The 110532-nt window shown below is 39.9% G+C and overlaps 3 protein-coding genes and 1 long non-coding RNA gene across 5 annotated transcripts; 2 read left to right on the top strand and 2 right to left on the bottom strand.

The window, feature by feature from the left end:
• Positions 1-6424: 6424 nt before the first annotated feature.
• Positions 6425-8437, bottom strand: LOC5576552. The gene is made up of 3 exons (XM_001656102.2): positions 8215-8437; positions 7839-8154; positions 6425-7211 (listed from the first exon to the last, which is right to left on the bottom strand). Exons 1-3 carry the CDS (start codon positions 8273-8275, stop codon positions 6791-6793), a joined length of 798 nt encoding a protein of 265 aa, XP_001656152.1. The 5' UTR covers positions 8276-8437; the 3' UTR covers positions 6425-6790.
• Positions 8438-43061: 34624 nt separating this feature from the next.
• LOC5576548 (armadillo repeat-containing protein 8) lies at positions 43062-94557 on the top strand. Of its 2 annotated transcripts, none has more exons than XM_021842159.1 (8): positions 43062-43249; positions 72254-73360; positions 88411-88482; positions 88546-88773; positions 88844-89026; positions 89091-89234; positions 91284-91441; positions 92929-94557. In XM_021842159.1, exons 1-8 carry the CDS (start codon positions 43220-43222, stop codon positions 92963-92965), a joined length of 1959 nt encoding a protein of 652 aa, XP_021697851.1. In that variant the 5' UTR covers positions 43062-43219; the 3' UTR covers positions 92966-94557. The 2 variants fall into 2 exon arrangements, with proteins under 2 accessions (XP_021697851.1, XP_021697850.1); XM_021842158.1 differs by having other exon boundaries at positions 43063-43249; positions 92946-94557.
• A 2118-nt stretch (positions 94558-96675) lies between these two features.
• On the top strand, positions 96676-97087 carry LOC110675976. The gene is made up of 2 exons (XR_002499963.1): positions 96676-96925; positions 96988-97087. It is a non-coding gene; the product is annotated as an uncharacterized LOC110675976 (long non-coding RNA).
• LOC5565967 (islet cell autoantigen 1) lies at positions 96757-105807 on the bottom strand. The gene is made up of 4 exons (XM_001650285.2): positions 105357-105807; positions 104753-105270; positions 97669-97926; positions 96757-97611 (listed from the first exon to the last, which is right to left on the bottom strand). Exons 1-4 carry the CDS (start codon positions 105418-105420, stop codon positions 97015-97017), a joined length of 1437 nt encoding a protein of 478 aa, XP_001650335.1. The 5' UTR covers positions 105421-105807; the 3' UTR covers positions 96757-97014.
• Between the last annotated feature and the right edge of the window lie 4725 nt (positions 105808-110532).

The raw sequence follows: 110532 nt of genomic DNA, 5'->3' as shown, positions 1-110532 counted from the left end.
CCGTAAAATCGAAGCTTTGCAGTCGCAGAATCCAGCGCTCAATTCTAGCTGATGGTTTAGATTGCGCTTTATTGAAGAGGTACTCCAGCGGCTTACAGTCAGTGATGAGCGTAAAGTGCAGTCCGTAAAGGTACATGAACAATTTCTCCATAGCCCAAATGATCGCGTAACATTCTTTTTCAGTTTGACAGTACTTTTTTTCATAAACTGTCAAACTCTTCGATACACACGATACTGGTCTCGGAGAACCATTTTTCATCTGGATCAGTATGGCGCCTAGTCCAACAGGACTAGCATCGGTAACCAGAAACGTTTCATCTAGCGGGTCAAAGAAAGCCAACGATTCCACCTTCCCCAGCAGTTCCTTAAGCTTATTGAGCTCCTGATCATGCGATACTTTCCATTCAAACGTATTACTTTTAACAAGCAGCTGACGCATGTGGAAAGTTAGATCTGCCAAATTTGGAACGAATCTACCAAGAAAATTAATCAATCCTAGCAGCGATCTCAAATCAGAAACTGATGTTGGTGGCTGCAAATTGCGTATGGCTTCCATTTTCTCTTCTGTAGGGCGAATACCATCCTGAGAAAGATGGTATCCTAAAAAAGACAATTCGGTCACTCCAAACATTGACTTTTGCGAGTTGATTTTTAAGTTCATCTCCTTGATTCGCTTCATAACCTCTTCTAATGTACGATCATGAGCCTCTTCTGTCTCGCCGTGAATGAGTATATCATCCATATACACAACTAGTCCCTTGATGCCACGGAATAAACTTTCCATCTCACGTTGGAACAACTCCGGGGCAGATTTGATCCCAAACATGAGACGACAGAAACGGTACACACCACTCCTAGCTACAAACGTTGTAATGTCCCTGCTATCTGGATGTAATTCAAAGTGGTAGTACGCGGCTTCCAGGTCTATTTTCGACATCTTCACGACCTAACCAATTTAAACAGAAATAGGCTCATCTTTTTTTTTTACAGCAACAATTGAAAACTTACCTTAGTGATCATTGCCATCGCGCTATCGATGTTTGGCATAGGGTAGTTCTCGCGCATAACCGCTCGATTGGCCGCCCGCATATCCACGCAGAGCCTAATTCTTCCATCGGTCTTCCTGATGGGGACCAATGGTGACACCCAACTTAAAGGCCCTTCAGCTCTTTCTACGATCTTCTTTTGGACTAAATCGTTTATCGCGTCCTCCACATCTGCTTCCATGGCGACTGGGAACCTACGCACTGGTTGCACAACGGGATGAACTGTTTTGTCCACCTGAATTTTCAACATCGTATTCGGAATCTTTGGGAATTCGTCTTCACAGATCTTCGATACCTGATTCACCTTATATCCGATTTTAAGGACTCCTAACGCAAACGCCGTTCCTTTGCTCAAGAGATTAACTTGGCCTTCCGGGGCAACTAGAACATGGGACCAAATTCCGCTTTCTTCCTCCGGAATCTTTATCTCGATCTCGAATACTCTGCTGAATCGTATCTCTTTATCCGACGCAAAAGATTTCAGCCTTAGCTCTTCTTGTCGAGGTGTTCTATCGTTCATCATCATCGCTCGTTCTGCTTTCAGTAGCACGTATGTCTCATTGTTGATGATGTTCGCTGGAGATCCCGAGTCCACCAGCATTTTTGCTCTGACCCCTCCCAGATCAAGTAACAGTACCTCGTCTAATTCGTCTCCTGTCCGCACAAAAAATACACCATCTCGTTTGTCCTGCGGTGATACGATTGCATGGACTCTTGTCTTTTTATTCGACATCGTGGAAGACGTTGCTGATGAATCGTATTTTCGTTTCCTGCAACAAACGGCGAAGTGTCCGACGGTTCCACATGAATGACAAGTTACATTCCTTGCTGGACATTTTCCCGAATCTTTTGCCAGATGCCCGACCTTATTGCAATTGTAGCATTTTCGAGTATTTCCTACTTGCTTGCCAGAACCGGAAGACTGCCCGTGGATTTTCTGTACAACTGCTCCATCTAAGCTCGACAATCCAGATGTCGACGGTTTCGAGAACTCTTTTGCTTGTTTCTGCACTTCCTCCAAAGTTTTTCCCACGACGGTTGTTTCATGCAAACTGAGATCCTCGGTCAGCAACTTTTTCCTTAGCTCCGGAGAAATACAGCCTTCTATAATCTGGTCCACTATGGCATCATCCACGTCAACAAACTGGCAGCGATTTGCCTGATCCTTTAATCGGAATACGAATTCCTCAAAAGGTTCGTGACTTTCCTGCTTCATAGCACGGAAAAGGTGACGCTCAAATCGCTTGTTTAGTTGTGGTGCAAAATTAGCATCCAGTGATGTAATTGCCGATTCATACTTCAACACAATGTATTCTTCGCCGTTATCAGATACTGGACGACGGAGCTCCCATTTTGTAATCTTGTCATAGAAAGATTGCAACTCAATCGCCCCCAAAACGAGTAATAAATCATATTTATCTTCGTCAGCCTCAACTTTATTGACTCGTAGGAAACGTTCCAGAGCCTTTCTCCATTTTATCCAATTATTCCTTGGATCATCTCCTGCTTTAAACGGTGGCATTGCTGCCGCATCTATAATAACATAGAGAGAAAAAAAAACTTCATTTTAGTAATTCTACGAGCAAACATCTCAATTTTGTTATGACAGCAAATTTTTGGTATAAGACACGAAGTCGTTATTGCTCATTAAGTCATTTCTAGCACGAAGCCGTTTTTAAACACAAAGCCATTCTAGGCACGAAGCCATTCTTAGCACGAAGCCATTCTTAGCACGAAGCCATTCTCAGCACGAAGCCATTCTCAGCACGAAGCCATTCTCAGCAAGAAGCCATTCTTAGCACGAAGCTTTCTCTCCTACACTCAAGAAAACAGCTCCCTGGAATACATGTGCAGTTGCACATACCTGGTTCGATTTAGCTATTTCATTATTTCCATTTGTATAATATAAGCAGTATATCATTAGCGAATATCTTACATTTGTGTGGCTCTTATATATCATTTGAGTCACATTTAACGTATGTGCAAGCTTTATACCGTTCCAAAGCACATTGCGTAAACAAAAATGGCAGCTGGAAGGAAAGTTTTTCGCAGTTTCGCTCTGGAGTTGTGATTACCAGGAGGGTCCTTAACTGCAATAGAATGTATATGACGTTAAAATGGAGAACATAGAGGATATGAATCGAAGAAAGTGTTGTGGTACCGGAAAAGGTAGCCAGCAACAATGCTACATGAAACGACACAACCAAGTAGACAATCATCACCTGATGACGATTGTCTGCCTGACTATATCGGTTGTACAGCTATCTTTTCCGGTACCACAATATTTAATATATTATTTCATCGGAATCACTAACAAATTCCAACTTTTTAAAAGTTTGGAAGTTAGTAGTGATTTTATGTGTATCTTAAATGCATTCGACAAAAGTGAAACATGAAATGTATGTGTTAGGTCCATTGATTACATTTGAGTTAATCATGCTTTCAATGAAAAGAAACTTTGGCGATAGTGTATTTACTACGCACATACTCTCCATGTGCAAACCCCCATTGCAAAAATCCATGTAGGTTAGCACATGAATCAAATGGGAACTTTATCTTGAGTGTACAATCATGAAGCTTTTTTTTTCAGCAAGAAACTTTCTGTTCTTTTCCAACACCTCCGCCATCTTTTTCAGTGTCCAAGCCGATTCTTTCGATGTACATTTCCAACCAATTTAATTCTTTGATGTCATTTTTCATTCAATCCATATTTCACAATGTATAGTTTAGTCGCTGTACAAAACGTTCAATGTTTTTTTTTTCTCAATTTTGCACGCAATTCTTACCAATTATCATCCTCGAAGCCATTGTAATTTGTTCGATACTCCGACCACACAGGAGCTTACGCGCGTTACGTCTGATCTCCTCTAACTGTCGTACTCAATTGCCTCAACCTTCGTTCGTGCATTTCATCGTACCACAATCCAGTGTTCCCAATTGTAGAACATTTCCTACACTGAAACTAAAGTATTATTTCAACTCTTGTATATCGTTACAATATGGAAAAGAAAATGAATACTTACCTGTATGACTAATTGTAGACACTATCTGTGAGGCACGATTAATATCGGTACACATATAATCTATCGGTGATTTTCAATAGCCATGTAAGTAATGTTTGGAATCACACTAAATTGCTTAAATTTATATTGTATAAATTATTCAGTAGGCTCGAAGTAGTAGGCAGACCGGAATTTGGGTTCGGATTGGTCAAACGAATATCAAGAATTTGTAGGTATAAGATGTTGAAATTGAAGATGAGGAACTAATTAAATCTATTACAGTTTGAGCTGTCTGCAACGAGATTGCTGCAAAAACCGATTTCGTCTAATCCGAACACGACCCATGGAATCTCCGACCAGTGCAACTTGTCCATTGAAGCCAATTCCTTCGTCGATCTTCAAGAATTCCGCGTAGACCATGTTGGTGGTTGACGGCATCTGAACAAGCCGTCAGCAATGGAATGGCTCCGATCAGGATGTCGGTTATGGTGGGAAAGTCGACCATCGAAGGCAAAGCGTCGAACAAATACGGATTGATGCTGGACAGAATACCCAACGCATTGGTACACATGGACGGACACGGAATCAGTTGAATCGTCACGTGGCCCCGTGTTCTTGAAGAGAAAAGGAAATGTGGTGATTTGGCATACTGTCGAGTAGGCCATGCTAATCTGGAGGATAGTTATCACCTGGGAGGGAGAAACCAATACAAAATTTCTGTACGTCATAGTGAGCCGGGATTCCGCTGTCACGAACTGTCACTGTGAGCCCAGATCTCAAACATTGGACTAATATGGAAAAAGCGCGTAACTGATTAAAACACATTTTCGCATTTCATCAAAAGTGACAAAAATCGAATGAAAATCAATTCATGCACACAATGTCACGTGAGCACCTTTCAATCTGATTGAATATAAAGCATTGAAAACGCATCGTTTAACTTTTTGCAATGAAAATAAATATTTAGTGCATAGAAAACTGTGGCCCTTTTTCCATGTTTGTCAGGAAAGATCGAAAGTACACAACAAAAGAAAACTAGCGATTTTCCCCAAGCCTGACTTGATTGTTGTTGGCAAGCTGGAGTTATCTTGCAGTTCAAACAAACGTTGATCTATATTTCGTGTGTAGTATAGGCCTTTTCATGTGACAGCTCCGTGTATGCAATTGTTTGCATCTGCCGAAGAGCGGTGCATACACGGGGCTGTCATTTCCGAAGAAGAACTGTCAAACAGCTTCCGAATCAGCTGATTTTAAACGTCTTGTGAAAAGGCCTATCTGTGCCTCCCTCCCAGGTTATCACCTCGATCTTTCCGGACAAACATGGAAAAAGGGCCACAGTTTTCTATGCATCAAATACTAATTTTCATTGGAAAAAATAAAACCATGCGTTTTTCAATACTTTATATTTAATCAGTTGAAAGGTGTTCACGTGACATTACACCGGGGATTCGCTGGTTGGAACACGACTGCCTTCCATCTAGCGAATCCGACCCGTTAGTAGGAAAGACTGACAGCTGGTGAAAATGCTCCACACGAACGCATCTGGACAGCAAATCGCCACAAAACGCACATATACATACGCATTTGTTCTATATATGAAGACTTCAAAGCGACGATACTCAGACGTCAAAGTTAGTTTGACATTTTCTGTTGACATTTGAGTGCTTTTAGTTGGAATATTTTCCAACCAGCGAACATCCAACCATCGAGTCATTCCATGTAGCGGAACACCAACGAGCGAATCCCCACTGTACTTGCATTATGTGCATGAATTGATTTTCATTCGATTTTTGTCACTTTTGATGAAATGCGAAAATGTGTTTAAATCAGTTACGCGCTTTTCCCATGTTAGTCCAATGTTTGAGATCTGGGCTCACAGTGACAGTTCGTGACAGCGGAATCCCGGCTCACTATGACGTACAGAAATTTTGTATTGGTTTCTCCCTCCCAGGTTATCACAAACGTTAAGCTGGAAAGACATGAAAACTCCACAATACTAATAAAGAAATTAAAAAAAAAACAAAAAACGTGCCAATTTAGTCAAATTGATGGACCAGAAAAGTTTGTTCTGCTATTCGGTCGTGATTGGATGGAGACTCGACTAGTACACGACACTGAAGTCGGCCTTACAGTTGAGGTCGAAATACGCGTATCTGTCAAAGGATACACACTCTAGTGGAATTAAATGGTATAGTACTAAATTCGGGTTTTTATCTACTTATAGGTATTCCAATAAACAGCTCGAAGATTTATTATCATCACACTGCTATTACGCTATAAAAGTTCTTATTTTCGAGAAAATAAGATAAGATTTCTATCCTAAAGGAAATAACAACCAAATCAATAGTGCTTTCTTTCTATTCAAAATTCAGAACGTAATGCATACCATATTACAATACCATAATTATACATGTTGATTTATATTCGCAATAACTTTAGTCTTTTGTTTCCATGCAAAATAGAAAAATGGGCTTATACAAATCAGCTTTATCACGACATTTGAATATATGTTTACACTTATATAAGCTGCTCTATCTAGAATTCAAAACACCAATAAATGGTAAAATCCAGCACATCACTGTTACACACATTGTACATTATTTTAGCTATTTCTTTCCTTGTGATTGGTCTTCATTGAAGTAGTATAGTACGTTTAAAACTGCTCTTCAAAAGATTCTGGAATATCACTGCTGCGAAATGATGGCAAATTGGTTGTTTGAGGAAGTTCATACATCATCGTGTTCAGTCCCTTCGTCGATGTTGCTTGGGGCAGAGTTCTGCATCGTCGATGGTGGACACGACCTCAGCCGGCGCCAACAGCAAATGATCGTACTGTCCATCACGGGCTGTTTGTTCCGGACCCCTCAGGGCATGTTCCCGAATGAAATCCTCTACCACCTCCCGTTGCAGCACGGAAAACTCCAACAACGCCCCCCAGGACACCAGCGCAAACGGACGATCCTTGGACGGAAGTAGGGAAGGAGTAATCACATGTCTGTAGAGGCAACTCCTAACGATTGTCTTCAGTTGCTCCACTTGGTCCTTGTTCGCACAGGGATGATAGAGGGCAATGACTGCACCGTGCTCCGCATTGTGCAGCCAACGTTGAGTCGGGACGTATTTGTATTCTCCATACCGTGGCCAGAGAGGGCGATGCGTTCCACTACAATAGAAGGGTATTAGGTTCGGAATAAGTCAACAAGTTGGTGATGGTGGTGGTGAATTTTAAGGAGATAATCGAGATAATAAATAACAATGGGGCTCTTCACAAAAATCTGCCTCTCTCTTTCCCTCCTTCATGAAATTAGTAAACAACAAGGCCAGTAAACGTCAAAATCCCATGCAAATTCAAAATAGTGCAGAGCCCCATAATCGGAATCTCCGCCCTAGTAAGAAGTTCGTATCAAAATTTAACGATGGAATATTTTCAATGCATGAATGGTGCTTCTCTTTCTTAAACATTCATGTATTCATAAGCTAAGGAAAATTGAAGTTTTTGTAAAATTTTATTGTTATTCAAGCGTAAATTTAAAAAGAATGACACCAACACGTTAATACTTCCAGTGGACGATATCCCTTTGAAGGAAGCACTACACTAGGCAATAGACTAGCATACATATCAGCTAGTCCGTGTCTATCATTTTTCAACTTTTCAAATCAATGATTCCATGATCATGAATAATATTACCAAAGATGCATGTCTCACATGAGTTATGCAAATTATAGTGTCAGACGAGGCAAGATGAGACTCAAAAGCCATAAGCCCTACTGTCGTCAATAAGTTACTTACAAAGTTGGAATCCGCTCGTCGTACTCGATGCTAGTATTCATACACTTGTGGATAGCCACGTACGTGTCCGGAATGTCGTACAGCGTTATCAGCGGTTCCATATTGTAATCGCCCCGATAGTCATGCCTGTTATCCAAACACAAATAAACCGTCGAGTGGCGGACGTCGTACGGATCGAAATCCATCGACAGGTTCTTGTGGGCATCGTCACAATCCGGATTCTGCACCCCCATCAGTATCCGGCCGTGTTCGTCCTGTTGAATGATGCCATTGGTGGAGTCTGGAACATTCGGGAACCATTTACCTTTCCAGTCGTCTGGATCAAAAACAAGAAAATTATTAGAGGCATTCCAGCTATTTAATTACTTTAACTCACCTTGTTCGGCGACTGTGATAATCGCTGTGAAGCAAATGTAGTACAACAAGTGTTTTAGCATAATTTTCAAAACCAAATTTTACACCACAAAATCTAATCTACGTCACGGGAATTTTCCTATCTGGATCCATTCAAAACAAGTTTCCGAAGCACCTTTAGCTAACAACACAACAGAGAGTGCGCTCTTCTATTTTATCGCGATGGACGTGCGATGCAGAAAAAAATTTGGGGTGGGTAATGTCTATTACATTACCGCGGGGTTGACGTAGAAGTGTCAAGTGTATGAATTTGTAAGTGTACTAGTTTTGTGTTGTTATTGATCGGACGAAGTTTTCAGAAGTTAACTCTTTTTGGACTTATTTTGGTAGTCCTGAAAAGAACCATTTGTCGTTCTGTGGTTCCGAGAACCAGTGTTTGGTGTTCCAGGAATAATGCCAGATGATTGAATTTGTTTGTTTGGTCGTTGCTTCCTTGTGTTGCTTGGTTGGGTGATCGGTTTCTGGCCGGTTTCGCCAAACTCCTCCAGTAGATTAGATGTTTGATAGCTCGGGTGCTTCGATCGTGATAATCGATAGAATCGGTCCAGTGCTTTGGTCTGTAGCAATATCCATTGCATGAGCATTTAGGCTCTGTACATTGATACTCATCAATATGCAGGCTTGGCCGCTATGATCCAGTATTTCACGCAGTTCGTCTCAAAGCGTCACTAATCGATGATTGCCTAAGCGCTGCAGCTCATTCCTCAAGTCAACCCTCTTGGTAGAATTGCTGCCTTTGGCGTGATTGAACTTAAAAAGTAAGAGGTTGTTTCCGAGATACGACCGCCAAAGTGACGTTGGATAACATTAGCATCTTCTATTTCCTGGCTTGAGACCGTCACGAACTTATGAAAGATTTCTGAGAGAACAGCACCAATTTTCGACCCAACACTAACTTTCGACCGATTTTCGATACGGTTTTGGCCTACTTTGTATGAAAATCCGAAAATTGGCATAGAATTCTTGTAGGTCGAAAATAAGTGCTCTTCTAATCAATTTTCACACTATTTGTTGCATTTGTTGCCATTGTTGACCTATTATGAACATTTTGTGTTATTATTTGGTTGGTTCGATTAACTCTTCAACCGATCGATGAAAGAAGAAGCATGAGCGATAACTTTTGCTCAACAAACAAATATTCCGCTTGAAGGTCCACGCATGATCCACTAAGATTGATTGCTTAAGTGGGTTCCGAAGCCTTTCGATACTCGTCGTATCCGTGGCGAACGTGCTGAAATTGCATTGAAGCACAATTTCAAACAACTGCCCTTTTCAGGGCCTCAATTGATTCAATAATTTATTTAGTTATCAATTATAGTTTCGGATGATTAGTTTTCAACGGAGATAAATGGCAAACAAAGTTTAACATAGGTTCCCGTCGTTCGGGTCGGGCGGCGGTAGCAGTCTTTTCTGTGTGCGTATTTCCATTCGTTCGACAATGTCTTACCAAATCGAAAGACAACAAAGCTGTTTCTTATTAGTTTTAGCTCTGTGTTCGACGAGTTGATACTGATCGCTCTAGTATCATTTAGGTAGCGATGGCGACAACGGCATTATGCGATCATCTCTAAATGCGAAACAAACCGGGAGGAATTCTTCATTCAAGTGCCGTTCGCAATTTATCCGACTCATGCACACACTGTCGAGGATCGCCCCGCGCGCGCACAATGGGAAATTTATTTCCCATTTATGGTTGCGTGCAAATGACTGACCAAAATCTGAATCAATCACATTCAATCATCAGTAATGTCGCTCTTCACGGTGGAAAATTCTCACAACTCTTTTAAAATGAAATTGTCGTCCTGAAAAGGACGGTTGGTGGTAGTCACCGTCGATCAAACTGGGTTTTCATTCCATTGTTAGACAGAAACACACCAAAAGATCACCGAAAACGATTAAATTAAAATGCGGTCGGTAATTTTGTGCTCTCTTGTCCATCCTTGTATTCGATGGTTTGCTCACTCCTCCGACGGTAATTATCAAGGTTTCTGGACGCATTCTCCACGAATTCGATGGGCTAGCTGGATGCCAAGGGCCATGATGAGCGATTACACGGAACCCGCAGCTTTTAGCTTGGGAATAAACAGCAGCAGCAGCGACGAACGTGTAAATTTTATTCCGATATGAGTCCTTCTCCGGTTGCTGGTCAACGATTGACTGATGCGCGCGTGAAGTCGAGTTTGGTTGGCTTCGACTGAACACGAGATAATAAAGAGAAGTAAGAAGAAGACCGAAAGGGGCGTTTCCCTTTGAATGACGAAAGTGGCTAAGATATCGCGCAATGATGTCTGTGTCAGGAATACACAAGAAAAATGTGCTTTTCTATAAAAAATAAAACATGCTTAGATATTTCCCAATTTTTCAATAGTTTAGTCATGATAATCAATAGTTTTCATTGTTGGAGTAGATTCGAAAGATTTCCAATCAATTGGTGCAAGAATCTTGAAAATCTATCCGGGCGTTAGTAAGTTATTAAAAGTCAAAATCTAACAACTTTTCGTGACGCGAGCGATTTTTCGTTTTTCGAAATTGTACCCCAGTATGTTGCCGTAAGACGTTATCCAACGTCAAAAAATTGGAAGAGTTTGTCAAAAATAGCCCTTGCAGTGAAGTAACCCGCGACAAACCAACATATACCAATTGCTGATCCTGGCTTTTGTCATAGTCGTACACGACCTCGGGGAAAGTTCCACCTTGCGACTTATGAACAGTAAAAGCACAGGCGCTAACCATCGGGAACTGAATGCGTTTGCATATGATTATGCCGCACAGTTTGAAAGTAAAATAAAAATTCTCTATACAGGAGTGAAATTGGAGTTTCAAAACCAAGAGCCTTACGTTGGCATGAAATATTTTGAACTCTTATAACTGTTTTCTGGTTTAACGAAATTCCTTGAATGGCACCTCAATCGAAAGACAAGACATCAAAGGGTCATGTCGTTTACTTACTGAATCCCACATAACTGTCTAAATAGTTTAATAACTGTTTTAGAAGAGAACGTTGATTTCAAGCAAATCTATAAATAGGGGTGGCTAGAGAAAATTTGACGTCATTTGCTTTCCATTCTCCGCTTGGATCGCATCTCAGCAGGCGACAGATCGTCTTGCTCTGACCGGGCGTGCTTCTCAGGCACAGACATCGATAGCGAAGGACTTCCCCGTTTGTCTTGCTTCGCTCAAATCAAACTGTCGAGCGAGCGAGAGAAGATGCCGTCCGAAGCCAAAGTCATCACCGCTGCCGCCGCCAAGAAGAAGAAGAAGAAGAGGAAGCAGTCCACAGGAAAATTTGCGGTCGAACTGTGAACACGGTCGGGCAAGTCATTCTGGCTTTGTGCTTCACCGCTTGTTTGCATTCACCCAGCCATTGTCATCGCCGCCATCATCAGATTTCAACTTAAGCCCGGTGATCCACTACCTGTTATTGTTGTGCGTCATCCACGCCACGAATCTTTCGGTTCGTCGTATAAGCAAATAACTTGCTCAAATTTATACATTTGAGTTGAGGATTCCCCGTTTGACCATGGCAATCAACTGATAACATCCCGCAGTGTTATTTATCTGTAAGAGCATCAAAGCTAACAAAGCCATCGGCCCTTTTCAGGGCCATCAAGTTGGTGGAAAAGAGTTAAAAGAGAAATATTTCCGACTTTATATATGACTTCTTATATTTCTAAATCAATTTCACAGCTTCATACTAAATTTCATTTGTCATGAATAATTTATGACTCAACCATTTGAGATTGTACTCGCGGACGCTGCTTCAGTGCCGTCGGGGTGAGTGCTCAACATTCCACAACAATTGTAAAATAGAGTGGCATTTCCAACAGCGTCTTTGATGTTCCATATTTTGTGGGAACACTTTGATTAGCAAAATTATCACATGTAACAAAATTGCGACATTTTAAGAATGCATTCGAATAGACATTCTCATTGAACAATTGTAATAATTTTGGCACCCATGGATCAGAAATTTACCGTCATAATAAAGAAAACTATTGAATATCATGCGTGATTTTAATTTACTGTAAGTTATTAAAATAATGTTGATATTTTTACTGTCCATACGAACGCGCATGTGAATTTTCCAAGATATGTAAATCCCTAACCAAGACATCAACTTCATGTACCTTATCCTAGATTGGTCAATCAGAAGGCGAAGAATACGAAAGGGAGGAGCATCATCTGCAATTCAAATTATGTAAAACATACTATCTTTGACAGATTCGGTTCATTTAAGGGATTAAAATCCCTCTGTAACAACAACAGGATTCGGTTCATTTCATTTACACTTTCGAGCTAGTAAGAACTTTTCGTGATAATATAGCTAGTAATATTTCTTAATGTACTTACCAAAAACTTGCTATAATCTCTTAATTCATCTCGTAGCATCATACAATATCTGATTTATCACGAATAATCGACAATACGACAATTTGAGGATGTTCCAAGAACGCTGCTGCAGTGCCGTCGGGATGCAATAACAGCATAATGCTCATCTTGTACATCCCTTGCCAAGAAATCAATTTCATATAGCCTATTTTTCAGATTAACGCAATAGACAACATGTAGAAAAATCAATTCAGATCAATAGTTGCTCAAGTTGGTCAAGAAACAATTTATTGATCTTAATGTCGCAATTTTAATACATTTTCCAATTTCCGTACTCGAGAATTTTGGAAGCGGGGGCCGTGATGCTCTGGATGGATTGTCCTCCATGACTGGTCCTGGCTGGGTATATTCGTGGGGAGAAACTCGACCCTTTACTGCAGAAATTTCATTAACAACTCTTTGGTAAAGCAGAAATTTTCCGAGGAAAATTCTGATATAAGTGAACTTTTTCAAAACAACTCTTATTGATTGGAATTTTTTTTTTTTTTTTTTTTTTTTATTTCTTTATTAGTATCATTCCAAACATTACATTCATTTCTTATATCTAGGTGTTCTGTGTTATTTGACAACACTATCATCCTAATTTGGTAAAACAGATTTAAGATTTAATTAACATTTTGTTAACAACATATTACATTTCATTTGCCGTAGCAGTTCAGTTTTTTTACAGGTGAGTTGATTTCACCTGCTTATAAGAGAAAAAAAACGTTTTTAATATACTTAACCTAACTTAACCTAAACATATAACGCATTAATCGTGGCAATAGAAGACTGTAACGATTTTTGCCTGAAAATATTAATGATTGTATTTGACATTTGTTCCAATGTTTCAACATTGGATATTCTATGTAACTCATTGGTACTATACCAGGGAGGAAGCCTCAGAATCATTTTCAAAATTTTATTTTGAATTCTCTGCAGAGCTTTCTTCCTGGTATTACAACAGCTAGTCCATATTGGTACAGCATACAACATGGCTGGCCTGAAAATTTGTTTGAATATCAAAAGCTTGTTCTTAAGACAAAGTTTTGATTTTCTATTAATAAGGGGATAGAGACATTTTACATATTTATTACATTTGGCTTGAATGCCCTCAATGTGATTTTTGAAAGTTAAATTCTTATCTAGCATGAGCCCTAGATACTTAACTTCATCTGACCAATTTATTGGAACCCCTCGCATCGTGACAACATGTCTACTTGAAGGTTTCAAATAAAGAGCTTTTGGTTTATGTGGGAATATTATTAGTTGAGTTTTGGAAGCATTAGGAGAAATCTTCCATTTTTGCAAGTATGAAGAAAAAATATCCAAACTTTTTTGCAATCGACTACAGATAACACACAGGCTTCGTCCTTTGGCGGAGAGGCCTGTGTCATCCGCAAACAAAGATTTTTGACATCCCTGAGGTAGCTCAGGTAAGTCAGATGTGAAAATATTGTATAATATTGGTCCCAAAATGCTGCCTTGAGGAACACCAGCTCTTACAGGAAGTCTTTCAGATCTGGAGTTCTGATAATTAACCTGAAGTGTACGATTTGACAGATAACTTTGAATTATTCTAACAATGTATGTTGGAAAATTAAAGTTTTTTAATTTTACAATCAAACCTTCATGCCAAACACTGTCGAATGCTTTTTCTATGTCTAGAAGAGCAAGACCAGTAGAATAGCCTTCAGATTTGTTGGAACGGATCAAATTTGTTACACGTAAAAGTTGATGAGTGGTCGAATGTCCATGGCGGAATCCGAACTGTTCATTGGCAAAAATTGAATTTTCGTTGATGTGGGCCATCATTCTGTTTTATTGATTGGAATATTTATCAACAACTCTTTGTTAAGTAAAATCATCCTTAATAACTCTTTGCTTCATCGCCAAACCAAACCATTTCATTGAATTCATCATGTACAAGAATATGAATGGTAAGGAGAGGCAGATGGTGTAAATTTCGCTGGCGTTACTTTTCAACAGGTCGCCGGTTGGCGCTGACTACTAATCCGTCCACTGAATGATTTTCAGTTGTTGCTTTCGCTTCGTTGCTCTCTGGTTCCGTTCGCTACTCGCACACTGCTGTGGCTTTCACGCGCTCTTCTTTGCTGCTCCGCTGCTTGATCCGTTCATTATGCCGTTCGATTTGTAAATGAGCTGGGAGCAGAACAACCAGTGGTTTTATTTGCTCGAGCTCCGTTCACCGATGGCGAGTGGTGGAGTTCTCGCTTGGTTGTTTCGTCACTCCGTTCGCTACTCGCACGCGATTGGTCATTGCTTTCGCGCTATTTTCGTTGATGGTGTAATTCTTCGCTGAGAAAAAAAAAGACAACTCTATTGATTTTTCATGCAAAATGACCGACTTTGATAAATTATACCTCAGTTATTTATGGACCGATTTGAATGAAATTTTCACAGAATATCAGACATAACTTAAATTTTAACATATGTTTTTGAGTGATTTTTCCAATCACACGTTGAAAAGCAGTAACGGTTTGACTAAAGTGAATTTTTTGACGATTTTTTATGATTGACATAACTAAACATATTGAAGGAATAGCTTCATGGTATCTTCAGCAAAGTTGTAGACTTTGACGAGATGAATAAGTTTGCTGAAGACAGTTTTTGTGTAAGGCTATGAAATTTTAAGATAAAAAGTTTTGAATTTTTCGTCGAAAATTACAGTTTAGTCAAACCGTTATTACTTATAAACTTGTGATTGGAAAAATTATTCAAAAATATATGTTAAAATTCAAGTTACATCTGATGTTCTGTGAAAGTTTCATTCGAAAATATTTCCATGATAACTGAGATCTAACATACCAAAGTTGGTCATTTTGTATGGAAAATCGAAAAAGTTGCAAATGCATGCGAATAAGTTGGGGCCTTCCTTAGCCGAGTGGTTAGTGTCCGCGGCTACAAAGCAAAGCCATGCTGAAGGTGTCTTGGTTCGATTCCCGGTCGATCCAGGATCTTTTCGGAATGGAAATTTTCTTGACTTCCCTTGGCATAGAGTATAATCGTACCTGTCACACGATATACGAATGCAAAAATGGAAACTTTGGCAAAGAAAGCTCTCAGTTAATAACTGTGGAAGTGTCATAAGAACACTAAGCTGAGAAGCAGGCTCTGTTCCAGTGAGGGCGTTATGCCAAGAAGAAGAAGATGTGAATAAGTTCTCTGTTTATTCAACAAACCAGCTGAATAATTCATGGGTGCACAACAGAAACAGGGTAGCGGATCACAGGGATTTAGTTGAAATCTGGAAACGTAGCTCAATCTTGAAATCTTGAGTGATTTCACAAACCAGATTCTGGATTAACAGCTCAGCAAGCTTCTAGCAGCGAGGTACTTCTCGCTAAGCAAGTTCGGAGGAGCTCTTACCAGCTCGAAAGCGGAAATGGAATGAAACTGAGTCCAACGAAGGCAGCATGTTTTATAACCTTGGAATAGCAGATGATGCTCCTCCCTTTTGTGCTCTTCGCTTTCTGAACGACCAATCTGGGAAATGGGTATGTGCCAATAATGTGTTGGGCTTGGAATTACTTGAAATAATGCAACACAATAATGTGTTGGGCTTGGAATTACTTGAAAATTGCGGAGAATGCTACTGCGTGAGAAATTGGTCGAACATGAATTGTTGGAATGATTGGCATTCCCTAAATATTCAATACGAGCTATTGATAATCAATAGTTTTCTTTATTATGACGGTAAATTTCTGATCCATGAGTGCCAAAATTATTACAATTGTTCAATGAGAATGTCTTTTCAAAAGCATTCTAAACATGTCGCAATTTTGTCACATGGGATAATTTTCCTAATCAAAGTGTTCCCATAAAATATGGAACATAAAAGGCGCTGTTGGAAAAGCCACTCTATTTTGCAATCGTTGTGAAATGTTGAGCACTCACCCCGACGGCACTGCAGCAGCGTCCGCGAGTACAATCTCAAATGGTTGAGTCATAAATTATTCGTGACAAATAAAATTTTGTATGAAGCTGTGAAATTGATTTAGGAATATTAGAAGTTATAAATAAAATCGGAAATATTTCTCTTTTAACTCTTTTCCACAAATTTGATGGCTCTGAAAAGAACCGATGGCTTTGTTAGCTTCGATATTGTTACGGATAACTAACACTGCTCGGACCAGCAAAACTCAGGGGGCTTCTGGTATTTGCTCCTAACGGGATTGCTTCTTGACCACCAATGATGATTTCATCACGAGTCGAAATTTTGAAGCGCGGGTCAACAGCTTCTCGGCCGATTAAATTTGCGGCGGCGATGACGATGGCTGGGTGAACGCAAACAAGCGGTGAACCACAAAGCGAGAATGACTCGCCCGACCGTGTTCACAGTTCGACCGCAATTTCTCCTGTGGACTGCTTCCTCTTCTTCTTCTAGGCGGCGGCAGCGGTGATGGCTTTAGCTTCGGACGACATCTTCTCTCGCTCGCTCGACAGTTTGATTTGAGCGAAGCAAGACAAACGGGGGCGTCCTTCGCTATCGATGTCTGTGCTTGAAAAGCACGTCCGGTCAGAGCAAGCCGATCTGTCGCCTGCTGAGATGCGAGCCAATCGGAGAGTGAAAAGCAAATGACGTCAAATTTTCTCTAGCCACCCCTATTTATAGATTTGCTTGAAATCAACGTTCTCTTTTAAAACAGTTATTAAACTATTTAGACAGGTATGCGGGATTCAGTAAGTAAACGACATGAAGCTTTGATGTCTTGGCTTTCGATTGAGGTGCTAATCAAGAAATTCCGTTAAGCCAGTGCAAAGTTATAAACGTTTAAAATATTTCATGCCAACGTAACGCTCCTGGTTTTGAAATTCCAATTTCACTCCTGTATAGAGAAGAAAGACGTACTTCTACGTCAAAAACGTCAAAACAAGCATCTCGTTCTGTTCGTTCTGTTTTTATGTGCATCATCGACTGACATCAGCCGACTGCGGACGGAGCTTTTGCAATCGGGAAGCTTGAAACTTTCAGGCCGGTATACAGCTGTATACAGCAAAACGAAATGTTTTGAGGTACTAGAATAAATCAAGACTACACGGAGACGGAATTTAACTCAATTTTGAATTGTTTCAACGCAATTCCGTAGTTGAGCCCAATAACTCAATATTGGCTAAATTTCCAAGGTCCCCACTAGGTAGTTTGGCTCTAATTCCATTAGAAAAATATACTCAATTTTGGGTTGATTTAACGCAAAATTGAGTTCTTTCGACCCAAACATAAGAAAAGTTGCATTTACCCAAATTTGGTTTATTGGGCCAAAGTACCCCCATTGGGTAGATGCAGCTCTCTCTATTTTTGACAACATTCGTGTGGGAGAAAGAGAAAACCGAGAGATTTTGGGTTGAAAACTGGGAGGGAGAAACCGATACAAAATTAATGTACGTCATAGTTAGCCGAGATTTTGCTGTCACGAACCGTCACTGTGAGCCCAGATCTTGAAGAATGGACAAACTTGATAAAAGCGCGTAATTGATCAAAACAAATGTTTGCATTCCAACAAAGTTGACAACAGTCGGTTGAAAATCAATTCCTGCAACACCCAAAAGCAATGCCAGGATAGTACCTTTTAATTTGATCGAATATAAAGTAATGAAACACGCATCTTTATACTGTTTTCCAATCATCATTAAAATTGAGTGCACATAAAACTATGGCCCTTTTTCCAAGTTTGTCCAGAAAGATCGAAGGTACACAATAAAAGAAAACTAGCGATTTTCCCCAAGCCTGCCTTGATTGTCGTTGGTGAGCGGGAGTTATCTTGCAATTTGGAAAAGTGTTGTGTCATATTTCGTGTGTAGTATCGGTGCCTCCCTCCCAGGTTGAAACTATAATCGATATACTTAATATTGGGTAAAGTAAACTCAAAAATTAGGTAAAAATATTTCTCCTTGTAGTGAGAGATTCGCGGAAGCTGACATTTCTGTCAAAGTGTGAGCCAATCGAGCAGCGAGAGCTGTCGAAGCGTGAGCCAAATGAACATGACTTGTATGTTTGTTTTGAAATTTTCTTGAGGAGTAATGTAAACCGCTTGAAATTATTTCGGTATAAGTTGTTTCGCATAGAGCAAAATATTTGAAATCTCGCGGAACATTACTAAAGGACCTATGTACAAATGAGAGATTCTCTTCTCTCTCGTTCTCTTTCGATTATAACAGTGGAATACTAAAGATTTTGGGAAGCTTTTCACTATAGATCGAAAGTCAATTTCCTTGACTAGCGTTGTTCGTTCGGACCAGTTCTCGAAATAAAATTCTCAAAGCACTGTTGTTATTGCAGTAGTAGCTTGAAACTAAATATATTCAATTAATTTTCTTAATAATACTTCATAATAATTTTCAACTTACATTTTATAGTTTGCGTTTAATTATCCTTTTCTTTACAGGTTTCGTTGCACCGGGCTTTCTCACCAATCTGTGGATCATCATAAATAAATATAATCCGGTTTACAATACTGTTCTACTACTTACAGCTTTATCCGAAATCTCAAAAACAAATTCCGAACCGCTATTTCTCCTTTTTCCACCGTTCCAATTTCAATTCGCACAATTCAATTCAAATCTACTAATTTATCTGCGCGCTCAAATTTACTTCCACCAATTCGCAATGGCTACAGCACAGTAACTTTTCTTCTATTTACAAAATAATCTTCCTCCCCAATATTTACATTTTGCGCCGGGACGAATTCAACACCCGACAGTTTGCTTACTTTAATTCGCCTACCTACTACACGCTACCAAACCGACACCTTCAGTTGGGTGATGGTTGTTCGATGTTGGGTGGTGCGAACATACCCCCTCCCCGTAATTCTGGGGGGGCTACTCCAACACCAGAGTTACGCTCCTGAATTTCCAGCACCGCCAGCTTTGCCACCGGACGCCGGAACACTCCTTTCGCCGTCTTCACCAACGCTTGCCTCACTCGGCCATCAGCGCCAGGATACACCTCCCTAACAACTCCACGTGTCCAACACTTCCTCACTCCTTCTTCGGCTATGTACACCAGATCCCCCAGCCTGATTGGCTGGGTCTCTGCATGCCATCTCGTGCGGTTGTTGATCGCCGGCACGTATTCCGCTATCCAACGGTCCCACATCCGATCAGCCAACACCTGTGACCGCTTGTAGAGGTCTCGCAAAGCCTCCGCATTCGCTGTCTTCGAAACCTGATCTACAGCCAGGTCTACACCTTTCACGAAGTGATTTGGTGTTAACGCTTCACCTGCCTCGGGTCCCAATCCTGCGTACGTCAACGGCCGTGAATTCACAAGGTCCTCTGCTTCGGCCAGTGTAGTCAGCAGGACCTCATCCGTCAACCTTCTGCCATCGTTCAACACCGCCAGTGCCGCTTTCACGGATCGGACTAACCGCTCCCAGACGCCTCCCATGTGGGGCGCGCTTGGTGGATTGAAGTTCCACCGAGTCCGAGCATCCGTCATCGCTTCTTCGCATTCTCCATCTATTTTCTGAATTAGCTCCTTGCTCGCTCCTTGGAAATTTGTCCCGTTGTCGGAATAGAATTCGACCGGTTTGCCTCTGCGACACACAAAACGTCGAATTGCCATCAGACACGCCTGCGTCGTCAAGCTGTGTGCCACTTCCAGGTGAATCGCTCTCGTTGTGAGGCACGTGAATAGGCAGATCCAACGCTTTTCGGATCTACGCCCAACCGTGACCATGATCGGACCGCAATAGTCCACGCCGGTGAAGCTAAATGGCCTCCACCCAGGAGTAATTCGCGCTAGTGGGAGAGGTGCCATCCGAGGAACCTTCGGAGCGCATTTCCTTGTCCTACACCACAAGCAAGCCTTCACCACCGCCTTTAATTCCGCTCGGAGATTCGGAATCCGAAAACGCTGTCGGACCTCGTTGACCACAGTCTCCGAATTCGCGTGCGCCGCTTGCTGATGGTAATATTCCAGCAACTTCCGGGTAATGGGATGCTTTTTCGGTAGAATAACCGGAAACCGGAGTTCGAAAGGGAGGAACGAACCCTGTGCCGCTCTGCCTTCCATCCTCAGTACACCATCATCGTCTAAAAACGGGCTGTCGCTGTACAGACTGCTGCACTTCTCGATCGGTTGCCACTCGCTGCGTGGTACTTCACGGTTCTTCACCATTGTCTTCACTTCTTCCTCGTAAGAATCGACCTGTGCCGACCGCCAAAGATAGGCTTCCGCTCGCTGATGCTCTTCTCGCTTTAGTGGAACTGCCACCGCTGGTATGGTTCTTTTCACCAAACTGCGCACTCTAGGTGTTGCCGGAACCGCTTCGATCGCCAGACCCTTGCTCTTCCGGTCGCAGTTGGATATGAACCGGTAGACGCATGCAACCGCCCTGACCAACACCTTCCAACGGGAAATGCGCGACACATCGACCATTGGCTCTACTATCGAAATGTCGTGAAGCAGATGACACGCCCGTACCTCTTCAGGAGTATTCGCTTCTACCGCTTCTTGATTTGTCCACCGTTCTTCCGGCTGGTAAAGAAAACTTGGACCTCGAAACCACGGTCCATTCGAGTCCAGGCTACTTCCACTCTTCCATTTCGTCAGATCGTCCGCGATGTTGCTTCTCGTCGATATCCAACGCCACTCGCTGTGCTTCGTGAGGCTCAAAATCTCGCCGATCCGGAACGCCACAAAAGGCTTGTACCGCCGCTGCTCTGAATGGATCCAGGAGACTACGGTTCTTGAATCCGACCAAATGAACCGTTCTTTGATGTCTAGCGAGTGCGCCTCGACGACCGTCTGTAATAATCTCGCTCCGATCACCGCCGCTTGCAGCTCTAGCCTCGGAATGGACATCATTTTCAACGGAGCAACCTTCGACCTCGCCATCACCAAAAAACAAGCCGGCCCATCACTTGTGAGCACCCGGAAATATGCCGCTGCACCATATGCGTCTTGGCTGGCGTCGACAAGCACGTGAAGTTGAAGCGTATCATAATCCACGGACCTCGACCCATGAAAATAGTAGCGGGGAATCTTCACATGTTCAATCTCCGGGAGACGAGCTATCCACCGATCCCACTTCTCGCAGCTTTCGTCGTCGATCGGTTGATCCCAGTCGCTGCCGCTTCGCCACAGATCCTGAATCAGCATTTTCCCGTGAATCACGAATGTTGCCAGCATTCCTAGCGGATCGAACAAACTCATGACGCTGCTCATCACCACCCTCTTAGTCGGCCGACGATCGCCAGAGAAAAACGGCACCAGATCTTCTCGAAGCTTCGCCAGAAAGGTGAACTCGTCGCTAACTGGATTCCACACTATTCCTAGCACACGCTCCAGATTGGACTCTTTATCCTGCAGGATCTGCAAGCTCTGGTCGGGTGTGCGCTCCCCGATGCCATGGAGAAACTCTTCCGAATTCGACACCCAGTTTCGAATCTCGAACCCGCCCTTGGAATGGACGAATTTCACTTCTTGGGCTCTCTTCACTGCTTCTTCGACGGTGTCCGTGCTGTCGAAATAATCGTCCACGTAATGATTCTCGACTATCGCTCTAGCCGCTTCCGGAAACTGTCCGGCGTATTCCTCTGCGTTACGGTTCTTGACGAACTGCGCCGTGCAAGGAGAACTCGTCGCGCCAAACATCGTCACATCGATTATGTAGATCTTCATCTCTTCCGACGCGCTGTTGCGGAAAACGAACCGCGCTCGCTTGTCTGCTGCGCGCACTCGCACTTGCAGATACATCTCCCTGATGTCGCCTCCGAAACCTACTACTCGCTCACGGAATTTCGCTAGAACATTGGGAAGCGGTGTCAACATGTCCGGCCCCTTCAACAACTTCGAGTTCAGCGACACACCGTTGACCGCCGCCGCCGCGTCCCACACCAGACGCACTTTCCCCGGTTTCTTTGGATGCACCACCACGCTGATCGGCAAATACCACACCTCTTCTGGCTCGAATTGTCTTAACTCCCCTTCTGTTGCTACGTGAATGTAGCCCTTCATCGCATAGTCGTTAATCAACTCGCTTACCTTCTTGCACAGCTGATCGTCTTTCGCTAGCCGCCTTTCCAGACAACGGAAACGCTTCATCACCATCGGGTAGCTGTCGGGGAACCGTACTTCGTCCTCCTTCCACAATAGCCCCGTCTCGAAGCGGTCACCAATTCGCACAGTCGCATTGCTGAGAATCGCCTTCGCTCGCTTATCTTCTTCGGATTCCGGCAGCATCGCCACGGAAATCACCGACTCCTCCAGGGTGTAGTGGCTTCGTAGCATGTCGTGCAACTCCTGGTTCGAAACCGTTTCGCAGTTGTGATGGCCGACAATTCCAGACTCGGCTCGGCTTGCACACGTAGGACCGTAGATCGTCCAACCAAGCTTGGATCGGACGGCGATTGGTTCATCCGGTTTACCAATCCTGGATTCAAGAGGCGCATACAGATGGATGTCCTTCAGTCCTATCAAGATTTGCGGGACTCCTCGATGGAATTCGGCCACCGGCAGACCTCGCAGGTGGGGATGGCCGTTGACGACTTCCGACATAGCGACCGTTTGCTGCGGTAGCTTCAAACTTTCCACCGTATGGGCGGCTTTGATGCGGAAACGCTGCGTCGATCCTCGGGCTGAAACGAAGATCTCTACCTTTTGCGAATCCTTCTCCACTCGGGACACGCCAGCTGTCCAAGTAACTCGGAGTGGCTGCGTCACACCTCTGGCTTGCAACGCGATGGCCAACGACTTCTCCAGCAACGTGTATGACGACCCTTCGTCAAGGAAAGCAATGGTGTCTACGGCCAGCTTCCCGTTGTAGACAGTGATCGGTATCATCCGGAAAATCACCGACTGGCGATGCAGATGCACGTTGCAATTCGTGCTAACCGTTTGGTCGAAGTGCAGCAGCGGATTGTGGCGTTCGTTGCACTGGTTCACGTTGCACCGGAAGTTCAGTTTGCATCGTGCGCTCCCGTGTTCGTTGAGGCACAGATAGCAAAGCTTCCACTTCCGTACCGCTTCCCATCTTTCCGACAGACGCAACCTCTTGAAAGTGTCGCAGTTCCGAATCCGATGATCGCAGCGGCCGCAAATCCTGCATGGCTTCTTCTCCCTTTGCGGAACTTGGTGGACTGCTCCGCTGTCTTCAACGTTGTGCGTGTGCAGAAATCCGGCTTGCTCATTCCTTCCCTTCTTCTTCCGGAACGCTTGATCCGATGCAACTGGTGCCGACTCGCTGTACGGAGTGATCTCGCTGGCATCCTTAACGATTCGCGAGAGAAAGTTGGACAATGTCCGGAGCGTAACGACTTGGGCTTTCCTCCGGTACCGCACCCATTCCAGCTGCGTGCTGGCAGGCAGTTTTTCCGTCAACTCCTGGATGAGCATCGGGTTGATGAGATGCGCTGTCAGTCCCGTTGCCTCCAAATGATCGGTAAGCTGCTGAACGACGACACCGAACTGAATGAACGTCGCCAATTTATCCCCTTTTGGCGACGGAGCCTTTCGCACGTTCGAAAGCAGCATATTCAGCAGCTGCTCAGGCCTTCCGTACAGCATCCGCAGGGTTTTGATGATTTGCGGCACTGCACTGGGAAGTAGCAACCTGCTTCTCACCGCATCCAGCGCTTGACCCTTCAAGCACTCTTGAAGTCGTGCGAGATTCTCGACATTGGAAAATCCACACGCTTTAGTAGACGTCTCGTAGGCACTGATGAACATCGGCCATTCTTCGAGCCGCCCCGTGAATGTAGGAAGCTTCTTCGACAGGAACTGCCGAGCGGATAGTTGGGCCTTCGTTGGTCCACGCATAACGATTTCGGGACGCATTCCGAAGTCTTCCTCCTGCGACGAGCTCTCTTCCTCTGAATCCGAATCTTCGGACTCCTCTTCCTCGGATGTTTCGTTGGCTGGATACAATCCTTGAGCCTCTTCTTCGACTTCGACGAACTGCTTTTTCTTCTTCTTCTGCAACGCTGGATGCCCTAGCGGAGTTCGCTTGTCGCTTACAGCAGGTAGCGAGGTCAAATCCTGTAGTACAGGCGGTGCAACTCCGGACGCTTTCGGTGTGGAAAACTTACTGAAGGCTCCACGGTAATCTTCACGGTCTGCTTTCATCGGTTCAGCTGTTTTCCGGTTTGATTTGCTCGACTTTCGTTTCTCGGGCTCATCTTCATCCGGCTTTTCCATCCCCGACTTCGCTTGCTTGGACTTCCATTCTTCCCGGCTTTCTCCATTTACGGCTCCGAATGCTCCTCTTTCCCGTTCTGCTACCTCTTTCCTTGCCAAATCAACCTTCACATTCTCCAGCTTCGCTTGCATCTGCCTCAGCATCTCATCGCGCTTCTTCCGGTGGGCTTCTTCTTCTGCCACCTGCAGTTCCATTTGCTCCTGCTCGTACGCCAACTCCATATCTCGCTTCTCCTTTTCCGCCTGCTGACGCAGCAGAAATAGCTTTTTCTGATGCTCCAGCCTCTTCTTGTGAAGGATTTTCTCCAATTCAATGGCCTGCCTTTCCTTCTCCATCTCTTGTTCGAGTTTTTTCAACTCCTCTTCTAGGCCGGGTGGCCCCTCTTTGTCCGCCAACAGGCGCAGACACTCTTCGCACGACCACGAAACGTCCCTCACATCGGCCGACACACCAGCACATCCGAAATGGTACCACCGTTGACAGTGGTCACAAAACACCATCTCACTCTCGTCATCATCCGGACGATGGCAACCCGCGCAGTTGAAACCTGTCCTTTCAGGATCCTGACTTGGTCTCGACATTATAAAATTTTCAAGAATGTTCGTTCGGACCAGTTCTCGAAATAAAATTCTCAAAGCACTGTTGTTATTGCAGTAGTAGCTTGAAACTAAATATATTCAATTAATTTTCTTAATAATACTTCATAATAATTTTCAACTTACATTTTATAGTTTGCGTTTAATTATCCTTTTCTTTACAGGTTTCGTTGCACCGGGCTTTCTCACCAATCTGTGGATCATCATAAATAAATATAATCCGGTTTACAATACTGTTCTACTACTTACAGCTTTATCCGAAATCTCAAAAACAAATTCCGAACCGCTATTTCTCCTTTTTCCACCGTTCCAATTTCAATTCGCACAATTCAATTCAAATCTACTAATTTATCTGCGCGCTCAAATTTACTTCCACCAATTCGCAATGGCTACAGCACAGTAACTTTTCTTCTATTTACAAAATAATCTTCCTCCCCAATATTTACATTTTGCGCCGGGACGAATTCAACACCCGACAGTTTGCTTACTTTAATTCGCCTACCTACTACACGCTACCAAACCGACACCTTCAGTTGGGTGATGGTTGTTCGATGTTGGGTGGTGCGAACAAGCGTCAAGAGAGCCTCTCAATGTTAGATAAGTCCTTTAGTAATGTTCCGCGAGAAATATTTTCCTTTTTTCTTATTTTTGTCAATGCGCCCGGATAAAAACGTACCATTCAGTGAATGGAATAAACCATTAATGTACAATATAACGTATTGGATACAATACAGCGTATTGTAATTGAGTGTCGAAGCAACATTATTCTTGTACAATTCAAAAACAATAACAGAACATTGTACAGTGGGGATTCGCTCGTTGGGGGTCCGCTAGGGTTCATTCAAATATTACGTAACGCAAAATTTGGCAATTTTAGACCCCCTCCCTCCCCCACGTAACAGCTTTTGTATGGAAAATTTCAAATTTTTGTATGAACCGTAACACTATCTGAGACCCCCCCCTCCCCCTGTTGCGTTACGTAATATTTGAACGATCCCCTACATGGAATGACTCGATGGTTGGATGTTCGCTAGTTGGAAAAAAATCCAACTAAAAAGCACTCGAATGTCAGGAGAAGATCACGGAGAAAAAAGTTTGTTAAAACCAAACAAAATCTACCCGCATAAACAAGAACTATATCAGTACAGTTTCCCAAAAGGTCCTCTACCATTTATAACAATATCCGAATGATTTTGGTTACAATGAAAAATAACAATATATCCACCATACCCGAAACGTTTTTAACAGTTCGAAAAACGGTAAATAGGAAAATCACTATGTGGGGAATGGGCGGTTAAGTTATGTAACCGTATGAAAACGTCGATTTTCTCGAACAAAATTTCGCATCAACAGTTTTCCAAAAGGTAGATATACTGTCCATTAGCCTGGGACACGGTTATATGAAAAATTTAGATTCTCGCTCCAGCCCACTTTTTGGATTGCATTCAGGTCTCATAACAACTGTGCAAAATTTCAGCTCGATCGGTGAAACTATATTTTAGCGCCAGCCGTTCAAAGTTTGTATGGAATTTACTATGGGAAAACATACTTTTGCAAAGAAAAATCGCCACAGGTCGTCCATTGTGCTCTATAAAAATTCTGAACATAAATCTCGATAGGTATTTCTACGACGAACAACATTGCCGAAGACTGCAAAGCAATCCGATGCTTGTGATAAAAGTTATTAAGCACAGACTATTCGAAAATGTTGCCCGATTTTGTTATTATTGTTATTCCTTTAAGGCCGGTTTGCTACTGACAAGAAAAGGAATCGCCTATCTCGATGCGTGGAAAATTTCTCCCAAGAAATGGTCAAGAAAATCACTTTTTTCTGATCGCAGTACGCAGTTGAGAAGAAATGTCACTTCAAAGGGGGCTCTCTGTAGGAAATTTCTTGGCCCTTTCAGTCAAGGAATTTCTTTACTTTTCTTGAGCGAAACAGCATACTTAGCTTTACGTGTTAATCAACGTCGTCTTGTCAATAGGTTTTCATTGAATAACTTTTTTCACAAGCATCGGATTGTTTCGCGGTCTTCGGTAATATTCTTCATCGTAAAAATACCTATCCAGGTCTGTGTCCACAATTTTTATAGAGGTCAATGGGCGACTTCTGGCGATTTTTCTCTGCAAAAGTAAGTTTTCCCATAGTAAATCCCATACAAACTTTGAACGGCTGGCGCTAAAATATAGTTTCACCGATCGAGCTGAAATTTTGCACAGTTGTTATGGGACCTAAATGCAATCCAAAAAATGGACTGGAGTGAGAATCTAAATTTTGTCCCACACTACTGTCCATTTTTTCGGCAAAATTAATGTAAGCCAAATAGTTTCGAAACATTTGAACCATATGATTCTGAAGGAAATAAAGAACGTATGCATAATTATTGGTTTACGGTGCTTTATTGTATTTTTACCCTATCCTATACTGTTATGTAAGTGTTATACCATAAGAATCAAATATTTGAATTGAATTCAATAAAAAAAAAATAACCCGGTAAACCAGTCAGCGAGTTTCGATAGCAATCGATACCGATTCGTTTGGAATCGTTGGCGATCGCTATCGTTGGACAAAGATCTGTAAAGAAATCGGAGGACTGGTTGGTCGGGAATGAAACACATGCTTCAACTTAATCAATTATTTATTCATATCATCATAGTCCCATACATAACTGACTTCAGTTGTACGTTTTTGAAGTACAAGTATTCATCGTTTTCATAGTTTTTTTTTTCATAGATACAATTATAAAATCAATGCAAAAACTGATTGTTCCAGTCCCTATACTCCTTTAATAGTTGTTTTTTTTTTAACATTTTTACAGTTACGTGTTCACATTTCCGTTATATTTTCAGATTCACATCAGTATCCATCTAATATTAGAACGCTTCTGTAGCTTGAACTCCGGAGGCATCAGCTTTACTGTTTAAGTTTAGTTTCCTGTAGCCAATTACAGGAGGTAGTAGCGTTTTCAGGAGAAAATTCTAGAGTAATTTATCTAACCATCATTAAAATAGAAAACAAGACCCGCTACCAGCCCTGCGATGATAAGCCATTTTATGAGACGTCTCGAATCATATAGGTTTCCGTTTGTTTACCAGCTTTGAAAGTTTCTGGCGGGCCGATTTATTTACGTTTCTTCTAGCGCTACATTTGGAAGGAGCATATTCAATAATGGCGCTGGTGGCAATGCAACAAAGTGTTTAATGTTCGCATGTAAAATTTAAATCAGTAGGCTGGGAAGATATTTTTCATCTACGTTACCTGTAATACATGTAAACCGGGTAGAAACATGCGCTGAAAGAGACGAGGAAGTCATCGGCAACAAAAATGTGACCAGCGCCATTCAGATATCATGCTAGTTTTTTGAACAACAACAATGAGCGGCCCGCCAGAAAACGTCATTCGAACGTCTCGTAAAATGGCTTATTACACCTCAAGGATATTCTTTCACTCATTCTGAAACCCACGGAATACCGCCTTCCCAGCCCAGTGCGAGTAGTGCTTTGTGAAGCCCAAGCAGGACAGTTCGGTTTGGTAGTGCTTTGTGAAGCCCAAGCTGGACAGTTCGGTTTTGCGTCGTCCGATTGATTTGGCTGACGGATTCGCGCGTATTTTCGTTGCCGGAGAATTTTTTCCCCTGTTTTGGAGCGCCTTGCTGGGTAGTGCTTCGTGAAGCCCAAGCAGGACAGTTCGGTTTTGCGTCGTCCGATTGATTTTGCTGACGGTTTCGCGCGTATTTTTGTTGCCGAAAAAGTGTATAGTATTTTACGGAAACCCCAGTGCGGCGACGGAGAAAAACTGCTACACATCCTGGTAAAATCGTTCTTTATTATTGTTTACTTTACTCACTTATTACCAAGCTTATTACCAATTCAAACTAAATACGTGCCAGGGTCGAAAATATAATTTTCGATTCGGGAAGTGTAAAAACATTGCATATATCCATTTGATATCTGGATGTTTTTATGCGGGGCTTACTGTAAATGAAAATGACCTCAGAATGTGTGTGTATTTACTGCCATTCTTGAAATGGGTCGTTGGAATTTCAGTAGAGCTATCACCTTTCATCTCCTGGGCTAAAATTGTCTGCAGATATAAAGATATCGAAGGGTATCATTAAATACATGCATACAATTTTCTTCCATAAAAGCACTGCCGGCCAGTGGGAGGTGGATTGTATCACACACACACACACACACACACACACAACAATATATTAGTTTGCTTTAACATTGTCACTTGGTTGAAACAAACTAAATTATTAAGTTGATGTTTTTGCGAGAAACAAATTAAATTCAACAATTTCTTGTTTGCAAAAACCAAAATTTTGGTTGATCCGTTTGACAGTTCTCGAAACAACCAACTCTTTAGGTTATTTCAAACTAGAACCTCTAGTTTGAATATAACATTTCTTAGATCGAAACAAACAAAGTTGTTGTTTAAATCAAACAATTGTTTTGTTGCACAATGAGGGTTGGTTTTTCTGTTTTTTTTTTGTTTCATAAATAAATAAATAAATAAGTCGAGAAGTACATGATGTGTATTTTTAGACAAAAAAGGTGCAATTACAAATGATAATTATTGTCCAATCGGACCTTGTTGCGAAGCATTGTTTGTCAGGAGCCTTCCTTAGCCGAATGGTTAGAGTCCACGGCTACAAAGCAAAGCCATGCTGAAGGTGTCTGGGTTCGATTTCCGATCGGTCCAGGATCTTTTCGTAGTGGGAATTTCCTTGACTGCCCTGGGCATGGAGTATATCGTACTTGCCACGAATACGAATGCGAAAATGGCAACTTTGGCAAAGAAAGCTCTCGGTTAATTAACTGTGGAAGTGCTCATTGAACACTAAGCCTAAGCTGAGAAGCAAGCTTTGTCCCAGTGAAAACGTAAAGGGCTCATTCATTTATTTCATAACGCTTAAATTAGCCATTTTGGACACCCACCCACCCCCTAGTAACGCTTTTTGTATGAATATTATTTAATTTTTGTATGGACCGTAACATCGTCAGGACACCCACCCACCCCTTCTAGCGTTATGAAATTTGTGAATGAGCCCAAAGCCTACAAGAAGAGGAAGAAGAAGAAGATGGTTGTCCATTATCTGTAAATAGATTAATTAATGAACTAGAGCTAGGCCACCCAGTAAATTCAAATAAAATCAAATGAAAAAGAGATTAATATGCATCACTTACCGTACAAAACCTCTTGGAAGAGTTGTCAGACCAAATAATCTCCACTAGCAGTCTTTATATTTCCCACAATCAACATAATTCCAAAACTAGAAAAAGCAAGATGGAGTGGCCTTTCGTGGTTTCGGTTTTTCAAACCACATATCAGTTTACTTTAATATTGAAAATTACTTGAAACTACATAAAGCTAAGTATGCTGTTCCGCTCAAGAAAAGTAAAAATTTCTGCCCAAGAAATGGTCAAGAAATTTCGTACAGTGAGCTCCATTTGAATTGACATTTCTTTTCAACTGCGTACTGCGATCAAAGAAAAATGTTTTTCTTGAGCATTTCTTGCAAGAAACTTCCCACGCATCGAGATAGGCGATTACTTTTCTGTTGAAGTGCATACTTCGCTTAAAGCTTTAGTTTAAATTTCAGATATCTAAACAAGAGTAAACAACCTAATAAAGGTTTATTCACAAATTTCATAACGCCAAAAATGACCATTTTCGGCACCCACCCACCCCCTCGTAACACTTTTTGTATGAATATTTTATGAATTTTGTATGAGCCGTAACATCACGAGGACATCCACCCACCCCCTTGAGCGTTATGAAATTTATAAATGGGCCCTAAATGGTACGAACAAACTAAAGCTTAATTGACTTAAACCAATAAATTGGTTTGTAACTACCAGAATTATTGTTACATTTTACAAAATCACAAGTTAGAAACAACTATTTTATTAGTTCATTTTCAATGCAATCATTAGTTTGAAACAATCACACGTAGACCTAAGAACAAACAATATTCTAGTTTGAAATTCAACCAAAAAAATGGTTGTTTCAAACTGTGCTGATTTTTCTTCGTGACTTACTTTGACATCTGAGTACCGTTGCATTGAAATCTTCATATATGTGTATGTATGTGTGCGTTTCGTGACGATTTGCGCTCCAGATGCGTTAGTCTGGAGCATTTTCACCAGCTGTCAGTCGTTCCAACTAACGGGTCGGATTCGTTAGATAGAAGGCAGTCGTGTTCCAACCAGCGAATCCCCGCTGTATTGTTTTTTACTAGGTTTTTTATTGGTTTTATACCATACAGTTTTGGTCATTTTTTTTTCGCGTAAAACAGTTGTTAATTTTTTCTGTGTAGCTTGGCTGAAAGAATTAAACAAAACAAGTTCTGAAAGCAAGAAATGTTGGGTGAAAAATATTTAAAAAGTAAAAATAAATAGTTTTGTAGAAGTCACTTGACATTGGGCCGTATGAATAAAATGTAGTAAAGTTGAGTTTACTACATTCTCGGTAGTAAACGCTATATGTGGAACACGAGTGGAACATGTTTGTGTCATTTTCCTTTCTACACCTTTCGAACATACTACAAACAACGCATTGCTATGAATAAAGGTAGCATTTACTACAAAGCTACTGGTAGTTAGCTTCAGAGGTTGCTACACATGTTTTGAGTTTGCGGAATTAAATGGAATAATTTACTTTTGAGTAAAAATCATGGGAAAACGATATGAGTTTTGATATATCGGAAGGTATTTTGAGTTTTGCAAAGGAATTCTGAGGTTACGAAAACTTTCGCTCCGCCTATTCTGAGATTCCGGTAAGATTACCGGCAGTAGCAAATTGTAATATCCGTGTGAATTCTGGCATTACGATAATTATGTTATTTTCTAGGAATTTTAGGATGTCGGTAGGAATTCAGATATTGATAAAGTAATTCTGAATTTTACGTGTAAATCTGACATCTGACATCTCAGATTTCCTTTTGAATTCCGGAATTCCTGTAGGAACTTTGAGATTCCGATAGGGATGTCGGATTTTTTATGATAATTCTGAAAATTTAAATACCATTCTAGGAATATTGCGGAAATATTAGGAATCTGTTAAAAACTCTAGAATTGGGGTGGGAATGGGATTCCGAATATTAATCTCTTGGAATTCTGTGGGTATCTTTGAGACGGTATTTTTGTAAGAATCTATGAGATTGCGGTGGGATTCCTGCGAATTATTGTGTGAATATTTGTAATTCTGAAAACCAATCTTCGTAATTATTGTAAAAACCTTTAAGATTCCGTTGATCTCCAGTTCCGTTGGAATTTCAAAGCAACGGTTTAATATAAACGATTTGAATGTCGGTAAATATTTTATAGATTTCAATGGGATTTTTTGGGAAATCGACAAGAATTTTGATAATTTCAAAGGGAACCCTGGTGTTTTAGGGGAGATCCTCATTGAATTCTAACGACTACCAATGGAATCACTACAATTCCCATAAAAATCTCGACATTCTAAGTTCTAGACATTCCAAGGATACTATCAGAAACCCCACCAAAATAACGAGAATATCGCAGAAACACTTAGAACTTTCGGAATCCAACATGCTGTTAAGAAAACACACGGGGAGCATCAAAATTCTACCGCAATTTCACCACAATCTCAGTACTGGTGCTAGAAAATATGTGGTTCCTAATTTGATAGCTGTAATCTCAAGATCTCTTCATAGATATTAAGCTAGTATTTAAAAAATCATCAATCACTGGCGTTGGCGAAGGCCGAAAACCACCCAGAAAATTCTTTGATGTACCATCATCATAAAATCATAGACATAAAGAGAATACCAGACTAATCGCAAAATTACACTACAAATTTTGTCAAATAACAGCACCTTCATGATTTGTGCAAATTGTCGCGTAATCGATTAGATTCCATGCATTTTCTTCATATGCATGATTGTATTAATTTTAGGCGTCACTCTGAATAGATTGTTCTTTACGTGCAGAATCACTCTGCACTCTGAATGGAAATTTTTTTAACGTGCAGCTTCAGTCACTGCTCATGTTCGAAAGTAGTAAGTACTACATGTTCGAAAAGTTTTTTATTCATACCAAAAGTGTAGTAAACTTTGTGGATTTTGTTTTTGAGTAGATGCTACATGTAGTAAAGTTCAAAGTTTTTTATTCATACCACCCATTAGCTGTGACGATGAATGCAACCATGATGGTTGGTTGGTTTGACTTTATTAACGAGATTTTTAGCCCTGGGCTAGTTCATCTCGGGACCAACGGCTTTACTTCCCTTCCGAAGGAAGTCGTCACTATCCAGCTTTTTACGCTAGCTATAAAACTGCGGGGGGGGGGGGGGGGGGTGATTTGACTTTGACATTACTTACCTACCAGATTTATAGTTTAGTCTTGGTAAGCCATGCTTTTCGATTGTTGATTGAAATGTCAATAATTTTCACTGGATCTGTTTTGCACCTGAGTATTTTTTTGTAAAGCCACCTCATTTTCTACTAATCTTTCGTTTTTATTTTAGGCATTGATACGAGAATAGCGTTTAGTCTAAACACGATTAATATGGATAAAGATGAAAGGGTGCATATTTTAGAAAGAATTGCATTTTCTACAACCCGGCTCGGCCGTTGTACGTTACTACGATTTAAAAAAAAACAAACTTTATGTCTATGAACAGCTTTCTTCTTGGAATCGACTGGGAATCAATTCTGGCAGATAGTGAGATCAGTTCAGTAGTGAAAACTTTTTCCAATGTTTTGTTGTATGCTATCGATCGTTTTACTCCAAAAAGACAAAAACGGTCGAAGCCCTATCCTTCACGGTCCAATCCTCATCTAAAACGGTTGAAATCTCTCAAAAGATGCCATTTAAAAAAATAGCTCGGTTGAAAAGATCGTGGGGATGTGGTGGAACCTCCTTTAAGACCATTTCACTTTCAAGATCTCCAAGCGCTTGGACGAGATTCTTCTATCCGGAAGTCGCTGACTTACAAAGCGGGAAGTTCTACGTACTCTCATGATGGTTTTTGACCCGTTAGGCCTCATCGGCCATTTTCTAATGGTCTTGAAGACACTTCTCCAAGAAATCTGGTGTTCTTCGATCAGATGGGATGGAACGATAAACGATCAACACTTCGAAAAGTGGTCAACTTCGTGTGCAGTTCTTCCTGAAATCACCGGGTTGCAGATTCCTCGATGCTGTCGCTCACTAACTTCGGTATCTGAGAGCAATGAAACCCAATTGCACGTTTTTGTTGACAGCAGTAGCGTACCTTAAATTCCATGAAGGGCCAAACATCGAGTGTGCACTATTGGGATCTAAGACCAAAGTTTCGCCGCTAAAATTCCTGTCCATCCCACGATCTGAATTTAGGGCCGCCGCACAGTGCGTTGCTCCATAGACAAAAGCCAAATTTTGAGTTATTTTATCCGGCGATAATAAGTATCCACAAGTGTTCATAGATACCATCTACTATTGAAACAAGCATTTATAAACTATACAAAGCACTAAATCAACTACAACAAGCATCGGAAGTAGAAGTTGTCGGAATAGCAGAAAAATTAAATTTGTCGCATGTTTCAGCATTCTTTTCAACTAGCACGGAGCCGTCATTCAACGCATTGTGCGCCGTCATCGGAGTTCGCCTAGCAGACACAATCTGCAGATCACTGTCAATCAAGGTTGAGCAACGGTTTTTCTGGACGGACTCCATAGATGTTCTGTCTTGGCTCAACTCCGATCATCGGCGCTATAACCAATTCGTCGTTTTTCGAGTGAGCGAAGTGTTAGAAACAAAAAAGAGTGGCACTGGATTCTAAGCAAATAAAACGTGGCAGATGAAGGAATAAAGTGGAGTCAAAACATCGATCTTTCGGCAACATCACGATGGTTTAGCGGCCCAAAATTTCTGTGGAAGTCAGCTGAACATTGGCATATCTCTAAATATCGAATTGGTAGCACTAGCGAAGAAATTCGTCCGCACCTTCTGCTGCACACGCAATGCGTAATTGACTATCGTCGATTCTCCGATTGGCAGAAACTTCTCCATTGTACTACCAATGTACTCCGCTTCATACGTAATCTGAAGCTATCCACTGAAAAAAATGATCGCATAACGGGTCTACTTCGTCGTCAGGAACTGAGTGATGCCGAAAATTACTTGCACATCGAAGCACAGAAAGACTCCTTCACTGATGAAATTGCCATTCTCTCCAGAGATCGGGCCTCAGAAAACCCAGACAAGCATTTAACACGAAATAGTCTGCTTTTCCGGAAAGGCGTATTTCTGGTCGAAACAAATATCATTAGGGTTCGAGGTAGAACACGAGCTTGTGTGTTCATCACTCGCGACGCAGCTCAACCAATTTTTCTCCCATGTGCACACCAAATCACGAAGCTAATTCTTTTAGATTTCCACAAGTGATTCAACCACCAAAATCATCAGACAACGATCAACGAAGTGAGTCAACGCTTACTTACTTTTGCTGGCGCTACGTCCTTCAAGACATGACCTGCGCCACAATGTTACGCCAACTAACTCGGTCCATGGCTGCTAACCTCCAATTCCTCGATCGCCCCACACTTCCAAGATCCTGCTCCACTTGGTCAAACCACCTAGCTCGTTGCGCTCCCCTTCGTCTTGTACCGGCCGGATTTGAGTTGAACACCATTTTTGCGGGATTGTTGTCCGGCATTCTCACAACGTGTCCCGCCCATCGTACCCTTCCAGCTTTGGCGACTTTCGTGATACTGGGTTCACCGTAGAGTTGCGCAAGCTCGTGGTTCATTCTTCTCCTCCATACGCCGTTCTCACATACTCCGCCGAAGATCGTCCTAAGCACACGTCGTTCAAAAACTCCTAGCGCTTGCAGGTCCTCTTCAAGCATTGTCCACGTCTCATGCCCGTAGAGGACTACCGGTCTTATTAGCGTCTTGTACATGGTACACTTAGTACGGAAGTGAAGTTTACCAGACCGCAAGGTCTTGTGGAGTCCATAGTAAGCACGACTTCCGGCGATGATACGTCTTCGAATTTCTCTGCTGCAGTTGTTATCCGACGTTATCAATGATCCGAGATAGACGAATTCGTCCACCACCTCGAACTCATCCCCGTCGATCGTCACGCGTCTGCCTATGCGAGCTCTATCGCGCTCGGTTCCTTCAGCCAGCAGATATTTCGTCTTCGACGTATTTACCTTCAATCCAACCCGATCTGCTTCACGTTTTAGCCTGGTATACTGTTCAGCAACCACCTGGAACGTTCTTCCGACAATGTCCACGTCGTCAGCGAAACAAATGAACTGGCTGTATTTATTGAAGATCGTGCCCCGCATGTTGAAGCCCGCCCGTTTCATAACACCTTCTAGCGCAATATTGAACAGGAGGCAGGAAAGACCATCGCCTTGTCGAAGTCCTTTGCGTGTTTCAAACGGGTCCGATAAAGCACCCGATATCTTCACACAGCACTGTACACTATCCATCGTAGCTTTGATCAGTCTAGTCAGTTTCCCGGGAAAACCGTTCTCGTCCATAATCTTCCATAGCTCTTCGCGGTCGATGGTATCATAGGCCGCTTTGAAATCGATGAATAGGTGATACGTAGGGACTTGATATTCGCGACACTTTTGAAGGATCTGCCGCAACATGAAGATTTGGTCTGTCGTCGATCGCCCGTCCACAAATCCGGCTTGATAACTTCCAACAAATCTGCTTGCCAGTGGCGATAGACGGCGGAAGATGATCTGGGAAAGCACTTTATAGGCTGCATTAAGAATGGTGATCGCTCGATAGTTCTCACATTCTAACTTGTCACCCTTTTTGTATATTGGGTATATTATTCCCTCCTTCCACTCCTCCGGTAGCTGTTCTGTATCCCAGATCCTGGCTATCAATCGGTGCAGACAAGTGGCCAACCTGTCCGGGCCCATTTTAATAAGTTCCGCTCCAATACCATCCTTTCCAGCTGCTTTGTTGTTCTTGAGCTGTTTGATAGCATCCTTAACTTCACCTATTGTGGGAGTTGGCACGTCTCCCTCATCCGCCGTACTGATGAAGCCATTCCTCCTGCTGTCTTGATCTTCCTCCTCTGCGCCGTTTAGGTGTTCATCGTAGTGCTGCTTCCACCTTTCAATCACCTCACGTTCGTCCGTCAAGATACCACCATCCTTATCCCGGCACATTTCGGCTCGCGGCACAAAGCCTTTGCGGGATGCATTTAGTTTCTTGTAGAACTTACGTGTTTCTTGAGAACGATACAACTGCTCCATCTCTTCGCACTCCAACTCTTCCAGGCGGCGCTTTTTATCCCGGAATAGATGGGTTTGCTGTCTTCGCTTCTGTTTGTATCGTTCCACGTTTTGACGGGTGCCTTGCTGCAGCATCATCGCCCACGCTGCATTCTTCTCGTCCAAAACCGTCTGACACTCCTCGTCGAACCAACCGTTCCGTCGATTTGCTTCCACGAACCCAATGGCACCTTCCGCTGCGTTGTTTATGGCTGCTTTGAGACTACTCCAGCAGTCCTCAAGAGGGGCTTCGGTGAGCTCTCCCTCTTCCGGCAACGCTGCCTCAAGGCTTTGCGCGTATTCAGTTGCGACTTCGGGTTGCTTGAGTCGCTCCAGATTGTACCGGGGCGGGCGTCGGTACCGAATGTTGTTCACAACGGAAAGTCGTTGGCGCACTTTAACCGTCACAAGGTAGTGGTCCGAATCGATGTTTGCGCCGCGATAGGTTCTGACGTCGATAATGTCCGAGAAGTGCCTTCCATCAATCAAAACGTGGTCGATTTGCGATTCAGTCAGTTGGGGTGATCTCCAGGTGTACCGATACGGGAGGCTGTGCTGGAAGTAGGTACTACGTATGGCCATGTTTTTGGAGGCGGCGAAATCAATCAGTCTAAGGCCGTTTTCGTTCGTAAGCTGGTGAGCGCTGAACTTCCCTATAATCGGTCTAAATTCCTCCTCCTGGCCAACCTGAGCGTTGAGATCTCCGATAACGATTTTGACATCATGGCTTGGGCAGCCGTCGTATTCACGTTCCAGCTGCGCGTAGAAAGCGTCCTTATCGTCATCGTCACTTGCTAGGTGAGGGCTGTGCACGTTGATTATGCAGATATTGAAGAAACGGCCTTTGATCCTCAACTTGCACATTCTGTTGTCGATTGGCCACCACCCAATCACGCGCCTCTGCATTTCGCCCATCACGATAAAAGCTGTGCCCAGCTCATGTCTGTTGCCGCAGCTCTGGTAGATGGTATAACCATCCCTATACGTATGTACCGTCGACCCTTTCCAGCAAACCTCCTGCAGCGCTACGATGTCGAACTTGCGGACCCTCAATAATTCGGAAAGAATGCGGGTACTTCCCAAGAAATTGAGAGACTTACAGTTCCATGATCCGAGTTTCCAATCGTTAGTCCGTTTTCGATGCCTGGGTCTATGCCGATTGTTCCGGTCCGAATTTACATTGTATGCTTCCTGTACTGATGATTTTTACGGCTGGCTTGTAAGGCCTGCACCAACCCCCTGTCTCGCCGGAGGATCATCGTGCACAGCACTGTTTAGAGTCCCACGCTGGCACTAGGACGATGATCAGCCGCTCCTAACATGGAGAACAGACGCTGTTTTGAGCCGCCCCTAACATGGAGAACAGACGCTCTGATAAGCTACACCCCCAGAAGAGAGGAGCCCCCCTTCCCTGTCAGCATACGACCAAGGTTCCACCAGGGTTGGTTACCCGATCTTCCCTACGGTTACTCGTATCCCAGGCGGCACCACGGGGAGGTAGGGATAGGAGTTACTGGACAAGAGGCTAAGGACCACAAATGGGGTCTATTTTATACCTGCAGGTACGCGAAGTACCAATGGTACGCATTGTCTAGTCATTTACCACCCTGAGTCAACGCTACCGAGTCCCAAAACTGAAGGTAGCATATAGAGAAGTCCGTAAAGAATTCCAGAAAATTTCTACATTTAATGTAAAAACGATCAAGCCTCTCCACATCCTCCAATTATGAGTGACCTGCCTCCACAACGCCTTGCTGCATACACACGTCCTTTCACCTACGTGGGAATAGACTATTTTGGTCCTATGATCGTCACTGTAGGACGACGCTCCGAAAAGCGTTGGGGTGTCTTGGCGCCTAACTATACGCGCCATCCACAGAACTAGCCCACATACTGACAACCGATTCCTGTATTCTGGCGATACGCAATATCATGGTCCGAAGAGGAACTCCCACGGTCATCTTCAGCGATCATGGTAAAAATTTTCAAGGCGCCAGTAGAGAATTAGCAGGAGCTATGCAAAATCTCGATCAAAATCAAATCATGAAGAAGTTCACAACAGCTAATACCGAATGGACCTTCATACCGGCAGCCTCCCCGCAAATGGGCGGAGCATGAAAACGTCTGATTCGAAGCGTGAAAACCAACTTGTCCAAGTTGCAGTGGGGAAGTCCCCACCGACGAAATTTTGAACAGCACATTGTTAGAAATCGAGAACGTGGTCAATTCAAGGCCACTGACTGATATTTTCATTGACAATGACGAATCTCCAGTGTTGACACTCAACGATAGCCCGATTACACTCCGAGACAGCTACAAACAATCACAGGTTATGGCCAATGAAATCGATATCAAATACAGAAAATCGGCAAAAACTTAACAATTCATTATGTGAAATTGAATACTTAATTTTTGACGTGCCTTCGTATCAACATAAAAAAAAATCAAAGCTGCATAGTTTGCTTTGATTAAACTATAAAAATATTATAGTGTACTCAAGATACGTCAGAAAGGGCCCAAGTCACCATGGAGCATTATATAATTGCATATATAATGCAGCTGCATTGCCGTAAGCCTACCATTAAAGTAGATTAAAAGTGGAAAAAGGCACTTTTACAGTTAAATTAATGCAAAAAGGACGATAAAGCAAGGAAGCAACTTATGAAGTAATATTAATGCAGCAGTACAATTTATAAAGTGATGTTAGTGCATTGATACATTTGTAATGTAGGGTTAATGCTTTATTGCTTGACAGCTCTTGAAATTTGTTGAATAAAAGCAATGTTGCATCAATAGTGTTGATATGCAGTAGAATACGTGCAATGTTATAATGCTTGTGGTTACTTGGGGGGTGAATCAAAGATTATAGCAAGCTAGCGTAAAAAGCTGGATAACTTTTTACGTCATAAGTGACTATTTCGGGGATGGGATTCGATCCCAGGTCCTCGGCGTGAGAGGCGAGTGTTCTAACCACTACACCAGGTCCGTCCCCACAACCATGATAAATATCTTTACTTCCATAGGAATTAAAATTATTTTGCTACTGTGGTCACGAATATCCGGTAAGTTGGGGGACAATCCATACAAAATACAAATTCTATAATTTTCACCACTAATTGAAATCCAATACACGAATAGCTAATCAAGACAATACATGAATAATATATCGTATTGTATTTTCAAAATGTATGTATGAGAAAATATCTATTTTTGTATTGTCGATACTTAACTATACCATTCATTATATTGCAAAAATCTCATATACCATAAAGTAAACTGTTCAAAATAATATATTCTCGCATACTCTGAGATAACGCCCTAAAAGCCATTGGTAACCATGTGTGTAGCTCGTTGTTTCTGAGCAAGTGAAGGAATAAACATCCAAACCAACATCACTGGAAAGTAGATAATAATCCTTTCTTCACCATAGAGTTGTTAAACAACGTGTAAATCCATTCAAATGCTCAGAAACAATAAGCTACACACATGGTTACCAATGGTTTTTAGGGCGAGATCATAAGTTATGCGAGTATTGTACTGTAATTGTATTGCAATTTTACAATATACTGTATTGTAGTTCCAATATATTGAATGGTACTGTTACAATACGTTATATTGTTTTTGTATTGTATTTTTTATCCGGGCGATATTTAGTTGTTCATTTTTTCTGCTGTTTATTAGTTTGGAAATGTAGCTAAAGATCTATAACGAAAAAAAAAACATTTTTAGCAATGAGGAGGTCATGTCCGTGTTATAATATTATTTTCAAAGCCGAGCAAACTCGGCACTGCTGATCTGTTGCCAAATCATCCCATTTTACTTCCGCTTATCTCTCATATAAAAGATCACTAAACCAGATCAGCATATGAACACTCAGAAATAAAAATTAGTCACAGAGATACTATAGTTTATGCATCAATGACTATGGGGCTCTGCACTGTTTAGATTTTGTATTAGATTTTGACGTTTACTGGCCTTGTTGTTTACTATTTTCATGAAAGAGTAAAAGAGAAGGGCTGATTTTTGTACAGAGTCCCATTTTCTAAAGAGTCTAAATTATAAAGAGACGAAATCTGATCATATTCAAAATAAATCAGCTAGCAACTATGCCAAATCTATTACGCAGCACTGCCAATGTTGATTCCCACGCTAAAAGTGAGTCACTGGTTTGAAGTGTTGAATTTTCACAGGTTTGGGTAACGAATGAAAAAATTGACTGAATGTATGGAAAACCAATGTAATGAGTAGAGCATTATTTATGCAAAGCATGAAAATTGCAACCGACACTCATGTATTCAGAAAATATGCTACTTCAGAAGAAGCAAAATTTTCGTGGCCGGTAACATTTTTGTGTGAGCCGTTTTCAGCTTGTGTGAAAAAGTGTTTGACAAGTCTCCTGCTCGATTGGAATGACATTGCAGTAAACTTGGAATTCCAATTGGAACATTTCGCTTCTTTGCTTATAGTTTCTTTGCCATTTTCTATCTTCCTCTCTTTCAGTCTGCTGTGAATTTCTACACTAAATGTCATTTCGTCTGGGTTGAAGCCTAGCGATGCTTCAACCCAGGCGAACTGATAAATAGAAATAAAATTCCCTGCAGGATGAAAGAGAGGCTGATAGAAAATAATCATAAATTACTAAAACTTATTCATTCTGTGACTACCCGTGTTTCTTAGTGAAAAGGCCTCATCTCCAAAGGAAAAAAGAAAACAAAGAAACAAAGAAAGAAAACGCAATCTTATTTTGTCAAACAATAAATTTACAGCGGGGATTCGCTTGTTGGAACCTTAGACGAGACTCGTGAAGACGGTCTTCTTTTTCTATGATTGCTGAGTTTTTGTTCTTATTCTACTATTTGTTTTCATCAATAATGCGAGGGGGACGACACATCAAGATATTTTAGATCACTACACGCAAACAAATTTTGTTGTACAAACTACCGAATCCATGGTAGAATTAAGAACTGTACCAACGATTTTCAACCGACTACAAAAATCTGTTAAGTTTACTATAATCTGGTAAAAATCACTGAGCAGTGTAGTAAATGTGACTATGTTCATAGTAGCCTCGACTACAAAGCATAGTATTTCAATCCGTGACACCCACCGTACAACACAGTACGGTGAAAAGCACAATGCCAAACTTGTCAAATCTAGAATGTTTCTAGTCATAAATACTACAACTCTAGTTAAATAAACAGAATTAAAAATAAAGTAAAAAGGTAGCAAATCCGCGGTTATTCCTCCGGCGAACGTCGCGTGTCCTCTTTGGGCAAATTAGCTAATATCTTCACAATGTTCATTTTTCCACATCTTCCCCTATAGAATCTCCAATTCTAGTACTTCGCCATCCAGTATCAACTCTGTCGGCTCAGGTCTCTAACCATCAGAAAAAGCTCCTTTCGGACCAAAATGACAGCGCTTCTGTCAACTTGCTCCGCGACCGTCCGTCATCGCGCTGCGAAATGTGAAAAAATAAATTGCGTGTGTTTTGGATTCGCGTACAGTCGGTTAGTTTTTCGGATTTTACCCGTTGAAAAGTGCTCCCGTATCCGCCGAAAATCGCTGCAAACTGCGCCACGATGGCCCTGGAACCGTTTGCATGTTTTATGGTGAGTAGCCGAGGCCGGGCCGGACCGGAAATTTAACTTTTCCCCCGCGACGACAAGCAAGACAAGGTCTCGGCGGCTGCTGCGGTTCTGTGTGGCGGTGTCTGATGGATATGGATGTGGGTCCTCGTCCTCGTCCTCCTCCTTCTCCTGCGGCCGTATAATACCTATACGTTTTTCGGGTGTACGTGATGGAGGCACGCAACACACAGACACGGCCACGACCACAAACGAGCCGGGAACTTTAATCGTGTCCATATACTGGGTGCACACACAAGTGAAATCAACAGTGTTTTGTTACAACATGCAGAGGCGGTGAAGCGGGACGATGCACAGCCGCAGGGCTGGTAGCGAGTGGCTTTTAAGTGACGATCACTATTTTCGAGCTGGTTATCAAAACCATTCTATCAACGGCCATTCTAATATCACAGACAAACAGACGTAACATCTAGAACAATTCTGGACAAACATTTGAAAAGGGCTCAAGAGGTCTTGAGCCTTTTTCAGAAACGTTGCTGTTGAGCCCTTTTTAGCCCGCCCATGCAAACTAACACCACTATCAGGAAGATTACCCGCATAATTATGAACCATACTTATACTGTTTGCCATATTATCCTCAACCATTTGCAACAATATCGGAAAAATACCGAATAACACCCAAATTAACAATAAACCAACCTTACCATAAATAGGTTTAACAGTTTGGTGAATTGTATTTGGACAAATCACAATGTGGGGAATAGGCGGTTAAGTTATGTAACCATTAAAATACGCCGATTTTTTAGAACAAAATTTTTCGATTACAGTTTGCTGAATGGTCGAAATACCATCCATTTTTACTGAATTCATTGTAAACCAAACGGTTCAAGAACATTGTAACTATAAAACTGAAACAAAATTTTATAATTTGAGTGTCTGTTGATATATAGTGCGTTACGGTATTTCAACCGTATACGGTACTGTCAAGGAACGTTTTTACGGTATGAAAACAATTCATGAACCAATTAAGTAACAGTAAAACAAATTAATACATTCTTTCCGCATGTATCAACTTGTTTAAATGTTACTTATTCAATTAATTAATTAATTATTTGTTTTAGATAAAAAAAGTATTCTCTAACAATACGTTTGTAACTTTTTTCATTGAAAATAACTTGAACCACAGCTTCATATTCTTGCTTTTTTATATTACTTCACAAACGCATTGTCCATACTCAAATTGTATATTTATATTCTGTATGCTCGTTGGTTTTAAGCAAATAAATAGACAAGGCAAAAACTAACACCGCTGCTTGATAGAGGAGGATCTTCTCTACATCGTAGGTTCTCCAGATCGCCCACGCAAACCTCGACGTTGTCTCCCATGGAGAAAGTGTGCGTTCCAACGGGGTTCAATTGAAACAGCCAGTTCAATGTTGATTTCCTCGGACTGTTCTTCAAATCTTTCCAGCTCGGCGAAAGTGGGCTTGACGCCTTCAACCAGAATAGAAGTTCTTGTAAAGGAATCCCTTGCGGAAGTATCGGTTTCCTTCGAAGATCAGGAAGGCATCATCGGACGCCAATGGCGCGGATTGCTTCCGGATTGAATGGTTTTGCCGGGCTCGACGAAACAAGTGACAAACACAGCACATAACACACATTCGGCAGAATCTCGCACCAATCTCTGCACCTGCTGTACTGGTCCCGCTGATCCGGAAGACAATCGCTCATTTGTTTTTGATATCCTACGAGATTCCTAAAATACATAAAGCACTTAATAATTTATGGTTCACCGGGTTCACCAAACAAAAAACCCATCAAAAATTCACTCACATTCGGTCAAGTATCCGATTCTTGTTCAGAAGGAAGAAACACACCGTCGAATACTGCGTACATAACAGATAAAACACGCCGATTTAATAAAAAATTTTCTCGATAAACTTGTAAATGTAGATTGTAGCGAAGGATTTCCGAAGGAATTTTCACTCAGCCGGGCCGACGATGGGCAAGTTGAAAACAAAGTGAAAATTTAAAAATGGATTGTCAAACACAAAATGTTCCATCACAAATACTAATGTATCCAACTGTTCGCCAAACTGTGAAGCTTAAGTTGTTTATAGTAAAATTCACGAGTATTGGTGTGTTGCGCAAATATAAAGGCAAACCATTTGACAAACGTTAGGGTTACATTTTAAACATATCGCACGAGATTTTCTACCCATATAATTTAACAATTTCGTGACATTGTAATTAATGGTCATTATTTGGCATGGATTACTTATTCTGTTATTAATAGTATGAGGCTTCGGGGTCCATACTGTTCAACAAAATAACAACAGTTTGTGAAAAGTTTACCTTCTCAGATATGAGATATTTACTGTTTCCATTATAAGGTAAATTGTATTTCTCTATGCGGGTAGTGTTAGCTCTTCCTGATAGTGGTATTGGTGAACGTGATCGAGTTGAATTGGGCTCAACAGCGTTCTGCAAAGCCATTGTTTACCAATGTCGATGTGCCCTTTTGAAATGTTTGTCCAGAATTATCAATTTAAAACATAGTCACGCGAACATCTACGCCCAATGCTAAAAACACTTCTTTTGGCCAACCGCGAACTACGTGGCGGTAGTGAGCAAACGTCAAAATCGAACAAAAGCGATGCGAGCGCCACGAGTGGTCTGTCGGCCAACTATCAAATATTAGAATCTAGGACAGGACGCGACAGCTCAACTAAGACTGCCCCGTTGTTTTTCAGTCGCTAACCTTGACGATACTAAATCCAGTGCTACCACTATCCTTTTTCAACAAATCTTGTGATCAAATTCAAATATCAAGGCTCATAATTTGATTGTTTCTTGCACGGTTTACTCATATAGTACAATGAACTAATTTACAATGACGTCACGCTGCTTCTTCCACCGGGAAGAAAACCTTTTACTGCGGGCCGTGTTTACAAAAAATGAACGTTTTCGTCGTGCATTCATCCACTTCATGTTCATCCGGTGAACATTCGTTGTCCGGATGTCATTTAATGTAAACATTGCCCGCATTTAGAGCAGAAAAGAAAAAGAAAGTCGATGATAAAAGAAGACCGTGGATAAGTCCATAGAGGATGCTATATTTAAAAAAAAGATCAGGATGCAGTTCAAAACTGGCGATATTCTAAAGATAATTGACATAATTTCTATTATATTGGTTACAATTACGTTTAATTTTATTAATTTTTCATTGTAGGAGCACATGCTTTGTATACAACATCGAATATAAATAGATTTGAAACAAAAAGATTTCATAAAAATTTTCCCTCCCATTGGTTATGCGACCTTGCCGCGATGGGAGGGCATAATCCATTAGCCCATATGATGGAAACCAAAGGCGTAACCTGTAGTGGTGGTATCACATTTTGGCATTTTTTGCTTAAAGCCGCGTCATAATTCATATGGCATAGACGCAATAATATCTCGGACGTGATCCAACGGACATTCTGCGTCATTGATAGAATTGATGCCCATTTCAAATAATTAATCTATTCGAAGTGGACATTAATACTATTGGTGACGTTCAGTTTGCCTTTTGCTAACCAGAATGATCCGTAGCCACTCTTACTATTAGCTAGCTAGATACATCGTTATCATATACGACGTAGGGAATACTTAGGAACTCTTAGGAAAATGACTAGTAGATTCACTGAGTAGAAATAAGTGGCGACAATCTTATTTTAATATGGTTTTTACATTGCCATAATAAGAAATACCTCTTTTGTAACAGCGGTATAAATAATCTAATTCCAGCTTCATTTTCGCAAAATTCACAAGTAGAAAGTAGGCGTTGTGAAGCATTGCATTTACCACCGAAAAGTGAATCTTGTAGGAGACTGTAATAGAAGCCTAAGGTAACTTTACTCTTCAATATTCACTATAAAAATGACTATGGAAAGTAAGACGCTGAGATCGATCATTAGGGTACACTTGCTAGTTTCGAAAAATTGTTGAACAGACAAGGAAAGCGACTTTTTTCTTTAAGGATATATGAACGTAATGACTAATAAATACTTTTAACAACAAAAAATGAAATTAACTAGAACTACTACTAAACAGCCTAATTTTGTTAAGACTTGGCGACACTTGACATTTAAGACTCTAATCTTACGTAAAAGACAATAGTAATCAGAATAGCACTTGAATGACAAATTATTCAAAACCATTTCGACTAGACAGTATTAGTAATGCACTACTATTTCAAACAAATTCTACACTACTATATCAAACAAATTCTAATGGAGCTGCTGATTTTCATAATGCTTCCTTTTCTCAGAAGCAAGGGAATATGGGTACTTTTCAAAAACTACCACGTCACAATACTAATAAAAAAACAGTGTTCATGTGGGCGCCATTGCCTAGTCCGTCTGAGTATTGGTTCTGGTAGAGGGGAAACTTGGCAAAAGCCAGACCGAGGGTTCAGCCTTGACAAGTTAAGCTGTCAGGCAGCTCCAACTGAATACCATACAAAAAAAAAAAAAAAAAGATTTCATAAAAATTTTCCAAACTTTTGATAAAAACTTTAATCTATGAACTAGCAACACGGCAGGGCTAGCAACAAAGTGCCCTGTTGCAATCTAACTCAACGATGTGAAAGTAGGCCTTTGCCAAAACGACCAATGAGAAGTGGTCTTTTTTGACAGGCAATTGGTTTCGTTTTTGCACTGTGACCTGTCACGTCTTGTCTTAGATTAGAATTGGGCGCTATTCTGCCGTGCGATGAAAATAATTAGAGTGTTACGTCTGTTTGTCTGTGCTAATATGATCAATTTCTTGAAAAATCTTCAAAATAATAGGTCATGGTGTTTCGCAAAATTGTTTAATAGATAAATATCAAACGAGATGTTATTTTTTAGAAACGGAATTACGCCACCAGACGGCGCTAGTTATGAGCGGTCATAAGCCATGAGATTCGTATTTTTTCCACTATCTTTCATGCTCAATAGTGTAAAATTTAGAATCTCATGGCTCGAACGAAGATAGCCCCTTTTTCTGCTGCACAACTTTGACGAAGACGCTATTATGTATCCGGTAGAAATCAAGACCAACATTTATTTATAATTATTGTTTTCTCGGGCCCCGTGCGTCGCAGCTAATATGTGAACAGTGCGCTGTGTTCATAAAAATCGTAAGAATGCAGCGCCACACTAAAAAACTTATTTCAAAATGCGGCGAGTTGAGGCGCGTCGCGATTCTCACTGGCGCGATCCGGTTTGGTGGCGGTGCGACAATATTTTACTCAGTGGTAAGGATCCTGAATTAGGATTTCTGATATACACTGGAAAACAAAAAATATCATGCGTAAAATTACTCGGAACGCGGGTAGATCACCTTTTCGTGATGCGTTACTTGGTAAGATCTATCAATTTGAACCATAATCTCATCTTGTTGGTCGTGCTAAGGTAATATGTTCTAGTAATTCAAAGATTGGTGGGCGGTACAAAGTCCTTGCTACTGGCAACAGGTTCTGAAATTGATTCCATTTTACCTAGCAGATGATTTAAGACTCGGAGTTTGTCAGTCCCGAGGCTACTACAATTGAAGCCAGGATAACAATCATTAGTATTAACTTAACAAGGATTGTTTAGTACTGGTAATTCAAGAACTTGCGTGAATGTTGATTACTAATCCGATTTACTAGCTTGATTCGGTTTTGCTGTTGGTACAAAGCCCCTTTTTTCTAATATTTTTCTGGGACTAAAGTAATTCAATTCCTTGCTGGTGAGATGTACTGTTTCCGGATACGGCCACTGGTCCTCCTTCTTTCGGCAGTTACTCTGTAACCGCCACACATATCCGACGGCTCGCACAAACCGTTCCCATCTTGAAAAACGCTCAAACCACAGAGAAACAGACGTAACACTTAGAACAAATCGCGATCAAAATCATAGTCGCGAAAACATGTACGCCCAATGCTAAAAACACTGTAGTTGGCCGATGGACCAACAGGTGGCGGTAATGTGTAAACGTCAAACACGAACAAAAACGACGCGAGCGCTGCGGATGGTCGATTGACCACCTACAAGATATTCGAATCGATCGTTAAAAAGTTGGTCGATGAACAGCGATGAGAGTGTGACGTCTGTTTGTCTGTGCTCAAACTGTACAGTCCCACTGACGTTGACACGATGAATGGCAATTGTTACACGCATTTCTTTATTAGTGCTGCATTCTACTTCCTGTGTATGCCATTCGGATTCAATTCGGAGAAATTCCGGCTAACGAAGCCATCTTGAACTCTCAGAAGCATTCAGACCACTGCCATATTTAGTGGCCTCGTGTGATACGTTCCATTTTGATTGAAGCCTTCCTCCAGTCAGTAATGTCGGTTGACTAAAGGATTTCTCCAATCCTAAAAACCACAAATTGGCAAAAACTTCACTGATCAGCTCTGAGCCAGGCCAACACGGTGTTTGAATCGCTCCATGGAATGGCCCTAACTATGGGAAGGGTGTGACCGCTTTCATCAACCTTGTACCAAGAACAGCGTCTTGTAACTCCAACCTGGGTACAGAGAGCTGCTTCAGAGGCGCTACCTTGGTTTTTGATGAAACGCGACTGCAGCGAACCGTGTCATGCTGGACAGCTCTGACGTAGGCCGCCGCAGCGTAAGGCCAGTACTCGAAAACAATGCACCGTGTGTAACTTTTTTGTCCGTGGGTAAAAATTAATGAAAATCTGGGTATAACTAGATTGGAGTGTATTGTATACATGTGCAAAATTTCATAACAATCGGTTCAGTGATTGTTGAGAGGGCATCGAAACAAGAAGAAAATCGATGGAGAATTTTGCGCGCCGTCATGGAAAATCCGACTGCGAGCATGAGATGGATCGGAAGACAACCGGGAATCACCCATACAACTGTCTCCCGGGTGGTAAAATCTTTTAAGGAGTCCCAGACGACCAAGCGGCGGGCTGGAAGTGAATGAAAATGTGGAAAGTGTTGGATTATTTCAAGCGTAATCTGATCGATTCGCGACGTGGCACTGAAGGCCATGTGTTCCGCCTGGTTCGTTCAGCAAACCATAAAACGAGCTGGGCTTCGTGTATTCAAGGTCCGGAAGGCACCGAACCGGCGTGATCAACAAAACACGGCGGCCAAATCGCGCGCAAGGAAGCTGTATTGAGAGTGGTTAACGAAACCGAAATGTGTGTAATGGATGACGAAACCTACATCAAGGCAAACGCAAAGCAGATACTGGGGCTGGAGTTCTACGCTGCCAAATCACAATTTGATGTTCCGGAAGACATAAGAAAGGAAAAAATGAACAAGTTCACCCAAAAAAAAACCAGCTCTGGCAGGCCATATTCCAATGCGGTAAACTGAGTAAACCGTACATTACAACGGGTACCATCAACAGCGAAATTTACCGCACCGAGTGCCTCCAGAAGCATCTGTTGTCCTTCCTGTGGTCTCACTGAGGCAAGACTTTTTTTGCCGGATCTGGCATCATGCCATTACGTACGATCGATGTAGGATTGGTACGGAGACAATAAGGACGTTTTATACTAAAAACCGCTAACCTTCCAAATTCATCAGAAATTCGTCCGGTCATTGGTTTGGGCTATAATGAAGGCCAAAGTTCGAAAATCGTCCAAGGTGTTTAAAAACGAGCTGGAATTGAAGAGAGCATGGGTGAAAGTAATCAAAAAGGTTGACTCCATCATTGCACAAAATGAAATGAGGAGTCGTAAGGCAAAGGTGTGGGCTTGCGAAGGAAAGGACATTGAATAAAGTAATTATGACGAAACATAATCCATGTGTATAAGTTCATTCCCTGAAAGTTTCAAGAAAATTCGACTTAACATATCAGTCGTTGTGCTGTTGTATTTTGTACAACAGTGCTGAAAAAACCTCGCTTATCGTACACAGCATCAGCGTGGTGGTTTTGACGGCGGCAAACCACACGACGACTGAAAGGTTAAAATAAATTTTTGGCATAAACTTCTGTCTGGTGCTTTTTTTCGAGTACAGGCCTTAGGCATTCGAGCTGGCATCCACGAAAACGTGCAATTCCAGGCTGTTCGACGACTCTGTGTCGTAACCTGGGAAATAACACCGATCGATTTGTACTTGAGCTAAGCTGTGCAATGCTAGGACCCATCGGTGCCATGATGCGGACAATTCCTCAGGTATTCGGTCATACCAGCCGATACCAAACCTCCACGCCTGCTGCACGAGGATGTTGCCGTAAACTATAAAGTTTGCCACCAACCCGAGCGGATCAAAAATACTCATGACCAGGCTTCGGAGCTATCTCTCTTCGTAGGGAACGCATTTCAGTCGAGTAATCTCTTCATAACTCCGCGGTAATCCGTTGCAAAACATCAGCATTGTTGGACAACCAGTGTCGCAGTTCCAACCCAGCGCGTTCGTGTAGTGTTTTCACTTCCGTTGCAAGTTCCACCGCTTCGTCGACTGTGTCAACGCTATCTAGGTAGACGTCGACGTAGTGGTTTTCCCGAACTGCGGTTGAGGCCTTCGGACTCTTCCGGGAAAGTTCCTGCGCGTAGCCTGCGATCTTCCGGTCTAATGAGAACTTGGTGGAACATCGCCTTGATGTCAGCGTTGATGGTCACCTCTCTCTGGCGAAAGCGAATAAGTACCATCGGTAGTGACTGCAGCAGATCGGGTCCTTTTAGTAGAACGGAATTAAGCGAAACTTCTTTAACAGTGGCGGCTGCATTCCACACCACTCGGACTTTCTCCAGTTTTTTTCGGGTTGGTTACGACCCCCAGTGGCAGATACCACGTTTGGCTTGGGTCGGTCTCCATTAACTCTTGCATCGTCACTTCGTGGGCGTAGCCTTTGGAGGGATAATCTGCAATTTGGTTTTGCACTTTTTCATACAAGACTGGATCTTTTTGATAGCCGCTTTTCGAGGCATTGAATCCTTCTCTCCGCTATAGGATTGCTGTCCGGAAATACTAACAGGTCATACCTCCATAACAGACCAGTTTGGAATTTTCCTAACTCCGTGCGAACTGTGGTAGCTCCCATTATTTTCGCATGTGGATTGAACAGTGGAAAATGATTCAACCAAGTCGTGCAGATCCTCATTGCAACACACGTCGGAACAGAGTGGGGTTCGACTATCCAGATCTTCCGTATAACATCCAGCCTAGACGAGTTTTCGCCGCAACTGGTTGATCTCCGCTAACCTCGCGTAGTTTTAGAGTTCTTTTCAACATAGTATTGTCCAATCTAATCAATATTCATAACTTGCCACAGGAAGTCCCTTCAGAACTTCGGGAACTTTTCTTGCAGCTTACCGAAATTGATGGTCTGGTGGACACGGTGTGCACTCCAGAAATCGTGAAACGCTTGCTGCTGTTCCCGGAAATCTCTAGCTGTACACGCCTCAAATTTCATTCTGTCCGCCTAACACCATTTATCCACTGCAAGCCGAGAGGAAAGACTGTTCCGGTAACCCCAAGTTTCCTTACGATAGAGCTTTCTAACAGTGTTGAATCAGAGCCTCCATCCAAAAAGGCGAACGTGTTCACTGATTAGCCGTTAGCGTGAAGGGAAGCTGGCAAGATCCGAAACAGAATTCTATGATGCAGATGCTGATGAAAATAACTATACCAGAAGTCGAAGCTGGTGCAGAATTTTGTAGATTTTTTTAGAATTGAAGGATTTAGCATTTACACGAGGTCTCTACCTACTGAAATCAATCGAAGCCTATGTTCGCCCGTAAAAATGAGTAATTCTCATTACACGGAGAAATCAGACTACTTAAAGAATAAGTTCTTTTAACTAGATATGACTTTCGCAGAGCTGATTTCCGTAGTATAGCTGAATTGCTGTCCGAGACAGATTGGGATTGCATTCTAGTTATTTTTCATTTATTTAGTTAACATCTACACAGATAACACTGAATCAACAATTTCACGCCACAATACTCGGTTCGTGGCCGCATCTCTCCATCCTCGGTTCTGCCCCACGCTCGCCAAATCGATACGCACTTGATCCGCCCACCTAGCTCGCTGCGCTCCACGCCTTCTTGTACTGATCGGATCCGAAGCGAAGACCATCTTTGCAGGGTTGCTGTCCTGCATTCTTGCAACATGCCCTGCCCATCGTACCCTTCCAGCTTTTGCCACCTTCTGGATACTGGGTTCGCCGTAGAGTTGGGCGAGCTCGTGGTTCATCCTTCGCCGCAACACACCGTTCTCCTGAACACCACCGAAGATCGTCCTAAGCACCCGACGTTCGAAGACTCCAAGTGCTTGCAGGTCCTCCTCGAGCATCGTCCACGTTTCATGCCCATAGCCCAAGTAACAATTTCAGTGCTTTTTGATCTTAGATGTTATTTATGATGGTTTTATTAGAGATGCATTCATTCCTAACAGATTTAATAAAGCATTGCAAAGTGCTAAACGTTCTTTTCAGTAAAAACCACTTAAATTTTTTTTGTAGATATCTATAAGAGCTCCCGTTAAAACTTGTTTGCTGGCCACATTTGTTGATAATTAATTGTATTTTGAAGGAGCTGCGTAGTGTCTATTAAAACCTATGCTTAAAACCCCATCTTGTTTGTCTTATTAAGGCATAGATAAAACTTCTAAGACTGCACTAAGTCATGTTAAAGCCTTCTTAAATCTCAACTGTCTGATGCATGTTATTGGAATGCAGTCAGCGTGTGGTTATCAATATCATTATGTTGATAATAATAATCATGTAGTGAATTATGAGTTAATCAGAACGCAAACAAAGAAATGGCAAATATTCCTCTCGTAGAATTATCTGACTACCGTATATAGCATATTTTCTCATGCTTGCCTTAACTTCCCGTTCCACTGGGACAACTATGCTGCACACAACAGCTGAGCTACACGAAAAAGCTTTCATTTTTAGGCACTTATTACTTACCGTTTTCTACATTTTCTACAACTGATCACCCACGACTAGCTTTATCATAACAATGCATTCCAATAAACACGTAGTTAGATACATAACGGCACGAGTTTTGTAAATTGAATTGCATCACAAAATCGAATCTTCTGATTTGTTTACCTTTTTGACAGCACTAGCTCTCCTGAGTGCATTAGGTTCAAGCCAAGGCTCCCAAAAAACCTATTTGTCTTTGTGCAGAACAAATAGTATTATTTAAGAATATTTTAACCAGTGAAGGATTTTGCGCATGGATTCTTAAGATCAAAAGCGCTTATGAATGATTACATTGCGCAGAATAACCACCAATTGATCTTAATCCATCCCAGTCAAGACCAGCAAGATTTAACTGTATGGGATCCATTTTTATTGTCGCTGTTTCGGGTTGATAATTACAATATGCGGAGGAAATTTCGATATATGATTGAGATGAGCATGAAATCATTATGAAAATGGAATGGAGTTAGCAAATTTTGATTTCGTAATTGTGGCGCGTTGCTGTAAATCTAAAAATTTTATGTCATTTCACCAGTAAATTTTCATTGACAGGAATTTCACGCGATCGTAAGGAAGTTTTCTGCCATGCAAAAAAATATTTTTTTAATTGATTATAATGAGTCGGCAGACATCATGATGGTTTCAATATTAAAAAAGATTTTGGTTTATAAACAACTTTTTGGTTGATGTTTGTTCAAGCTCTTAACATTGGTTTTATTTCGTGTATAAGGATATCGTAAAAGATTCAATACCGCTAGATGAGCTCAATAAGGCTATACAATAGCTCTCATGAATGTTTTAAAGTATACTACAAGGGTAGATGTATTCATACGATACAAAACTAAGAAGTTTTGAAACGGTTTTAAAGTATAGTCTTAACAACCTCCTGTAGTGTGGGCCTTTTCGGGTTGAACGAAGTTTTATCAGAGTTTTATTAAGGTCATTAAGACTAATAAGTTCTAAAAAGAGTTTTATCGATATTGTGGTAACAACAGCTTGTAGTAAATGAAAAAACTAAAAATGTTACTTGGGAGAGGACTACCGGCCTTATGAGCGTTTTGTACATGGTACATTTGTTGTGGGCGTGAATCTTCTTTGACCGCAGCTTCTTGTGGAGGCCATAGTAGGCTCGACTTCCACTGATGATGCACCTCCGTATTTCACGGCTAACGTTATTGTCAGCCGTCAGCAAGGATCCAATGTATACGAACTCGTCGACCACCTCGAAAGTATCCCCGTCTATCGTAACACTGCTACCTAGGCGAGCCCTGTCGCGCTCGGTCCCGCCAGCTAGCATGTACTTTGTCTTGGCCGCATTCACCACCAGTCCAACTTTTGCTGCCTCGCGTTTCAGGCGGGTGTACAGGTCTGCCACCTTTTCAAATGTTCGGTCGACGATGTCCATATCATCCGCGAAGCAAACAAATTGACTGGATCTCGTAAAAATCGTACCCCGGCTGTTAAGTCCGGCTCTCCGCATAACACCTTCTAGCGCAATATTGAACAACAGGCACGAAAGTCCATCACCTTGTCGTAATCCCCGGTGGGATCCAAACGACCTGGAGTGTTCGCCTGAAACCTTCACACAATTTTGCACACCTTCCATCGTCGCTCTTATCAGTCTCGTGAGCTTCCCGGGAAAGCTGTTCTCGTCCATGATTTTCCATAGCTCTACGCGGTCGATACTGTCGTATGCCGCCTTGAAATCGATGAAAAGGTGATGCGTTGGGACCTGGTATTCACGACATTTTTGGAGGATTCGCCGTACAGTAAAAATCTGGTCCGTTGTCGATCGGCCGTCAACGAAGCCGGCTTGATAACTTCCCACGAACTCGTTTACTACAGGTGACAGACGACGGAAGATGATCTGGGATAATACTTTGTAGGCCGCATTTAGAAAGGTGATCGCTCGAAAGTTCTCACAATCTAACTTGTCGCCTTTCTTGTAGATGGGGCATATTACCCCTCCCTTCCACTCCCCCGGTAGCTGTTCTGTTTCCCAGATTGTGCCTATCAGCCGGTGCAGACAAATGGCCAGCCTCTCCGGACCCATCTTTATGAGTTCAGCTCCGATACCATCCTTACCAGCAGCTTTATTGTTCTTGAGCTGGTGAATGGCATCCTTAACCTCCCTCAAAGTGGGGGCTGGTTGGTTTCCATCTTCCGCAGTACTGACGAAGGCATTTCCTCCGTTGTCCTGTCCTTCATTGCCTGTGCTCTCAGCGCTATTCAGGTGCTCGTCGAAGTGCTGCTTCCACCTTTCGATCACCTCACGCTCGTCCGTCAGAATGCTCCCATCTGTCGTATTCTTTCAAAATAAAACATTATTTTTTTTTATTCATGGCGTCACCAGCGGTTATATTTTCTCATTTTATTTTTTTTTTTTTCACCTTGCGCAAACTGGACGCAAACCGTCCGCGTCGAAAATCGTTATTAGACTGAGGAGCATGCGCAACAACATCGACCAGTCTTACTGCGACGCATACCCCTGTCTCTTTTACTCATTCACTTCGCTTCATTCCATTCCATTCAGTACCAGCGTCGTAGCGTCAGTCGACGTATTTCTCTTCTGCATCCATTCAGCTTAACCCCTCTGTCTCCGCATCCATTCTCGCTGTTCGCATACATTCTCGTGTTCATTTCGATCACTTGCGCTAGAAGCGAATGCAAAACTTACGATTACACTGAACGAAATGCTCTAGAATTAAAATATTCAAAGTTTTCTTTTAGCGGCGAAGTTAAATATTTTGATTCCTTATGATAGAATTGTTATTCTTTTTTTTCTTAATTTACTCTATAATACTACATTCGCTCTCTTCTCTACTCTTCATATAATTAATACATAAAGTGCCGTCATATAGCATTTCCAAAAAAGTGATAATACATTTTTTTTTAATAATATCTTTACAAGTTTTTTTTAGTTTTACAAAAAAAAAAACAAAAAATCTATACGAGTATCCCAACATCTATGGAGTATCCCAACATTTTGTTACATAATTATTTCATCAAACCATACATAATCATATATGAATCTAACTATTTCCAATAATTTGCATCTATTATAAGTCTTGCACTCTTCGTTTTATCTTGTCAATCGTTTCTTCTTGGAATTTTATTATTTTGAATACTTTTTGATATTATTGATGTTTGAAACTGTCCTTGCGTGGACTTATTTAGTTTGATGATAATATCTTATTATTTTGTTTCGTAATTTATTTAACTGCAAAATTTATAACATTAATAATTAATTGTTCGAATATTTTATAAAATACTATAAGAAATATGATCATGATAATATGCAAATGTCGTATTTATATCACACTTTTATTTAGGTCATATAAGTTCAAATACCCAAAACATACTAATTGACAAATATTATCACCAGTTCAACCTATCGCCAAAAAATTTCCGGTTTCCGCATTAAATTGTAATTTCCGTGTTCTTTTCTTTTTTTTACAATTTCCTAGAATCAAATTTAATCAATAACTCGATCCTAGTTCTAAAAAAAATCCATTTTATTATTACCTTTCATATTTGTTTTACATCGAAGAAGATTTGTGTATTGAAAATAATTCCTGATTTTACGATATCAATAAATCCTTGACACAACTTTCTATTCAATTTTACAATATTGTTTCACAAGATTTTTTTTAATGTAAAATTTAAAGCGTAAATTGTTTATTTCAACGCTACCGGAATGAAAACGTACCATTTATTGAATGAAACAAACTATTATAGTACAATAAAAACGTATTGGATACAATACAGCGTATTGTAATTTAATGTCGAAGCAACTTCATTCTTGTTTGTAGATACAATTTAATATTATGTAACAGATCACTGTTTGCTTTTTTTAAATGGTTTTATACCTTACAATGTCGGTCATTCCTGTTTCCATGTTAAGCATTTTTTTTTCTGTGTGGCTTAACTGAAATTGACTGAATAATTATAACTATTCTATTTTAAATGTATAATACAATATTATTCAGTATAATGTTCTAACAGCAGTAAACATTGACCTTAAAATTACTTAGACAAGCTTTCCAGTTAGCAATTAATCTCATGTTCACAATAGCCAAAGGAAAGATTAAAATTTCATAATCTATTTTCTATCTATGTTTTTAAATAGAGAATTGTTTTTAATGTTTCATATATTTTTATTTAAATTAACCTTTGATAATACACTCACAAGAAAAAAAGTAAAAAAACTAGAATTTCAATGTTCCTAACCATTCATATTTTCAATGAAATATTTGAATAAGTACTTCTTTAGTGTCTTTTACGGAGACAGCTTTTTTTTAACATTTCTATACGTTGCAATAATATGTTTTTAATTCAGATTAAACCTCAGGCAATCATTTGTTTTTTTTTTTGTTGAAACGAAAACTAGTACGTTATTATCGGAGTTGATTCACTTTCTGAATTTTGAGCACTTGAAATTCTCGTTTTTTTTAACAATTCTCGAATTTTAAGATATTAATTATTATTATTATTTTTTTTAACTTACTATTCAATATAACTTTGATTTCTGAAAAAGGTCAACAACCATTACCTTTTTTTTTGACATATTCAAAATTAAAGGGTTAGCTACCCTTAATTTCCCTAATTCATTTAGTACTGGTAACACAACATCTCTTCTTACCACGGTTGAGTTTTCCTATGGTTAATAATTTGACATATTCTAGACTTGAAACTTGTAAAACACAAATCAAAAACAACAACATTATGTGTATATCAATTCAAGATCTTTAATAACAAATTTACAAATAAAACAAAGTCAGAAAATTTCCATTTAACTGCTAATTGAATGAATTTTCATGTTCCAAATAACATTACCAATGTTTTCATCCGAGATGAGCCAGCCTCGGGCTGCAAATCTCGTTAATAAAGATAATAATAATAATAATAATAATAATAATAATAATAATAATAATAATAATAATAATAATAATGTTTTCATCATGGACGGAGCACGAACAAGTTTTATATTTTCTTTATCGCAATACTAGCTGGTTTTCATCACTTCGCTTAGATGGAGCTGACCAAGCTCCTCAAGAATCCGTCTAATAACAAAACCAGAGAACTTGCAATCAGCATTCTCAGCAACAAAGTTTACATGTTCAATATCCTAATAAGTATTACTAACAGATTTTCATCACTTTTGTTGGATGTTCAGCGCTTCTGAATAATCTACAAGACCAGAAACAATTTAAATCAACTTTCACAATAAACGAATTTGACATGTTCTATCCCAATGAATCCCAATAAAATTCATCACATCTCTTGGCTTACGATCAATTTTCGCGAAAACAAATTTTACATGTTCTAAGCCTCAATGAGTAATACTAGCTGATTTTCATTATTTCTTTTCGATGGCGCTGACCAGGCTTCTGAAAAACTCATCAATTAGCAAAACCAGAAAACTTCCAACCAAATGTTACTACACACGATTTTTTTTCACGTTCTATTTCTCAATAAATGATACTGTCTGATTTTAACCACTTTTCTTGGGTGTAGCTGAAAATTCCGTCAAGTACCAAACCAGAAAATTTCAAATCAAGTTTCTCAACTAACGAATTTTACATGTTATATGTTTAAATAGGAAATACTAGCTGGTTTTCATCACTTCTCTTGGATGGAGCTGACCAGGCTCCTGAAAAATTCCTTCAAGTGACAAAACCAGAAAATTTCTAATCAAGTTTCTCAACAAACGATATTTACATGTTCTCTATTTAAATAGGTAATACTAACTGGTTTTCATCACTTCTCTTGGATGGAGCTGACCAGGCTCCTGAAAAGTTCCTTCAAGTGACAAAACCAGAAAATTTCTAATCGAGTTTCTCAACAAACGATTTTTTTACATGTTCTCTATTTAAATAGCTAGCTGGTTTTCATCACTTTTCTTGGATGGAGCTGACCAGGCTCCTGAAAAATTCCTTCAAGTGACAAAACCAGAAAATTTCTAATCAAGTTTCTCAACAAACGATATTTACATGTTCTCTATTTAAATAGGTAATACTAGCTGGCTTTCATCACTTCTCTTGGATGGAGCTGACCAGGCTCCTGAAAAGTTCCTTCAAGTGACAAAACCAGAAAATTTCTAATCGAGTTTCTCAACAAACGATTTTTTACATGTTCTCTATTTAAATAGGTAATACTAGCTGGTTTTCATCACTTTTCTTGGATGGAGCTGACCAGGCTCCTGGAAAATTCCGTCAAGTGACAAAACCAGAAAATTTCTAATACATTTTCACAACAAAGAATTTTACATGTTCTATGTTCAAATAGGTAATACGAGCTGGTTTTCATCACTTCCCTTGGATGGAGCTGCCAGACTCCTGACAAATTCCTTCAAGTTACAAAACCAGAAATTTCCGAATCAATTTCACAATAATCAAATTTACATGTTCTATGTTTAAATAGGCAATACTAGCTGGTTTTCATCACTTCTCTTGGATGGAGCTGACCAGGCTCCTGATAAATTCCTTCAAGTAACAAAACCAGAAAATTTCTAATCAAGTTTCTCAACAAACGATTTTTTACATGTTCTCTATTTAAATAGGTGATACGAGCTGGTTTTCATCACTTCTCTTGGATGGAGCTGACCAGGCTCTTGGAAAATTCCGTCATGTGACAAAACCAGAAAATTTCTAATCAAGTTTCTCAACAAACGATATTTACATGTTCTCTATTTAAATAGGTAATACTAGCTGGCTTTCATCACTTCTTTTGGATGGAGCTGACCAGGCTCCTGAAAAGTTCCTTCAAGTGACAAAACCAGAAAATTTCTAATCGAGTTTCTCAACAAACGATTTTTACATGTTCTCTATTTAAATAGGTAATACTAGCTGGTTTTCATCACTTTTCTTGGATGGAGCTGACCAGGCTCCTGAAAAATTCCTTCAAGTGACAAAACCAGAAAATTTCTAATCAAGTTTCTCAACAAACGATATTTACATGTTCTCTATTTAAATAGGTAATACTAGCTGGTTTTCATCACTTCTCTTGGATGGAGCTGACCAGGCTCCTGAAAAGTTCCTTCAAGTGACAAAACCAGAAAATTTCTAATCGAGTTTCTCAACAAACGATTTTTTACATGTTCTCTATTTAAATAGGTAATACTAGCTGGTTTTCATCACTTCTCTTGGATGGAGCTGACCAGGCTCCTGATAAATTCCTTCAAGTAACAAAACCAGAAAATTTCTAATCAAGTTTCTCAACAAACGATTTTTACATGTTCTCTATTTAAATAGGTGATACGAGCTGGTTTTCATCACTTCGCTTGGATGGAGCTGACCAGGCTCTTGGAAAATTCCGTCATGTGACAAAACCAGAAAATTTCTAATAAATTTTCCTAACAAACGAATTTTACATGTTCTATATTCAGATAGGTAAAACTAGCTGGTTTTCATCACTTCTCTTAGATGGAGCTGACCGGGCTCCTGAAAAATATGTTTAGTAACACAACAAGAAAATCTTCAATCAACTTTCTCCACAAACGAATGAATTTTACTTGTACTTATACCTCAATAAGTAAAAGTAGCTGATTTTCATCACTTCTCTTGGATGGAGCTTACCAGGTTCCTGAAAATTTCACCAAGTTACAATACCAGAAAATTTCTTATCAATTGTCTCAACAAACAAATTTTTCGTATTCTCTATTTAAATCGGAAATACTAGCTGGTTTTCATCACTTCATCACAATCTAGTAACATAACCAGGAAACCTCCAATCAACATCCTCAGCAAACAAAATATTAAGTTCTATATCTCAAAGAATCACTTTTTTTTATGGAGCTGACTAGGCTCCTGAAAATTTTTTTAAGTAACAAAATCAGAAAACTTTCAATCAATTTTCCTTACAAACAGATGTTTAATGCCCCATATCTCTGTAAGTAATACTAGTTGATTTTGATCGCTTCTCGTGAATGGAGATTACCAGACTCCTGGGAAATTCCGTTAAGCAACAAAACCAGAAAACTTCCAAATAACTATTTTTCAACGAAAGAATTTTACATGTTCTTTGTCTCATTTAATAATACTAGCTGATTTTGATCACTTCTTTTTTTATTGAGCTGACCAGGTTTTTTTTGAAAAATCCCTCAAGTAATAAAATCAGAGAACTTTCAATCAATTTACGAAACAAATCAATTTTAAAAGTTTCTCAATCATTAACATAAGCTGTTTTTCATCACTTTTCTTTGATCCGTCAACAAAATCAGAAAACTTCCAGTTAAAATTCTCAACAAACGAATTATGTTCTATACGAACATCTCACCAAGTCATACTATCTGATTGCTATCACTTCTCTTTGATACTGTTGACCGGCCCCTTGAAAATCCATAATGTAAAATCCAGAAATCCAATCAACTTTCAAAACAAACAAATGTAACATGACCTACGGTTACGCACAATTCATTTTCTTGCAGATGACACAATATAATGAACGATAATAAGTTAAGTTGAATAAAGTCTCACACGGTTATTAATATTATCATTTTTTTAGGGAGGCTTAACTTCCCTCTTTTATTTATTTTCATTCTCAGTTCTCTTTTCAAACTACCAGAGTTACTTATTGGTGGCAGTAGCCCACTCGCTCTGCATTTTAATTATGTCCTTCAAATCTCATATTTTCTCCGTATAGCATATGCAGAAATAATCTCATCTGAATTGTTAACAGTAGCCCACTCGCTCTGCTGATTCGATTATTTATTTCAACTATCTCGCTGTCTTATTAAGCATCATGCAGGAATCCGCTCATCTGCAGGGCTAGCAGTAGCCCACTCGCTCTGCTCTCTGTTTTCTTATCTTCATTTTCTGAAAGAACTATACAGGAATCCGCACATCTGCATTATTAACAGTTACTCGCTCTGCTGATTCAATTATTTATTTGAACTATCTCTCTCGCTCTCTTATTAAGCATCATTCAGGTATCCGCTCATCTGAAGTGCTAGCAGTAGCCCACTCGCTCTGCTTTCTGTTTTCTTATTTCTGAAAGAACTATGCAGGAATCCGCTCATCTGCATTACTAGCAGTAGCCCACTCGCTCCGCTGATTCAATTATTTATTTCTACTCACTTTCTCTCTTATTAAGCATCATGCAGGAATCCGCTCATCTGCAGTGCTAGCAGTAGCCCACTCGCTCTGCTCTTTATCACTTTTCTTTTTTTTTTTAATTATGCAGGAATCCGCTCATCTGCATTACTAGCAGTAGCCCACTCGCTCTGCTGATTCAATTATTTATTTCAACTATCTTTCTCTATTATTAAGCATCATGCAGGAATCCGCTCATCTGCAGTGCTAGCAGTAGCCAACTCGCTCTGCTCTTTATCAGCTTTCTTTTTTTTTTTTTAATTATGCAGAAATCCGCTCATCTGCATTACTAGCAGTAGCCCACTCGCTCTGCTGATTCAATTATTTATTTCAATTATCTTTCTCTCTTATTAAGCATCATGCAGGAATCCGCTCATCTGCAGTGCTAGCAGTAGCCCACTCGCTCTGCTCTCTTTCTTCTTATCCTCATTTCCTAAAAGAATTATGCAGGAATTCGCTCATCTGCTTTACAAGCAGTAGTCTACACGCTCTGCTCTTTATCACTTTTCTTTGTTATTTTTTTTTTAAATTATGCAGGAATCCACTCATCTGCATTGCTATCTCCAGAGTATCTCCAGTGACACACTCGCTCTGCTTTTTTTTAATACCTTCCCTTTTAAAGCAGCCTGTAAGAAACCGCTCATCTCAACATCATTGTTAGCAATAGCCCATTCACTCACCATTATGTTCTGATAACTTAATTTATTTTAACATTATTCTGCATTTGCTCGTCTGCAATGCTAGAAGAAGCCCATTTGCTAAAGCTGTTATTAATTTACTTTATTTTTTTGTTCAGGATTCTCTCAAAGCAGATTCTCAAAATTTGCTGATATATGAATCGTCAATTTTAGTTCTGCTTTTCCACATAACGCAAAGACTGCAAAAGAGATTATGGAATATTTTCGTAAAATATGTATGTTAATATATCACGATTCATGATGATTCAATTCCGTTTTATGTTACACTGCGTTTAAGCAGAAACATAAGAACAATCAGAACAATATTTTATCGTACTTCCGTTTCAGCTGCGGCATGATTACCCCGAGTATACTTTTAAGCTAGGTATGCTGTTCCGCTCAAGAAAAGTAAAAATTTCTGCTCAAAAAATGGTCAAAATTTCCTACAGTGAGCTCCATTTGAAATGACATTTCTTTTCAACTGTGTACTGCGATCAAAGAAAAATGCATCGGGATAGGCGATTACTTTTCTGTTGAAGTGCATACTTCGCTTTACTCTGTAAAAAAATATATTTTAGATTTTGGCAAAAAAAAAAAATCGATTTGAAAAAATTGTATTTTTTCTTTTGATTGCCAAATACTTCTCCACTGTTCTCACTGAGCATCTTACCTCGAAATTTCACCCGCCATGTATCCGATCTGCTCCTCTGCTTTTTTTTGCTACACATTATCCATCCTAGAAAAATTATCACGATTGCAACTCACAAAATAACCAATCAGATATTGGTGCTTACTTCTTTCACACAATGATATTGTCTACTAAAATTATTCACAACACTACCGACTGTGCCATGTCGTATTCTTTCAAAATAAAACATTATTTTTTTTTATTCATGGCGTCACCAGCGGTTATATTTTCTCATTTTATTTTTTTTTTTCACCTTGCGCAAACTGGACGCAAACCGTCCGCGTCGAAAATCGTTATTAGACTGAGGAGCATGCGCAACAACATCGACCAGTCTTACTGCGACGCATACCCCTGTCTCTTTTACTCATTCACTTCGCTTCATTCCATTCCATTCAGTACCAGCGTCGTAGCGTCAGTCGACGTATTTCTCTTCTGCATCCATTCAGCTTAACCCCTCTGTCTCCGCATCCATTCTCGCTGTTCGCATACATTCTCGTGTTCATTTCGATCACTTGCGCTAGAAGCGAATGCAAAACTTACGATTACACTGAACGAAATGCTCTAGAATTAAAATATTCAAAGTTTTCTTTTAGCGGCGAAGTTAAATATTTTGATTCCTTATGATAGAATTGTTATTCTTTTTTTTCTTAATTTACTCTATAATACTACACCATCCTTATCCCTGCACATGTCGGCTCGCGGCACGAAGCCGTTGCGGGATGCGTTGAGCTTCGGATAGAACTTACGCGATTCTTGAGACCGGCACAGCTGTTCCATCTCCTCGCATTCCGTCTCCTCCTGGCGGCGTTTTTTCTCCCGAAAGAGGCGGATCTGCTGTAACCGTTTCCGTTTATAGCGTTCCACGTTCTGCCGGGTCCCTTGCTGCAGCATGACCGCCCGCGCTGCATTCTTCTCCTCCAAAACCTCCTGGCACTCCTCGTCGAACCAATCATTCCGTTGACTCCGTCCCACGTACCCGACGTTGCTCTCAGCTGCATCGTTGATGGCTGCTTTTACTGTTCTCCAGCAGTCCTCAAGAGGGGCTTCGTCCAGCTCACCCTCTTCCGGTAATGCAGCCTCGAGTTGCTGCGCGTATGCCGCTGCGACATCCGGTTGCTTGAGCCGCTCTAGGTCATACCGGGGCGGCCGTCGGTACCGTACGTTGTTAACGACGGAGAGTTTTGGGCGCAGTTTGACCATCACCAGATAGTGGTCAGAGTCTATGTTAGCGCCACGATAGGTCCTGACGTCGATAATGTCGGAAAAGTGCCGACCATCAATCAGAACGTGGTCGATTTGCGATTCTGTCTGCTGTGGTGATCTCCAGGTGTATCGGTATGGAAGGCTGTGCTGGAAGTAGGTGCTACGAATGGCCATATTCTTGGAGGCGGCAAAATCAATTAGTCGTAGGCCGCTTTCGTTCGTCAGCCGGTGGGCGCTGAACTTTCCAATCGTCGGTCTGAATTCCTCCTCCTGGCCAACCTGAGCGTTTAGATCTCCTATGATGATTTTGACGTCGTGGCTTGGGCAGCTGTCGTACTCGCGTTCGAGCAGCGCGTAGAAAGTGTCTTTATCATCATCAGTGCTTCCGGAGTGAGGGCTGTGCACGTTTATTATGCTGAAGTTGAAGAACCGGCCTTTGATCCTCAACTTGCACATTCTCTCATTGATCGGCCACCACCCGATCACGTGCCTCTGCATATCACCCATCACTATAAAAGCTGTTCCCAGCTCATGTGTATTGCCGCAGCTCTGGTAGATGGTATGATTACCTCTAAACGTTCGCACCATTGATCCCTTCCAACACACTTCCTGCAACGCAACGATGCCGAATCCGCGGTCCTTCAGCACGTCGGCGAGTATGCGTGTACTCCCAATGAAGTTGAGAGATTTACAGTTCCACGTACCGAGCTTCCAATCGCTAGCCCCTTTACGTCGCTGTAGTCTTCGCCGATTGTCCCGGTTCGTATTCTCTCGTTGATTATTCGTTGCTTGATTTTTTACGGCTGGCTTGCAGGGCCTGACACCAACCCCCTAGATTTCCGGAGGACCATTCCCCCTAAATGTTCGGAGGACCATAGTGCACAGTTTAGCTTAGAGTCCTTCTCTGGCACTCGGACGGTGATCAGCCGCCCCTGACATGGGGAACAGACGCTGTTGTGAGCCGCTCCTAACATGGAGTACAGACGCTCAAGGTTTGCAGAAGCAAAAGCAAAAGCAAACTCCCCCTTCCCTGTCAGCATACGACCAAAGTTCCCACCGGGGGTTGACATTCAACGGCACTACTGGGTCTAATCTAGAGGACATCTGCAATCTGTTCTCAAACAAATTTGCAAGTGTGTTCGTAAACGAACAGCTTTCCGTCGATCTCATCAATACCGCGGCCAACAATGTGCCTTTGGCTAATTAAACGCTTAGCAGTATCCACGTTAGGGGCCCATATAGCCGTAGCGGTAAACGCGCAGCTATTCAGCATGACCAAGCTGAGGGTCGTGGGTTCGAATCCCACTGGTCGAGGATCTTTTCGGATTGGAAATTTTCTCGACTTCCCAGGGCATAGAGTATCTTCGTACTTGCCACACGATATACACATGCAAAAATGGTCATTGGCATAGTAAGCTCTGAGTTAATAACTGTGGAAGTGCTCATAAGAACACTGAGAAGCAGGCTCTGTCCCAGTTGGGACGTAACGCCAGAAAGAAGAAGAACAGTATCCACGTTACACAACGAACGATCTCGAAAGCGGCATCACAGCTCAAAACTTCGTTCAAGCCGGGGCTAGACGGTGTTCCAGCTGCTTTTGTGACAAGAATGATCGGCAGCTTGTTGGAACCGCTTCTCAAGGTCTTTCAACTCTCGCTAACCAGCGGTACATTTCCGAATTGCTGGGAAACAGCCGAAATGTTTCCCGTGTATAAGAAAGGAAGCAAGCGTGATGTTAACAACTATCGTGGGATTACATCGTTGAATGTTGTAGCTAAGCTGTTCGAGCTGGTGGTCATGGATTCTCTAAGCGCACACTGCAGACAGTATTTGAGTGCTGATCAACATGGATTCACTATCGGCCGCTCCACTGCTACCAACCTGCTATGCCTTACGTCGTTCATCACTGAGAGCATGAAATTTCGGGTTCAGACGGACGTGATTTACACCGATCTATCTGCGGCATTCGATAAGCTAAATCACTATATTGCAATCGCCAAGCTCGATAGGCTTGGAGTGGGAGGTAGCCTTTTGAGATGGTTCCACTCTTACCTCACTGATCGTCAATTAGTGGTAGCTTTAGGAGAATGTCGATCACCCTGCTTTCACGCGTCATCAGGCATACCGCAAGGCAGTCTTCTGGGTCCGTTGATTTTCCTTTTGTATTTAAACGACGTGCACTTTGTTGTGGAAGGGCGTCGACTGACGTTCGCAGACGACCTAAAAATCTTTCTGCGAATTTGCTCAATTGCCGATTGCCGTTATCTCAAGGGTCAGATAAACGTCTTCGCTGGATGGTGTGATCTCAACCGACTAGTAGTCAATCCAGCAAAGTGCTCCGTAATCACTTTTTTACGGAAGAAATAGCCGATAATCTTCGAGTATAGCATTTTTGATACGCTCTCTGGGTATTCTGTTGGATTCGCAACTGACATTCTCCATCATATCGCTTATATTGTCGATAAAGCATCAAGAACGCTTGGCTTCGTCTTTAGAACTGCAAAAAACTTTACCGATATCTATTGCCTGAAAGCGTTATATTGTTCCCTCGTTCGAGCAACATTGGAATATGGGTGTGCGGTCTGGAGCCCGAACTACAACAACGGGTGCGAGCGAATCGAATCAGTTCAACGAAGATTTTTTCGATTTGCTTTTCGGAGACTACCTTGGAGAGACCCTTTACGCCTTCCGAGTTACGAGAGCCGCTGCCAACTGATCGACTTGCAACCTTTGCGGATTCGAAGAGACGTTTGTAGAGCTTTAAGGTGAAGATAAATCGAAGCCAAACCTCCACTTTTCAAGAGCACAAATCTGGAGAACCGAACACCCGTTCGAGCTGAAAACTTGATCGATTGGTCACCACCAGCTAATGACCAATCGATTATGTTTTCAGCTTAAACGGATGATTGTTTCTCCAGATTCGTGCTCTTGAAAATTTGAGCTTTGGCTTCGATTTATCTTCACCTTAACCGCTGTCGATACTCTAAACGGAAGAATCCTGCAACAAATGCATCTCAACGTGCAACCTCGTCCACTGCGCAATATTTCGATGATGAGGCTTCCATTTCGTCGCACCAATTACGGATTGAGCAATGCTGTTCATGGTCTGCAACGTGTTTTTAATCGAGTGGCGTCGATCTTCGATTTCCACCTGACACGAAACATGCTTCGACGTAAATTATCTAGTTTTTTCGCTGGCCGGAGGAACTGAAGACATATTTTGAGTTTGAAATGTTTTACGATCTTGACTTTTTTATATTCAATGTTTTGTCACGTTTGTTTTGTTATATACCATGTATTTTTGTTTTTATTTTTTATATTGGGACTAGACATAGTCTGTTGATGTAAACCTAAATAAATAAATAACTCAAATTTGGGTGAATTGCATTTAGATTTCACCTACGGTTGGGTTCTTTTGCCTCTCTCGCAACAGCAATGTTGTCAAAAACAAAGAGAGACGCACTAAAAAACGGCGATGAAACTCAATGTAATAAGCCAAACTTGGGTTCATTCGAGTTAAACTAACTTTAAGTCGTTTTAACCCACTACGGAAACTTCGAAAGCTAACGCTGGGTAGATTTTTTTGCACTGACTTGTTTTTTCGCTGTTGTCAAACGAAAACTACCTAACGATAGCTGTATGTCCCAGGGTTATCCCACGGAAGAACCGAATTGAGTCAGAAGAAGTCAAAATTGAGTTGATTTGTAGCTCCGTGTAAATGCTCCTTAAATTGGAACGATCATCCCCTTCATGATGCTTCTTACCTGGGAGGGAGAAACCGATACAAAATTTATGTACGGCATAGTGAGCCGAGATTCTGCTGTCACGAACTGTCACTGTGAGCCCAGATCTTGAAGAATGGACAAACATGAGAAAAGCGCGTAACTGCCCAAGTAACCATGGAGCATTATATCATTGCATATATAATGCAGCTGCATTGCCGTAAGCCTACCATTAAAGTAGTTTAAAAGTGGAAAAGGGCACTTTTACAGTTAAATTAATGCAAGAAGGACGATGAAGCAATGAAGCAACTTAGAAAGTAATATTAATGCACCAGTACAATTTATAAAGTGATGTTAGAGCATTGATACATTTGTAATGTAGGGTTAATGCTTAATTGCTTGACAGCTCTTGAAATTTGTTGAATAAAAGCAATGTTGCATCAATGTTGTTGATATGCAGTAGAATACGTGCAATGTTATAATGCTTGTGGTTACTTGGGTGATCAAAAACAAAATGTTTGCATTTCAACGAAGTTGACAACAATCGGTTGAATATCAATTCCTGCACACCCAAAAGCAATGCCACGATAGCACCTTTTAATTTGATCGAATATAAAGTATTGAAACACGCATATTTTTACTCTTTTTCAATCAAAATTAAAATTGAATGCACATAAAACTATGGCCCTTTTCCCAAATTTGTCCAGAAAGATCGAAGGTACACAACAAAAGAAAACTAACGATTTTTCGCAAGCCTGCCTTGATTGTCGATGGTGAGCGGGAGTTATCTTGCAATTTGGAAAAGTGTTGTGTCATATTTCGTGTGTAGTATCTGTGCCTCCCTCCCAGCTTCTTACCAATTAAAATTGTATCCCGATTGGAAAGAGGCTGGTTTGCTACTGACAACAAGAGGAAACGACTATCTCGATTTCTTCCCAGAAATAGTACAACAAATCCCATTTTTTCTGATCGCAGTACGCAGTTGAGAAGAAATGTCATTTCAATTGGGACTCTCTATAGGAAATTTCTTGACACATTCAGTCAAGGAATTGCTTTACTTTTCCTGACGAAACTGCATACTTAGCAAAGTAGGCCATCATTGAAATTTGTACGCATCGTTGATGATTGTTGCTAATTCATCTCACGATTTCTAATCAAAGAAAATCAGTTGGTTTTGCACTCGTACAGTTGAAAAAGTATCGACATACTTTAAGCATGTAAGCGCGTTCAGTGATACATTTTCAAGTCAATATAAACTATCAAGACCGAGTTCTATCACTTTGAAATGCAAGCTGAAAAGTCATCATTGATGCCAAAACAAAAGACGGGCTACTTAGCCTTAACTGTATTTTAAACTACTACAGCTCACTATTTCTTAATATCTATTTTCGTTTCTAGCATTTTTTATTGAACATACTTGTAGTTCTAAAGCCATTATTTAGTCACTATTTTGTTGACTGGCCGCTACCAGCCCTGCAAGTTTATGCTGCCTCTCGTATTGCGGTTTGGTTCGATGCTATGGAAGCATTGTGTGGTTCCGCCTGTTGGTTATGTATGTATCTATGTGATCATCGTGAGAGTGCATCGTTACGTCTGCGTCGTGCTTTGGTGGTGTTTCCGATAGGTCCACTACACATGGACACCGTGTGGCCATGAAGAATGCCGTCACACGAATGCATTGGGATATGCGAGCAGGTGTTGGAAGAGTGTGCAGCTACTTATGTTTATGGATTATGAAATCTATGCTGCCATGCACACATCTAGCAAAGTACCGGTGTTTTTTATGCTGTTTCCATCAAACTAGTTCTACCGCCAAAAGAGAATATCGCTTACATGCACTTTCTTCTGTGAAAACTTTTTTTTTAATAATTTATTAAAAAAAAAAATACGTAAACCTTTTTCATGTTATGCTTAGGTGAGGTCAAGGGTTTTCTTTGGCACATCTTAAACAATAGTAAATTACATTGGTGTGTTAAAGCCATATTTGTTACATCACAGAGATTGTCTAAAACTGTGCAGTGCACCATAGACTTTTGCGATAACGTCTTTCACCTGATTGCACCAAGTCAAATATTTGTCCGTGTCGGGGCTGGCAGCAGGTCTCTTTTTAGTGACGTGATCACTATTTTAATGCAAGTATCTAAAAAGCCTCTATTTTTAATTGAAGGTCTATAAAGTTTTTTTTTAACCTAAATGGTAAAGTCACCTTTTAAGAGACTCTAAAAATACCTTCAGGAACTATTGATCGATTGTTCCACAGGTTTCTTTTTCAGGAATTCTTCTAGTGATTTTTCCAGAGATTTCTCCTGCAATACTTTCAGGGACTCCTCCAGGGGTCCCTTTAGATTATCCTTCAAAAATTCCTCTAGCAATTCTCCCAGAAATACTTCCACCGATTATTCAAAGAATGCTTAGAAGAATTGCACCAGATTTTGCTTCAGGCAATTCTTTAAGAACTCCAAGGCTACTACCTCCAGGCCTTTTATGGTCAGAAACAGCTTTTACAAGATTAGTCTAAAGAAGAAATTTGTTCTTCGTTTTTAATTTTTCTGTTTTCTAAGTCTTTTGGATGAAACTTGGAATTTATATCTCCTTACAATGTTTTGAAAATTACCTATCTCTGTTCGTTTTTTTGACCCGATTTAAAGTTTAACTAATAGATTATCGTTATAAATTACAATAATGTTCTTACGAATTTTCTCTTCTCTCTGTCAGGATGTGGAAAATTCCCGTTCGTACATCGACGAGCTCTACTCAGAGGACACCTACAAGTGCCAGGAGGCGATCGTGTGCCTGAAGAATGCCGTCATCGGGTCGAACAAGAAGAAAGGTTCCGTAATATCGCAGGGCATCGTTCCACGCTTGATCGCCCTGCTGCGGGACGATACGAAAGATCCGAACTTGCGCTTGGATGCGGCCATCGTAATCGGATCACTTGCCAAAGGAACTGAATCTCAAGTGCACTCGTTGATTTACTACGAGACGGTGCAGGTGCTGCTGAGCATTGTGCTGAATTCCGGGACGGATCGACGGCTAATGGAGACCTGTCTGGGTGCGTTGAAAACCATTCTACAGTATCCGTTTGCACCGATCGAACTGCTGCACTGCAACATTGGCAATCTGGTGCGGTTGATCCAGCTCGCTTCGCCGGATAGTTCGATCCAGTGTCAGGTGTACGTGGCAAATATCTTCGTCCCGCTCTGCCACTCATCCCATCAGCAGAAGAATCTCTGTCAAGCAAACGTAATTCCGTTCCTTGCTCGGCTGATGATCAGTCAGCTTACGATCCTACAAGTACCTGCCCTCAAGTGTCTCGCGGCTATGTGTTTCACGAACAAGTACGTTTCGGACATTGTGTGTATGACCTGTCACGAAGAACGATCGATTCTGGATATTCTGACTGGTCTCCTGTCGCGAACTCGGGACGTTCAGATTCAGCTCTCGGCTAGCCGCTGTCTAACGTATCTGCATCGATCCGGATCACTACGGGCGGATGACTACAGGATCGTCTACAAAACCTTGCCCAGCCTGGCCAGGCTTTGCTCGGAGGACTTTGACGAAGAAACCCGCGCAACGGCCGCCGAAACCTTAGCCTATCTGGCGGAAATCGATTCCGAACTGCAACGGCTAGCGGCTATCAGTCACCACCTGATCTGTTCGTTGGCCAATCTGATCCGATGTCCGTCTCCGTTGTCCCGGCAGGGAGCATTCCGATGTTTCGCTTCCCTGGCGGCCAACGACGAAGACATCCGCAAACGGATCATAGAAATGGATGGACTCATGGAGGAAGTGCTCAATGGACTGAAGGACACATGTCCGGAGGTAAGTTGGAATATATTGCGCAACGACATTTCAAAAAGTTTTTGGTTTTGTAAACAACACTTTTCTTCAAATATACGGACGGATTTCAAATGCTAGATGTTGTATACAGCTCTCCCCGATGTAGAACGGTATTTGGTACCACGTAGATGGAGACCCCAAGCATGTGGGATTTCGAGTAAATGATTCCAACATGAAATAGATTGAATCCTCAGCTATCCTACATCCGATGGAACTGATTTTTTGTGCGTTATTAGGATCTACTATTTGCTTGTAGGTTGTAGAAACTAAACTAAATTGGTTAAAGAACAGCCGAGATATTGCGGTGGGCGTAAAGTGGGTGGCAACGTGGTTTAGCAGACCTGACTGAGTTAACCCTCTAATGCCCAACCCCATCTTAAGACGGGGTGAACTTTGGAATTTTTGTGTATTTTTTCGTAGCTCTGAAATCAAAATGATTTTATTTTTGACTTAAACCTTAACTCATAACACGCATATAAGGATAGCGATTTTTAAGTATTTCTTCAGTACATTTTTATAGAAATTCTGTCAAAAATTTCTTAATGGATTCTCACTGAAATTTATCTATCAATTCCTTTACGGATTATTCCAATATCACAAGGAACTCTTCCATGAATTTCTCAATAAACTTGACTAGGGATTTCTCATAAATTTCTTCTACAGTTTATTTCTGCAGTCCTTTTACATATTTCTTGAGTAGTTCCTTTAGTAAATTGTCTATGGATTCGTCAAAAGTTCATTCAGGGCTTCACACCAGAAAAGCTGGACTGAGTTTTTTTTGTCGAGGTAAATTTTGAGGTCTATGGTTTTTTGGTACAGATGGCATGAGCGTTACCTACCTTGTATCGTGATGACTGCAGCATAGCATCATGCCATTGCCGGGCGTATTGTAGAGCCCCATCTTCGTCGGTCTTGGACGATACTTTTCCAGTTGCCCTGAACGTTTAGGGTGGCCAGGTCTTCTTCCACTGCGTAAGCCAGCGTATTAGTGGTCTTCCACGAAGTTCCTGTTGAATATTATTTTCGCAATTCTTTTTTCCGACATCCGCACTAAGTGGCCGGCCCAATGAGGTCTGCCGTATTTTACACGTCTAATAATATTCGCATCTTTACGCTTTTACAACTCGTGATTCATGCATCTGTGCCACACTCCATTGTCTAGTTTCCCACCGAGTATTGTCCGCAGTACTTGACGCTCGAAAACACCGAAGGCTATCCGGTCTGTCTCTTTCAACGTCCACTCTTCGTGCCCGTAGAGAGCCACCGGAAGAATCAATGTTTTATACAGGCTCTTGGCAACACCTAAGTTGAATATTACAGCACCACTCAAAAAGTTTACCATCGCCTAAATACTCCCGACCAACCAGTCTTCATAATTCTTTATAGATTTTTGACCAACGCTTGAACGCTAACGGTTCAAAACGAATCTATATCGATCGCTATCAAAAATCACTGACTGGTTGACCGGGCTATTATATTTATGATGTAATATCTCGGTATCCTTACTATCTACAAAGTTGCGGTCTTCAGCAAAGTGATTCAGAAGCTTTATGGTGTCCATTAAGAGAAACTTCTTATGTGTAATTTTGCCGCTACGTGGCGCTAGTGCGCATGTTATTTGGTCATGTTCTAGCAGAGCTGCCAGATGATTTGATAGAAAATCTGTATTCACCATCTGTGGATCTGTGTCCCATACAAAAAAAATCTGTATCCATACAAAAATTGTTGAAAGAAAATCTGTATTCCATATAAATTGAATCTGTGTCAGAATAAAACAATCTGTGTAATACAGATAAATCTGTATATGTAGCAGCCTTGTGTTCTAGCACGATCTACACACTTAGAAAATATCACCGACTCCGGTATTTTTTTAACTGAAATATAAACCGCTGAGCGCTCGGTAATGCTTTCGGTAAAGTAAAGAATTACCGAAAAATCTGTAACTTTAATCGACACACAGCTGTCAAAAAATTACAGTATGTTCGTGAAATATTACCGAACGAAACGTTAAATAAATTACCGAACGATTTGTCCGTAACAGCAGGCAGTCGGAATAAAATACAATCACCGGAAAAAATAAACACAATGAAGTTAATATTGAAATCAAATGTAATGAATCGACTTATTTCGTGAATTATGCTGTTTTCTTTATATGAAGGTAGGCCATTGAACACCGTCAGCAGGCTTAGGTGGGACCTGGGAGGGAGAAACCGATACAAAATTTATGTACGTCACAGTGAGCCGAGATTCTGCTGTCACGAACTGTCACTGTGAGCCCAGATCTTAAAGAATGAACAAACATGAAAAAAGCGCGTAATTGATCAAAACATATTTTTGCATTTCAACAAAGTTGACAACAATCGGTTGAAAATTAATTCCGGCACACCCAAAAGCAATGCCACGATAGCACCTTCTAATTTGATCGAATATAAAGTATTGAAACCCGCATCTTTTTACTCGTTTCCAATCAGAATTGAAGTTCAATGCACATTTAACTATGGCCCTTTTTACAAATTTGTCCAGAAAGATCGAAGGTACACAACAAAACTGCCCATAACTGCATAACAGTCACATTCGACATTTTTGACAAAATGGAGTTATCACCATGGAGAGTCATCAAATGATAAATATTTTCGATCAACTTACTAAAGTCTGAAAGATTGTTCTAGAAAATTCGAAAAAATACCAAGTTGTTTAGTCACATTGACAATAGTAACCGCATAACAGTCACATTGAGCTTATACATGAGCCTCATAATGTAGTAGCAACGAAATTTCTATCAGAATTATTTTCTGACTATTCACCCAATATGCGATATGAGTTGTACAAAATTTCAGCCTCAAATAAGCTCTTTTAAAATCTCAATGATTTTTTGAAATTTTAGTATCCTCCCATACTGTAGTAAAATGCAAACTTGGTATCCCATTTACTCAATGCCTACTTCTGTCGAATGTTACAAATATGCAGTTATGGGCAGAAAAGAAAACTAGCGATTTTTCCCAAGCCTGCCTTGATTGTCGTTGGTGAGCGGGAGTTATCTTGCAATTTGGAAAAGTGTTGTTCAATATTTCGTGTGTGGTATCGGTGTCTCCCTCCCAGGGTGGGACATTGAACTATAATCCTGGCTTTTCTTCCCCTTACGAAGAAAACCGGTGCCACCGAATCCGTCATGGGAAGTTGTGCTCGTAATGCGACGCTAAATCCGGGAATGTAAAGTGGCAGTTGTATACTATAACGAAAACATTTATTTCCATTTTAAAAATAAGCTTTTTCATAGAAACACTCAGGTCATACTTACGGAAAAGTCGTACCGGACGCTCATCGCGCTACTGTAGTAAAACAAAAACAGATGCAATATGATCTTGTCGATTAGCACTTAGAGACAAATATGGTGGCTACAGAATTTTCAAATTAACATTCGTTCGGTAAAGCATTGTGCTTATTGAACTGAAGTACAGTAAAAACTTACAATCTATGGCGAATCTAAACGATTTACAGTTTTTTTCCGGTAATAAAACGACGACTTCGGTAAAAGTGGAGGAATATTGTTTTGATTTTTTTTATTCATTTAAAGTACCTTCAGTAAATCTCGTCTGCATAACCGAAACCTCATTGAAATATTTTATTTATTTACAGTACGTTTCCGGTAATAAAATTTACCGAACAACGAGAAAAAAACTTAGTGTGTAGCTCATGATCCCGACCACCTAGAGAGTTCGTGTCTTCAGCAAAGTTGATCAGAAGCTTGAAAGCAATTTGAGACAGCACTGTTTAGTTAGCAATTTGGCGCTACGTGGCGCTAGTGTGAATGTTAGGAGTGGTCCATTCATTCTTTAGGTAAGGGTTTTGGGGGGAGTGTATTTGAGATTATTTACGCGCCATACAAATTATTTTTAACTGTTTTTTTTTTTGGAATGAGGGAAAGCCTGTAGGAGTGAAAAAAAATCTCTTCTCCTATAGGCATAAAACCCTCAAACCTATCTTTATTTAGGCCCTTACCATAAAGTATTAGGGGCCGATTCAATAATGTTATATACAATGTTTGTATTAATTTTGTTTAGCTTCTACATCTTGTCATACTTTCACGACAAGTTAGAAGTTCTAAACTCGGGGCTTGGGATGCATCGTAGGACGGTTCTCTTGTCACTCCATCTTCTCAATGGATTTGTGAAGTTGCTCAGATGAGATGGTGATGATCAGCTCAATGGTATTATTGGAGGCGTCGTGCAGTTCAAAATGGTGGCTTGAGGAAAATTTGAGGAAACGGAATCGGTTTGATATATGGCTTAAGATATCTGTCAATCACTCAAGTCGCAGGTAATAGTAATTCACTGTTAAAGACAAAAATTAGATAGGAAAGTCAATAGCTTTTAGAAATTTACACTGAGAGGCAAAATAAAGTGCCCACCTTACCAGTTTTCAAATTTCTCTCGTTGATTTGGTTCAAATTAAAGTTAACACACTTAAATCTTTTTTGATATTTTATTTTTGATATTCTTTTAAAGTTGCACTTACGAAATTTTGATAAAAAAAAAAGAATTTTACTCAAAGAAAAAGAAAACCAATTTGTATTGAAAAAAAAAATAGTGACAAAATAAAGTGCCCACTTCCTTCTTGGCCCCAGAAAAGATGATTTAGGAAAAATAAGAAGCAATTTAATATTTAATGTGTCCTCCTTTGGCCTTAAGGACTTGCTGGAGGCGCTTCGGCATGCTTTTCACCAGGTTTTGTAGGTGTTGTGGTTCTAATTCTTCCCAGGCGCGCTCCAAGGCTTCAAAATAATTATTTTTGTTGGTAACACCAGTTTTGTCAACCCTGGCATCGAGAATCGCCCACAAATTCTCGATGGGGTTGAGGTCTGGGCTTTGTGGAGGCCATTCCAGCGGTTTAATCCGACAAGACCGGAAGAAAGACTTGGTCTTCTTGGCAGTATGCCTTGGGTCGTTGTTCTAGATAAATATGAATTTCTCTTCAAGGCCCGTCTGGATCAGCGAAACCTCCAGATTTTCCCGCAAGATGTTAATGTAGGAATCTGCCGTCATTAGCCCGTCAATTTTCACGAGGCTTCCTACTCCACCCCATGAAAAACACCCCCAGACCATCACATTTCCTCCTCCATGCTTCACCGTTCCTTGGATGTGGCGCTCTGCACCACACACGAGCCCGCCGCTTTCGGTTAAACAGCTCGAGCTTCAGGAGCGCTACATCCAAGGAACGGTGACACATGGAGGTGTGATGTGATGAAATGTGATGGTCTGGGGGTGTTTTTCGTGGAGTGGAGTAGGAAGCTTTGTGAAAATCGACGGAATAATGACGGCAGATGCCTACATCAACATCTTGCGGGAAAATCTGGAGATTTCGCTGATCCAGACGGGCCTTGAAGAGAAATTTATATTTCTCTAGAACAACGACCCGAAGCACCGAAGACCAAGTCTTTCTTCCGATCTTGTCGGATTAAACCGCTCATATGGCCTCCACAAAGCCCAGACCTCAACCCCATCGAGAATTTGTGGGCGATTCTCGATGCCAGGGTTGACATAACTGGTGTTACCAACAAAAATAATTATTTTGAAGCCTTGGAGCGCGCCTGGGAAGAACCGCCTCCAGCAAGTCCTTAAGGCCAAAGGAGGACACATTAACTATTAAATTGCTTTTTATTTTTCCTAAATCATCTTTTCTGGGGCCAAGAAGGAAGTGGGCACTTTATTTTGTCACTATTTTTTTTTTTTTCAATACAAATTGATTTTCTTTTTCTTTGAGTAAAATTCATTTTTTATCAATATTTCGTAAGTGCAACTTTAAAAGAATATCAAAAATAAAATATTTAAAAAGATTTAAGTGTGTTAACTTTAATTTGAACCAAATCAACGAGAGAAATTTGAGAACTGGTAAGGTGGGCACTTTATTTTGCCTCTCAGTGTATATATACACGGTGTGCCAGAGACCGTTATTAACGCAAAAAAATGTCCAAGGATTTGGCACCTACCATTCGAAAGATATAGTATTCAAGCATCTTCTCCGTGAATTTGAAAATATTTTAACGAGGGAATCGAAAGTTATCGTAATTTGAAGGTTTTGAGCTGTTTTGAAAGGGATTTTTACACACTTCACAATTTTTCCCACCAGTGCATCATTAATTTGTAAACTAGCCAAGTAACCATAAGCTTTGCATTAAGCATTCAAAACATATGACATCTAAGCATCTTCTCTGAAAATTTGAAATATTTTTTTCGAGAAAAACAAAAGATCCAATGATTTGTATATTTGCCATTATTTCTATGAAGTTTAAATAAGAACTTATTTATAAGGTTTTGCTATATTGAAGTACATATTTTACAAATAAAAATGGTTATTGAACTGACACTCGACATTCAAAAGATATAGATGACTACACACACTAGTTGACTACCATCTTCAAAGTTAGTTTGAGAAAACTTTATCAAAAGACAACATAACTAGAGTACTTTGAAGTTTTGGAAAAGCGAATTTTAAATATTTTTAATTAGCACGTTCAATGTTTTTACCATTACTAAACCCAAAAAAATCTTTCAAAATATTAATCAATGTGATTGAAGTGCGTGATTGACCGCCCGCTGCTGCTTGCTTGTTATTACAAGAGCAACTATACTTGCACAAGAAACCGACGGATGCTACTTAGGATTTGTTGCACCACCCTCAGTGTGTAAGTAATGGAATTCTCATTCCCAGTACTAAGTAACATCGGTGCCAGCTGCGTCCGAATACAGGTTGATTTGGGTTATGGAATAAGTGTATTACGTGTTGCTATCTCTAAGGAAGCTGTTAGGGTCCTCTGCACTTCCACGAGAAATCATTGGGAGTTTGAAAAATGGAAAGAGGTTATATTACAGGATTCGTTTTGGTAAACAAAACGCATAATTACAAGAGTCCTAGAGATCATCGCAATATATAAACGTATTCCCTTCGTTGTCCAAATAAATTCTGAACTATCATGTTAAGCCCATTTAGAACCGTAATCATAAAGCGATCTCACTAGTTGATAATCCATTCTCGACTGAGCAACAAGGAACTTTCAAATTGTTCAGGTTTACCAAATAAGCGTAGGGCCATAATGAATCACTGCCCAGCAAAACGCCGAAAATGAAACAAACTTTTCAAAATTGAACACTTTTGCTTATGCTGTAACGAAGCACTGCCTTTCTTGAACGAAAGATACAAGTTCAATACAAATCTGTTAAGTTAATTTGTGTCGCAATGATAAAATGCGTGTTGCGAACATCATTTTAGACGAATGAAAAATAAATCTTAAAGACAGGTCCAAAACTACAAAGTACTCCAGTTATGTCGTCTTTTCATAAAATTTCACCAAACTAACTGTAAAGATGCTTGACTACTATATCTTTTGAATACCAAGAGTCGGTCCTAAAAACATTTTTATTGGTAAATTATGTACTTTAATATAGCAAAGCCTTATAAATAAGTTCTTATTTAAACTTCATAGAAATAATGGCAAATATACAAATCATTGTAACTTTTGATTTACTCGAAGAAATTATCTCAAATTTTCGGAGAAGATGCTTAGATATCATATGTTTTGAATGCTTAATGCAAAGCTTATGGTTACTTGGCTAGTTTACAAATTAATAATGATGCACTGGTGGGGAAAATTGTGAAGTATGTAAAAATCCCTTCCAAAACAGCTCAAAACCTTCAAATCACGATAACTTTCGATTCCCTCGTTAAAATATTTTCAAATTCACGGAGAAGATGCTTGAATACTATATCTTTCGAATGGTAAGTGCCAAATCCTTGGACATTTTTTTGCGTTAATAAAGGTCTCTGGCACACCGTGTATAGGATTTAGGAAATTGGGATTGCGAGAAAACAGAGCATCGCGGACTGTTGCGTTGGGTGGTTTCCATAAAACAGGAAGGGAATCAATCAATTCTTGTCTTTTTACTTCATATTTAGAACAAACCCAAACGACGTGTTCTATATCTTCAAATCCTTTACCACAGTCACAATGATTAGTATCACTTAAACCAATACGCTTAAGGTGAGCCTTAGATCTATAATAACTGTTATTAAATAAATCTTACTATTGGAGGAGGTGGGGGGTTTCTGAAAACTTTCAAAATTGTCTTACGTAATTAATGGACAGTCCCTAAATATGGTCATGTTTTAGAAGGCTCTAGTTCATGTTCCTAGCCACCTAGAAAGTTTGTGTCTTCACCAAAGTTGTTCAAAAATTTGGAAGCAATTTGAGACAGAACCGTTTAGTTAGCAATTTTACTGCTACGTTGCGCTAGTGTGCATGGAAATATGGTCATGTTTAAGAAGGCTCGAGATTATGATCATGGCCACCCAAAAGGTTCGTGTCTTCAGCAAAGTTGTTTAGAAGGTTGAAAAGAATTTTAAGCAGCTCTGTTTGGTTATCAATTTCGTCGCTGCGTGGCGCTAGTGTGCATGTAAATTTATTTATATTATAGAAGGCTCTAGCTAATGATCCTGGCCACCTTGAAAGTTCGTGTCTTCAGCAAAGATATTTAAAAGCTTGGAAACAATTTGAGGCAGCTCTGATTGGTTTGTGTCTTGAGCAAAATTGTTCTGAACAAATTTGCTGACGACACGAAGTAATTTAGGTGATCAGGACCATTAGCTGAACCTTTCTAGAATATGGCCAATTGACATACACACTAGCGCCACGTAGTGGCAAAATTGCTAACAAAAAAAAAGATTGGAGTACCTTGTACCTTTTAATTCCGCCCTAGTTGCATATATTTGATAGATACGCGTATTTCGACTACCACTGACACTGAAGAAGACTGCAAGTGTTAGTCGAAATACGCGTATCTGTCCAAGATAAGCAATTAGGGCGGAATTAAAAGGTACAAGGTACTCCAATCTAATTTTTGGTTTCTCTATTGAGATCCTGCTCAGATTGAACCCTTAACATTAAAAAAAGTTTTAAAAAATTGTCCCAGATTGCTTTCAAGTTTCTGAACAACTTTACTGAAGACACGAACTTTCTAGGTGGTCGGGATCATGAGCTAGAACCTGCTAGAATATGACCAAATTACATGCACACTAGGCCACGTAGCGGCAAAATTGCGCATTTAAAATTTCACCTAATGAACGTCATAAGGCTGCTTTGCTGAATACCGCAACCTTATAGAAAGTAAGTATTCCGAGATACTGCATCATTAATATGATAGTGTCTAGGTGATGCTAAATTTGTTGGGATGCTGCAATATTCAACTGGGGTGTTGCAATACTAGGTGATGCGATTCCATACTTATGGTGGGTAGAGTAGTCCGTAAAAGGTTTTATTTGCAGCCGCAACACGTCTTTTCACTTACGTCGGTGCCATATGTCACAAGTGTTTCAACCTGCCGTACAGATCAAATGGAGCTGTCACTATTCCGTAAGGAAAAAATGTGCCGCTCAATTATTCCGCAAATAAAAGTTACACTTCACTCATTCTGGATCAGCTGTCAAAATTACTTTGGTAATTAGCAACAAATTGTACTTGACCGCTCTACTTAGGATGTGAATACCAGGCTTAAATAGTTTCGCCGGAAAACCATGTTCAGGCATTATCTGCCATAACTCATTTCTTTTCACTGAATCGTACGCCGCCTTTTTTTTTTTTTTTTTTTTTTTTTTTTTTTTTTTTTTTTTTTTTTTTTTTTTTTTTTTTTTTTTTTAAATTTCTTTATTAGTATCATTCCAAACATAACATTCATTTCTTATATCTAGGTGTTCTGTGTTATTTGACAACACTATCATCCTAATTTGGTAAAACAAATTTAAGATTTAATTAACATTTTGTTAACAACATATTACATTTCATTTGCCGTAGCAGTTCAGTTTTTTTTTTACAGGTGAGTTGATTTCACCTGCTTATAAGAGAAAAAAAAATGTTTTTAATATACTTAACCTAACTTAACCTAAACATATAACGCATTAATCGTGGCAATAGAAGATTGTAACGATTTTTGCCTGAAATTATTAATTATTTTATTTGACATTTGTTCCAATGTTTCAACATTGGATATTCTATGTAACTCATTGGTACTATACCAGGGAGGAAGCCTCAGAATCATTTTCAAAATTTTATTTTGAATTCTCTGCAGAGCTTTCTTCCTGGTATTACAACAGCTAGTCCATATTGGTACAGCATACAACATGGCTGGCCTGAAAATTTGTTTGAATATCAAACGCTTGTTCTTAAGACAAAGTTTTGATTTTCTATTAATAAGGGGATAGAGACATTTTACATATTTATTACATTTGGCTTGAATGCCCTCAATGTGATTTTTTAAAGTTAAATTCTTATCTAGCATGAGCCCTAGATACTTAACTTCATCTGACCAATTTATTGGAACCCCTCTCATCGTGACAACATGTCTACTTGAAGGTTTCAAATAAAGAGCTTTTGGTTTATGTGGGAATATTATTAGTTGAGTTTTGGAAGCATTAGGAGAAATCTTCCATTTTTGCAAGTATGAAGAAAAAATATCCAAACTTTTTTGCAATCGACTACAGATGACACGCAGGCTTCGTCCTTTGGCGGAGAGGCCTGTGTCATCCGCAAACAAAGATTTTTGACATCCCTGAGGTAACTCAGGTAAGTCAGATGTGAAAATATTGTATAATATTGGTCCCAAAATGCTGCCTTGAGGAACACCAGCTCTTACAGGAAGTCTTTCAGATCTGGAGTTCTGATAATTAACCTGAAGTGTACGATTTGACAGATAACTTTGAATTATTCTAACAATGTATGTTGGAAAATTAAAGTTTTTTAATTTTACAATCAAACCTTCATGCCAAACACTGTCGAATGCTTTTTCTATGTCTAGAAGAGCAAGACCAGTAGAATAGCCTTCAGATTTGTTGGAACGGATCAAATTTGTTGCACGTAAAAGTTGATGAGTGGTCGAATGTCCATGGCGGAATCCGAACTGTTCATTGGCAAAAATTGAATTTTCGTTGATGTGGGCCATCATTCTGTTCAAAATAACCTTTTCAAAAAGTTTACTGATGGAGGAAAGCAAACTGATTGGACGATAGCTAGAAGCTTCTGCAGGATTTTTGTCTGGTTTTAAAATTGGAACAACCTTAGCATTTTTCCATTTGTCAGGAAAATATGCTAATTGAAAACATTTGTTAAATATATCAACTAAAAATGATAAGCTACTTTCTGGAAGTTTCTTGATGAGGATGTAGAAAATTCCATCATCGCCAGGAGCTTTCATGTTTTTGAATTTTTTAATAATAGTTCTCACTTCTTCCAAATCAGTCTCCCAGGCATTTTCGAAAACGTTCTCTTGATTGAGAATATTTTCGAACTCCTGAGTAACTTCATTTTCAATTGGACTAGTAAGTCCTAAATTAAAATTGTGCGCACTTTCAAACTGCATAGCAAGTTTTAGAGCTTTTTCGCAATTAGTTAGTAATAATTTGTTTTCCTCTTTCAATGCCGGTATTGGCTTCTGAGGTTTTTTTAAGATTTTCGATAATTTCCAAAAGGGCTTAGAGCCAGGGTCCAATTGAGAAATTTTATTTTCAAAATTTTTGTTTCTTAATTGAGCAAAACGTTTCTTGATTTCTTTCTGCAAATCCTGCCATATAATTTTCATAGCAGGATCGCGAGTGCGTTGAAATTGCCTTCTCCTCACGTTTTTAAGACGGATCAAGAGTTTAAGATCATCGTCTATAATCACGGATTCAAATTTTACTTCACATTTTGGAATTGCAATGCTCCGGGCTTCAACAATGGAATTTGTTAAAGTTTCAAGAGCATTGTCAATATCAAGTTTAGTTTCTAAAGAAATGTTAACATCAAGATTGGAGTCAACATACGTTTTATATATATTCCAGTCGGCTCGTAAATAATTGAAAGTGGAGCTGATAGGATTGAGAATCGCTTCTTGGGATATTTGAAATGTAACAGGGACATGATCAGAATCAAAATCAGCATGAGTAATCAGTTGGCTACAAAGATGACTAGAGTCGGTTAAGACCAAATCAATCGTAGATGGATTTCTAGAAGAGGAAAAACATGTGGGGCTATCAGGGTATTGAATTGAGAAATATCCTGAAGAGCACTCATCAAATAAAATTCTGCCGTTGGAATTACTTTGAGAATTATTCCATGACCGATGTTTGGCATTAAAGTCACCAATGACAAAAAATTTTGACTTATTGCGAGTCAATTTTCGCAAGTCAGTTTGGAGCAAATTAACTTGCTGTCCAGTGCATTGAAAAGGCAAATAGGCAGCTATGAAAGTATATTTACCAAACTGTGTTTCAACAGAAACACCTAAAGTTTCAAAAACTTTAGTTTCAAATGATGAAAACAGTTGATGTTTTATACGCCTATGAATGATGATTGCAACTCCCCCACATGCCCCATCAAGTCGATCATTACGATAAACAAAAAAGTTAGGATCTCTTTTGAGTTTAGATCCAGGTTTTAAATACGTTTCGGTAATAACTGCTATATGCACGTTATTAACCGTAAGAAAATTAAACAGCTCATCCTCTTTACCATTCAGAGAACGAGCATTCCAATTTAAAATATTTAAATTATTATTTGGATCCATTAGAAAAACGTAATCCAATAACAATTTGATTTGTAAATTTTACACCTACTTGGACTGCTTCAGTCATAGTGGTGGCTTTGAACATTGCATCAATCATTAGATTCAATTGTTCAGTTAGAAAATTAAAATCAGAGGCAGACATGTCATGTGATTTCCCATTGGAATTTCCGGTAGACGAAGAAGCGGAGTTACCTGTGGCGGTAGGGTTTTTTCCATTTGATTTGAAACAAGTAGAATGGGTACCCATGGATCGAACAGGGGAGGAGTTCGAATTTCCTGCTACGATATCGGCAAAGGATTTACCGTGGGTAGATACATTCGAAATAGAAAGATTCGAACGGCTACCCGACGGATTAAAATTAGTTTGTGAATGAGCATGATTATGATCTTCCTGATGGGTATGATTCATGATCAAGCGATCGTTAACTGAAAAATGAGCATTGTTCGATACTCTACCAGGCAAATTCCGGAAACGACCGTTATCGTAACGGATATTATCTTTCATCTGCCTGGCACGAGCCTCAATGACCTTTTTGCGTGAAGGACAATTCCAAAAATTGGACTTATGGTTAGCCCCGCAATTACAACATATGAATTTGGTGGTATCTTCCTTCACTGGACAGACGTCTTTGGCGTGAGAAGAACCTCCGCAAATCATGCATTTAGCATCCATGCGACAATTTTTTGTACCATGACCCCACTTTTGGCACCGGCGGCACTGAGTGGGGTTCTGGTAATTTCCTCCAGGTTTCTGGAAATGTTCCCATGTCACACGGACATCAAACAAAAGTTTTGCTTTTTCTAAAGCTTTAATATTATTTAGTTCTTTTTTGTTAAAGTGAACTAAATAAAATTCTTGAGAAAGCCCTTTCCGAACAATGCCAGATTGGGTTCTCTTTTTCATAATGATTACTTGGACTGGGGAAAATCCAAGTAAATCATTTATTCCATTTTTGATCTCTTCAGGTGATTTATAGTCACTTGAGAGACCTTTCAAGACAACTTTGAACAAACGTTCAGTTTTGTCGTCATAAGTAAAAAAATTGTGCTTCTTCTCTTCAAGATGGTTGAGAAGAAGCTCACGATCTTTAAGAGTTTCCGGCAAAACGCGACAGTCTCCTTTCTTTGCGATTTGGAAGGAAACCTTGATTCCCCTAATGGAGTTCAAGATCTCCTGCCTAAATCCCCCAAATTCGGAACAACTGACCACGATAGGCGGCACTCTTTGCTTCCTCACTTGAATCAAAGAGCCTGGGCTAGAGGCTGCTTCGATTTGGTGTTCGGAAAATTTGTCTAGAGCATCGAACTGATTGCTCATTTCGATACAATTATTCATTTCACCCTTGGAAGAAAGTTCGCATTCCGGGGAAGCGTCCTTTCTTCCATTCTTGCCACGTGTAGTGACAGTTTTAAAACCCACTTTTTTGGAAGGAAGTAGTGAATTCAGAGATTCACCCTTCCTTTTGTTTGTTGTTGATACCATGTTTAATTAATAAACGAAAGAAGACGTGACCTTCGAAAGGTTTTTTCCCAAGACGGTGTCCAAGTAGGATTACCACCGCTAGCTTTCGCCAACGGGTCCAACGAAAAATCGAAGGCACGGGTCCAAACAAGGATCGTAAAGGGATCAATAGTAGAAAAAATAGTACTGAAAAGTACTGTTTTAGTAGCACTGAAAAGTACCGTTTTTAATTTTAGCACTGAAAAGTACTGTTTTTGTAGCACTGAAAAGTACTGTTTTATTGCTTTAGGTAGTTTTTAAGAAAACTTCCAAGAGCAGAGAGAATTCGTGTACGCACAGCACGAAGGTACGATGCGCACTGATCGTACGCCGCCTTGAATTCAATAAACATATGGTGAGTTATACTCCCGCTCCCGGAATTTATCTAGGATCATCCGCAAGGTAAACATTTGGTCCGTTGTCTCGCGGCCCTCACGAAAACCAACTAGCTACTCGCTGACGAAGAACTACTCGAGTGGTCTCAGTCTTTCGAACAAGATACGCTAGATTATTTTGTACGCCGAATTCAGATTGGTATTTCCTCTGTTATTGGCACATTCCAGTCTGTACCCTTTCTTGTAAATTGGGCGTATGAGGCCATCTGACGAGCTGGTGAGCATTTCTTCGTACTCCCATACCTTCAGAAGTACCCGATGGATCGACTGGTAAAGCTGCTCACTTCCGTGCTTGAGAAGCTCGCCCTTCTCAGCAGCCTTTCAGTTCTTCTGCTCTCTGATAACCTTTACCATGAGCGCCAAAGGGTTAAAAACAGTCCAGTTAAGGAGCACTCAGCACGATTGCCGGTTGAGTGCATGAGCAGTCTTTCAATACTCTCCACAGTGACTTAAAAGGTGTTCCTTAAAAAGTAGTTACACTTTTTTGAAATGTTGTTGCTTTTTTTAAGAGACTGAATTCGATTGTCTTTAATCAAATTTCATTTAAAGGTTCGCTTGTCTGCCGTCCGATGTCTGCATTCGCTGTCGAGGTCAGTGCAATTGCTACGAACAACGTTCCAGGTAAGCTCACTAGTCCGTATAATCCATCTACTAGACCGAACCAACTGGTACGACTTGTTCTAGGATCACTCCGTGTGGCGTCCGTTGATGGATTTGCTCGTAGGAGAACCATCGCTGGAACTCCTCACCGTGGTAACGTCGACGATATGCAACCTGCTGTTGGAATTTTCTCCCGCCAAAGAACCCATGCTCGACTCCGGAGCGGTGGAAATGCTGTGCGAGCTGACGAAGCACAGCGATCCGGCCCTGCGGCTCAACGGCAGCTGGGCACTGATGAACATGGCCTTTCAGGTACCTTTGCACGGTTTTAGATTATCCATTGCACATATATGTAATTCCTAAACGTTTCTCCATTGCGCAGGCTGAACAAAAAGTCAAATCAAAAATCATCGACACGCTCGGAACGGATCGGATATTCCAACTGCTGAGCGACGCGGACGAGCGGGTTATCATGAAAACCCTAGGCCTTTTGCGGAACCTGCTCAGCAATACGTTGCACATTGAGAACATAATGTCGGAACATTCGTCGGAGGTGCTACGAGCGGTAAGATCTAGAGGCGTCTCAGATGCCGATCCTTTTCTCTAACATCCGGTTTGTTTTTGTGCAGGTAAACCTGGTGCTCGACGGTCCCCATCCGCCCGAAGTGAAGGAGCAAGCTCTAATCATCATCAGCAATATTACGGCCGGGGCACGTGACAAGGACTACGTGATGGAAGACGAGAACATAATCAAAAAGATACGAGAATTTTTGGTAAGAGCTTGTCTATAATCACTTTTATTCATTCTCTTACTTTTGTTATTTTCCTTAGTATCATTTCAAATGTCACATTCATTTCTTCAATCTGGTCGATTTTAAATCAATGAGCTTGCTGTCGATTTCCGTGTTCCAAATTTCTAAATAGTTAGTGATCAATTCATAGCGAACTGAATTGCGGTCGGACCTCGTTTCGAACGACAGTCATCATCATGTTCCAAATCTAAGAAGCAAATTCTGAAGCTGAAAGTGTTTGAGAAAAAATTGCGAATTCGTTTTTCTTTCTATAAGTGACGATGAGGAGTTCATTCTAATTTTCTATAAATAAAATGCATTACTTCCAGCATTGGATATAATGTATGGTGTTAGAAAAAAATCGGATTCCACTAACAGATTTTCCTAGCTTTCAGCTTCGAATAAAATGTGATCACGTGGTCGTTATCCATGCTATTAATGTTTTTCAGCGACAAACACATAGTTTCAATCTATTTGCAACACTGTCGAAAATATCGTACTGATAAATTGCCATTTTATCTGCTTAATTTAAAGCTAAACTTAACCCATCAGTGAAATTCATAGTCTATCGCCATCAATGCACTGGTGGTGGAGTAGACAGCATGATGATGATGTGATATGGAATGATCCGATTTGTATCGCTGTCGGCCTGTACAAATCAGCAAATTTTAAGCATTGATAGTGACATCGAGCAACTCTGCTTACAGGGAGTCTGTCAGATTTAGAGTTTTGACAATTAACCTGAAATGTTTGATTTGACAGACAATTTTGAATTACTCTAACAATGTATGTCGGAAAATTAAAGTTTTTGAATTTAACAATAATTTTCTATAAACGCCGGGTCACGATGGAATCAAAAATTGTTTGCATAAACATCTTCCTCGAAAAATGTTGGTGATCCTCGCTAAAATTTTTTCGGCGTGTCTTAAGCTATGCTACTTTCCTGATAAATGGAAACATGCTTTAGTTATTGCGATTCCGAAGGCAAACAAAAATGCGACTATCCATTCAAATTACTGGCCAATAAGTCTTCTGCGAACTGTAAGTGAACTATTCGAACGAAAAGCACTTAGTCAATCATCGTATTATACCTGATGAACAGTTGACTTTCAGAAAGGGCACTCTACAAGCCACCAGATAGTTCGTCTAGTAAAGAAGGTCAGGCGCAATCTGCAACTTTTGATCCCCAAGTTTCTACTAAGTTTCTCTTCCTCTCCAAACCATCTTATACAAGAGTTGGCCGCATAGAAATGTGATATTAGATATAAGCTTCCTAAAGATACTTCGGAGGTTTTTTTTGCATTTTTCATTCTTTGTCAAATTGTTGTTTGTCTCTCATTATCATTAGATGTTATTTCTTGTCTAACTAAATTGCTGTAAGGAATCCCATATCACAATATTGCAACTCTAGAAACACAAACTGTATCAGTTAAATTCTCAAAAATAAAATAAATAAATAAATCATTTTCTATGTCTTGAAGAGCAATATTTAGCCTTCAGATTTGTTGGAACGAATCAAATTTGTTACACGTAAAAGTTGATGAGTAGTTGAATGTCCATGTCGGAATCCGAAATGTTCATAGGCAAAAAATGAAATTTCGTTGGTCCCATCATTCTGTTCAAAATGATCTTTTCAAAAAGTTTACTGATGCAAAAAAGCAAGCTGATTGAACGATAGCTAGAAGCTTCAGCAAGACTTTGCCCTGTTTTAAAATAATACAACCATGGCATTACTCCATTTGTCAGGAAAATATGCCAACTGGAAACATTTGTTAAACATATCAACCAAGTATAATAACTCTCTGGAAGTTTCTTGATGAGTATGTTAAACATTCCGTCATCGCCAGATGCTCTCATATTTTTTTTATTTTTTTAATAATAGTTCTCACTTCTTCCAAATTAGTCCCCAAAGAATTTTCGAAAACATTCCCTTGAATGAGAATGCTTTCGAAATCCTGAGTAACTTGATTTTCGATTGGACTAGTGAATTCCCTTCCATTATTCTGAACGACCCTTACGTCCTTCTTCCAGGTTGTGTCCGACAACAAGCTCCAGATGGGGGCCGTGTTTGTGGTGAGAAACCTGATGGAGAAAGGTGGCCGACAGAAGATGCTGCGCGAGTCGGGCATCCTGGAGAACCTCGAGCAGCTGCTGCACATGACGCCGCGGGATTCGCAGTTCTACGAAGAGTAAGTATGAATATCACGAACACGAGATTGACTCGTAGGTATTTTTCGTTATTGACGGTGAACACTTTGGTGTTCGTTAGGTGCTAACATATCATAACCACGAAGAAAATGAATTATAATTTATGCTGTTGTGTGACGTTCGATTTTGATAACCTCAAGTATCTATACTTAATTATACCTATCTTGCAATGATGATCATTTGAATGGCAATAGTAATCTAAGTATGATAAAACAATACATAATAACTGAAATTTTGCATAACCCGCCCCTGAAAAGTATCGTAAAAGGTCATGGAACACGATTTCGGTCTCTTCTGGCTTTCAATATTTTCCTTATTTCGATACTTTCTGCCTTTCAGTACATTCTGCTTTTTGTTCTTTCCGCCTTATCTACTGACATTCTGCCTTCTGACAATTTTGCTTGTGATTTTCGGTCTTTCGGGGTAATTTTATGTCAGATGGATTAAATACTAATAATAATAATAATAATACCTAATATCATACATTATTATGCAAACAAGAAAAGGCAAAACCAATAAAATCGATGTTTTCTTCTACAACATTTTTTAACATGCTTTCAGAAAGCATGACATTTTCAGATGTATTGTGGAAGTTCAACTACCTGTCTTAAGCGATCTTTCTCCAGTTTCCCCTAACGTCGATAAAATACTCGTCCAATGTTAGGATAACGTGTTCAATAGTTGTTTTCTCAAAGCAAGTATTGCATTCAGCAAGAACATTTTGTAAGAACGTAGCTGTTTTTGTAATATACATCTTTCTTTGATATTAGGGCAACATAAAACATCTCTGCTTCGTTTGGCTGAGATTTTTTTCCTTATTCCTACTTCTTAGCATTACGTCCCCACTGTTGTATCTCTGAATAATAATGGCATGCCTAAAATACTAGGAAATTGGCTTGTTTAGGGGTATCCTGTTTTTCACATATTCTGATTCTACGTTGTAAACTGAGCCAGAATCCAAAGTTTCATAATTTTTCGTGCCCTGGAACTATTTTTAAAACACGTTTGAGTTTAGTATGGAAATCGCGTTTGAATCACCCCTCGGCAAATTTTACTTCGGGACGAGCTGTCATTATGTAAATTGAAATGTCATTGAGTCGACGTAATGGAATCTTTTCTAAACATTTACTAAATCAAAATTAAGATATTGAAGCGCAATGAAATCGTGTTACACTTAGAAAAATGTGCTCTTTTAATCAAGCTACAAAAAACTGTGAATTTTTCATCACTAAACAACCCAATTATGAACATTTGTATGAGAAAACAAGCTTCAAAATTTGAGTGACATTTTCTCAATGCCTGCTTTTACCATATGGGACGGTTATGCTTTTATGGGTAGATTATGTTCGTATAAATCTGGACCTGTGATCCCTATAAAATGATCGCCAGTGTCTATTTTTACCTTATAGTATGCCTAAATGAATTTCTCCATCTCTTCTTTTTCCCTTCTTTCTCTTCCATCCAATGGATTGCTACATCACACAGCATACGGCAGGAGATTTTAAGGTTCGACTTCGCGGACGATCACTGAAAGATCACAGCCCTCCTGATCACTATGGAGCCCTGATGGAGCAACCTGCAAACGCAGCCTGTATTGGAAAAAGGCACGTGATCATTTCAGTGGGAGAGATCCCTACTCCCCAGTGTTTTATAATTGTTGACCACTTGTTGCAAATTGTTTTTCATGCTTGTTGTGGCTGTGTTTGTTGGTTTGGTCGTGTGTGTTTGTATGTGTGCGCTTATTGGTGGATGTGGATGTGTGTCGTGACAGATGCGAAAGATATCATATCATTTTGACCTTTGTACTGAAGTTATAACAAAAGTTTGCATTGCATTATTTGTAAGACGATTGTTTAGTTTTTTTTTTCAATTTTCGCTTGCTCATTCTACCTCTTTGACAACCACGCGGTTATCGCTAAAACTATGAATCGTACTATATTGGACAATACATTTGCATTTTTTTCGATTATCCGTACAAAATGGCCAACTTGAGAGGATTAGATCTTAGTTATTTATGGTTGTCGATAAGTAACTGAGAGTACACCAAAGTTGATCATTTTGTATGGAAACAAAATTGCAAATGTATTGTCCAATGCAGAAATGGCACCATTGCGTGTCTGCAAGGAAACAGTTCACAGTAACGTTGGCATAATAGGAAATTTTGGAAGAAATAACTAATGATGGGGAGTGCGAGTTCCTATTTGAGGACAATGGCTTGAAGCCAAACGAGATACATGTAGTGAGATGTGTATGTGTGAGTATTTCCTTTGCATAGCAAGCGACTACCCAATAGGACTGCAAAATTTTGTTAAGTTTATTCTAATTTTATTAATTTATTCAATAAACTGATCGCGTTTCGGCAGGATTGGGAACTTTATGGGCTCGAAAAATACGAAATCAGAAGACTTGTGTTTTGTTTTGTAGCTTCTAAGTTTGTGCTTACAAAATTTCGATTTTTGTGCATAAATAATCTACTGATTTCGTATAGCTATCGTACGATTGTAATAATCTATGGGTTGCCCTCGGCCAATGTGATTGCGAATGTGTAAAGAGGAAGTGTATAATATAAGAGCAACGCAGAGATTATGATTGTAAATATTTCACTAAACTATGGCCCAGAAACTGTCTCTGAGAAAATAAATCCATTCGTTCAATCGAGACAAGGAGCACAGGGATAACAAAATTCCAACATTAGGGAAACGATTAAGAACTGAATAGAGCATCTTAAGTAATGGGAATGAAAGAGAGAGAAAATGGACAGGATCTTCCAGTGCAATGGAAATAAAACTATGTACTAGGCACTACAAGTGTGTAGCGTCGGAACGCATTTATACATACAGTTTAGCTACCAATCAACCCATCAACAAATGTAAAAAAAAGAAATCACCTCGAAAAAATGGGTGCAATTTTTGTTTGTTTCGCGCATGCCGACGATGCCAAAATCGCCCGATGACGATGTGGGAAAGCCAAAAACAGCATTGATGAAAATGATGATGTGCTTTAGGTTAATGCGCGACTAGGAATCGACGGGGTAAACTTTCAGATAAAATTGCAAACTGTTGTAAAGAAAAAAAAAATAGATCTTATAAAATTTAAACCGTAAGTTGTTGTACATGGAATTATCCGAAACGAATCCCTGTCTTTCTTATCCAAATCCAGAGGCTCACTTTTTATCTGTTCTACGCATCTAAAAATGCCTTTTTCGACAAATTTAGATCATAAAGCAAATAGTAAATGATTGGAATCTTCCTTTTTAGCAAATATTCACTTGATAGATGCAAATTGGTTGCATAAAATCAAGAATTTCTATTCGTGGAACAGGTAGATTTTAGGTTAGGGAATCGCCACTGTCAAAATCATAATTAACGAACAGAATAGTTTAAATCTACATACAGTCAGTAACAAAAGTTTGTGACTAAATGTTGTTGTCCAAGTTTGGGGTCTGTATCTCAGCTTCTGGTAGTCGGAATTTATTAAAATTTAAATGACAAACTGCAAATAACTTGTCTGCAACGAATTCATTACATTGCAAACATTTTCAAAGACAACAGTAAGGAAACCAACACATTTTTTTGATTTATTTTGTAATTGGTAAGTTGTTGGTGGTTGGCATGTTCTGCAAACCTGCATAACCTCCGAATGATAATAACTTTGCCGAACAAACCAAAAAATCTCTTGTTACGTACTTTTTTCATTGAACAACCCTGAATTGAATTTACTATAGACGTTATTTGGCAGGTTATTTGTAGTTCATCATCAAAATTTCAGCCAATTCGAACTACCAGAAGCTGAGATACAGTGCTCCAACCTTGTCCTTTTTTTTTGAGAAACAGCATGTGTTTATTGACTTTTGTCACTGATTATATTACATCAGTAATAAATATTGCGGGGAAATTTAAAAATTTGGATTGCTTCGCGGAAATAACGCGCAGTGAGCAATCCCCGCATAGAGGAAATGAACCACAGTAAGCATTGCGGTTTAAAGCAAAATTCAACTCATTGACAATTTGCACCAAACGGTATGTGAGGTACGGAATGATAATGAAGCATTCTTAAAGAGATTCTACAAAATTAACTTTTGATGGATGTGAACCATGTTTCGTAGATGCTCGAATCCTGTAGATAACGGTCCGATATGCATACGGTTAAACCATGGGTAACAACGTTCGAGACCAACTAAGTTAGAAACCGCACTTTACATGAGTAATTGTGTTCACTTTATCAGAACGGTTCCCAATGGTCCCTCCACGTACAATGTACATTGTCCATGATTTCCATGTAGATACGCTGTATCAATTAGTGCCTCACATGTAGTTGTATTTATGATTCAAACACTTTTAATCGAATACTGGCAAAAATGAGAGCTAAAAATTTGATTTAGTTACATTAAGCAAATTGAGCTGTAGTGCATTTGATTTTAAGGTTCTAAATTAGCGAGATCTCCATGGCCTTCCAGGAAAGGTTCATGTGAATACCGAGGAACTCAACGAAATCCGTTGAAATCATACATTTCACGGTGACAGCAGAAACAACATAAACAGCTTCAAAGTCATCGGTGACTATGATCATTATGGGGGAAAATTTTGGCGATCAATAGCTCTGGATTTTCCAGGAATCAAAACTTTTCTTGCAACGCGTAATATCGAACTTGTTTTCAAAAATCTCAACTCAGACAACTTCTCTTAGGTTTTGAGTACAAACTGTGAAGTGTTGTGAAAAACTCAATTTCTCATAACTCATGTTTGAGATTTTTCATGCGAGAGTTGTCAATCACGCAACTCAGCAGTCAAAAAATCCTAGATGAGTTGGCTCACCTTTTTGACTCATTGTCTCGTATTTCCACAGTTTACTCACACACGGCAATATTTTTTTGTTATTCTGAATTCTTTCTAACGCAAACAACAACATTCAGGTTTCACGAGTTTTTGACGGGTTTTGTGACTGAATCATTTTTTACGGTTTAAGTTGATTGAGTGATTGAGTGATTTTACATCTCAAGCGAGAGATTTGCGAGTTTGCTCTCACTGGAGAGCGTATTGATTGAGATTTGAGTGTGAGTCTATCAACACTGAACAAGACTTGTAGATGTTGAAATAATAAAATAGAGAAACCATGTACCCAGCGTCCCCTATACAATACTTGAGGAATAGTAAGACCCATGTCTCTCCTATTCACCTCAGGTTGTGTGTAAATTTTATTGAAATAGCAACTGATGATGACCGTACGTACCTACATCTATGAAAATGCCGTGCAAGAAATCTTTTCTCACACGCTATTGAAAAACAAACTCACTAAGTTTATCCAGCTTTTCACATTCACTCGATTTTTATTGATTTTCATAAGTGAAGCACGTGACAGTATTACATACATGCAAAGTAGCTTATATATAGATAATAAAATGAATATATCGCACAATCCTCTGCATCATATGGCTCATCACCGTCTCAATCGATTGGAATCATAAAGTATAACACAATTCATAGCAATAACGTTTGATTTAGCAAGCCAGTTTTCCCATAACATTCAGTTAAGAACCTGCGGAAAATCTTCCAGCCTACGCGGCTAAGCTATTGGTAGGCGCATCAGCCTTGGACGGAATAGCGTCCGGATTGGAAAGCGGATCCAACTCGGCAAACAACTGATACCATCCGGAGAGGTCCTTGCCTGTTTTGGCGTCCTTTTGAGGTTTCCTCGTTTCAGACGGATGACTAACTGCTCCACCGGGATTAGCAGTCTTAGAAATACTCGACAGGAAACTTCCGAAGATATCATTGGACGTCTTCTCGACCTTGGAGTTTGCAGCCCCTGATGTCGAGGGCAGATCTAGACCGGAAAGCTGATCCATGGTAGACTGCTCCATAGATTCCGGATTGGTGAGCAATGTCGATGGCAAGAATGGGGCCGGCGAAGAAAGGAAGTCGGAAAATTCATCATCCACCGTTAGACCCAGAAGGTCCGCCGAACTAGCGGCCGGTTCGGTTCGTGCCTTGGGCTCTGCATCTGTGTTAAGCTCAAGCTGAGGGATTCCTGACAGAAGGTCGTTCAAGGCCGTTGGAATATCGGACAAGAGTTGATCGTCATCTTCCGGGTTGGAAATCGACGGCTTGGTCTCTTTCTGCTTCCCGTCGGCTTCGTCGTCTTTGAATTCATCCTACAAAAATAAGAAGCTGATCGTGATGGTTCATTGTTAATAATCTAGAGTAATCACCTGAAAGAATAGCATCTGATCATCGTCGGCAGGCTTGTCCACTTGGTCCTCTCCTTCCGCTTCGCCTTCTTTGGCGTTCGGATTAGCTTGGGTGAGCTCCTTCAGAATCGAGAAGTTATAGTGTGGATCCTTCGAGAGGCTCTTCAGTGCTGCCCTGTAGGTGTCGTTGCTTTTCTTGGCGAACTGCAGCAGCGAGTTCTGATAGCCGACTAAGGCGTGGGAAAACATATTGCATCTTGCAGCGGCCAGCAGGTCGATCTGTAATGGATTCCAAGAAGATAACACAAACATTAGCTCAGACAGGAAGTTTATAAAATTACCTAAAGCAATAATACAGTACTTTTCAGTACTACAAAAACAGAACTTTTCAGTGCTACTTTTGCTACCTATTGATTCCTTTTCTATCTTTGTTTGGACCCGCGCCTTCGATTTATCGTTGAACCCGTTAGCGTAAGCTAGCAGTAATAATCCTTCTTGGACACCTTCTTGGGAAAAAGGTCACTTCTTTTTTCGTTTATTCACTGAACATGGTTGCAACCACGAATCTCTGAATTCACAACTTCCTTCCAAAAAATGAAAGAAAGGATGTTTTTTTCCGGAATGCGCGCTTTCTTCCAAAGATGAAATGATTAATGTTGATATTGCATCGAAATAAGAAATCAGTTCAATGTTTAATATACATTTTCCGAACATCAAATTGAAGCAGCCTCTAGCCCAGGTTCTTTGATTCAAATGAGAAAATAAAGAGTGCCGCCTATCGTGGTCAGTTGTTCCGAATTTGTGGGATATAGGCAGGTGATCTTGAACTCCAATAGGGAAATCCAATCCAATCCTTCCAAATCGCAAAGAAAGGAGACTCTCGCGGTTTTATGGAAACTCTTAAAGATAACGAGCTTCTTTGATAAGTTCACCAACGCAGTTCGCCAACTGCGGGGGCAAGCATAAGTCAAATTTTTGGGCTTGCCCTTCGCGTAGGCGAGTCTTCGAGGCTCGTGCCAGGCAGATGAACAGTAATGTCCGTTACTTACGATAACGGTCGTTTCCGGAATTTCCCTGGTAGGGTATCGAACAATGCTCATTTTTCAGTTAACGATCGCTTGATCAAGAATCATACCCATCAGAAAGATTATAATCATGCTCATTCACAAACTAATTTTAATACGTCGGGTAGCCGTTAGAATCTTTTAATTTCGAATGTATCTACCCAAGGAAAATCCTTTGCCGATATCGTAGCAGATAATTTGAACTCCTCTCCTTTACATACTATGATTACCCGTTCTAATTGTTTCAAATCAAATGGAAAAAACCCTGCCGTCACAGGAAACTTCTACTAAGCCTCTTCGTCTACCAAAAATTCTAACGGAAAATCATCAGATAATGTACCCACTTCAAGTGATATGTCAGCCTCTGATTTTAATTTTCTAACTGAACAATTGAATCTAATGATTGATGCAATGTTCAAAGCCATCACTATGACTGAAGCAGTCCAAGTTGGTGTAAAGTTTACTAATCAAATTGTTATTGGATTACGTTTTACTAATGGATCCAATGAATAATAATTTCAATATTTTAAATTGGAATGCTCGTTCTGTGAATGGTAAAGAGGACGAGCTGTTTAATTTTCTTATAGCTGCTAATAACGTGCATATACCAGTTATTACTGAAACCTATTTAAAACCTGGATCCAAAAATAAAACAGATCCTAACTTTTTTGTTTATCGTAATGATCGACTTGATAGGGCATGTGGGGGAGTTGCAATTATCATTCATAGGCTTAAAAAACATCTCCTGTTTTTGTCATTTGAAACTGAAGTTTTTGAAACAGCTTGGTAAATATACTTTCATAGCTGCCTATTTGCCTTTTCAATGCTCTGGACACCAAAATAATTTGCTCCAAACTGACTTGCGAAAATTGTCTCGCAATATTTATTTTTTGTCATTGGTGACTTTAATGCCAAACATCGGTCATGAAATAATTATCAAAGTAATTCCAATGGCAGAATTTTCTTTGATGAGTGCTCTTCAGGATATTTCTCAATTCAATACCCTGATAGCCCTACATGTTTTTCCTCGTCTAGAAATCCATCTACGATTGATTTGGTCTCAACCGACTCTAGCCATCTTTGTAGCCAATTAGTTAATCATACTGATTTTGATTTTGATCATGTCCCTGTTACATTTCAAATATCCCATGAAGCGATTCTCAATTTTTGAGCCGACTGGAATATATATGAAACATATATTGACTCTAATTTTGATGTTAACATTTCTTTACAAACAAAACTTGATATTGACAATGCTTTTGAAACTTTAAAAAATGCCATTGTTGAAGCCCGGAGCATTGCAATTCCAAAATGTGAAGTAAAATTTGGATCCGTGATTATGGACGATGATCTTAAACTCTTGATCCGTCTTAAAAACGTGAGGAGAAGGCAATTTTAACGCACTCGCGATCCTGCTATGAAAATTATATGGCAGGATTTGCAGAAAGAATTCAAAAAACGTTTTTCGCAATTAAGAAACAAAAAATTAAAAAATTAAAAAAAAAATTCTCAATTGGACCCTGGCTCTAAGCCCTTTAGGAAATTATCAAAAATTTTGAAAAAACCTCGGAAGCCAATACCGGCATCGAAAGAGGAAAACTAATTATTACTAACTAAATGCGAAAAAGCTCAAAAACTTGCTATGCAGTTTGAAAGCGCGCAAAACTTTAATTTAGGACTTATTAGTCCGATTGAAAATCAAGTTACTCAGGACTTCGAAAATATTCTCAATCGAGAGAACGTTTTCGAAAAGAGACTGATTTGGAAGAAGTGAGAACTATAATTAAAAAATTCAAAAATATGAAAGCTCCTGGCGATGATGATCCTCATCAAGAAACTTCCAGAAAGTAGCTTATCATTTTTAGTTGATATATTTAACAAATGTTTTCAATTAGCATATTTTCTAGACAAATGGGAAAATACTAAGGTTGTACCAATTTTAAAACCAGACAAAAATCCTGCAGAAGTTTCTAGCTATCTTTCAATCAGTTTGCTTTCCTCCATCAGTAAACTTTTTGAAAAGGTCATTTTGAACAGAATGATGGTCCACATCAACGAAAATTCAATTTTTGTCAATGAACAGTTCGGATTCCGCCATGGACATTCGACCACTCATCAACTTTTACGTGTAACAAATTTGATCCGTTCTAACAAATCTGCAGGCTACTCTACTGGTCTTGCTCTTCTAGACATAGAAAAAGCATTCGACCGTATTTGGCAGGAAGGCTTGATTGTAGAATTGTCTGTCAAATCGTACACTTCAGGTTAATTATCAAACTCCAAGTCTGAAAGCCTGGGAAGGGCTGATGTTCCTCAATGCAGCCAATATTATATAATATTTTTACATCTGATTTACCGGAGTTTACTCAGGGATGTCGAAAATCTTTGTTTGTGGCTTCTGCCAAAAGGCGAAGCCTGCGTGTCATCTGTAGTAGATTTCACAAAAGTTTGGATATTTTTATACTGGCCAAAAAAAGAAGATTTCTCCTAATTCTTCCAAAACTGCTATAAGTTGAGCAAACCAAAAGCTCTTTATTTGAAACCTTGATGTAGACATGTTGCCACGATGTGAGTGGTTTCAATAAATTGGCCAGATAAACTTAAGTATGTAGGGCTCATGTTAGATAAAATTTAACTTCCAAAAATCACATTGAGGGCATTGAAGCCAAATGTAACAACTATGTAAAATGTCTTTATCCACTTATTAGCAGAAAATTAAAACTTTGTCTTAAGGTGAAACATCTCGGAATCCAAAGATGGCCGTCACAATGGCCGACTTGTGTCCCTTCTCGCGTTTTAAAAGGCACAAAACTTTAAGCTTTCTGCTAGAGCACAATGGCAAAATAAAAAGTGCACTGTTGGTGGATGCTCTTTTCGCGAGATTTGTGCCTTTGAAGTTTTAGTGCAATTCTAGAAGTTGATTCCAAACTGTTTCACCTTAAGAACAAGCTTTTGATAAATGAAGATCATCCCCACTTTTGAAAAAAACTGTTTTAAAAAACTTTTTCTTTATTTTCGTGGAGTTTTGCACGAAATACAGTTTTAGAATACCGCTCATAATTGGTGGAAGTCAGTGGCGCGGGAAGTGGGTAGGACACGTAGGACACACAAAAAAACCTGGGTAGGACGCACAAAAAAACACGTAGGACGCACAAAAAAACCTGGGTAGGACAGTCAAAGGATTGTCCTATCCACGATTCATCCGTTTGTTATCTATAAAAAGATAAATAAATTAAAACATCCTCACTAATTATAAATGCAAGCAGTTTGGTCTATTTTTTGTCACATTTGTTCAATAGAATTGATTTAAAAGGGATATTTATATTATTTAATATGAATAACAACAAAAGTTGATCCAATGAATGATCCAAAAAACAAAACTGTGGCAGTATGTTTCTTTTTTAGAAACTTAGTCTCTATTTTAATGCAAGATTTTAAAAAGTTTCTGTTTTTAATGGAAGGACTCCAAAGTCTATTTCATTCCAAATGGTGCTTGCATTGAATCCTTATGCGTAATTGTACAGGCTCTAAAGAAACCTTCAGATACTATAACGGGTTCAACAAGCTCTTTAAGAATTTCTTCTCAGGTTCCCCGAAGAAAAGTTTCAGGAATCATAGTAATTTTATTTAGAATACTTTTAGGGTATCCTACAGGGATCTTTCCAGAAATTCGTCTAGAGATTTATCTACCAATTATCCCAGAAATTCTTCTAGCAATTTTTTAAAGGATGTTTAGAAAAATTTGCTCCAGGAAATTCGTAAGAACTATAAAGCTACTGTTTCCAGTAATTTCCTTGGATATTTTTTTTTCTAAAACTCCAGATATTTTTTCACTAATCCTTCAACCGAATTCGACAGTTGTTACTGTAGGAGTTCTACAGAATTTCTTCCGAAGAAATTTACAAAGGTTTATTTCAAAATGTTTGAAAAATACCTTAAGAGTTTTTTCAAGAATGCATGAATTCTTCCGCCTGTTCAATTCTTCTACGTTTCCTTCCAGAAATCCAACATTCCTTGAGGGGTTCATCGAACAAATCTATAATTTTACGATTTTTTCAGCATTTCAGTTTTACCAAACATTTCATAAAAACTTTATCAATATATGCAGTCATCAAAAGTTTATTTAAGTTCCCACTCCTGTTTATACTACATTTTTCCAGTAATTCCTCCGAACATTGTTACACATTTTTTATAGAGATTATGTCCAAAGTTTTTCGAAAAATATTTTTAGAAAGTCCTGTGGAACACTATGTTGAGATTCGATAGATTTTTTCTATTATCTTAGCAAATCTGGGATTTTTTAAAAATTCCTCAATAGTTCAGGAGTTATTTCAGAGCTCCTTGTTCATTGAAGATGACCGGGAATCTTGAACGATGTCTCAGGGAAATCGATGGATGAATCACTGGATAAAATCTTGGTGGAATTAGGACTTTCTTGAAAGATTTTCACTGACTTTTCGGAGGATTTCAGATGATTTCTAAAGCATCTTGAAATCATCTCTTTTATGTCTGTGGTTCTCCTTGGGAAAATCCTGCCTTAATTGTTGTAGTATCATAAACCAAATTTTTGGAGAAATTCCCTTGGAAAATTCGTTTTACTGCTTGGGTACTAATCACTAAATGAAGCACTAAGTGATATCTGAAAATTTTGGCAAATACCGGAATAAATTTCTGATGAAATTCCTAGAGAAAATCATGATAAAACTCATACAATAGTGCTTGTCACGAGGAATTCTCAAAAAAAAGTCTCAGATCTCAGAGAAATGTCTGTACTGATACTATGAAGAATAATGCTCTAATATCCTGGCTCATATTAGGTTTCGTTTTGTTTTCTTGATTTGTGTTTGGTCTATTTACAGTTTATTTTTGATTTCTTTTAGGTATATTTTCGGTCTCTTTTATTCTGACAAGAGATCTCTAATTTCCAACTTTAAGGCACTCAGCCGTTAGTTGCGTTTGAGACCCTCCAATATAGTTACTTTCAATTTGCAGTCCAGGATTTAACATTTTCTTAGCTTCACTGTGCACAAAATATTTGTCCTACCCATGGTTTTGAACATGGACACGCCTCTGGTGGAAGTCAACCTAAAGAATATACATGACCTCATTAATTTTCTTTTAAAGTTTTTGAGATTCAAAAAACCTCAACTATCTATACGGTTTTTTGTTACCCAGTTGCCCACTCACGTTGCTTGAAAAAAATCCTGATGCTGGGGATATTTTTAAAGGAACTCTTGGAAGGTTCCCTAAAGGAATCCCTGTTGAAATTACACAAGAAATTCTGGAAATTTTCTGGAAGAGTTTTTGTGAATTTATTCTCTTTTTCTTCTTCTGCTTGGCGTTACGTCCTCACTGGGACAGAACATACTTCTCAGCTTAGTGTTCAATGAGCACTTCCACAGTAGACTGACTTTTAAATAAAAAAAATGTAAAACTCAACGGGGCGCACCCTAGATATGTGCCTTAGGGTAAGAAAATATATTGAAAATTGATCCTATGTCACTGTTCCGTTCCGTACACTAGTTACTCGCGTTCAATTGAGCCCAGCATGGCAAATACACTAGTTGATACCCTAATGAACATAACTACGAAAGGTTGTTCAAGCTCATTTTCATTAACATTAGAGTTAGGGTTAGATCCTGCTAAAATTGCTATAGATGTACTAGATATAATTACAAAAAAAATCCTGGGAAGAAAATCTGAAGGAAATCTTTGAATAATTCTTGTAGATGTTCTTGAAACAAACCCTGGAGTAATTCTAGCTTAAATACAGCATGAATTCCTAGTTACAGTAGGAACTCGCCTGTCAGAAATTTTACTTATAACATTTAACTAAGGTTGTATTATACACAAAATATTTGTATGGAATGGTTGTCATAAGACAAATTATGAAATAAATTTGTGCAAAAAAGAACAATATAAATGCTCACTACGCTCAGGAGCTGATAATTTTCAAATCATTCAAACATTATTTACGACATAAGAAAAGTCTCATAAAACATTAGCTAATTTGTTTTCAGTGTCTCATATTATCCACCTACCTTCTCCAAGCAGTCCAAGGTGTACTTGTCGAACTTCGTCTTGGCCGTCTTCACATGCCGCTGGGCCTTGCGGAACTTCTCCAGCCCCTTGCCGGTATCCGGATCCAGCTGGATACTGACCGACTTCATCCAGCTCAGTGCCGCCCGGTACTCGGTTCGTTCCCGTTCCATCACCTGGAGCGTCTTCTGTGTGTCCACTATGGCACGCCCTTTGAACGTTTGCACATCGTGATGAAGACGCAGCAAAGGCACCCGGATCGTAATACGCTGCTGGCCGCAGTAGGAAATCGCCTTACCCGTGTTGGACATTAGCTTGCCCGTGGTGGGACATTCCTTGCTGACCTCGCGCAGAAATTTCCCCAAGGAATTTTCCTCTTGAGCTAGAATGCACACTCTTTCCTGATATTGGTCGATGATGCGATACAGCTGTCGAGAACTGTCGGCCACCGATTGAAATAGCTCAATCTTTGCATCCAATTCCCCATCAGAAGCCACAATATTTTCGTCCTCTTTGGAACCTGAACCGAACAGAAAGAAATCAGAATGTCATCATTTTCAACTCGCCCAATGCATATTGCAATCTGCGCCACAGTTGGAAACCTACCGAGCTTCCGTTGCACCGCCTTTTTGGTGACCCAAAACTGGTGCTGGAATTCGGACTTCAACATCCCCGAATCTTCGACGCCAGTCGAACGCAAAATTCCAAAAAATCAAACAGAAAATTAGAAAACTTCTGCTGCAGGTGAATGTCCTTTCTTGTGGTGTGTTGTATTTTGACAAGTCCGACCAGAGGGAGGGGGGAAAAATTTATCGATTTTCCAGCCGTGGCGCTGTACGTCGTTGGGTCGGGTCGTGTGTCAGTTCGGAAAAGCCTCCCCTGTTTATCACGCGTAATTGCATCGCTGGATAAGAACAAGCATCGCATCATGTGCGCAGCAGCGCTTGTGCTTGAATGAAGTTTGAATCTGCTGTCCGTTGAGAAAAATCGTAGAAAGAGAGGCGCGAGCACGTTCAACACCGTGGGTAGGACGAGCGAAAGCATCATATGTAAAATTTTGCCAAAAAATGGGATATGTAATCTTTATAATATGTTTGAAATCTAACGTGATGATTAATTTATTATTTTTTCAAGTTATGCTTAAGAAATGTTTGTCAATAATTCATTCGTTCGTCAGTAGTTTTACTATGAATGAACCATAAGGTTTAAAACCTCTATAATAAAAAAAAGACTTCCCTGGGCATAGAGTATAATCGTACCTGCCACACGATATACGAATGCGAAAATTACCAACTTTGGCAAAGAAAGCTCTCAGTTAATAACTGTGGAAGCGCTCACAAAAACACTAAGCTGAGAAGCAGGCTCTGTCCCAGTGCGGACGTTTGCCAAAAAAGAAGAACTACCATTCACATGGTAGAGCTACATCCATTTACTCATCCGAATTGATAATTATTATTATTTCTATTATTATCTATTTTTTTTTGTTTGTTGTGTCACTTGGACGGGTTATTATCTTTATTAAAGAGACTTCAGCCATTGGATGGTTCGTCTCTAGGGAATTGATTCCAAAAATAGAAAAATAACTAATTTTCCTTCTAATTTCAATTTTAATACACACGCATACCTGAAACCACGATTATGTATCTCAAATCAGAGTGTATAGTATTTTTAGCGTAAACAGCGTGAAACTCCCAATGCCCGACAACACACGTGTTTCATTGATTATTTTTCATTGAGTAATTTGTGCCTGTAAGTAACAGTTTTACTATTTTCATGTGAGTTTTACGCATAGTCCCGTTACGCAGCGTTCTCCGCATGCCCATCAATGTTTCTGATTGGTCGTTTGCTGGAACGCGGGTCACAATGCCCAAAAACGACGCGCGGCACGAAATCATGAATGGAAAACAAAGAAAAAAACAATATAAGAAAAATCAAGCATGATTTTTCAAATCGGCGTATCTAGCACTCGGATGGTTTCGAGAAAAATGCGATGCAAAATATTGTAAAGCATTTTAAATCCTGTTTAAAATGTTTTGCATTTTTTCTATTGCGATGTCTACTATAAGTTGAAAAAAAGAACACTGTTTCTAACCACTATTAAACAAATCCGATTTGTTTTGAATTTAATTGAAAAACAGGTAAAATTAGAGAATAAACCCTTTTGCTTTGTGCTGCTCACATACACCATGGATGATTCGTCGATACCATACCTTGATTGATACATACACCTTGCTTGATGCGTCGGTTTGACAGTTCGTTTTGCACATCCGTCACGTCATATACACCAGTATTGTTTTGAAGTTGCACATACACCGGTTTGCAAATTCCCATAAAACTTATTAAACTTAGTCAATTCGTCAGTTTCAACTTTCAACGACAACGAATATTAGTTTCCGAATGTTTCCAATTTCAACTCGACTAAGAGGAGCACCGGACGGAGCCGTAAATAACAAAAGCAGGAGGAGAACAGTTCTTGTGCGAAATTTGGTGAGAAATATTGTCTTAAACCGAATACTGATAATGTTCCACATCAGTTTGCCGACCCGTCAGCTCGCTCAACTGTGGAAATCCAATTCTCTCGATTTCCAACATGTTTAGTGATTTGGAAACAGTATGACGTATCTGGTGTTCGAAATTTTATGTTTTGATTCTACATATAGGTCGCTTTACTATGAGCATATGTACGGTGTATGTGCTAGCATGAAAAATGTTGACAGTTGAGTCGCTTTGCAAACGAAGGGTGTATGTAGCCAAATTAAAAACACTGAGTAAAGTGCACATAGGGCATAATTTTAATTTATTTCTAAAAATCAAAAAATGGATGTAGGAATACTTTTATAGACACAATAGGTAGATTATGCGTTTGTCAAGCCCATGCAAAGCAAATCTCGATTTGTTTATTTTTGCAGATACGTCGGATTGAAAAGTTTGGCTTGAAATCATAACCTCGGCAGCACTGGCCGAAAGTTTTGCGTGCTGCTATGGGGGTGTCCATTCGAAAAATTTTCGATGAATTTGTGAAAAGTATTTTCTTTTTTCTCGTGAATAGAATAAGGGCGTAAGTCGCATGAATGTAAGTGATGTAATCCGCTTGAAATTATTTCGGTAAAAGTAATTTACATGAAACAAAAAAAAGTAAATGTTTTTCTTTAAATTTTTGTCAATGCGATTTTTAGTTGTTGATTTTTTCGGCTGTTTATTAGTTTGGAAATGTAGCTCAAAAATCTATAAGGAAACAAAATACACTTTTTAGCAATGAGGAAGTTATGTCCTTGTTACAATATTATTCTCGACGCCGATCAGCACTGCTGTTCTGTTGCCAAATCATTCCATTTTACTTCCGCTTATCTCTCTATAAAGGATCACTAGTTACGATAACTTAACAACCCTTACGTTATATTGTAAAAACCTCATATACCGTCCAGCTTTTTACGCTTGCATGCCATAAAATTTTATTCATCCCCTTCTGACATCTCTTGCCAACACTATAATTGTTTTATGGCAGGATCAAAGTAAGCTTACTGGTATTGAAAATATTTACGGTGATACCAAACGTCAAAAGGATTCATTCTTGATTTTACAAATTAAAAAACACTTCTTCATCTAAATTTAATTATTTCTTTTTTATATTTTAGGTCAAAACGTTGCATAAAAGCAATTTGCACCGCATACATATTTAACAATAGTTAATCATGTACACCATGAGCAACTTGGAGAATAAATTTCTGTTTACTATGAAGAATTTACATGGATATGCGAATGAGAATAAAAACAAGTTGTTGCAATGATTTATTTGGAGTGACTTTCCACGGATTTTTAACGGTCTGTTTCTTAAGTGCAGAGTTTAGAGGGCAAAGGTTTAGAAAATGTTTGATTTTTGCCTGAACATGGATATTAAAGAGACGCTTATGTCGCAGTCATGTCGATTGCGGGTCACTTTCGTTCAACGATGGTGCTCTGCTGTTTTTTTTTAAACTAAGCCTTACTGTGGGGAACACCTACACAATTCCCTCCCTCTCTTTCTCACAATGATCCTATGATCAACCTTATAATGCATAGACTTCTCGTTTCTAAATGATGATTCCAATAATGTTCTGATTGGACATAAATTTAAGTTTCGTCATAGCATAACCAATCATGTACTGGCTTATAAAGTACGTTTATCACGACGCTTATACGTTTTTGTACATTTCAAAACGCAATTTCCTTGTATTTGTTAAATAATGGATAATTTGTTTTTGAATAGATTTTTGCTGGCTCCTATTATTCGCAGAGTCCATGAGAAATTTAAAAAACGGCTATCTCAAAGAACAGACGAGCAGGATTGTGGGCGGAACCGTATTGGCTCCGTTGAACACCATTTAATGTAAACATCGGTGTAGACGCTTCAACTCTAATGAACAATATTATTTAGTATTATTTCGAAAATTCCTAAAACTGTGAAGATTATTGTTGTCTCTAATGTTGTATTCACTCGTTCTAAACTTTTAACATTGCTCCACATCTTTCTCCTCGGAATCCTAAAAAGAATTGCAGTTATTTAAAGAAAATGTTTAAAATCAGATATTGAAGCTCCCTAGCTACACGAAACAAATGTAAATAGTGAAAATTCTTGACAGTTCAATAAACAGTCTTAAGCCACAGCCTAAGATCGAGCTATAAAACTTATAGGCAAGAAATATCAAATTTAATTCACCCCCTGTATTTTTATGGCTAGCGTAAAAAGCTGGATATAGTGAATTGTTCTAAACAATATATTGTACTGTAATTGTATTGTTATTTTACAATATACTGTATTGTATTTCCAATGTTTTCAATGGAACTGAAACAATACGTTAAATTGTTTTTGTATTGTAGTTTTTATTTATTTTATTGTATTTTTATCACCAGAGGTACGATTCGTATGGTTACATATCTTATGAAATAAATTTACTGAAGACCCGCATAGCAAAATACAGTTTGTCTTACTTCAAGAACAATAAACATCTTGTAACGGGTACGGTTAATGTATCAGAAATAGTTGCTTTTATGTATAACCATATGGACTTCAAAGCTGTTCACCATTTCAAACAGTATGATTAACCCATACCTATTAGTAACAATATATGATACTGCTCTGATATTGTTTTATTATATGGGAATGGATTCAAGCAAGATATGGTGGAAACATTACGCCACCATTCGGCAAATTGTTTTTATTTTAATTTGAGCAACACACTCACACATTTGCATTTGACAATATTGAACTACATTTTAACAGTTCGACAAATAGTTACATTTTGTTGGTATTTGTGAGTGACAATCTAGCGATGAGTGTAGAAAAAAATCGCCGTCGGATTGCCGTCGAAGGAAAACAGTCGAGTTAAACTGAAATTATATTTACAAAACAGCAATTCACATCAAAAAATGACAACTGCGATCGACCCAGTAAGTACATTTATTTAACCAATCTGTTGGATGTTTGGTTCAAACCCAATCCCCGTAGAAACTGCACACCAAAATCGATGCCGCTTGCCGGATGGAGGAGGAATTCACCAAACTGTAAACGAAAAAGTAGCCAAGAAGCGGCATCAGATGACCCGGCTCTACAAGGACAACGGTTTGCTGGTGTGGAACGGAAATGGTGCCAACGGGAAGGACAACATCCAGAAGTACTTCCAGGAACTGCCCCGCTTCGAATACATTATGAACACCCTGACTATAATTGAATCATCGCAGGGCTGGTAGCGGATCTGGTTTTCTATTTTAATTCGAGTCTTTAAAAAGTGCAAAATTAAATGCA

Source organism: Aedes aegypti, chromosome 2 (assembly GCF_002204515.2).
Source record: "Aedes aegypti strain LVP_AGWG chromosome 2, AaegL5.0 Primary Assembly, whole genome shotgun sequence".
NCBI lineage: Eukaryota > Metazoa > Arthropoda > Insecta > Diptera > Culicidae > Aedes > Aedes aegypti.
The sequence above is the reverse complement of the archived record's forward strand: the minus strand, read 5'-3'. Positions and strand labels throughout refer to the sequence as shown.

Excerpts from the sequence above, each read along its gene's own strand:
- LOC5565967 (XM_001650285.2), bottom strand. The coding sequence starts at position 105,420 with ATGTTGAAGTCCGAATTCCAGCACCAGTTTTGGGTCACCAAAAAGGCG. Across the intron at positions 97,927-104,752 it reads CCTTGGACTGCTTGGAGAAG|ATCGACCTGCTGGCCGCTGC; the intron begins GTAGGTGGATAA and ends AATCCATTACAG. Across the intron at positions 97,612-97,668 it reads ATCAGATGCTATTCTTTCAG|GATGAATTCAAAGACGACGA; the intron begins GTGATTACTCTA and ends TTATTTTTGTAG.
- LOC5576548 (XM_021842158.1), top strand. The coding sequence starts at position 43,220 with ATGGCCCTGGAACCGTTTGCATGTTTTATG. Across the intron at positions 89,027-89,090 it reads CGTCGGAGGTGCTACGAGCG|GTAAACCTGGTGCTCGACGG; the intron begins GTAAGATCTAGA and ends GTTTTTGTGCAG. Across the intron at positions 91,442-92,945 it reads GATTCGCAGTTCTACGAAGA|CATACGGCAGGAGATTTTAA; the intron begins GTAAGTATGAAT and ends TACATCACACAG.
- LOC5576552 (XM_001656102.2), bottom strand. The coding sequence starts at position 8,275 with ATGCTAAAACACTTGTTGTACTACATTTGCTTCACAGCGATTATCACA. Across the intron at positions 8,155-8,214 it reads TATCACAGTCGCCGAACAAG|ACGACTGGAAAGGTAAATGG; the intron begins GTGAGTTAAAGT and ends TTTTTGATCCAG. Across the intron at positions 7,212-7,838 it reads GACGAGCGGATTCCAACTTT|TGGAACGCATCGCCCTCTCT; the intron begins GTAAGTAACTTA and ends CTTCTATTGTAG.